The sequence below is a fragment of the Vairimorpha necatrix genome, chromosome 5 (assembly GCF_036630325.1).
Source record: "Vairimorpha necatrix chromosome 5, complete sequence".
NCBI lineage: Eukaryota > Fungi > Microsporidia > Nosematidae > Vairimorpha > Vairimorpha necatrix.
Window position 1 is genome coordinate 346,151 of NC_088820.1, and position 119,975 is coordinate 466,125.

The 119,975-nt window shown below is 27.5% G+C and overlaps 26 protein-coding genes and 1 non-coding gene across 28 annotated transcripts; 7 read left to right on the top strand and 20 right to left on the bottom strand.

Annotated features, from left to right (window-relative positions):
- Window positions 1–17,798: 17,798 nt before the first annotated feature.
- Window positions 17,799–19,466, top strand: VNE69_05037 (ubiquitin carboxyl-terminal hydrolase (UBP14); the record flags this gene model as incomplete). Its single annotated transcript, XM_065473515.1, has 1 exon — window positions 17,799–19,466. One exon carries the CDS (start codon window positions 17,799–17,801, stop codon window positions 19,464–19,466), a length of 1,668 nt encoding a protein of 555 aa, XP_065329587.1.
- A 785-nt stretch (window positions 19,467–20,251) lies between these two features.
- Window positions 20,252–21,412, top strand: VNE69_05038 (eukaryotic peptide chain release factor subunit 1 (ETF1); the record flags this gene model as incomplete). Its single annotated transcript, XM_065473516.1, has 1 exon — window positions 20,252–21,412. One exon carries the CDS (start codon window positions 20,252–20,254, stop codon window positions 21,410–21,412), a length of 1,161 nt encoding a protein of 386 aa, XP_065329588.1.
- Window positions 21,413–21,644: 232 nt separating this feature from the next.
- VNE69_05039 (SWI/SNF complex subunit SMARCC2) lies at window positions 21,645–22,762 on the bottom strand (the record flags this gene model as incomplete). Its single annotated transcript, XM_065473517.1, has 2 exons — window positions 21,645–22,132; window positions 22,189–22,762. 2 exons carry the CDS (start codon window positions 22,760–22,762, stop codon window positions 21,645–21,647), a joined length of 1,062 nt encoding a protein of 353 aa, XP_065329589.1.
- A 5,398-nt stretch (window positions 22,763–28,160) lies between these two features.
- VNE69_05040 (uncharacterized protein) lies at window positions 28,161–29,086 on the bottom strand (the record flags this gene model as incomplete). Its single annotated transcript, XM_065473518.1, has 3 exons — window positions 28,161–28,240; window positions 28,526–28,846; window positions 28,879–29,086. The coding sequence occupies 3 exons, from the start codon at window positions 29,084–29,086 to the stop codon at window positions 28,161–28,163; spliced, it is 609 nt and encodes a 202-aa protein (XP_065329590.1).
- An 8,486-nt stretch (window positions 29,087–37,572) lies between these two features.
- VNE69_05041 (uncharacterized protein) lies at window positions 37,573–38,310 on the top strand (the record flags this gene model as incomplete). The annotated part of the gene is made up of 1 exon (XM_065473519.1): window positions 37,573–38,310. One exon carries the CDS (start codon window positions 37,573–37,575, stop codon window positions 38,308–38,310), a length of 738 nt encoding a protein of 245 aa, XP_065329591.1.
- Window positions 38,311–41,715: 3,405 nt separating this feature from the next.
- Window positions 41,716–42,021, bottom strand: VNE69_05042 (uncharacterized protein; the record flags this gene model as incomplete). Its single annotated transcript, XM_065473520.1, has 1 exon — window positions 41,716–42,021. One exon carries the CDS (start codon window positions 42,019–42,021, stop codon window positions 41,716–41,718), a length of 306 nt encoding a protein of 101 aa, XP_065329592.1.
- Window positions 42,022–48,517: 6,496 nt separating this feature from the next.
- On the bottom strand, window positions 48,518–49,258 carry VNE69_05043 (uncharacterized protein; the record flags this gene model as incomplete). The annotated part of the gene is made up of 1 exon (XM_065473521.1): window positions 48,518–49,258. One exon carries the CDS (start codon window positions 49,256–49,258, stop codon window positions 48,518–48,520), a length of 741 nt encoding a protein of 246 aa, XP_065329593.1.
- Window positions 49,259–52,391: 3,133 nt separating this feature from the next.
- Window positions 52,392–53,147, bottom strand: VNE69_05044 (uncharacterized protein; the record flags this gene model as incomplete). The annotated part of the gene is made up of 1 exon (XM_065473522.1): window positions 52,392–53,147. The coding sequence occupies one exon, from the start codon at window positions 53,145–53,147 to the stop codon at window positions 52,392–52,394; it is 756 nt and encodes a 251-aa protein (XP_065329594.1).
- Window positions 53,148–59,031: 5,884 nt separating this feature from the next.
- Window positions 59,032–59,787, bottom strand: VNE69_05045 (putative SP-containing protein; the record flags this gene model as incomplete). Its single annotated transcript, XM_065473523.1, has 1 exon — window positions 59,032–59,787. One exon carries the CDS (start codon window positions 59,785–59,787, stop codon window positions 59,032–59,034), a length of 756 nt encoding a protein of 251 aa, XP_065329595.1.
- Window positions 59,788–66,201: 6,414 nt separating this feature from the next.
- Window positions 66,202–67,125, bottom strand: VNE69_05046 (putative SP-containing membrane protein; the record flags this gene model as incomplete). The annotated part of the gene is made up of 1 exon (XM_065473524.1): window positions 66,202–67,125. The coding sequence occupies one exon, from the start codon at window positions 67,123–67,125 to the stop codon at window positions 66,202–66,204; it is 924 nt and encodes a 307-aa protein (XP_065329596.1).
- Window positions 67,126–69,468: 2,343 nt separating this feature from the next.
- VNE69_05047 (putative SP-containing membrane protein) lies at window positions 69,469–70,401 on the bottom strand (the record flags this gene model as incomplete). Its single annotated transcript, XM_065473525.1, has 1 exon — window positions 69,469–70,401. One exon carries the CDS (start codon window positions 70,399–70,401, stop codon window positions 69,469–69,471), a length of 933 nt encoding a protein of 310 aa, XP_065329597.1.
- Window positions 70,402–73,321: 2,920 nt separating this feature from the next.
- Window positions 73,322–73,879, top strand: VNE69_05048 (reticulum transmembrane protein YET-like; the record flags this gene model as incomplete). The annotated part of the gene is made up of 1 exon (XM_065473526.1): window positions 73,322–73,879. One exon carries the CDS (start codon window positions 73,322–73,324, stop codon window positions 73,877–73,879), a length of 558 nt encoding a protein of 185 aa, XP_065329598.1.
- Window positions 73,880–74,719: 840 nt separating this feature from the next.
- VNE69_05049 (DNA polymerase alpha/epsilon-like protein) lies at window positions 74,720–75,685 on the top strand (the record flags this gene model as incomplete). The annotated part of the gene is made up of 1 exon (XM_065473527.1): window positions 74,720–75,685. The coding sequence occupies one exon, from the start codon at window positions 74,720–74,722 to the stop codon at window positions 75,683–75,685; it is 966 nt and encodes a 321-aa protein (XP_065329599.1).
- A 175-nt stretch (window positions 75,686–75,860) lies between these two features.
- Window positions 75,861–76,553, bottom strand: VNE69_05050 (G-protein-signaling modulator 2; the record flags this gene model as incomplete). Its single annotated transcript, XM_065473528.1, has 1 exon — window positions 75,861–76,553. One exon carries the CDS (start codon window positions 76,551–76,553, stop codon window positions 75,861–75,863), a length of 693 nt encoding a protein of 230 aa, XP_065329600.1.
- A 251-nt stretch (window positions 76,554–76,804) lies between these two features.
- Window positions 76,805–77,287, bottom strand: VNE69_05051 (segregation and condensation protein B; the record flags this gene model as incomplete). The annotated part of the gene is made up of 1 exon (XM_065473529.1): window positions 76,805–77,287. One exon carries the CDS (start codon window positions 77,285–77,287, stop codon window positions 76,805–76,807), a length of 483 nt encoding a protein of 160 aa, XP_065329601.1.
- A 4,309-nt stretch (window positions 77,288–81,596) lies between these two features.
- On the bottom strand, window positions 81,597–82,163 carry VNE69_05052 (V-type proton ATPase subunit E 1 (VMA4); the record flags this gene model as incomplete). The annotated part of the gene is made up of 1 exon (XM_065473530.1): window positions 81,597–82,163. One exon carries the CDS (start codon window positions 82,161–82,163, stop codon window positions 81,597–81,599), a length of 567 nt encoding a protein of 188 aa, XP_065329602.1.
- Window positions 82,164–82,390: 227 nt separating this feature from the next.
- VNE69_05053 (ribosome-interacting GTPase 1 (DRG1)) lies at window positions 82,391–83,476 on the bottom strand (the record flags this gene model as incomplete). Its single annotated transcript, XM_065473531.1, has 1 exon — window positions 82,391–83,476. The coding sequence occupies one exon, from the start codon at window positions 83,474–83,476 to the stop codon at window positions 82,391–82,393; it is 1,086 nt and encodes a 361-aa protein (XP_065329603.1).
- Window positions 83,477–83,740: 264 nt separating this feature from the next.
- Window positions 83,741–83,812, bottom strand: VNE69_05902. The gene has a single exon. It is a non-coding gene; the product is annotated as a tRNA-Gln (tRNA).
- A 118-nt stretch (window positions 83,813–83,930) lies between these two features.
- On the bottom strand, window positions 83,931–85,694 carry VNE69_05054 (actin related protein 5 (ACTR5); the record flags this gene model as incomplete). The annotated part of the gene is made up of 1 exon (XM_065473532.1): window positions 83,931–85,694. One exon carries the CDS (start codon window positions 85,692–85,694, stop codon window positions 83,931–83,933), a length of 1,764 nt encoding a protein of 587 aa, XP_065329604.1.
- Window positions 85,695–85,937: 243 nt separating this feature from the next.
- Window positions 85,938–87,425, bottom strand: VNE69_05055 (protein regulator of cytokinesis 1 (Prc1); the record flags this gene model as incomplete). The annotated part of the gene is made up of 1 exon (XM_065473533.1): window positions 85,938–87,425. The coding sequence occupies one exon, from the start codon at window positions 87,423–87,425 to the stop codon at window positions 85,938–85,940; it is 1,488 nt and encodes a 495-aa protein (XP_065329605.1).
- A 178-nt stretch (window positions 87,426–87,603) lies between these two features.
- On the bottom strand, window positions 87,604–87,990 carry VNE69_05056 (trafficking protein particle complex subunit 2 (TRAPPC2); the record flags this gene model as incomplete). Its single annotated transcript, XM_065473534.1, has 1 exon — window positions 87,604–87,990. The coding sequence occupies one exon, from the start codon at window positions 87,988–87,990 to the stop codon at window positions 87,604–87,606; it is 387 nt and encodes a 128-aa protein (XP_065329606.1).
- Window positions 87,991–88,236: 246 nt separating this feature from the next.
- On the bottom strand, window positions 88,237–88,743 carry VNE69_05057 (CCAAT-binding factor complex subunit HapE; the record flags this gene model as incomplete). The annotated part of the gene is made up of 1 exon (XM_065473535.1): window positions 88,237–88,743. The coding sequence occupies one exon, from the start codon at window positions 88,741–88,743 to the stop codon at window positions 88,237–88,239; it is 507 nt and encodes a 168-aa protein (XP_065329607.1).
- A 628-nt stretch (window positions 88,744–89,371) lies between these two features.
- VNE69_05058 (suppressor of disruption of TFIIS (SDT1)) lies at window positions 89,372–90,070 on the top strand (the record flags this gene model as incomplete). Its single annotated transcript, XM_065473536.1, has 1 exon — window positions 89,372–90,070. One exon carries the CDS (start codon window positions 89,372–89,374, stop codon window positions 90,068–90,070), a length of 699 nt encoding a protein of 232 aa, XP_065329608.1.
- Window positions 90,071–93,018: 2,948 nt separating this feature from the next.
- Window positions 93,019–93,438, top strand: VNE69_05059 (uncharacterized protein; the record flags this gene model as incomplete). The annotated part of the gene is made up of 1 exon (XM_065473537.1): window positions 93,019–93,438. The coding sequence occupies one exon, from the start codon at window positions 93,019–93,021 to the stop codon at window positions 93,436–93,438; it is 420 nt and encodes a 139-aa protein (XP_065329609.1).
- Window positions 93,439–99,413: 5,975 nt separating this feature from the next.
- Window positions 99,414–99,788, bottom strand: VNE69_05060 (uncharacterized protein; the record flags this gene model as incomplete). The annotated part of the gene is made up of 1 exon (XM_065473538.1): window positions 99,414–99,788. One exon carries the CDS (start codon window positions 99,786–99,788, stop codon window positions 99,414–99,416), a length of 375 nt encoding a protein of 124 aa, XP_065329610.1.
- Window positions 99,789–113,618: 13,830 nt separating this feature from the next.
- VNE69_05061 (endonuclease reverse transcriptase) lies at window positions 113,619–113,864 on the bottom strand (the record flags this gene model as incomplete). Its single annotated transcript, XM_065473539.1, has 1 exon — window positions 113,619–113,864. One exon carries the CDS (start codon window positions 113,862–113,864, stop codon window positions 113,619–113,621), a length of 246 nt encoding a protein of 81 aa, XP_065329611.1.
- A 3,825-nt stretch (window positions 113,865–117,689) lies between these two features.
- On the bottom strand, window positions 117,690–118,863 carry VNE69_05062 (uncharacterized protein; the record flags this gene model as incomplete). Of its 2 annotated transcripts, XM_065473541.1 has the most annotated exons (4): window positions 117,690–118,049; window positions 118,086–118,272; window positions 118,310–118,662; window positions 118,705–118,863. In XM_065473541.1, 4 exons carry the CDS (start codon window positions 118,861–118,863, stop codon window positions 117,690–117,692), a joined length of 1,059 nt encoding a protein of 352 aa, XP_065329613.1. The 2 variants fall into 2 exon arrangements, with proteins under 2 accessions (XP_065329613.1, XP_065329612.1); XM_065473540.1 differs by lacking the exon at window positions 118,310–118,662 and having other exon boundaries at window positions 118,086–118,186; window positions 118,734–118,863.
- Window positions 118,864–119,975: the final 1,112 nt, after the last annotated feature.

A 119,975-nucleotide genomic window follows, 5' to 3' on the forward strand; every position in this document is an offset into this window, starting at 1 on the left:
GGGAATTGGTCAGCTATAAAACGCCAAACGCCGATAAGATGTAGAACAACTTGTTTAATATATCCCTATTTGTTAAGATTTATGTTGCTTAGTATGATATACCAAATATCATAAAACATATTTTTAGTTCTTTCCCTCCAAATTCGTTCAGTTTTCCCTCCAACATTTTTTTAAATATTTTATCCGGAGAGGGGTACGAAATGATGGAAAGGAAGAATAACTACACTAATAAAAATCTTCTAAATACTTTCCTCAGTGGTGGATACCACAAGTTAAATTTAACAAAGATGTGTCCTAAACTTAATAAAAGGATAGAAATTAAAAACTAAAGAAACATGATCAGCTTCGAGATCAACGTCAAAGGCCTAAAGTAGCTTATAATTAAGCAATTAGAAATTATAACTAATTGTGAGAAAACCAATATGTTATCATGGTTTAGAAAGTTCGAAGAACTAAAAAATAAATTGGAATGGGACGGTGAAGAGACTCTTCTGGTTTTACAAAGTTTAATCGAAAGTGAAGAATGGAAAGGAAAAGATAATGCAAAAAATTATTTAAAAGTTAAAGAGGAAATACTAAATATTGCATATCTGCATCACTTATTTTCAAATTTAGGAGTTTGATTGCTAGATATTAAACAAGAAAATTATGATTTAATAGAGGATATGTTTGCCGATATTGATGCCAAACTTGAAGTGGCATCCTTTATAGAAAAATATACTAAGAGTGAGTATGAGCGTAGGTTTAATGAAATTTGTTTGAACGCTTTATCTGACGTTACCAAAGATTATGTCATGAAATCTAATACCAAGAGTGTTAAAGACATTAAATACTTATTGGTAAACCTGGAGAAAGAATTAGTGGTTAGAATTCGGAATGACTTAGAGTTAACTAAAAATTCCCAAGTTGAGTTCAATGAACCAAGACTGAGAAATGAGATGAATCGATGGTGTAGCTTGCACAAATCAAAAACTCATAACACCAGTGAGTGTTACAGTAAAAATAAAAGAATTGAGAATAAGAATAGTAAGATCAAAACAGACGAATTAAAAACTAATAAAGATCTTAAGTTTTCTCACTGTAAAGTGGTTTTAAAAGAAAAGTCTGAATATTTAACCGTAAAACTTCCAGTTTCAATTAATGGTCATACTGGAATCGCTATTTTAGATACAGGATGCACTAAAAATTTGATAAGTGCAGAGAAGGTAGAAAAGTTAGGACTTATAGCCAAAAAGAATAGAACAGTAAGTTTTGTTTTCGGAAACGGCTATCAAGAAAGATCAGAAGATATTATAGGTGAATATATTTCGATAAATAGCCTTAACGTTAAATATTTTACAAGATTACACGTTATAAAAGAATTATCAGCAGATATAATTTTAGGGGTAGAATTTTTATGGGAGAATCAAATAATTTTAAACTTTGCAAACTTAACAATCAATCATAATCAAAAGATTATCAATATGATTGTTGGTTTGCCTCAACCATACGAGGAAAATAAAGATTTGTTACTGCAGAAATGCTTTTCCATAAGTGAGGAAAATGTCAGCATGCAAAATAGAGATAAAATACTTCAATACATAAAAAACAACGAGTTTATAGAGAGATGAAAGTTAAGAAAATTGGTTTTGAAACTACAACAAAAGAGAATTTAAGGCTAACAAATAAGAAATACACGATCCCACACAAATACCTAGATGCAACTAAACGAGAGATACAAAGACTCTTGAGAGAAAAAATCATAAAATACAGTGATAGTAAGTACAGCAGTCCGGCCTTTGTAATTGCTAAGAAAAATCACGAAATAAGGTTAGTGGTAAATTATAGAGAATTGAATAAAAATATAGTTGACATAATAGATTTATTACCAAAAATTATAGATATGATTAATGAGGTCAAAGGAGCAAAGTATTTTACAAAAATTGATCTTAAAAACGGGTTTGTTGAGTATAGCATGTCAATCTCTGATATGGTAAATATCAGATGATATTTACTATAAATTGATTAAATAAATAAACCCATGTTTTTCGGTAATTATTCTGACCACAACAGTTTGGCGACAACCGCAAACAAAAAAATCTTTAGGAACAGTAGAGAAGATGATCCGGATGCATTCTTGGCATACATAAGGGGATGGGCAGTAATTACAAACTGTGGAGAAGCGGGAAAGGTTTTCTTCCTTCGTGATCATTTAGCAGGAGAAGCAGCTATATGGGCGGAATCGGTGCCATGGAGCTGTCAATTTGAATTCTTGTGTGAGGCATTTCTAAAAAGACTTAAAGGAAGATTAAGCAGTGTGGGACACATAAAAAATCTAGCACGATGCCTATACCAGTCGGGATCGTTTTTATCATACCTGGATCAAATGAGAAGAATTTCAATAAAAGCTGGACTTCCAGATAATGTCCTAATTGCATTCGTACTCAATGGACTGCCTGATGATATTGGAGGAATTTTATTGATGAATACGCCGTCTGAACTTACATGGAACTATATCTATAATGCTTGCGAAGGACTCGATTGTAGTAATAGATCAATACGTATACGACATTACCTCAAAAGGCCAAAAAAGAAACGATGGAGATATGCAAAGTGCAGGGCAATGAGTAGAGTTAGTATTGTGGCAGAAAAGGACGTTTTAAAAGAGAATGCGAAAAAAGAAAAAAGGAACAGCGTAAAACGAAGGTAAGACAAGTTGGAATGGAAATTAAAGAAGAGGATGAATGCAATGAAAATAAAACTTTTAATTATTACAACGCTATTAGGTCCTTAGATAATGGCTCAAATAAAGACCTCACAATAGTAGTTAAAATTGGAAAATTCCATGTACAAGCGCTAGTCGACTCAGGAGCATGCGTAAACTTAATTAAAGAAAAATACGTTAAGAATTTAAAACTAAAACACACAGGAAATCTTATCTCTGCAAACGGTACAGAAATAAAAACTTTGGGTATGTCAAGACAAAAATTCACGATCGGAGAAAGAGTTTTCGAAGAATATTTTGTTGTAACTAACGATATAACTTCAAATATGATCATTGGTCTCGGGTTCCTTAAGAAACATAAAGTCAAAATTGAATTTGGAATAGACTGTCGCATTGAATGGACACAAAAGGAGTGTGCAAAAGAAAATCTGGGAGAACATAGGATTATCACTCAAAATCTCCCTCCAATAACGAACGCGTGTTATAGGTCAGGGGCGGAAGCGGAAAAGGAAGCGAAGAAAATTGTTAAACAATACCTAAAAGAAGGTGTCATACGGGAGTCTAATAGTCCATGGAGAAGTCCAGTGGTACTGGCAAAGAAAAAGAACGGAGATTACAGGTTATGCGTTGACTACAGAAGACTAATCGAAATAACAATAAAAGACTCGTACCCCAAGCCTTGGGTTGACGAGATATTAGACTCTCTGCACGGATCATTCTTTTTTACTAAATTAGATGCATTATCAGGATATCACAAGATAAAAATGAATAAAAACGACATAGAAAAAACAGCTTTTTCATGCGGGGGTATTCTTTATGAATTTATGTACATGCCATTTGGTCTAGTGAATGCTCCAGCGACGTTTCAGAGGATTATGAATAGAATATTAAAGCCGTACCTCGGGAAGTTCACCATGGCGTATATGGATGACATTATTATATATAGTAGAACATTGGAAGAACATAGGGATCACGTTAGAAAAGTGTTAGAATTAATTAATAAGGCAGGATTAAAGCTTAACGATAGCAAATGTGAATATGAACAGAAGCAAATCTAAATACTGGGACACGTAGTAGATCATAGAGGGATTAGAATTGATCCAGAAAGGATAAAAGCGATTAAAGAACTAAAAATTCCCCAAAACAGAAAGGAATTAGAATCTTTTTTAGGGCGATTAACTATTGTAGTAAGTTTATAAAAAATTTGTCGAAAGAAACTACATACCTTTACGGATTAATAAAAAAGAATTCAGAAGTAGATTGGAAGAGAATTAGTAACGAAGACAAATATATTAAAGCTATCGAATCGCTAAAAGATAATATTGGAAGGATGGGAGTACTCGGAATGCCCGATCTTAATGAAAAATTTATTCTTACTACAGATGCATCAGATCTTGGTTCGGGGGGCAATACTTTCACAGATACAGAGAGGAGAGGAAAAAAATCTTATGTTATTATTCTAAAGTGCATTCTAAGGCAGAAAAAAATTATTCAACGACAGAAAAAGAATTATTTACCGGTAATCAAAGCAATTGAGCATTTCAGACATTACTTAATTGGAAAGAAATTTCTGCTAAGAACAGATCATAGTGCGATAAAATTTCTATTCAAGAGTACAAATATGAAAACAAAGTTCGCAAGATGGGCGCTCTATCTGCAGGAATATGATATAGAGATCGAACATATTAAAGGACAGAATAATCCAAGTGACTCTTTAAGTCGAATGATGGGAGAACGGCAGAACATTAAAGTCATAAAAGAAAAAAGTGAAGTCCTGAAACTTGTGAAATGGACACACATACGGTTAGCACATGGATCAAGAAAAGCATCGATGTACGCCTTAAGGAAAAAAAAAAATTAAAAGTCTACAAAAGGAAGTTATAAAGACAATACAAAATTGCCTTAAGTGTTAACAGATGGGGCCATATTACATCAAGAGGAGCATCATTCCGGTTAGAGCAGATAAATTAAACGTAATATGGGAAATTGACATAGTAGGGCCTCTACCGCAAAGCCAACAAGGATATAGATATTTGTTAACCATAATCGATCACTTCTCAAAGGTAGCGAATGTAATACCATTGCGGACTAAGGATGCAATGGAAACGAGTGGGGGACTCGAAGAAACTATAAAAAAAATGGGCGCACCAAAGGTTGTTATATCTGATAATGGAAAAGAGTTCGTGAACCAGAGCATGAAAAATTTAGCAACGATACATAAAATTGAATGGAGACTGGGGGCACCATATACACCTACAACTACAGGGTTAGTAGAGAGATTCAACAGAACATTTGTGGAAAAGTTAAAAAAGGTGTCAAATTTCGGGAGGATTGACTGGTGCAATGCATTAAGAAAACGTTGGAATGATATCTGGATTCATTTCATCGAGGAATAAACTGTTCACCGCGGGAAATGTGGTCGAAGAAGAAAATGATAAAACAACAAAAACGGCACATAATCCAATATAAAACAAGTTACTGCAAACCGACAAGAAGTAAAACTAGAGAAGAAATTAAAGTTGGGGATAATATACTTAATCATCACCCAGTCAGTAAAGAACATAAATTAGCAGCAAATTATAATTTTAGTGGAACATTTATAGCTAAGAGGGTTGGATCTGTTGACATCAAGCTAACAGATGGAAGGATAATTACTTCGAACCTAAGTAACGCGAGAAAATATTTTTTTGAAAGGAGGAAGAGTGTTGAGTATATCATGTCAATCTCTGATATAGTAAATATCATCTGATATTTTCTATAAATTGATTAAATAAATAAACCCATGTTTTCCGGTAATTATTCTGACCACAACAGGGTTCAATCAAGTACCCATAGAAGAAAATAATATGAATCTTACAAGTTTTAAAATTTTAGGAAATGTATACAAGTATACAAGAATTCCATTTGGCATTAAATCCGGTCCAAAATTATTTCAAAGGACCATAAACAAAATTTTAGCAGAAATACATAACGTAGTAGTATATATCGACAACATTCTAATATACACTTCAACCAAAGAAGAACACAATGAGATTTTAAACCAAGTACTAGATAGATTGTCTAGTTATGAAATAAAAATCAACTTTGAAAAAAGCATATTTGCAGTTAAAGAAGTGGAGATGTTGGGACTGATTATAAATGAAAATGAAATTAGACCAAATCTAAGTAATATTGACAAATTATTAGCAAAACTAAATATATCAAAACGTCGTGAATTGCAAAAAAATTTAGGAGTATTTAATTGGTATCGAGAATTTGTGCCAAATTTCAGTATTAAAGTTATGACGTTAACAGATAAATTAAAAGGAGTTGAACAAAAGATAGAATTAAACGAGCAAGAAAAGAAAAAGATTAAGAGTTAAATAATGAAATTAAAGAAAACGGAAAATTAGTGTCTCCGAAATATGACGAAGATTTCTGTTTTCAGACTGACGCATCTGACAAAGCCATGGGTGCAGTGTTATTTCAAAAGCATGGATGCATAGGACATTATAGCAAGAAATTTACTAATACTGAAGTAAACTATACGATTGTCGAAAAAGAAATGTATGCAATCTTACAAAGCTTAAGATTTTTCAAAGGAATTATCATGGGATACCAAGTTAAAGTAATGTGTGATAATAGAAATTGCTTGTTCGACACTAAAAATGATAACAACAGAATGATAAGATGGAAATTAATGCTTAACGATTATAACTTTACATTAAAAGGCATCGAAGGAAAGAAAAATGTGATTGCTGACATTTATCACGAATACCATCAGACGAAGTTTAGTAGTGGCAGTGAATGCAGAAAATCAAGCAAAGAAAGTAATAAAAGAGACACCTCATGTTACAGAAACCAAGAAGAACGGTGAAATTTACATAAAGCCATGTGAAAGGGAATTGTTCAATAAAATATGCATATAAAATGTAAGCATGCGGGGATGTTCGTATTATACAATAATTTAAAAGATTACTACTACATCCATAAGATGAAGGAAACTATCAGAAGCGTAGTAAACAGTTGTCAGGATTGTAAATTTGATGAAAAATTTAGCTACCATAGATTTGAAAATAAAATGGAAATTACCGCAAGTATAGCCTTTGAAAAAATTTGTTCGGATATATACGGCCCTACAAAAATAAAGAATAAAAAATGGTATATTATGACGATTATTGATGTGCACACCAGATATACAAAGGTGTATAAACTAAAAGAAATTACAGATAAAAGGGTGGTAGAGTGTTTCGAACAATGGAATAATAAATTCCCTTACCCCAAAACAATAATTACAGATAATGGAACACAGTAAACTAGTAACTTAGTTAAAGACTATTCTTATAGACACAACATAAAATTAGTACATGTACCTAAGTATCATCCCCAGAGCAATGGTATCTGTGAGAGGACAAACAGTACTATTTCGGAAATAATCAGGCTATATAAAAGGGAACCCCTAGAAAATATAATGGAAAATATAGAAATCCGATTAAACCAAAATTATCGAAGATCAATAGGTTGAGCACCAAAAGAATTAGTTGCAGAGACTAATCAATTTGATCCTGAAGGCAGATCACATTTTAAGAAGATACATAGGAGAAAGAAAAAGAATTTGGCTAAGAAAAAGATTAATGCAGTTAAAATAGGTGATATGGTGTATGTAAAAAACTTTAATGGGAAAAATGGGAGAAGGCATATACGGGTCCACACCTAGTAGAATTGGTCAGCAGAAATGACCGATGGGTTAAAGTTAAGGGAGTCTACGAATGATTCACCTAGGTGATACTAAACTTTGAAATCTAAGGAGAGGTAGATTATGATGTACCAAATATCATAAAATATATTTTTAAAATCTTTCCCTCCAAATTCGTTCAGTTTCCCCCCAACATTTATATAAATATTTTATCCGGAGCGGGGTACGAAATGATGGAAAGGAAGAATAACTACACTAACAAAAATCTTCTAAATACTTTCCTCAGTGGTGGATACCACACTTAGAAAATCAAAAGACAATTATTTTAATGTTTTAATAAATTTATTATTTTAAGTATTTCTCCTCCTTTTTTCCATTTTGATTTTCTAAAAAAAGGGATATTTTTTAAAAATTTGTATTTATATATGTAGGGGGGCATAAAGTGAAAAAGCTCCGCGATTTTATCTCAAACAAATGAAAAGGAAAGATACCCTTTAGCATTTGCTTAAATAAGATTAAAAGAACACAAGAAAAGTATAGTATTTCAGAAAAGAAATTTATAGCAATTCTATGGGGATTGAACATTTTAATATTTTGTGTATAGGACACCGGTAGATGTTATTACTGATCATAAAGTTTTAGAGGTTATTAATAAAGGAGACATAGCATGTCCTAGAATTCAGCGATGGTTAGATAGATTAAGTATGTTTGACTTCAATATTAAATACAGAAAAGGAAATGAGATGGTCCATGTAAATTGTCTTAGTAGAAATACACGAGTACAGAGTTGGAGAAAACGGAGAATAATGTCTTAATGAAAATAAATTACATAAAATGTGACGAAAAAAAACGAAAAAATTTATAAGGAAGGTTCATTAAGAATGTTTACACAGAGGCGAAAAGACAATAAAACATAAACTGCTTTCACAAGGTACATGCTTCAATAATATGGACAGAATATAAAAGAAGAGATTTCAAAATGTGTAGTATGCAAACAATACAATCCAAAAAAAAAACATTTTGTATTTGTAACAGCTCAAGAAGTAGGAGAAAGGTGGCGGTGGATATAATAGGATCAATAGAGAACTGTTACATAATATCTGGGATTGATTATTTTTCGAGAAAGGGATTTGCAAAGATAATCAAGTCAAGACAAGATAGGAATGTCACAAGTTTGTGAAGGAACTTCATAAAGAATTAAAAATTCAAATGTTAATTTACAATCTAGGGAAAATTTGAGTAAGAAAAGCCAAGATTTCGCAAGAAAAGAAAATTTTGAACTGCATTACACCTCTCCGTTTCATCATCAATCAAATAAACGGGTTGAGAGATTCAACAGAACTCTACAAGATCTAATAGATAAGAGTAAACAGGATAAACTCCTTACAAATAAGCTAACAAGAGCAAAAAATATATATAATGAGTCATATCACACTGGCATAGAGATGACGCCTGAGGAGGCCTTAAAAAAAGAAAATTATCAACATTAAAGGAAAATACAATTCATGAATAGAATTAAGTTCAGTAAAGCAAACTGCAACAAAGAGAAGGAGGAAATATCTAAAAAAAGAGGATATAGTTTTAATAAGAAAAAAAAATAGGTCGGACTAAGGGACAACCCAGATAAGGCCAGGGGAATAATTCTTAATAAGGCTGGAGAGAATTTATATAATATTAATGTAAAAAATAAAATAATCAAAAGGCATGCGCCACAACTTAAAGTAATTGTAGACGAGCCTTCCTTTTGACCGGTGGAATGTTGTATTATTTAAAAATTTGGCTAAAGTCAGCTTTAGGACGCAAATTTCGATGTAGGGTTTTTTGTTTTTTGCCACTTTTTTAAAAAAATGGAAGAAAGAATAATGACAAGAGCAGAATTGTAAACAGTGTATAAAAATGTAATTATTAAAAGACAAAATCAGATTTGCAGTGTGATAAAAAAATGAGGTTCACGAGAAAACATGTTGTGTTTTAATTTGTACCTGGAAAGATTGTAAGAAGCAAACATCGATATGGACGAATACTTTCTTTGAAAACTCCAAACTCGATCATATCACAATTTTGCATGTACTAAATATGTGGATTCTTGGCTATTCTCGTAAATTTATTTGCCAAATTCTCTGTTGTTCAAAACCTTCGATATCTTTTTTACTTAAAAAATTAAAGAAATTAAACCTCTATGATAAATATTTATCATCTTTAAACAAGATAGGAGGAGAAGATATCATTGTTGAAATAGATGAAACTAAAATTGGAAAAAATAAATATAACAGAGGAAAATTAGTGATGGTATTTTGGTGTTTCGGCATGATAGAACATACTATCGAACGTAAGATTGTGGTTCTCTATATTAAGAAAGAGAAAAAGAAACTCTTGCGGATCTCTTGTTGAAATTCGTCAATACAAAAAGTACTATACATAGTGATATGTGAAAGCTCATCATTAGTTGGGCACCTTTTTTAAAAAAAATTATATTGTATGCCACTCGTTCCACTTTCGAGTTCCAAATACTGGAGTACACACCAATACCATTAAGGCAATTGGCGTTCACTCAAAATTTCTATACCTAACAGAAATAGGTCAAAACGGCGCCAAACTTTATTTACTTAGGTATATGCTCGAGAGAAATTACTGTTATTCTGTTTTCGAAAAATTATTAAATTTATTGTTCTAATTTAAATTTTTTGTTCCTTCAGCCACATTTTCTTTCTTCAATTTTTAAAAAGTGGCAAAAAAAACAAAAAAACCCTATATCGAAATTTGCGTCCTAAAGCTGACTTTAGCCAAAAATTTATATATTTACCCCTTAATTTTATGAATAAAGATTTTAAAAATAAAACAAAATAAATCATTAAGTCTCTTTTTAAATTTTTTTTTTAATTTTCCCATTTTAAAATTTTCAAAGCGGTTTCATTTTCCCTATGTGTATTCCAAACGATCTTGTTCCGATATATGTTAAGAAGAACTTTAAAGTTGATTTATTTCTAATATCAATGAATTTATTTTTTTCTTCCTTTTTGCCGTTTTGACTTTCAAAAAGAGTATTTTTTTATTAAAAAATATTTATACCCTTTTTTGGCCAAAGTGGCTCCTTTGACCGAACCAAAGACTTCTGGAAATTGCTGTAAAGTTTTTCTAACGTCACAATTAGATTAGATAATGTTTGCCTGAAAATGTATCAGGCTTGGCTTTTAATAAGCATAAAAAGAAGTTAGAGATTGCTAATGATTTTTGTGCTACTCTAGCCAATATAAGTGGAGATGTTGAAAACGTCTATTAAAAGAATATCGAGGGGGATTTGTCAGAGAACATCAATTTGGATGAATTATTGAGAGTCACAAATAACGGTGGTACAACAAGGCAGCAGGCCCGGATGAGATACCGTTCGAGCATTATAAATACTATTTAACCCCAGTTTAGTAGATAAAAAGCTACCTCTGTTTTTGCCGAGTTAACAGGATACTTTTAAGAGACAACCCTCCTATTAGCTGGATTGCTGTTGACATGATTTGCCTCTATAAAAAATGAGATGTGTCAGATATCAACAATCATAAAGGAATTGAGCTAATTTTTACAATTAGTAAAATTTACTTAAAAATAGTAAACGACGGACTTACGCAGTTTGTTATAAATAAAAAAAATCCGTATCATGGGTATTAGTCGACATTTATGTCGTATAATACTCACTAAATTTATTTTTTATATTGACCTAAAAAATTGGAAATTGACTTAAAGAATGAAAAATGACTTCAAAATTGGCACTTATCTAAGACTTAGAAGTTGGAAGTGGAAATTTGATCAAGATTTTATAAAGATAAAACTTATTAGTCAATTGTTTAAGTGTAGAAAGTATTGTCATAAATTTATAATCATAAGAATTAAAGAAAGTAATTTATGAAAGAACTTGTGGTTTTTATAATTCTAAATGTTTAAGAGTATTGTCAACTTTTAGCTTGCACTAACTCTTTTAAACGATTGGAATTGAATCTATAGAACGTCTATGCCGTTATAATTTTGTAGTTGTAAAATAAAAATTTAATATCAGATTTCAATAGTCATCGAATCGATGGCAAAAACAGTTTCTAAAATATAGTCGAATAACGTAAGTAGTTTCAAACGCTTTTCATTAAACTCTGTTCTGTCAGGAGTAACGGAAGTATAAGACAAATGGGCTAATCATTATTTTGCTACAAGCAGCAATGTCATATTGGTAAGGTTTCAAATAATCAAGTGTAGTATGTGGTACTGTGGATACAACTTCAAAGCTGCAAAATATTATATACAAGTCGTAACAAATAGATCTGATGAAATCCTGTTGCCTATTATTAAAAATATTTGTAAAGATGGGACTTTTATGTTCAGCGATGAATGGGTTGTCTACAAAATAAAATCCAGGAAACATTTGGCTTAAAACAAGGTAAATGCTTCTTTTCATTTTGTGAATCTTAATTAAGGAGTAAATGCTTAATGTATAATCATACTGGGCCAAGCAAAAATTTAACATAAAAAATATGCATTGCAAAATTATTTTAAAGAAATTATGTTTAAAGAAATATAAATAAGAGCCGTGATCTAATTATTTTTATAGAGTTGTTGTTCGTTGTAGAAAATCTTTTGATTTTATTTGCTTTTTTTATCTAATCGGCCAAATCTTTATTTTTTTTATATATGTCGCATAATACCCATGATCCGAACATTCTTTCTCGCTTTCAGGCTGGATTTAGAGAAAGGAAAAATGTAATAATCAGATTTCAACCTTGCTGGAGGTTGCTAAAAAAAGAGAATTTTAGGTCAACAAACATAGTTATGTTTTACTGACTTCGAAAAAGCATATGATGTGTTAGCCATGAGCTGCTACATAATAAGCTAGAAAAGTATAGTATTCTAAGATATCTCATGAATACATTGAAGGATACTTATGGAAATACTCAGATAAGAATTCGTATAAACGGAGACACAAGCAGTTGTTATCTTAAAAAAGGGGACAGAAAGGGAAGCCCCTGTTCTCTTATGCTGTTCAACTTATTCATAAATGATATTTTTGATGGTAAAACAGGATTGAGCGTTCCTTGCTCTAATATAAGCCTGCTAGGACTGATGTTTGCAGATTACATTGTAGTTTTGGCCAATACTATTGCTGATCTGAAAAAAAATTGTTCAAATCGGCAGATGGGCAATTGAAAATCGTATGAAAATCAATGTGACAAAATGTGTATCTTAGTATGTGGTATCTTTGTGCATCAAAGATCCACAAGAAGAATTGTTTGTTTGTTTACACAACAAACACATAAAACTATAAATAAAATTTTAGTCACTACCCATAAACAACCAATACAAAGATGAACTTCATACATAATAAAAAGACGAGCACTAGAGGGAAGTATCAAATACTATAAAACCATCAATGAATTATTGTACAAAAAATATTTTAGAGACATACTTCGGATTAGGATATGTCAGTATGGAATATTAATTGTTGAGAATAGTAGACATGAGGAATATTTAATAATAATATTGCTATTTATAGCCATCCAAACATCCCGCCCCCAAAATACGTTTACGGTCTACTAGTCTTTTTAAAACATTCTCTGTCTCGTGTCCCTGTTGTTTACAAAAATTGCAAGTTTTTTTATTATTAGTGAGCTTATTCCTTCTTGTTCTGCTGGTAAGTATTTTAGAAGTGTGTGCCAAAAATTCTTCCGTATCGGTGTGTAGGCTCAACATCATGTGGACTTCCACATTTCCCATAGCAACAGTAAGGCTTTAGTATTTTATGATCATTTTATCCGTGGCTCCAAGTCGTTTTAAGTCCTTTTTCAGTCTGTCTAGATATTCAGTTACGGATTCAGTGCTTTTCTTGTGTTTGCACATACTTTTTATACGCTATCAGCTGTAATTTTTTGGTCTTCGGCACATTTTTTGATGCCCTTCCATGTTGTAGAACCTTCCTGTAATATATACTCTCCCAATTCGATATTTGCATTCCTAATTATATAATTGAATTTATCTTCGTCTTTTAGGTAAAACTGCAAATTTAAGAGTCTTATTTTTACATTTAAAGTTGACTTACAGAAGGTTTTGGTTCTTTGAATAGTTTCTGTCATTTACGGGTACTAAAATAAAAATTTATGTCTTTTTGGTTTTATAACAAGCAATCATATAGTTGGTACTGATTTGAGCTGAGAATTACTCTTTTTGATCAGTTTATCGTTTACTTTTACTAAATAAAAGTCATTTCTAACACAGTATGTGACATTCCCTCTTCAATGAATTTATCGTTGAGCTTGTCCTGTGCTTGCATTGGATTTTGTTGGATATACACTTGTTCTCTAATTTCAAATTTTTCACGTGGAAGTTTTTTAAAATCTTTTCCGTATTTTGAATCTTTTTTATTCAATTCTTTCAATGTTTTATTATCAGGATCATCCCATGCTTCGTTCGGGGTACAACCTATTGCTCTATTAGATGTATTTGTAATTTTATTTTCTACATCATATAAAATTTCTTCTAATGTTTCCTTTTGATTACATTCTATTTTTTTAATGCTTGCCAAATTTTCCTATGTAATCTTTCTATCCTACCATTAGACTGATGCTCGTCTAAAGAAATTTTATGGTGGTTTATTAACATATTAGACATGATTTCTTTAATAGTTGTAGCTGTAAATTCTTTTCCATTGTGTAATAATTATCTCTGGAACTCCAATCTCTTGAAACATTTCTGTTATTGCATTTCTACAAACGCTAGCTTTCTTTGATTGAAAGGGTTTCATCATACATCTACGTGCAAAGTAATCATAACAAGTCAAAAGTGTCGTATTCTGCTCAATAAACATTAGGTCCATTCCAAATATTTCTAACGGTCAATGTGTTTCTTCAAATTCTTTACCTCCTAAGCTTTTTTGATCGAATAAAACACATGATTCACAGTTTTTTATATAGCTTGTTATCGATTCTGTCATTTTTGGCCAATAATAGTTCTTTTTCAATTCGTAAGTCATGCCACTTATTCCACCATGCGCAGTGCTTACTTCGTGTGCTTTTTATACAATATCTTTTCTTTCAAGAACTTCGGGAAATATCTAATTTCATTTTTATTTACTTTATAGTACCACTTCCCATCAGAAGCGATTAATACGTTTTTATTTTTAGTTCTAAGTTCTTCAACTCCTTTGGATCACCAATCCTGCTAATTCCATCGGCATCTATTAGTTCTTTGCCTTTTCGATATTAAATTTCGAAATCGTAATCCTGTAATTTTTCTCTCATTCGTTCTAGTCGTAGGTTTCCAAAAATGTGTTTATCTTTCATAGATAAAATTGCAGAATGATCTGTTATTACTTTAAACTTTCTTCCTTAAAGAATATAATCAAAGTGTGTAATACCCAAAGCCATCGCCAGAAATTCCTTTTCTGTAATTCCATATTATTTCTCAGCATCTGTCAGTTTCTTTGATGCTCAATCTACTAATGCAATTTCGTTATTGTGCTCTTGTTGTAGGCATGCACCGATTCCTGTATTTGATGCGTCGGTGGATAGTATAAAGAGTTTGTTGTAGTCAGGAATATGTCTAGCAATCTTACTGTTGATTCTTTCTTTAATAATATCAAATGCTTTTTGTTGCTCCTCCTTCCATATAAAGTTATTCTTCTTTTTAAGTAATTCATAAAGCAGAGCAGATATTGTAGCTAGGTTTAAGATAAATCTTCTGTAATAATTGGCTAATCCTAGAAATCATTGTACTTTATTAACTGTGGTTGGTACTTTAAAATCTAATACCTTTTTGATGTTGTTCTATTGGATATTGTTTCTTTCCATCGATCATCATTCCTAATAATTTAATTTTTTTTTTAAATTATAATTTAGTTGGGTTGACCTCGAAGTTGTTTTTTCAAGTATTGTCAAAACATTAGCTAGGTTATTGTCATGTTCTTCTTCTGTTGTTCCAAAAATTATTATGTCGTCTAAATAGACGCAACAAGCAGTTTCAAGGTGGTTTTCTAGTAATCTATCCATTATCATTTGAAACATGCCAGGTGAATTCTTAAAGCCTTGTGGCATCCGTGTGTATTGGTGTAGTTTATTTTTAAAATAAAATGCGGTTTTATATTTATGTTCAGGTTTTAGGTGTATTTGATAGTAGGCACCTGTCAAATCTATAAATGTAAAAAATCTTTTGCCTCGCATGGCATCTACTATGTTTTGAATTACAGGTATTGTATAGTTGTTATCTTCAACTAGGTTATTCAGAAATTGCATATTGTTTGTAATTCTAACAGTGCCATCTGGTTTCAATACTGGTCTTATGGGATTACACCAAGCTGATGTCGAATATTCTATATATCCTTGTTCTAATAATTTGTTAAGTGTTTCTTGTGCTCCTTTCATTAGGGCCTGTGGTATATTTATGTATTTTATATTCACTTTCTTACCTATCGGTGTGTTTATCTCACACATTATATCCGTGTATCCTTTACTTGTCTTTCCATCAAAAACCTTTGGAAATTTTCTTACAAGCTCTGAAAGTTCATTTTCAAGTTTTTTTACTTTATTTAAAGTTGGCCTGCCGATAACTATCTCTTCATTGGAATTCTTAAAAGCTCCTACATAACATTACTGAGTAAGTAAAATATCATTTATTTTTAATGTTACCTCTACCTTTTTAGTCAGTTCTGTTACTACCCCAAACACGTTTTTTATTGTTGTATGTTCACAGGGTAATGCAATAAGTCCTCTTTCTTCTACTTTCTTTTCATTGATAATGTTCACATCTGATCCTTCATCCATAAAAGCGGAGATATTTGCACTGTTTAGTTTTATCTCAGTTACATTATCACTTTTGTTATTATCCATTGGTTCTTTTACTAATTGATTAAATTTTTTCATTTCAGTTTTGTCAGTTTGTTTAATGGGTTCTTTATGTCTTGGCTCTGAAACGCTTTTTCTTCTCATTACTGTCTCTCTATTAGCTCCTATCTTTTTTACAGATTTCTTAATATATTCCACTTCATCTATATCTTTTAAAATCATTTCTTTCTCTTTGTAAATATTACGTTCAATCAAACATTCTTGGATAATCAACATTGAATCTAAGTTAACACATGTATTCTTAATGAGCATTTTAGTATATTCTTGAGGCAAGTTGGCTGCACTTGCCAGGGGAAGAACTCTTTTTATCCAAGTTGCTTTTGCTAAATTAAATTTTTGTTTTTGGCGTGTTTACCAGGGAGCTTGCCAGTAGCAAGGAAGCATATAATGATGCTACGGTTTGGGAGTCGTGAAACCCGGAGTTAAAAGAGTTGGAGGGAAAGGATTGTTTTTTGTTATGAAAAGAGTTTGGTTTATCTGATTTGTAGAAGGAAGAGTGTTGGTTTGCATTCTGATGTTGTACCATGTTGTTCATGGAATTTCTCTATTTATATTACATAGTAACCAATAGAAAGAAATAAGATTTGGCTGACCAATAATAGTCGACCATAACTGATCGTTCCGAAGAAGCATCAGCGTTTTATTATTTATTGGTTTTTATAAATCATGTGGTATGATCCATTATACCACAGTTTTGATTTTAAAATTTTCTCTAAAGCATTCCTTTCCATGTATTTTTAATTTTTCATTTAAATGTTCGCCATGATATTTTTGTATATTTTTCTTTGTTTGTGTACAAGAAATAAGCGGCTTCATCGTCAGAAAATAATAAGACGGTGTTTATTTTTTCCTCATCTACAATTTTATTTTTGTCTTTAAAATATATCTCGAACTTCATGCAATCTACAAGTGCACTTTTTAAACTGAAGATGGGTGCTTCCATCCTTCTATATAAGTTTTCCGTGCCGGGTGCCATGTTGAGAATAGTAGACATAAGGGGCATTTAATAATAATATTACTATTTATAGCCATCCAACAACTATAACCTGTTTCTTTATTTTTTACACAACAAAACAAAATTAAATTTTTTTTTAAATAGAGTTTCTGTGTCAACTGCTATTAATAAATGACTATTGGGATATAAAATTAAATGGCAAAGTATGTATAAATAAGCAAGATAAAAAAGTTTGATTTCCAAAATCCATATTTGATTTTGTCATAAGCATATGTACTTGCAAAAAAAGCACAGATTTCGATATTTAATGATCTTATGTTTTGATAGTAAATATTTCCTAATGAACAAAAATTAAAATTTTTTTAAAACACAAAATTTTGAACAATTATTAAAATTTCACAGAATTACTAAATTATACTTTCTTGATTATAAATTGAATTTGATTTAATTCTACGTGATTTCACACACATTATATATGCAAAAAAAAATACCTCCTTTGAGTAAATTAACATAAAAAACAAACTCGATAATTTTATATTTCTAGGCTTTTTTCCTATAATTTTTTTAGTTAATTCATAATTGTTTTTTATCCCTTAAATGGAAAAATTAAAACTTTACAAATTTAGAGAGACCTGCAGTTGTTGTTTTTTAAATGTGAAAAGTGGAATAAATGTTTGTAAATGTCAAATATCTTTTTGTGATAAACATTTCGACGTACATACAAACAAATCTTCTTGTTCGCTTTTGTACAGAGTTCATGATCAAGATACGCTACACATTCAAGCTTCTGATTTAAACAATGAAGAAAAACAAAAAGCTCTTGAAAAACTTAAACTAATTTTAAAATGTAATAATTATGACGAGAAAGTTATTTTTAAAACAGATGAAGTCGAGTGCCATCATATTCTTCATATAAGTGTACATGACAAGATTCAAATTGATAAACTAAAAAATTTAAAATGTAACGACTGCGAAGTTACAAAAAATTTATACATTTGTTTTACATGTGGGTTTATAGGATGTGGTAGAGTACAATTTGGCATAGAAGGCAATGGACATGCCAAACATCATTATAATGTCACTGATCATTGTATTTTTGTATTAATTTCTTCAATAACCCCAGAATATATTTGTGATACTTTTTGTTACAAGTGTGACGAGTTTATTGTCAATCCAATTTGTGAAGCGAAAATTGAATGCGTCGAGTTTTTCACGACAGATGCATCAGAGACTGACAAAAAAGTTGTAGTCGAAGAGTCAGTAAATGAAGATCCAAGTCCATTTTTAGGAATTAAAAATGCTGGAAATACTTGTTTCATTTCTTCATCTCTTCAATTAATAGGATTGATAGCTTCTAAAGAAGATTTAGATTTTGAGAAACATTTTGAAATTTGCGAGGAGAATAATCCTCTTAATTGTATTTATTGCCAAGCATGTAAAATTTTCAATGAAATGAAAATTAAAAGGAAATCTATGGATTGTAAATCAATTTCCATACCCGACATGCTAGTACTGATTTGGAGAAGATTCCCATTCTTCGAGAAAAATGTACAAGAAGATGCTAGCGAATTTCTTCTCGCTTTTTTAAATCTTCTAAGCGAGGCCGAGTCAATAGGATTATTTCCAAAAATTAGTCAATTTTTCAAACTAAAAACAGAAAGTCAAACAAGTTGTAATTCTTGTAAATCATCAAGAGTCAATGAAGAAGAACAGTTTGCTTTATTTCTTCCTTTTAAACAGTCTCTACAAAGTTGTGTAGAAAATTATTTCAAAGATCATACAGGCGTATGTTCTTGTGGAAATGAACAAATAGTCTCTAATAAAATTCTGTCGCTTCCGAAATATTTACTAGTTTCAGTAAAGAAATTTAAATATGAAAATCAAGTATGTACAAAGATTTGTGATAGTTTGTCAGTCGATGAAGTAAATTTAGTGAAATTTATTAAAAGACCTTCTATTTCTAATTATTTTATTCAAGAGCTTATTTCTAAAGGATTCAAAGAAGGAGAAATTTTATTAAGCTTGTCTTCTAATGTTGACTTTGATAATAAAGAAGAATTAATTAGAGAATATTCCGAATCGTATCGTACTAATCCCGTGTACAATGTACAAGGGTCTATAGTGCACACAGGCACTAGTTTTAATGCTGGTCATTACATGTGGTTTGTAAAGAACAAGGATGTTTTTTATTTGGTGAATGATAGGAAAATATCCGAAGAAAGAGTTGAGTGGTTTGAACAATCCTATGTGATTTGTTTGTATTAAAACATTAGTAAAGCCATGATCACTCTTAAATTGATCGCATTTTAATTTTCATAAATAAAAACAATTTTGTAAATTTAGATAGTGTTTTTACATAAAAATTTATCATTCTCAGGTGTGTATTGTTTTTTTGTAAACATATAACTTTTATTTATCACTGTAATTTATTTTTTGCTTTGTCTAATTATTTTATAAACAAAGTTAATTTCTTATAAAATAGCATTAAAAATAATTTAAGCATAAACAAGAGTTAGAAGAAAAAAAAATATTTTAGCACACAGGTGTAAGAAGATGTATTTTCTCATGGTCAATTATTCGTAGCTTTATTATATCCCTCCAAGGGCATTTTATCTAGATTTAGATTTATAAGATTAGAATTATACGCCCAGAACGTACAAGAACTATGTCATTTTTTGACAAAAAAATATTAGATTTTAAAATTTAACTGTTTAATTGAAAACATGTGGTTTTTTATAAAATATTTAAGAAAACAACATGTCAAACATATTAAATTTTAACAGAAGAATTTAAGCACGTGGTGTACGAAAATAGCATTAAATGGCTCTTTCTCTAAATATTTAAATATGTTGTACGTGCTGTATATGTTTTCATCATCAATGCTAACATATGTTGATAACTTGCTGCATTACAGTAGTGTCCTCATTTTATATGAAATATACAGTTATCTTTCTAATTGTAATTTTTTATATTAATAAATGACATTCAAACTTCAAGGGCTCTTTATTTCGCACTAGAAAATTATTCAAATTTTAAGAATTGACCCCCAAATGTTAGATGAAGTAGAGTTATTTAGAATGAGGAAATTACTGAAAACTCTTAAAGATAGTAGAGGAAATGGAACTTCTATGATTTCTTTAGTAATTCCACCCAAAGATCAAATACATAGAATCACAAAAATGCTCACTGATGAATATGGCACTGCTTCTAATATAAAATCCCGAGTAAACAGACTTAGTGTACTTGGGGCCATTACGAGTGCCCAAAATAAAATTAAAACTTATAAAGAAACGCCGCCCAATGGATTAGGGATATTTGTTGGTACTGTCTTGAATACAGAAAATAAAGAAAAGAAAATTAGTATAGGAATAGAACCAATAAAGCCAGTAAATACTTCTTTATACATGTGTGATTCTAAATTCCACGTAGATGATTTATTAGCTCTTTTTGAGGATGAATTTAAATTCGGAGTGGTTGTTATTGATGGACAGACAACACTTTTTGCTACTTTACAGGGTAATGTAAAGACAATATTACAACAAATTCATGTTGAATTACCAAAAAAACATGGACGAGGTGGTCAATCCTCAGTAAGATTTGCTAGACTACGTGTAGAAAAGAGATTTGCGTATATTAAAAAAGTATCGGAAATTATTACTAATTTGTATTTGACGAACAATGTGTCAAATGTAGAAGGTCTAATTTTAGCTGGTCAATCAGATCTGAAAAATGAATTAGCTAGAATACTTGACCCGAGAGTGAAAGTTATAAAAACAGTTGATACAAATTATGGAGGAGAAAGTGGACTAAATCAAGCTATTGAATTATGTGAAGATGTTTTAAAAGATGTAAAATTATCTAAAGAGAAAAAAATTCTCCAAGAATTTTTTAATGAAATAAATTTGGACACTGGCAAATATTGTTTTACACTCAAAGAGACGATGTATTGTTTAGAAATGGGCGCTGTAGAAACTCTGATAGTTTGGGAAAATTCAGCCGAGATGAAAGAAGAAGAGACTTTTGTGGACTGGATAGCAGAAAATTATAAAAATTATGGATGTACATTAGTTTTCGTCAGTGATAAAAGTTCTGAAGGTACGCAATTTGTAGAAGGATTTGGTGGTATTGGTGGAATTTTAAGATATAAAGTAGAACTTAATGGTTATTGTGATGAAGAATATTTTTCAGATGACGACGATGCGCCTTTTTAATAAATAGAAACTTACTAATATATTAATACAATTATTATAATATAAATATAATTCAATTATTATAATATAAATATTAATTAAATATAATATATCAAATTCAATATATATATAATTAAATATAATACTAATATATTCAAATCTAATATATATATATATTTAAATTTAATATAAATATTAATTACTAATATTAATGTATATGTCCATATAAAACTAATTATCAATGTTTATTAATTTATAAATTAGATTTAGCTTCAATTAATTCTTCTCTGACTTTTTCAATATTTGTTTGTAAATTTTTTAAGCTTCTAATTTTTAATAAAATCAAATTTGTCAAACTTTCCTCTAAGACATTTTCTAATCTCTTGATTTTCTTCGTTTCTAATTCAATAATTTCTAGACTTTTCTTTTTCGCTTCATTTAACATCGTCTTAAGAAGATTCTGTGTCTGATTAGAAATTTCTTTAATACAAATTTTCGCCGCACTGGCTGCTACAGAGGGATGAATTACTGAAGATAAAAAGACTAAAATATGTGTAACAGGATTAGATGACAACATAAAAGGCATATGAGTAGAAAACCCAATTTTAGAAAGATTATTTTCTAAAATTGGTAACATAATAAAATGATAAATACATTCATGTTTAGATTTTGTCTCTACGAAATTTGCTACATTAGTCCAATCATCTCCATATTTTTCTATGGCTTCTAATAATTTTATTTCTTCTCTTTTTGTCCATATTTTAGGCTCAATTTCTCTGTCTATAAAAAAAAATCACTGACATTTAAATGTTCAGGAAATTTGCCTTTTCTTAGGCATTTTTCACAGATAAAAAAATTATCTTTAGAAAAAAACTGACTTTCTTCTTGACAAATACAGAGATTTTTAGTATCAATAATATTAGGAATAAATTCTTCTTTTTTTGGTTTATTAATAACATTTATATTCTTTAATGCTTCTTCACATTCTCCTATGATATCTCTATTATTAATCATTTTAATTTTATCTAAAAAATTGTAAATTTTAAAAACATTTGCAAATTTGTGAGATGACAAAATATTTAAAACTGTTTTTAGAGACAAAAAAGTCAAGGATTTTTCATAATTTTCAAGGATAATATTTCTTATTTCTAAATATTTAGGAATTTGACCAAAATAATTAATTTCATAAGAGCTTATCTCTGTCATATTAAACCATTTGTATTTTAGACCCTGTTTATATTTATATTTTATATCATTTTTTGTATTAAAAACATAAGTTGGTTTATTTCTAGGGGGGAGAGCATTTTCTCTTTTTTTACCGTAAATTTCTTCAAATTCAATTTTTTCACAAACTGGGTAAACATTTTCCATGAGGGGTAAAAATAAAATAAAAAAAAAGCATAAAAAAATAAAGGACATGAACATGAGAAAAAAAAAATCAATTAGAAGAAAATTTAAAATGATAAGACAGAAAATCCACAAAAAGATTATTGTAAAAAAATCATGCAAAAGAAAAGTTTAAATAAAAAAGAACCCCTGTAAAAAATTATTACAAAAATAAAAGTAATCATTAAAGATGGTTAAATCTTATAAGCGACACTGGGAAAATATGTGCTAATAAAATAAAAAACAAACTTCATATGTATCAGAATAGTAATAAGATCAGTCCACATTGTTGGAATGTAAACATGGGTTTATTTATTATAAAATATTTAAAGAACAGCGGGTCAAATGACTAAAAAGAACATTGCCATATTTGACATGTGTTGCACTTCCTAAAATATGATCTGAATTCAGGCAGTATAGTTACAAAATACAAAAAAAACAAGAGATTTCTGACAAAAGTGCTACGAGTAAATAAATTTAACTTTAAATTCCTATAGAGAACAATTAAGGAGTTTAGAAGAAGATATGGATCATAAATAATCATGTAAGAGAAGAATAACAGAATTTTTATCGACAAAAATTGACATATTTAATCCTTTAATAAACTGCTAATTAAGTTAATTATACACAAATAAGGATAATAAATATTGTCTTAGTAAAACTATGCTCAGTATTAAGGATGATGTCTACAGTGAAAATCAAAAATCTAACCAAATATTAAGGGCTATGGTGAACTTTATGTAGTGTGTAGGCCACAGACATGCAAAAATCACATAGTTTATAACTGAATAATAATAACTAAACAATTCTTTAAACACAGACGAGAGCTAAAAAATAAGCACTAAACCCAAATATATAAAATTAATTACAAGATTCATCTTGTAAACATCTTGTAAACATTTGTAAAGTAAAGCAGAGAAATTAAAAGAAAAATGCAGCAAAATCAAGCTTTTATCTTTGCATAACATAGCTAAAAAATGCACCAAAGTAACTCCTAAAGAGAGATTTTTTAGTAGTTCTAAAATAATTGATAAGTCTATCGAAAATTGTAGAGTCTCAAGAAGTAAAAGACTATAAATAATAGTAAAGTTATGTAATGCAAAAATATTGTTTGTAGGCACAAAAGTATTCTTATCTACCAAGCTGTTAAAGATAATTGTAAGTTAAGGGTCAAATTTAATAAATACTATTCTCAACAGTATTATTTAAAAATGGGATACGCAGGCAGCCAACGATAAAAAGAGAGGGAATAGTTATTTAAGTATAAGAAAAATAATTTGCAGTTCTATAAAATCCAAAAACTCCTACTGCAGCATGATAAAAAATATTCCTTATCGTCTCTGCTAAACATATACAAATTAAGTTTTTTATAGTATAAAAAAAATATATGTAAAGAACATTAGTACTGTTCAAAAATAAATGCAATTATATGACATATTTTTTAGATAAATAAAAGGAATAATCGCATACACAAAACAAAAAAAAATATCATACCTATATCTCTTATAAATTATTTTTTGAATATTTGAGATCAGAAATGAAAGCGAGGTCCTAAAAAAAATTTCTTTGTAATAATTTAATTTAGTAGCTAATAAACAACTTTACGTATATTTAAGCGAATGCATGTTTTTTCGCAGTTTATTTATATAAAATAAGCACATGATTTTTAATTCGTAGAATTAGACCCAAAAATAAACTATAACTATTGCGAAAATCTAATATACATTTGGTTATTTTGTAATATAGTGCGATGAGGTCGTCATTCAAAAAAACAAGAAGCACAACAAGAAACTAAATTCCGACAAAACGAGGCATAAATCAAGCCCTTTTGAGAAATTTTAATTTTGTATGGCAAAAATTTCTAATTAAAAGAATTTAACTGTATATACCAAATCGAAACGACAATTTTAGAGACCAAGATATAAATGCCTAGAAATATTTGGCATCAAAAAGATAGTAGTAAAATTTATTAACGCAGATTTCATCTCATGATAAGGGTAGTGCATGTTTCAGTAGATACGAACCGGCTACATATAACTACCTAGTCTTTTTATAAACATATATTTTGTTTAACTAAAAAAAAAGCTTAATTGATCTTAAATTAAAATTTTAGATTTAACTTTTGTCATTAAGTGTTAAAAAAAATTTAATCGAATAAACTAAAAAAAGTTTACAGATGGCTTTCTTTGAACTTCAATATAAATGCAATATGACAATTTTCTGATTAGAAAAAATCATTATATGAATATGAATGTACAATGAAAGTTTTTTTTATTTATATCAAATAAAAACACGACCAAGCATTATAACCAGAACCTTTTAACATTTATTTATCATCTTTGAAGAAAAACCATTTTTTATCCGTAAAAATTCATAAACGAAATAAAATTGTTTGTTAAATTTTTCTTTGATTTAATTTTATACTATAAACATCAAAAAATTCTGGTTCTAATGTAGCTATAAACTAGGCATGTTTTTATTTTAAGTGAAAGTTTCTCATTTAGCTCTATAATTGTATTTTTAAAAAACAAAAAAAGTCAATTCCTTATTTTTGCTTATTTTTTAGTTTCTAATACATTTGATTATTTTCTGGGGTTTCATATTTCTTACCCGTATGTATTTTCTCATGAACAATTTTTTTATATATTTCTGCTTTTAAAAACTTGTAAATCCACAAAACAACAAGATCAATCTTAAAGGTAACTTAATTTAATTAAATTACAGGCATTTAAGGCAAACGATCATTGAATTGATAGAAATATAATGTTTAATTAAATACAAATGTTTGTTGCGGCCTTTGTTCTGATAATATTAACATAAGACTTGGCGACATAAAAAAAAATTTAACAACTCGACAAATTTTTTAGTAGAAGACAATAATGTAGAAATAAATGTTTACAAGCATTTTATTAACTTTTATCATTCTAAAAATAAAAAATATTCATATTTTAATAAAATAACCTTAGCGCTGAATAAATTTTTTTAATGCAATTTGGGCACTAAAAAAATTATTTTTCTTTATACCTCTTAATATATTTTTGGTTATAAACATTAAAGGTGTTCATTTGTGGGAAAAAATAAAATCTTTTAATATATATGGAAAAAAATTTCTGTCGCAATATCATTAGTGGAAGAATGATATTTTATTTCTAAAAAAATTGTTCTAATTAAGAATTTTAATATTTAGTGCAATTCTTTATGATTTTATTATGTACATTTGTTGTTTGCAAATATTCCTTAAAATTTTAACCTTAGTTACATTTAGATTAAACATAAGTAAATAGAAAATTTGATTCTTATTCATAAGAATTCACCATAAATACCTCTGTAAGACACCCCCCCCCCTTTATTTTATGACGTTGACTCTTCAGTTGAAAACTTTTTTTTCATATAAATTTACAAGAGGCTTGTTTTTTATCATTTTTATAAAAAAAATATGTTTTTTTGATTTTTGCATTTATTTTACAAAGTTTTTTTGAATGTATCAAATCATTTTAATATTTTATTATATGTAATTTAAAAATCATTCGCTTTATTTGAAATTTTTTAATGTATATTGTGTTGATTTTATTGTTAATAGTTTACTGCATTTTGATTATGTTTAAAATTAGATTAAATTTTAGATCATTAAGGGCCTTTTTGTTCATTTATAATTATTTTTAAAGTGATATAACTTTTTTGACGCTATATGCCTAGAGAAATAGACTTGATAAATATTTATGTTAAGACAAGCGGCGAATATCCTTGTATATTTAGAAGCCATTATAATTAGATACGATGTATATAATAGCTCTAAAATGTTTCTAAAACTTTATTTCTCATAAAAATATTCTCTCTTTTTATCATTTATTGAAAAATCCGCTTTTCAGTTCCTCAATGAAATGTATAACTTAAATAATAATATGAAGAAAAGCGTCAAATAAAGGCTGTGATACGCAAAATCAGTATGTTTTAACTCTTGCCTGAAAGCTAACAACTTCAACATTTCTTTATATATTTTGTTATAATTAAGTTTCCTTACTGTTTTTATTATGTATCCATAAAATACAAGAACGCACTGTTATATATTACTAATTTAAATCTATGCATTATATAGTATGATTTTTCTGGATTTTATTCCAAAATTAATCTAATTTCGCACATGCAAAGTAAGATTAAATTTTCTCTATTTATAGTTTGTTTACAATTTTTATAGTTTATGTCCATACATTGTCTAAAACTTTTAAACTTATTAGGACATCTACTATTCTATTCATCATATATCTCCTTGATTTCATCGAGGATATGTTAGTTATGTAATATTTAACTTATGAGAAATATCTAAATATGGTTATAATTATCTAAGAATGTATTGATGTTTTTAGGTATACAAAAATATATACAAATTAATTGAGTTAAATCAACAATTTAAAGCATTCAAGAGAGAAACCATAATAATATGACTTGTTAGGTAGATATAAACTAAAAGTATCAACAAAATATATAAAGGATATTATGGGCACAGGCCATATGTTAAAATAAAAATTTATACAAATATTGTCAATATTCAAATAGCGTATAATATTTCTTTTTTATCATTTAAATTATATCTTATTGATACTTTTTGTGTCCAAATAAATCCATTCATTATGGAATATTATAGGCTAGGATCTGAGAGCCTGGGCAGATATAAATATGACTTTTATGTATAGATTATTGGTAAATATAGAACGAGATATAATCCCAACAAACAGCTTATAATTAACATATAGAGGCTACTAATTGTATCAGCTTATTGTTTATTCGACGTAATATGTATTTTAATATACGATTTCGTATCATCTAATTGTACTTTCTCCAAGTCCCGTGTTCATTCTTAAACTGTCCATTAATATGTGTAAACAAATACTTTCCAGAATAGCGTTTTATCTCGCCCGTATTTAATCATTATTATGCGTGATAGAAAACAAAAAAATTATCTTGGCTTTAAAATACATATGATTCTAAGTTAATAAATGGTGACATAAAGTTAATTTATAGATTTAAAATCTAATTTTAATAGAAAAAATAGATAGGGGCTGCAAGTATAATCAATAGACTATTTTTTTATAATTTTTAGATTTATATTACATTTACATAGAAATATAATGGTAGAAATAAAATACAAATCAATATTTATGAACAATACCCAAATAAATTTTCCCGAATAATCATTTAATGATGTAAATGAGTTCATTCTAATTTTACTATTAATTTTTTTTCAAATCCTCGTGTCTTTATCATAAACTAACATTTCACTATGCAATAATTTTCTATATATTTTCACAATCTTTTGTTTCGCTATGTTCTTCGAATTTTTTATTGGTTTTTTCCAAAAGATTTTTTAACATGAGATTATTTTTTTCTATTCATCATTACTAATATTTTCGTTCTTATATATCGTATATTCTTTTCCATTTATTTCGCAGGTTATTTCGTTCAATCCTGTAAAGCATGACAATATTTCAAAAACATAGAGTCAAATATTCGTAATATTTTTCATAATATCGTCTTTTCTCATCCACAACTCCTTATATATTTCCATTAAATTGATATAATCTTTTTTTCTTGGTAAAATATTATAACAAAAAAAACTTTGGTAAAGTTAAATTTCTTTGTTTGATAGAGTAGGAAATTTGTATCAAATTTCGAAATATTGGTTCATTGGCAGCATCACATATATTGATAAAACGTTCAGCCTCTATAAATAAGCAAACTTTTAGTATATACGCAATGCTATAATCATTATAATATAAACTCTTGAAATTCTTTTAGCCAACATTTCCCTTTCTGTTACATTATTTTTCAATTTTGGTCTAATAATATCTTTTTCGCTTGTTATTATTTCCTTTATAATTTTACAAAGGAAAATAAAAAATATATTTATGCCAGATTCAGTATTATTTAATATCCTAATTATTAAGTATTCAACGTATATTGTATTTTTTATTAATTGATATAAGGCTTCTATAACTGCAAGATTTCTATTATCTATTTCGAAACAAAAATCATATATATCATTTATTTCATGTATAATTTGATTGTTGTCGACTACACTGGGCGGGTTTTGATTTTATATAAACCTTCATATAAAACTTCACTTTGTATTATTTTATCTTTGTAGATATTTAGATAAGTGCCTTGTCTGAAGGAATTAAATTTAATTCTATCAGTAGTAAACACTGGCCATTTTGTGTCGTTTTTATCCCTAAAAGTTTCAAGATCTATATATTTATATAATTCTACAGCTTTTTTTAATATTTGTCTATCGTATTTTTTTTTAAAATACATTTTTGATATTTTTTCTTAAATTTGGTCAATATTCAGATCTTTAGTATTTATTTCAACAAAATGGCATTTTGTTCCTATTTTTATACACAAGTTAATATATATTTTATCAAATTTTGTTATGTATGATAGTTTTAAAGGATAATTGCACGGGGGTTTGAAATTATATTTATTAATTTTGTTGTAAGAAACTAAAAACTCTAAAGAACAGTTTTCGTGAACAAACAACTCGTAAAAAATATCATTTTTCATATTGTTCTTATCTTAAATACATTGTATCACTTAATTTAATATTGGATTATACAACCAATTTCCTTGTTCATATATTAAAATAATAGACTTAAGGTGTCTTACATTTAAAATTCTATCCTCTATCTTTCTCACAATATTTGAGATGATCTTATCATTTTTAATTGAAAATATAAATGATTTTCGCTGTAATAAATTGGATATTTTTTCTTCTATTTCAATTTTCATTAGAAAATAATTGAACTGTACAAAATTGTTTTGTAAGATCAAATGTGGAAAACTTATAAACTTTAAAATTTTTAGTTATCCGCGAAAAGAATTTTTTATACACTTTTCGGGCATTATGTATAAACAAAAATTCAAATAATATTTTAGAATAATTCATATGGGGTAAAAAACGGTCAGAATACAAGGAGATGATTCAAAATCACAAAATATCAACATCAAGACAATTAACGTTGACAAATTTCTGTTAAAATCAATGATTTAAGAAAAAAATTATATGAGTCATGTGTGATGAAATAATTTGTCAAATTAATACATTGCGTGATCGTTGTAGGTTTCTAATTCTATAAGCGACCAAGTAAAAAAAATATGCTAATTTTTTATGAATATTCTCCTTAAAATTTTATGAACAAAAAAAACTCTAAAAATTAAAAGTCAATAATTCTAAAAGGACAAAAATAACATGTATAATTAGAATAAAATTGTCTAAAATATAATAAAAAAGTTATTGTCGTAGTTACTTACGCTTAAACCGAGCATTTATAATGCTTGGATATTTCTTTATATTTTTATAATACTTTACCCCATCTTATGGAAGAAGAAAAGAAACAAACGAAAATAAATAATTTTACTGACATGGCGACAATGACCAATGGTATAATAAATTTCCATGGCAACCCAGACGAAGATATAGTAGTATGGCTAAGAGATATACTACTTATAACTAAGTTAGCGTGTTTGGGAGAGGAAGATTCAATGCAACTGATAGTGATGAAGCTGAGAGGAATAGCTCTTTCTTGGGCTTCAGAATTATTGGAAAGCAGGCAATGGAAATTAAGAGGCGATAAATTTACAACCCTTCTAAAAAAACGATTTGTCAAGTATAATGACACGATAATTACCTTATCAAAATTCCTTACTTCCCCTACACCCTTATCAAGAGAAGAATTTTCAGAATTGCTTAAGACTGGAACATTCATTTTAAACAAAAATTTTATGAATGTAGGGGCATTAATGCAGGTACTCATTAGCAAGTGCCCAGATACAATTAAAGCCTCTCTTTCTGAAACAGCCGAAAAGGCATGAGACTGGCAACACTTCTGCCAAAGAGCAGAGCAACTATCATGGATAGCATATCCAGATAAATTACTAAACAGAGTTTCAACGACCTTTAATAAAACTAACTATACAAAACCCGCTAAATATAAAAACCCTCATAAACAAAAAAGATTTTGTAAGATCCATGGGACGGGTAATCATGATACAGAATTTTGTTTTACTTTAAAAAAACTAAAGAATATGGGTTGGATAGAACCATCAAATAAAAAAAAATTAATGTAGTGAAAGAAGACGAAGAAGAAATTGACCAAGACAGTCCAATCTATGAAAATAAATATGATTTTATTTATTCGGTGAATACGTTAAACAATACATCAAACAAATTCTTCATATATGCACAAATTGACAATACCAGAAGATTATGTCTCATAGATACTGGAGCCGATGTCTCGATAATACATCGGGATATAGTTAGTCCTAATATGAAAGAATACATACATCAGAATACAATACGATCGGCTTGTGGAACAGATATGAAATTAACGGCAAAGTTAAAAAATATCAAAATAGAAATCTTTGGATCCAAAATAAACTTCTCTCCTCTTATTACTGAAACAGAACCAAGATACATCATAGTTGGGACAGATGTGATAACGCAGCACCCAGAAATTTTAATTAAAGTACTGACAAATAAAAAACTTGTATCAAAAAAAATTATAGAGAAGTTCCTAACTATTAATAAGGTCGAAGAAGAAGAACATCTAAAAAGCAAGGAAGATATTTTGAAAAGATATCCAGAACTGTTTAAAGAAGAAATCAATACAGAACAGACTTGTCAAGAAGGTAGACATAATATAGATGTCGGAGAAAGTGGACCTATATACTGTAAATCATCACGAATTCCAATACACTATGAAAAAGCATTTGACGATGAAATAAACAAAAATCTTAAATTGGGCATTATCACTCATAGTAAGAGTCCATGGAACAGCAGAATAGTACCAGTAACAATACCTAATGGCACCTTGCGTATGTGTATAGACTACAGACCACTAAACAAGATCACTATAAAAGATAAATACCCTATCCCAAGGATAGATGAAATTCTTGATAAACTTAATAAGTCAAGTATATTTACTTCATTAGACGCTACATCAGGATATTATCAATTAGAGGTCGACGAGGAGGATAGAGAAAAAACTGCATTTTCATGAAAAACAGGCCATTATGAATTCGTAAGAATGCCATTCGGGCTTTGCAATGCTCCAGAAACTTTCCAAAAAACTATGGATAGAATTTTGAAAAATATTTGGGAGAATTTGTTATTGCGTATTTAGATGATATTATTATTTATTCAGAAAACATTACGGAACATAAAAAGCATGCGGAACTCGTATTAAATAAAATTAAAGAGGCCAAAATCACTCTTAACTTAAAAAAATGTAAATTTTATAAGACTGAGCTCAAGATACTAGGAAACGTAATAACTGAAGGAAAAATAAAACCAGACCCACAAAAGATAGAGACAATAAAAAAATATCTGATTCCAACTAATTTAAGGGAACTAAGATACTTCTTGGGATTAATAAATTATTGTAGAGAATTTATAAAACAATATGCTGAAAAATCAAGACCCCTTTTTAATTTATTAAAAGGAGAAAGTAAAAAAAGCTGCAAGAGAATAGAACACGATGATAATACGATCCTAGCATTTGAATCATTAAAGAAAAAATTGACCGAAGAGACTTCAAGAATACAGCCAGACCTTTCCAAAGAATTTATTTCAATAACCGATGCATCTAATATAGGAATGGGAGCAATATTGGCTCAAGTAGAAGCAAATGGCACAGAGAGGATGATATCAGCATACAGTAAAAGCTTTGACAAACATCAGTTGAATTATTCTGTAACAGACAAAGAACTTCTAGCCGTTGTAAAGGGAATAGATAACTATCGGCACTATCTTGTAGGAAAAGAAATTTATAATAAAGACCGACCATCATGCGATAGTTTATTTGTGGGAATGCAAGGACCCGACTACAAGATTACTTAGATGGGCTATGAAACTTCAAGAATATAAGTTTAAAGTCGAACACATAAAAGGTGAAGACAACGCAGCCGATGGATACTCGAGAGTTTGTAGCGTACATAAAGCGCGCGAAGAGAATATGAATATAACTGAAATAGAAAGACAGAATATTTTGAGAGAATATCATTTTACACTTGGACATGGATCAGCAAATAACATGAAAGCGATAATAAAAGAAAGATACTGGTAAAAGGGAATGTTCACTGATATAGATAACTATTACAACAAATGTTTAACCTGTTTAAAAGCGGGTGGCGAAAAAGTCAAAACTAAAAATAAAGCAATTGAAACAAAAAACCCCAATGAACTGTGGGAAGTAGACCTAGTAGGAAGATTAAATGACAACGGTAAAACCAAATTTATAGTTATCTGTATAGACCACCAACCAAATGGATTAAGACGAAAATTATCAACCAGAAAACCTCTGTAGAAATTATAAAAGTACTTGAAGAATTTATGAATAAGTCCAATAGAATATTATCAGATTGTGGACTAGAATTTGCAAATACAAAGGTTTCAGATTGGGCCCAAAGGGTCGGTTTTAAATGGGACTTCTCGTCCCCATTCCATCATCAGACCACTGGAGCTGTTGAACGTGTGATCCAAACATTTATGAACAAATTGAAAAAGCTTACCGATTTTGGAAAGAGACATTGGACAAAGCTAGTGGAGGCTGCAACTTTAGACGTAAATTTATCTTATAACAGAGCTATTGGGACTTCACCATTCGTATATAAAAAAGGAAGATTACCAGAATTGAATATAGATAAAACTTTGAATCAACCTAGAGTTTTAATTTCAATGAATAATCGAAAAAAGACAAGGAAGAGAATATTTGAAAAATATAAGCAACATATCATTAATAGAAAAAAAGAATTAAAACATGTTTATAAGGAAGGAGATGATGTGGCCGTATTTCGACCCACTTAAAATAAAATGGAATCAAATTGGACTTTAATATTTAAAATATTGAAAAGACTTTCAGACGACGCATACCTAGTTTCAAATGGAAAGTCGGAACTCAGAACTTATAAAGCTCATTTAAAGGCTGTTATTAGAGGTGAGGGGATGTCGTAGTTACTTACGCTTAAACCGAGCATTTATAATGCTTGGATATTTCTTTATATTTTTATAATATTTTACCCCATCTTATGGAAGAAGAAAAGAAACAAACGAAAATAAATAATTTTACTAACAGTTATATGTATAAATTTTTATTTTTAATTTTATTTCATGTTTTATTTTATTTTTAAACAAAAATAATGATACCACTAATTTAATTTATAAAAAGTACTCAGTTTTCACTGTCATATTATAGAAAAGCCCTTAAAAATTTATATGAAGTATCATTGCCCACCTCTAAACAAAAATTACACATATTTTCCTACTTAAAATTTTATTAAAATCGAAAAAAATCATAATTTTTTTATGGTATAGAGGGACAAAACTTGCAAATCTATTGTGAATTATATTTTCAAGCATATCAAGCATACAAATTGTAATAAGGTACCAGGTCAATGTCATGGGAACACTTATCTTGAATAAGCAATTTGTCTTTAAAAATCGTGAAAATTGTCTCTCTGCGCATAACTTGAATGAAACTTTGAATTAGCTGTTCATAGATACGATTTTCCCTTAAGGTTCTAATGAAAATTTTTAATGCCTTCAAGGCTGCAAAAATAAAAAGCAGTATTAAAGTTTCAGAAAATTTAGGCAGTCAATGTCATTTTTAATCGTTCTTTATGAGTTTGCTTATAAAAACTTAGTACACTCTTCATATCTCATCTATGTATTTCATTACATTATAAACTTCTGGAGACCTTCTCTGTTATCTTTGATATACAGGCTAGGAATAAACATCACGGGGCAAAGACTTGATTTTCGGCTTAAACTAGAAATATTTAATGCAAATAAAATAAATTTGTTGCAAGAAGTTTATTGTTACCAAAAGTTCTCATACTCAGTATTTGGAAAAATTCTTATAAAATATCAAAATTAAAAACTATTTTTAATTTTATTCTGTAAAACATAAAGCTTAAATTTTTGACATTATAAAAGCTTTCAAAAGCGAAAAATTTTATTCGAAGCATCATTTTTTTTTAGATTCAGAGGATACAATTTATAATAAATAAAAACCTGAATTTGATGAATTCATAAAAACAAATATCCTTACAAATTCATTTATCTTGAATCTTTCTTTCTTTACTTATGATTTACTAAAAATTGGATTTTTTAGCAAATATTTTGTGTTTGGAAATTTAAAAAAAAATTGCTTCTCAAAATTTAACCAAAAAGTCTTGCAAAATACAACTTGCACAAAATTTATTTTAGAAATAATTAATTAAATATTTAATAAAAAACAGAACCTTACATCAAATCTGTAATTTTTGAAGATAAATATTTCAGTCTTTTTAAAAAATTAAGTAGATCTTTTTTAATTTATTAAAATAAATTACGATTTTTTTTAAAATATTTGAAAACTATTAATAATTTTTGACAAATTAGCCCCACTTGATAATCGCTTAGCACACTTTCTGCTAAGCGATTTCATGAATACCGAGATATAAGTTAAAAACGACTTATAATGGTTATCTCTGTCGCAATCGGCAGTTGCACAACGTATATTGAAATTTACGTTTTTACTTCGTTGAAGCAAATTTTCTGAGAAGTCAGTAAAATTGTTTTTGATTTCATCCCTTACATGTTGCAGTTCTGTATTTCCTTTTCGACTTATTTATACTTCTAATTCCAAAATTGATTTAACAGTAGGAAGTTGATAATTTAATTCTTTATCATAAGAATTAATTTATCAACCCACGTTTAATCTTTATTTTTAATTTTTTTGACTTTATTCTTACTAAAAATTTTTCTTTACAAAGCGGTTCTTAATTTTTGACTATTTATGTAATACGAGCCATTCCATTTGTCACATAACATAAAATTAATTATTTATTATATGTGATACATACTTTTTTTGTATTATATTATAAATTGAGTTTATTTATATAACTCGTTATAATTTTTTATACATCATAGGTACATTTTATTTCTTAATGAATGCTAAATTAACTGTATAAATTATTGAATTTAAATTTCGATTTTAAAATATATAAATCACATTATCAGTATTTATATTTTCAATTCATATGTATTTTAAATGAATTTTCTTCTTTTATAATTAATGTTACTATTTACGTATCTAAAGGAAATAAATTTAGCTTATATTCAAATGTTTTGTTTTATTAAATTTATCAGAGCATCTTGAGGATTTAACCAAAAAAGGACACTATATCTGATATTGTTAATGTAAAGTCATAACCTATACATACATTTTTCTGATTTTTTTCAATCCAAGACAACTACATTGTAGAACATATTTACACCTGAACTATGTAATTTAAGAATTCTATTTAATACGCCTCATAATATTTATTTTCTGTTAAATATTCGTCATTTAGTAATTTTTTATAACGACTGTATAGTTTTTTAGTTGACTTTTTTCAGTTTGTAAAATTTTTATAAAAACCTAACAAAATAAGTATTTAATAAAATGTTTTCTCATATTAAAAAATTATTTTATATAAACTTAAGAAAGTTTGTCAAATCTTAATTTTAAATTGATTGGATAATTAATCATTTTTTACCAATTGGGAATGAAAAAACTGCGGTAAATAATATTGAAGATAGTTATAAAGAAGAGTAAATATGGTAATTGGAGACGAAATTATTGAGAAAATAAAAATAGCAATATATAAAAATTAAGAACAGGTCAAGAGAGTACATTGATTAGCGAGATGAGCGAAAAGATAAAAAAATAATTTAAAATTCACAAGGAAGAAATTGACTAGATTAAAAAACCATAGGTAGGAAATGTTACACATGTCAAATGAATTGTGTCACTGTTTTAATATGTTTGACATGTCGTTTCTTTTGATATTTTATAATAAATAAACCCATGTTTGCATTCTAACACATAGTATAATGATATATTTTAAAGCAACAAAAGCTTAAACATTTGTAATTTTTGCGCATAATTACTACTATTATTATGTAGACACGCTAAAAAAGACATTAAAGGGCTTGATAACTTAAAGTTTACGAAGTAAAACATTTTAAAGAGCTTATAGAATACATTGAATCACAGATACAAAAGAATAATAGAGCGAAGTATAATGCTTAGAATAGAAAATTAAAATCTTGAAGGAGTATGGAATATTAAATTTTTTTTGTAATGATTGTTTATAAATTGAGGACCGCAAATTAAAGAAATAAAAATCGTAAATATTAAGAAGGTTCAGAATTAACACGTACAAGTTTTGAGTCCTGGTCTGAATTTAATATAAACAAAAGAAAACAAAAGCAATAGAAGATTTTAATATGGAGACATTGAATGTGCATTTTTTCAATGTATATATATATGGCTTCTTATATACATATTCTTATAAACTGGATTAAATAAATATAAATTTATAAATACGAGGTCCGTTTTCTTGTTGTTATATGTCTTTTGAGGGGGTTTATAGCTTTGTAAAGATAGAGATTGACATAAAGCAACTTTACAAAACAATAAAAACGTTTCCGCACCAGAAACATATTTCTAGAGGGAAGATTCGCATGAACTAAAAGATCATAGAATATGAGATTTTGGTGTAAATTCGCTTATAAAAATCAAATTTATATGTGTATAGTGAATATTTCTCTATATTCAGCGATTTTATTTTGTCTACAAAAAAAATATTAAATAAAAATAAAATATTCATCGAATAATTTGATGATGTTCATTGATGTCTATATTTTCGTCAGTGTTTGTTTTTTGAGTCCCAATTACAAATAAAATACGTTTGTAAAAAAAATTAATGCTACCCATATGTATATTTTTCTGTGTATCATTTTTAATATTTCCTATGTAGTTAATGATGATCAGATTAAACATGGAGAAAAAAAAGTTGGCGCAACAAAAAATAATACGGATAATCATTCTAAAACCACTTTTGATGGTTTCCCTCAAAATGAATATCAGAATATTAATCTTGATCATTATAATACAGTAGTACGTGATTTTTTTTACAGTATTCAAGAACATCCCGAAATAAAAAAAAAGATCGAAAAATTATTATCTAAGAACAATAATATTAACCGAAATTTATTATTAGGTTCTTTTAAACATTATCTACATGAGTTTTATTTAGGAAAATCATATGACTTTACATGTTCATATGCATTGTCATTTCTGGAATCATTGGCTTTTAATAGTTTTAGGCCAATATTGAGATTAGCTAGTATTGCTAATTTTAATGAATATATAAATAACAGGGATATTATAAGTTATCAGATTCTTAAAAGTGTAGAATTGGAGATAAATGATGAATGTGAAAATGAAATTCTTCAATTATTTAATAACGAAAAGTTTAATCGAATATATTTAATGCTGAATGTTTCAAATATTGATGAAGAATACTTAAGAGATAAAAGATATGCTCCTCTACGTAAATCGACAACAGTTAAACCGTTCGTAAAAGATGATGTTAAAATAGTTTACATTGGACAAACGCCTCGAATTGTTTGTAGATTAGGTATTTGCATGCCTTCTATCAATTTCGAATGATGTAAAATATTTTATTTGATCTTGTAATTTTTTAAACTTATCAATCATGTATTTATGAGGGTAAATAAATGCATTTTGTTTCTTTGAAAATTTTCCCTTAATTATATTTTGGTTCTACATATGTTACTTCATTTCCCAAGCATGAACCTTCTGAGGTTCTCAAGCGTTCCCTTATTGGGTTCAAAGATAATGCCCCTATCAGTATCAAGTCCATGCCTATCTGTCACATTTAGGCTTTTTGTATATAAGTCTATCTTTCGCGGTTCTCATCGAAAATTTAGCATATAAGCACTAAAAAATTAGTTTTAATCCTATTCCAAGTCATCAAATTAAAAACTTTGATTTGGTATACTAGTTAGAACTTAAGTATCTTTCCGGCCAGCCATAGATACGTTGTGGATTCTTTAAACAATTAATAAACCATATATTTTATTATCAAGTTTGAAATTTGGCGTAAAGTAAATTTCCCTTGATAATTTTTGATTAACCATTCGAACATTTTTGGAATATTACGAATTTACAAATGAAATGGGGGTTTCTTCTATTTTAGAAATTATTAAATATATATGCGGTAACCATGGGTTGTATAGTGCTTAAATATATTTATAACAAAGAAATATATCACCATAACAACTGACTCGCGGCATATGACTATAGATCATTCTTCTGAAAAAACCGAGAGAATCAGGATAGAGTGCAATTGAATCGGCAATATCAACGAAAGAATAATTAATACTTAAAAGGGCCTTAAAATCATATTGTTTAAACAACATACTTAAGTTTTTATTAACATAAAGCTCTTGATTTTTTAGTTTTGTTCAGAGTAAATCCTTCTATAATATTATGTAAAAACTGTATTTATACATCTATCTGTATCACTTTCAAGCTTGATCTTTGTGACTATAATTATATTTATAACTTATGATGTTTTGTTGTTTATTATGTAAAACTACACCTGATTTTTTACTCTTGTATCATTTATATAATGACAAATATGGTGTTGTAACCAAACCCCAGATGAAAACAAACTAAAAACTATAATATATAAGAGAAATAAGCCTAATTTTACATTCGGCCTTACAGAAAATGCTATTAATGGTTTAGTTCAATTTAAAAAAGAAAAGAGTCACTTGATAAGGATTTAAACACCTTAGACATATTGAGCGATAATTAAAAATCTGTAATTGCGATAATCTCGAATAAATTCCAATAGAACGCCTTATGAAAATCATAAATTGATAAAATATACTTGCAACAAAACACTATAATCTTATACATAAAATTAAAATATTCTTTCTGTATATCATTCCTTTTTATTTTAATGTACAGCAAATTTCAATAACTATACCATTGCTACAATGTGTTTTTTACATTTAATTCTAGCGATTAATGTCTTTCGCAAGAAAGTATAGTTAAGAATTATAATTTATTTTGTATTTTACATCATATTGATTTTGATGATCTATATTTTATGACATATATAACTACCCTTAAGATTTTTTTATTTTTCATTGTTTGTAAATATCAATTCTTTTGGATTCTTCAATATTATTAACAAACATGAACGATCAATGCAGAATCATTTATCCTCTTAACTTAAATAAAAATTTAGGCTTCTTTTCAAAGATTTTTTTTTAAAAAGGCTATTTAGAAAGCAGCTCCAACAATAAAATATTGTAGATATAGATTATTTTCAAAATTCTAAGCGTACATTTAAAGATAAAGGAAAGGATTATTGGTTTATTATCTGGAAACTGTAATTTTTACGGGATATATTTGTTTCTCATCTTTAACCAATATTAGCAACAGTTTTTTATTATAATTTCGTATAATTTAAAATGTTTGAATATTTTCTATTTTTGCGAACATTTGTATTACTTCATTTATACGACAAAAATAATATTACAAAGTAAAAAAAATTTAATGAATTTAAATACTATATTTGAGATCAGAAAAAAAATATATAGAACTAAAGAAGGAAAAAATGTTAAAAATAAAACTAAACAATTATTTAATGCTAAGAAATATGATAGTGTTAAAACAGCGTTAATTAAAGCGATTCTTAAGAATATTTAATAAAAAGTAAAAGATACGCCTGTACATTTAGAATTACAACAATGGAAACATTTGGCCCGGGAAAGTCAAAACTTTTACAGGGGAACACCTAAAGATGTAACATAATCTCAATTAATAAGACTTTTTTTTAGAATTTTAAACAAATATAGTGTTGAGATATGCATTCAGGTGTTCAAAATCTAAAATGGTTATAAATAGTTCTCCTTATTTGTGTTTATATTGATTATATTTCTGTTTGATGACTTTTATATTGCATGGTTTTTTTTATTATAATGTTGTTTATAAAAAAGACCTTGTTTATAAGACTGCGCTTATATTATTATCATCTTTTTTCTATAAAGAAAATTCAAACCCCCGATAATAAAAAGCTTTTGTTGCAACTACACATAATTTTAAACTACATACACCCCTTTAATATTTTAATCATATTTTTTTTATTTAGGAAAACATTATTTTGAATGAAATGCACACTCAAGATGAAAATTATAATTAATATTATTAAAAAAGAGTCAATAGAATTTATATCTTACTACCACAAACATCATTGAACAACATACTGGATTGATATTTGAAAAAATATATTATAATCATAATTCTTAATGTTCTCTAAATATTTAAGAGGTTATGAGTTCTACTTACTATAAATTTCATAAAAATATTAATTCAAGCAATATAAAAACATTATTTCACAACAAGGATATTTTACATCAGATAAATATTGTCAATGACATTGCTTTTCGGTTCAAAATATTTTTTTGAATTTTTCCACTTTGCTCCTCGTTTTGTTTTGCATGATAATTCCATGGGGGAGGGGGTTGGTTATTTTCATTTTTTTCTAAATTATTAGAACTCCTAATATAATCATCTATTTAAAAGTTTGAAAAAGGAATACTATACACTACTACTTAGAATTATATCGAATCATTGTTAATTTTTGTTTTAATCTAACGCCTATAATTTTCTGATAAAACTTATTCTATGTAAATTGGATGAGACGACGTGTAAAGTATTTAACATTAGTTTTTCAAGTCCAAATTTAAGTTTTATCATTAAAAATTTAGGTATTTTTTATTTTGCATATGTACAAATGCAAAGTTTTATTTTATCCATGCTTTAAAAATTATAAATTACCAATTTTATGGACTAATACAAAAACATAATAAAGTTTTAAATAAAATACATATTTTACTAAATTAAAAAAAAAATATATCAAATTTAATTAACGCTTAAACTTTTTAAGCCTTATTTTCTATAATTATTGTCTAAACATTATTCATTTAAATGGTGTCTTTTAGATCCTAATTAAGAATTTTAACTAAAAACCATTATTCAATGACAACAGTATATAATAAAAATAAGCAGTATACAAACTATAATAATCTCCACAAAGGTGCCAGTACTGACTGTTGCGGTCATTTTAAAAGAGAAAGCTTCGTCATCATGATCATCATCTATCAGAGCTAGTGATTCTAAACTTACAAACGGCTTTCTAATAAATGTTTCTTCAAAGCGAAACATATTATTGTTTTTAACATTTGCGTCTTCTACAATTATCGATATACATTGGGTATCAAATTCTTTTTTATTTCCACAAAATATTAATTCTAAAGAAATTAATTTTTTCAAAATATTCATTTGGGGCAAATTCTAATTTCTTAAAACTATTTTGTGCTGATTTTTATAAAATAATTAAATTTTAATAAAATAATAAATCACTTCAAAACAAGGATAAAAAATCATTTTATTGTTTAATCTTGAACGAATCATGCATATTTGAGGATAATAATTTTAGTAATTTAAAATAAATTATTTTTGTTTTAGACATATTCTCATCAATTTTGCAATATGACCTTATTGTTTCATTTAGTCGTTCAATTATATTAAATAAAATATAGCATCTTATCTATTCATCTTAAAAATAAGCTCCGTAAAAAATATTAAAATAAGAAATTATGTCGTATAAGAACATCAGACTAGATAAAATGATACATACAAAATATAAGCTGTCTGAGAATTGTTTAATAATTTACTAAATAGAGGCATTATGTATTTATATATCTTATTTGTTTCGGCAATAACAAATTAAAAAGATCTTAAATTTTTTGTTTTGAAAAACACCTATTTTTATTTGTCAAGGAAATCGTCTAAATAATATCAAACAAAAATTAATATTGTTAGACATATCCAAGTTAAGAGGTCTTTCATAATAAAGATATAAAATAATTAATGACATGAGAATGTCACAACATCCTCCCTCTATAAGAAATAATTGTCTTCGTCGCTTTTTTTCAGCTGCGTAGCGTGCCTTTTAACCTTTTACTATTTATCGTTACAATTAATTTCAGATGATCGTTAAATAAAATGCCTATAACATTGCCTGTTTCTACGAACTTTGGCTGTCCTTTGTATTTGTGTATATGGTCTTGTATAATAACCAAATCTCCGAGTTCCAACTTTTTACCATTCCGGTTAAATGAATAAACTCTTGTATCTATTTATTCAGTTTTCAAAATGTTTTCTTTTAACTTCTGAGAGGTTCTCTGGGTCTAAATGCTTCTTTTAGGTGCATCGCTGTTGCTCTATTACTCATACAATTATACGCCCCAATCATTTTATCGACTCTTTTCGACAGTCCAATGCTCTTATTCTGCTTATAAATTCCTCGCCCACAGTTCTATTAAATCTTTCTATTCTTTATTTTGATAATAGTGGTAGGGCGAGGTAATATATTGTCTTATTTTATTCACTAATAAGCAATTTCTTATCTTTTCACTTATATTTTCTATTGCACCGTTTGATACTGGTGTCGGTATATTCATCTTTTTGTGTACAATTTCCAAAAACATCAATATGTTATTACTACTTTTTGTTTTGATACTTTTGCAAATGCAAGTCTTACGAAATATTCTAACGCCGGGATTATAAATCTATCTTCTATCGGCCCTATGATGTCAAAAACGACTTTTGTTCCGTGTTCCAATGCTTCAACGTGCCCTTATCCTTTAATTCTCGCCGGATTATACTCTTTGCATTTATAACATCTTTTTAAAAATTCTTTAACTCTCTTTAGTGTTATAATTTTATTACCCTGTTCTTTATTTACTTGTTTATGAGTAGCTTTTTCGTCTCTATGAACTATTTTTGATGAACATTCATGATCATACCAACAATTTCCTTTTCTTCAATCACATTTATTAGCCAACAGTACGTCGAGAAAGCATCAACGTGCGCCAAATCTGTATGTATTTTGTATGTATTGTAAAATTCTACATCTGTAATCGTTCTATCTATCTTATTATCCTCGGAATTTAACACCCCCTTACAGTTTAAGACTTCCAGTGCCCTATGATCCGTGTAATGTAAAATTTCCTTCCGAGGAGGAAATATATAAAGTGTTTCATTGCCCAAAGTGTAGCTAACATTTCCTTTTCTTTATAGTATAATTCCATTCGGCCTGCCGTAACTGCTTTGAGACAAACGCAATTGGTCGTTCTTGCTCTTTTTGGCTAAGTACGGCAGCCAATCCTGTGTTCGATGCGTCTGTTGTTAAAACCAAGTCTCGTGTGAAGCCAAGTTGATACAGGCATAATTATGATATTAATGCATCTTTCAACTTTTGAAATGCTGTTTCTTGATACTTTTCTCAAATAAAGGATTGTTTCTTTTTTAATAGTATTACGAGTGGATAGCATATCTCTGCGCAATTCTTTATGAGTTTTCTTTAATAATTCACACTACCGAAAAATTTTCGCACCTACTCTACATCCTTGGGCTTGTACAATTTTTTATTCCTTCAGTATTATCTATCAATGGAGTTATCTTATTATATGTTATGTTGTGACCTAAAAAGTTTATCTCTTCTTTTAATATTTCAATTTTTTCCATGTTTGCTGAGAATCCTGCGTTGTTAAGTAATCTACATACTCTTCCCACTGTCTTTTCATGCTCTTCAATTGTTTCAGTATATATTAGAATATCATCCACATACGCGAAACAACATCTCCCAATTTCTTGCTTAAGAACTTTATCAACTATTTTTTGAAATATTGCTGGGAAGTTCTTACCCCCCATAGGCATCCTAGTGTATTCATATATCCTGTTTTTTATCCTAAAAGCTGTTTTCATCATGTCCTTCTTTTTCAGCTATACCTGAAAGAATGCTCCTTTAAATCTATCTTAGTAAAATATCTGCCTTTTCCCAGGCGGTAAATAAGCTCTTCTATCCTTGGTAGCGTATAACTATCTAGTGCCACTATTTTGTTCAGTTTGATTAAATTTATCTTAAGCCGTATGCTTCCATCTTTTTTTGGCAATTCTAACGTTATTTAACCATGTAGATCGAGATTCTCTAATATAGTTGTTGAATAATAATCTCTGTATTTCCTTAATCAATTTTCTCTTCCCATGCATGGGGTCTTCGATACGACTTATCTACAACCCTTTTACCATCCTCAGTATCTATATTTCATTCAAATCCCTTAATTCCTTCGTTCTTCCAAGCACATTGTTTTTTATTTCAATTTTAAAATCGGCTACTATGGCGATAGGATTTACGGGCCTTGGAGTTCTCATCCATTGACGTCCTATTATCGCCGTCTTATCATTTCGTTTTGGTAAAAAATAAAACTTTTCTTTATAACGTTCTTTGCTATGCTCAAATTCGATTTCCACATATTCGTTTATCTTAAACTCTTCTAATAGGCAGGTATATAAAGTGATCGGCGTGTTCAATAAAAATGCTTTGATTGTTAAGAGTGCTTATACGGTTTTGTTATAAAACTATATTCTGATCCTGTGTCAAAAATAGGTCTAAACTGAAGACCCTTCTTAAAAACTAAATTTTTTTTAATTATTTCATCGACCATTTCGACGTTATCAGCTGTCTTTTTTGGTCTGTTCTCGTCGTGTAGTCCAATTTTGTATATAGTTTTCTTAAATACGATTTTTTTTAATTATCTCTATCTTCTTTATGGTATCTAGAAATTCTTCATCAATTTTTTTGAACTTAAGTGTTACTTGCTCACACTCCTTCCTCAACTCCCCCAATCCTTAGTAAATAATTTCTAATATTAGCTCGTCATCGTCAATTATAGCTTCTCCTAACTTTCCCATCCTTAAAAAAATTCGTAACAAGTTTTTTCCTTTTTCTGGAATTCTCTTTTAGATATTTTTTTGTAAAAAATAAATAGAATATATTTCTTCCATGCGTCATACGAAATCTTTCTTAGTTTTTTATCTCTTTCTAAGAGTTCTTGGGCTTCGATTATAGCCTCATCTGTTTTGTCCAAAATTTCATCAATTTTTTCTTCATCCGTTGGATTAAAAAATTTTCTTTCTTTCTAGTTTTTTTTTAAAGAGGCTTTAATATCTTTACCAGTTATTGAATGGTGAGATCAGCTAGTAACTTCATAATGCCTTGTTTTGAAATATTCTCCACCATGTTAGACATATCCAAATTAATGGGTATTTAATAATAAAAATATAAAATAAACAATGACATGAATGTTACAAAATATATATATATATATATATATATATAAGTTAATAATACTTTACAATTACTCCTTTCCCTATAGTATTCTAGTCATAAACATTACACAATTAATATCGGGGGGGGGTCAAGTTATTAGAGTGATAAACTTCTTTTGTTCGTTTGGATAGTTAGCTAATATTATGATTGAATTTATCAAAATTCATTAAGAATTTTCTTTCAAATTTCAATTGTATCTATATAGAAATTATGTAGATTATTTAAAAATGTACAGGCATTTATTCAAAAAAAATGTTTATAAAAACTAAAAGTCAATTAGCACATAATGGGGCGACACTAGCATTCATTGTTTTTTATGTATTAGTGGCCATATACAACTATAAATAAAAAATATTCTGAAATCGTGTACATATTCAATTGAATATTTATTATTCACTCACAGCACACAGTAAATGAATGGAAACATATGAAAGTTATTCTAAAAATTTAGTAAATCACAAAGAATCTAAAATATTGATCTGTTGAGTAAACATGTGTCACATTAAAATATAAAAGTAATATCATTGATTTGAAAAAAAAATCTCTAAAAGTGATGCATAAAATATATACAATTCGGTAGGATATTAATTTTTCCGTTTTATAGTATCATTTTTAAACATTTCAAATTGCTGGATTTGTGAAATAAATATCTCACAAAACAAATATAAGCTATAAAAACTATCAACTTTTTCTCACAAGTATGCGGCAGAGATAACTTTTGTATTTGAACCAAACGGATTTAGGCAAGAGTCTTATTTAACTGGTACTAGGCGACTATTTCTCACTAAAGTCCCCTCATCAAAATTCCTAGTATATTAAGCTCCGCCTTATTAATTGGTCTTTAGCCACAAATATTTTTATTATACACAAACTAGCGTACATATCGATCTTCATATAAAAATAATAAATATATATATATATGAATTTAACAGCATAGTGAAATAAATCAAAGAAACACATCGTAATACTAGCTCAATCCTTCTTCTATCATAACAATCTTGTACATAATCAGCCTGGGATTTTATTGATCCGGCCGATCAACAGTATCTACCAATTTAACTGTCTTGTTACAGAATCCTACAGAATAAGGACATCAGGGGCTTCTATTGCGTTATTTCATAATCTACGAGTTATATTCAGATATCAGCCCATAATGCATCAGTGATAGGCACCATAGGCTATTTGCAGCAGATACTTTATTTGTTGAAAACTTACCACAAAGGTTTTTAGGGCTAGGTGCGATTCTTCATTTTATGCTTAATCTCTTATGCCCGAACGCACAAAAGTTTCATTAAATCAGTTTAACGATGATCGTAACAATTTCATCGTTTGAGTTTTTCCTATAGTATCGTGCAAAAAAGAAACAATTAGAACCGCTATGATTTGAACCTGCCAAACAACCCCGAAACTTAGATTCGCTAAACTATCAGCTACTATGCAATTTTTTTTAAATTTTATGAGTTAGAAAGTTGATTCGGTCACAAAATATAGATTCGATTCGAAAATTATATTGTTTAGGGTATGTTTTTATTAGCATTATCTTTGTAAATCTTCTTCGTCGGACCAACATCTAGATAATCTCTAGTTATGTTGGGAAATAGAAAAATTGCGCAAGGTTTTATTTAAAAATAAACATAAGTATCTTCCCTATTCACAACCAAAAAAACAATTCATTTTTATTTTAACAAAAATATATAAATAAAAAAGCCGAATAAAAATATAAAACTTAATACAAATAACAACAATTATGATCTAATGATGTTAAGACTTATTCTTTGGTGTTTTCATTATTTAAATCCAGCCACTATATGCTGTCAGATTTTTATATAAAGATTTTATTTGCAAAATTAAGTGTTTGCATATATTGAATTATTTTTGAGAATTAAACAATCACAAATCACTCTAAATTGTTTATCATTATCTAATAAAAAGTAAATGGCTTTACTAAATAAGTTCTTGTTTCATTCACTTATAACTGCATTTTTACATTTAAAACAAAAAATATAATTTTTTAAAAACCTTAAGCATATATTTCTTACATTCTATACATAATAAAATGTCAAAGCAACTTGGGTTGTTTTCTTTATATTTCGCAATACTTATTCAATGTCTCGCAATTATTGGTCCTATGAACCAACATGTATTCTTTATTAATGAAACAACATTTAGTGTTCTCGATTAAATACTACTACAAATGATCTATAAATGAAATTTATAAATAAGGTCTCTTACTTAATAGTTTATTTTCCCGATTAAAAAAGTAATATGGCAAAGTTTTAAGACAAAATATTTTACTTAATACGGGTTATATAAGATAAATACAAGTTCTTATCTTGTGTCAAAACTTTACAATTTATGTATAAATTATTACATAAAATAGTTTTTTGTAAAATTTATGTTAGCAACCAATCAAAATATAAACAACACCATATATGGGGACAAATTATCTAATTTTAATTTAAGAAATATATATAACAATAAACCTATAATGGCCTAACGTGATAACATTAATATAAATGTCTAAAAATAGCTTTACAAAATATAAAGACCAAAAGAAACTAAATTAATATAACCATAAAATAGTTGTCAAAGTGGAAGTATTTATTTAAGGGACTTATTCATATCTATACAACGTATTTTATCACAAACCATTCTAGGAGGCGGCCCTATGTAAACTTTTTTAACATCATCTTTTACGAACGGCTTCCCTGTTGTCGATTTACGTAGAGGAGCATATCTTTTATCTCTTAAGTATTCTTCATCAATATTTGAAACATTCAGCATTAAATATATTCGATTAAACTTTTCGATATTAAATAATTGAGTAATTTCATTTTCACATTCATCATTTATCTCTAATTCTACACTTTTAAGAATCTGATAACTTATAATATCCCTGTTATTAATGTATTCATTAAAATTAGCAATACTAGCTAATCTCAATATTGGCCTAAAACTATTAAAAGCCAATGATTCCAGAAATGACAATGCATATGAACATGTAAAGTCAAATGATTTTCCTAAATAAAACTCATGTAGATAATGTTTAAAAGAACCTAATAATAAATTTCGGTTTATATTATTGTTCTTAGATAATAATTTTTCGATCTTTTTTTTTATTTCGGGATGTTCTTTAATACTGCCAAAAAAATCACGTACTACTGTATTATAATGATCAAGATTAATATTCTGATATTCATTTTGAGGTAAAACATCAAAAGTAGTTTTGAAATAATTATCTGAATTATAATTTTTTGAGCCAACTTCTCCTTCTTCAAGTTTTATCTGATCATTTTTGATTGCATAAGAGAAATTAAAAGTGATATAGAACAGAATGTACATAGGGGTAATTCCAATTTCTAATTAATACTACAAGCGGATAGTAATTATGACATAATATAAATAAACATTTTAAATAAATGTGACTAAACACTTTTGTATGTAATTCAAAAACATTTTTAAATATTATATTTTTGATGATATAAACAAACATTTATGATCAATAATGAAATATTGTGTATTTAATACGAAGTTAAATGACTTACGTGGTAGATTATATTACTATCCAATATACTCTCGTGTGATGAATAATATTAAAATAATCTTTTCATGATTAGATTATTAGATAAACGTATTACCTAGTAGGATTTTCAAGTTTCATTGTTTACTCAAAATATCTTTGTTTTGTCTTCAAATAAACTAGTAAGTATGATTCTAGATATGTTACAGATCAAAGCAAAAAAATTTTCAGCGAAAATAATCATGATTGTTAAAAAATTAAGATCAAAATACGAAACAATATGTTATTTTAATAAGGGAGGATATAATCAATGGATGAGTTTTAATTTTTTATTATTTAATCTAAAACTACTCCGCTTAGATGTTTGATGTCGGAAGTAAACTGCATTTTTAAGGAAAACTCCAACATATTGTATTCTATTTACACAAAAAAAAAATCTTTCCATAACTTCAAAAGCATTATAAAGTAAATAGGAGGTTTTAATTGTTTCATGTTGATAATTTAGATATTTATATTATCCTCAATTGTATTTTAAGAAATAAAACATCGAATATATTCGTCATGCATCACGTTTTTTAGATACACTTGAAATTAATATTTCCATTTACTTAACTTTATTACTATTTTTAGTATATGATTTTAATTTCTTAACAAAACTAATTAACAAATTACTTTACATACAACGAACTAATAATAGGTTGATACAGTAAAAACATTATAAATTGTTCTAATATCAAAATTATATTAATTTTTGGGCATATAAATAGCAAAATATAAACATTTCTCAAATTTTTTAAAACCACCAAAACATAATATATATTAATAAAGGGGCATGCCCCATTCATAATAATACATAAAGCTCCTTATATATCACAATTGTGTTTTGAGATATAACTATGCTGTAGTAATGTTTTTACTTGTCACGTCCAAATCCCAATTCTAATCGATTTTATATATAAATTTTATCTGTGCCAAAATTACATTTATTTGAAATATTTTTATACTATTATTGCAATAAAATAAAACTTCTCGCAATACAAGTATGTAAAAAGCAAATGATTGAACATAATTATATTAAATAGAACACTTTGTCTTATTAAAGAGTAGTAATAATATTTAATTTAACTATTTTTTTTATCTTGATTTATAAGTCAATAAAAATATAATTTTTATATATCTAAGCTTTTTAGAATTTAGTGACTTTTATATGTGTCTTTTTTTAGTAATTTATTTTTTTCGACATTAGAAAGCTTACAACAGCAGAAAGCATAAGGCTCCATAATAATTTATTACGCACTGTGCTTGGGCCTAGAGCCTACATATAATTTTCCGTTTTGAAAAATTATCAAGAAAACGTACGATCTAAACCTATTAAAGAAAGTTTTGAATGGTTAAAATAAAGAACATAATTAACATCAAAGAAACCCAAAAACATTAGATTAACATTTAATGATGCCGTATAATGCTAAAATTCGACTTCTCACAAGACATTATGATGCGGACAGATCATAAAATTAAGTCTTTTAAAAGTGATTATTTAGATCCGTTTAGAAATTAAAAACAACGTTTTTAATTAAAACAAAAGATAATGTTTATATTAGAGTGGTATCAAGATTAATATAGGCGTTTGATTAAATCTATTTTCACATTTGATATTCATGAAAAAAGTAAAACGAAAAACGTATTGAAGTAGAAACATCATACCAAGATAATCAACAAAAATTATACCAAAAAAAGAATATGAGTGTAGTTAAATCTACAAAACAATTGTGCATATACTGTATGTCATAAAATATGAAATATCGCGAGGAAGTAGCTCATTGATATATTAAATAATAGAATTTATGCAACAAGGAACATAACATAAACATAATTGAGAGTATTGCCCACATCGAATTTTTTTATTTTTAAATCCGAGGGGAAAAGTGCCGACCAGCTACTAAAAACACAGTAGATGTAATTAGGACGGTTGCTAAATAAGTATGTTAAAATAAATAAATATAACATAGTAATATAACAAAGATTAATTTTTTCCACGTTTCATTTTAATTTTGGAAGATTTTTAACAGATTTTTTGATGCACACATTTTCTTAATCAATAATCTATATTTGAATTAAAATTTCGTTATCAAATTCTGCAAATAGTTATATTTAACAAATTTGTTCGTTTAAAAGAAAATAGAATAGCAAATCTTGAACATATATATATATCAATCGATATAGTAATTTAATTAACACGAAGAAATAAATTATAGAATATTTTTTATGCTATATGAAATAAATGTGAAAATATATAATTTATTTAGGTATAACATTCGGCCTATTAATTACTTTTCACAAGATACGCTTACAGTCTCATCTGGCAGTTCCAGGACTTCCTTCTAAGATTCACTCATTGGGCTCTCGAAGACCCCCTCCTGATCTGTATCAAGCCCATGTCTGGCTGACATAGTTAGGCTTTCTAAAGTCATTTTAAGGACTCTTGACTGTATTCATGCTTCCGTTCTGGGTTCTAATCTGAGCACTTTGATATGCGTACGGTTAAAATTAGTTACTATTCCATCCCACGTCATCACATAAGGAATAATTTTCGGCTTGTATTTGTAGAGAGAAGCCACATGATTTGCGAGCAGTCGTATTTATGTTTCTTTTCTGTTTCTACTGCATGGAGGTTGTTAAAAATAAATATGAAAAGATATATTTAGACATGTTTTTCAACTAAAATAGTCGTTCACATTCTGTATTTTCCTGATTTATAGACGAATTCAATTCTAAAAATATAGAAAACTTATTTTTAAATCATCGATCATGATGATATATACAAAAAAACTATTTATAAAAAATATAATATAGAAAACTCATTTAGATTAGAAATTGTCATGTTATTTTGTTAAATAATGATACACATAACTATAAATTTATTTATATTTGTTACAGTAAAATACTTAAAAGCGTTTAATTAGAAATACTTCTCAGCGGCGAACAAATAATGCTTTTGCAGGTTGAATAAAATGGTTCTCCCACATATACCTTTTCAACACTATCAGGTACTAATGGTTTTCTCGTTGTTGTAAAGCTCGGAATATTTCTTCTATTCCGTAAATGATTATCATTATTCAATTCATTCAACATTATAAATATCTCATTGTATTCATGGGCATTAAATAATTGACTTATTTCGTTTTCACAACTCAAATCAAATTTCAAATCTACACTATTAAGTATCTGATATTTTATCTTTTCCCTGTTATTAATATACTCTTTAAAATTTTTTATACCTGATAGTCTAAATACTAAATTTAAACTATGAGCAGCCAAAGAATACAAAAAAGATGAAACAGATAAACAATTTTCTTTAGGTTTTCTTCTTTGAAAATAATGAAATAAAGAAAGATAAAATTGAGAAAAGAAAAAGGTTTGGGGAATGTCTTTTTCATTAGATATTAAATCATCGAGTTTCCTTTTTACTTCATGATGCTGAGTAATAATTGCAAAATAATCTCTACAAATTAAATAGTAAAAATCAAGATCGATTTTTTGGTTTTTTTCCAGGGGAATATCATCCATTTCAGAATGTAAATATTTTTTAGAACCATCATTCATTGACTTGGATCCTTCCTTAGTTTTGATATCGTTGGTAAAAAGTATATCGGACTTTTCAAGTGGCGCATCGGAACAAAAATGAACAATGAAATTTGAGAGAAACATCATATGGGCTAAAGAGATTTTTTATTTAATAAAAGGAACGGAATATAGTATGACGCAATCCAAACAAGTCAATTTTAGAAGTTCCTTAAATATTGTTATTTGTTCATTTTTACGATTAATTGCTAATATTATATTTGTTCTATAGATAAATGAACATCAACAAAAACGAATTTTTGATAAATTAAAAATTTGTAAAAACAAAAGCTCTAATATTGTATTAAATTAATTATTTCTTCGGCATTTTTTATAAATACTAAATACTTGATGCTGTCTTCTCAAACACTCTTTCATATGCTTTTAAGATTTATATGATAATTAAAACCTTTTTCGACCTATTACAAATTTTAAAATACAAAATAAGAAAATTTATTTAGGAGTTACCAGTAAAAAAATACACTTTATCTGTTTTTAATTGCTTCTGACATTCATTGACTCATTAAGATTATTGCTTTTTACTATGTTTTGGCATACACGAATGCGATGATTTGATTAGTAGTATGCTAGTTAAAGAAAATATGAATTGTGTATATTTTTATGCTTTTTTAATGCACCTAATAATTATTTATAAACTTTAGTTATAAATATAAACGGCCTGTTTCGAGCCAACATATTCCAATATACTGTATATGTGTTTAAGTACTTATATGCGTCATTCATATCCTTAATTGCGAATTAAATTTTATTAAATTATATAATTTTATAACAAATTCCAGACAATAGAAAATATAATATTTTTGATTAAATGTCTATTTATTTGATTAACTAAAACTAATCAAATGTACATTTTCATATAAACTTATAGACTTCAGTGTGTATGTTTTAGTGCACTAGGTCATTTCAATCACAAGTTTTAGTAATAAAATTAAACTGTGTTAAAGAAGTTTAACGTTTGTATTTTGCAATTATGTTTTCATAAAAACTCTTTAATACACAATAAAGCGACCAGTCTACTTCTATTTTTCTGTAATTTATAGAAAAATGACAATGTGAATATAATCTCCTCATTTTTTAAAAAGCGTACGATTTATTTTTATTAAGTTTTAACAGATACGTTACATTCAGTTTTTAAAGATTTTTTTTGTGTTTATTTTTTTTTAATATAAAAAGTCAAGAAACAATGTAATAGATATAAAATGTTATGATTTGATGCAATTATATTATCAATTTCCAAAGGACTACGACTAAATATTGCAAAAGTTTAAAAATCAAAATACTCAGAATAAGATTTGACATGTCGATATAATAAAACATGTATTTAATTCTTATTTCCGAAAAAAACTCTTGAAAATATGTCTAAAATGTATTTTATTTTTGTGTCCGTGAAGCGTAAATAGAATGATGATTAATAGAAAGAAAAAATTTCTTGACACACAAAAACATCGGATTATTACAGTAATATTACAAAGACATCTTCATATGATATTATTTGAAATAGTTACTTTATATATAAAGATTTATTGAGTAATTTATCAAAAGTCTTAAATATTTATAGCACAGCTTTCCCCGGCATCGCTCATGGGATTTGGCTCTTCACAGACTTTGGTTTCTATAAAAATAATTTATATTTTTCGTCTCAAAATTTTCAGCTTCATTTCCCTTTGTCGATACCACCTCTTAAACAGTCGCCATATTCGCTAGTGCGCTTACAGCTCTAGCCACTTCTTCCTCTCCTGATCGTATCTTCGTTGTCGTTCCAAAGAGATGGGCTTTAGAGTCTTCTTCATCACAATAGACTGTATTTATGCTTCAAGCGGGTTGGAATTTCAGCTCCCTCATGTACTTTCTGTGATATTTGTTCACCACTCCGTCCCATGTCATTACATAAGAAACTATTCTTGTCGGAGATCCATGTATTAGTCCCAGTTCATTTGCAAGAAGGTCATATATTTGTAGTTTTTCATTCTCGACTATAGTAAGTCGATCCTGGTTGGTTATGCCAACTTATTATTATTAAAATTTCTTCTTCTTCTTGTCAAACACAAGAATATAAGGCTTATTATGGATCACCTTTATATTAGTATATATTCTCGTGTCTACTCTTAATTACGCCTTACAGTCGAAATGAATTCTTGTACTGAGTGTCCACGTACTTTCTTTGTCTTCTTAAACCCATATTAAATACATAGTAAGAGATGAATGCATCTAACTACCTCTTTGTGTTTTCATATAATAAAAACCCAACATTAGATCATACTTGGGATCTAAATAATCTACGGTCTTCCTATGAGACCCACAATGGGGACATTGACCTCATGTCTACAGGAAATTTTTTTATCCTGTAGGAAGCAGTAAAACGCTTCGGATCTAACCTGATTGTTTCCTTTAATCAGCCAGGTAAAAGAGTCCTTAATGCTTACTTTTTCATTATCTCCAGCTTTAAATAACTTTCCATAGTTTATTCTTATGTTAATTTTGTTGTAAAGCGCTTCTTTCCGGGATTCTATTGGCATCTTCTGGGGAATTACTCCTACAAAGCTATACAAAATCCCAAGATACTCGTTAATTGCAATAAAGAGGAATTTGCTATGGCTTGTACTTTAAGTTTCGCTGCCCGTCATAGTGAGCTTCTTCTAGACTTATATAATGTTTTAATATATTCAAAAGGGTTCTTTCGATTCTATCTTCGATACTTATTAGGACTCTTTCCATTTCGGATCTAGGAAGGGATGATCTTTCCTTGCAGGTGAGCTGTGGATGGGCCTGGTACTTAATAAGTACCTGTCGGATATCAAAATCGCGACTTTTGAAATCCATTGGTTCTAATTTTAAAAGTTCTACGTGATAGTCTAGTACTGATATTATATGCTCATTAATAAAATAAATCATATTCTTACCATTTAATTAAGTTTTACACAGTTTTCCGACCCTCTGTAGGATTTCATTTTTTACTTTTTCAAAGGTCTCTGGTTTAACAGCACTAGAGGCATCCTCTGTTATTCCAAGGTATTTGTATCCTTGATGCCCCTCTAGTTTTACTGCATCTTTCTTACAATCACTACAGATAGTTGTAGACTTACTCCTGTTCATTTCTAAACCTACAGCCGAGAATTTTTTTTTAGTTTTCCAGATCATCAGTTTTTAAACGACATCGTTTTCTGCAAGGAGCTTAAGATCATCAATAATTAGGTGCTGGTTTGTTACTTAAACACTTTCAGGGGTCTGCTTTCCTACTTTTGGGCAAATTCAATTCAGTTTTCTGATAAATGGGTCAATACATTATATAAACAAACATAATATTTATTAATAAAGGCATCATTCCCTCATAATAATACATAAAGCTCTCCTTATGAGTTAATTGTGTTTGCAAATATAACTAAGCTGTAGTAATGCTATATAGTGACTTGTGAAAATATGAAATTTACTTTTTTTTATAAATTTTGATCTAGGTTTAATATTACATTTACAAGATGGATTTTTATACCAATTTATTGTAATTTTTTCGAAACCTTTTGTAATACAAGTTTGTACAAAGTAAATGATTATACATAATTTTATCTAAAAATACGCACTTTGTCTTATAGATTATAGCATAAAATTTAAAATAACTTTTTTTTTGTCTCTACTTTATAATTTCATAAAAAAATGTAATTTTAATATATATTATAACTTTTTAGAATTCGGTGACATTTATATGTGTCCTTTTCGCAATTCATTTTTTCAAAAGAAAATATAAATCAACGGCAGAAAGTATAAGACTCTATAGCATGAAACACATTTTGTGCTTGGCTAGAACCTAGATATTATTTTCAGTTTAAAAAACCTTTTAAAAAATGTATGATCAAAACTAATCAAAGAAAGTTATAAATGTTAAAATAATAGACATAAAATTAACAGCAAAGAAATAATAGTAACTGCCACAGGTTACTATATGTTTTTCTTATGTTATTTAGACTTTTTAACAATTAAAAGAAACCTAAAGACATTAGATTAACTTTTAAAATGAGGTCGTTAAATGCTATTATTTAACTATCTCACATGATATAATTATGCGGATAGATCATAAAATTAAGTCTTGTCAAAAATTCAGATTTAGATCTAATTTGAAATTAAGAATATAATTTTTAAAATTTTAACAAAAGATAATGTTAAAATTAGAGTGAGATTTTGGTATACATAATCTATCGTATCATTTTTACATATTTCTGAATAGAAAAAAACTAAAACGAAAAAACATAGTGAAGTGGAAATATCATGCCAAGATAGTCTATAGAAATTATGGCAAAAAAGAAGACACGTGTGTTTTAAATATACAAATAAATGGTGCAAGCATTGTATGTCATCAAGTGTGAATTATTGTGATGAAGTAATGCATCGTTATATTATATATTGGTTTTTATCATCAAGCACCGAAACAAATTCATAATTGAGAGTATTTTGCTACACTGAAAATTTATACTTTAATCTAGAGAATACGAGTGCTGCCAGTAACTAAAAACATAGTAGATGTAACAAGGATGGTTGCTAAATGAGTATGCACAAAAGATATATGTAACATAGTAATTTAACAAAGATTAATATTTTCAATTTTTCATTCATATTTTAGAAGTATTTGTAATAGATTGTTTGCTGCATATATTTTCTTAATCAATAATCTATATTTGAATTAAAATTTCGTTATCAAATTCTGCAAATAGTTATATTTAACAAATTTGTTCGTTTAAAAGAAAAATGAAAAACAAATCCTAAATATATATATATTTATATATTGATATGGTAATTTAATTAACACGAAGAAATAAATTATAGAACATTTTTGATGCTATATAAAATAAAAGTAAAAAGATATATTTAGATATTCTTGTCAACTAAAGTAGTCGTTCAGTTTTTTGTATTTTCCTGATTTATAGATAAATATATTTTTAAAAATATAGAAAACTTAGGGAGAAGGATCTCACAGACCCCTTCCCTTTGATGGTACATTTTATTTTATTGAACCTCAAACACGAAGTGCAAAATAAAGAAGGAGCAGGAAGGAGGCAAAAATTCCTAAGCACTTATGACATTAAAAATAACAAATAAATATACGCTCTGATACAAAATAAATTAAAGATTTAGTTATAATGATTATTATGGGCATTGTATCATTTTTACCATTTTACCCTTTTTATTTTTTCAATTTTCGGTTTATTATAAAAGCAGATTTTTGAGGAAACTCCTTTTATAATAAACCAAAAATAAAAAATATAAATAACATTTATATAAGAAAAATTAAATAAATGTTCAACGATCTATTCAGATTGTAAAATCGAAATATTAAATATAAAATGTGTTAAGTTATTTAAAATTATATAGTTTTATGATTATACTCTTTTTTAAAAAAAATTTCGTATACAAATATAGGCTTAATTGGTATTTTTACTGTTTAAAGATGTAAGTATTTTGGGTGCTAATGATTGCTTCTCCTTTATTTTGCACTTCGTTTCTGAGCTATAAATAAAAAAAGTGAACACCCTCAGAGGGGAGCATTTTAGTCCCCAATTCTAAAAAATCAGAAGGGCAAAAAACGCTTATTAATTTATATAATTGTAAAAACTTGTATCGAAATATAATTGTGTACATACATACAGACTTATTAGCGTTTTTAATGTCATAAGTGCTTAGTAATTTTTGTCTCCTTCCTGCTCCTTCTTTATTTTGCACTTCGTTTTTGAGGTAAAAAAAAATAAAGTGAACACCCTCAAAGGGGGAGGGTCAGTGGTACCCGCCTCCGAAAAACTTATATTTAACCATTGATTACGATGATATATACAAAAAAACTATTTTAAAAATATGTAATTTCGATAACTTTATATATATTAGATATTGCAATGTTTGTTGACTGACTTTGCATGACTATACAATTTATAAAAATTATTTGTATTTGTTATAGTAAAATAATTGCAAGCATTTAATTAGAAATACCTTTTAGAGGCTTACAAACTCCGTTTCTGCAAGTTAATTGAATAGGTTCTCCTACGTATACCTTTTTAACACTATCGGGTACTAATAAATTTCTTGTTGTTGTAAAGGTCGGAACATTTCTTCTATTCCGTAAATGATTATCATTATTCAATTCATTCAACATTATAAATATCTCATTGTATTCATGGGCATTAAATAATTGACTTATTTCGTTTTCACAACTCATATCAAATTTCAGATCTACACTATTAAGTATCTGATATTTTATCTTTTCCCTGTTATTAATATACTCTTTAAAATTTTTTATACCTGATAGTCTAAATACTAAATTTAAACTATGAGCAGCCAAAGAATACAAAAAAGATGAAACAGATAAACAATTTTCTTTGGGTTTTCTTCCGTGAAAATAATGAAATAAAGAAAGAGAAAATTGAGAAAAGAAAAAGGATTGGGGAATGTCTTTTTCATTAGATATTAAATCATCGAGTTTCCTTTTTACTTCATGATGCTGAGTAATAATTGCAAAATAATCTCTACAAACTTTATAGTAAAAGTCAAGATCGATTTTTTGGTTTTTTTTCAGGGGAATATCGTCCATTTCAGAATGTAAATATTTTTTAGAACCATCATTTATTGACTTGGATTCTTCCTTAGTTTTGATATCGTTGTTAAAAAGTATATCGGACTTTTCAAGTGGCGTATCGGAACAAAAATGAACAATGAAATTTGAGAGAAACATCATATGGGCTAAATAGATTTTTTATTTAATAAAAAGAACGGAATATAGTATGACGCAATCCAAACAAGTCAATTTTTGAAGTTTCCTTAAATATTGTTTTTTGTTCATTTTTACGATTAATTGCTAATAATATATTTGTTCTATAAATAAATGAACATCAACAAAAACGAATTTTTGATAAATTAAAAATTTGTAAAAACAAAAGCTCTAATATTGTATTAAATTGATTGTTTCTTTGGCACTTTTTTATAAATACCAAATACTTGATACTGTCTTCTCAAACACTCTTTCATATGCTTTTAAGATTTATATGATAATCAAAACCTTTTTCGATCTATTACAAATTTTAAAATACAAAATAAGAAAATTTATTTAGGAGTTACCAGTAAAAAAATACACTTTATCTGTTTTTAATTGCTTCTGACATTCATTGACTCATTAAGATTATTGCTTTTTACTATGTTTTGGAATACACGAATGCGATGATTTGATTAATCGTATGCTAGTTATAGAAAATATGAATTGTGTACATTTTTATGCTTTTTTAATGCACCTAATAATTATTTATAAACTTTAGTTATAAATATAAACAGCCTGTTTCGAGCCAACATATTCTAATATACTGTATATGTGTTTAAGTACTTATATGCGTCATTCATATCCTTAATTGCGAATTAAATTTTATTAAATTATATAATTTTATAACAAATTCCAGACAATAAAAAATATAATATTTTTGATTAAATATCTATTTATTTGATTAACTAAAACTAATCAAATGTACTTTTTCATATATACTTATAGACTTCAGTGTGTATGTTTTAGTGCACTGGGTCATTTCAATCACAAGTTTTAGTAATAAAATTAAACTGTGTTAAAGAAGTTTAACGTTTGTATTTTGCAATTATGTTTTCATAAAAACTCTTTAATACACAATAAAGCGACCAATCTACTTCTATTTATCTGTAATTTATAGAAAAATGACAATGTGAATATAATCTCCTTTTTTTTTAAAAAGCGTACGATTTATTTTTATTAAGTTTTAACAGATACGTTACATTCAGTTTTTAAAGATTTTTTTTGTGTTTATTTTTTTTTAATATAAAAAGTCAAGAAACAATGTAATAGATATAAAATGTTATGATTTGATGCAATTATATTATCAATTTCCAAAGGACTACGACTAAATATTGCAAAAGTTTAAAAATCAAAATACTCAGAATAAGATTTGACATGTCGATATAATAAAACATGTATTTAATTCTTATTTCCGAAAAAACTCTTGAAAGTATGTCTAAAATGTATTTTATTTTTGTGTCCGTGAAGCGTGAAGGTGATGATTAATAGAAAGAAAAAATTCCTTGACACACAAAAACACCGGATTATTACAGTAATATTACAAGGACATCTTCATATGATATGTTTTGTAATAGTATAATCATATTCGCACGAAGTCCAAACTTGATCTCAAAAAATTAGTCCTTGTAACGCTTCCTCACGAATTACTGTTTCGAGCCTTAAATTATCTTTCGTGTCCTGAGAGATCTGTAGAACTAAAGTTTCTTATTATTATTGTGCGTTTTCTTCAAAACCATTTAAGTAAGAGAGGTATTAATTTTTACACAGAGCCTGAGATTTGTCCTATGTTTCTTGTAAATTTAACTTCTAATCCCATGCTGCCAGGCAAATGTAACTGTGATTTATATGTAAATTCTATGATAAATTTTTTTTATTGAAAAAATTTGCAGTCATGAGATTTTGTGCTATAAAATAAACAATAAATTATAAAACTCAAAGTATAAAATTTGTGAATATAGGTTTTGATGCGCTCTTATACAAAATACAAATAATTTTGTAAATGTCTTAATGTCATGGTAAAAAACGATTGTGTATTTTTACATAGATTACTATATGACATTTAAATTTATAGATATAAATGTATATGTATATTCATTTTTTAAATTTTACTAATATATTAGTTAACTATAAGTTCCACATAAAAATCATTTGAACATAAACCGGTGTCTAATGTTTAATAAAATACAGATTCTATGTTTAACTAAGTACTGAACTAGATAAGTCCATTTTTTTATAGCGCTATTTTGCAAAAAGTAGTCTTTGTTGCTTTTTTAATGATGTATAATAAAGTTGTAAATCTCTAATCAATTGCAATATGACAAGTAAGGTATAACTAACATTCTTTATTGATATGTACGAATATATCTGCCTTAATAACACAAAAATCAAAACACAAATATTTATAGTTATAAAAAAAGAATACAGCCTTTATCTTTAGACATTAATTTTGTTTATGTTTGATTTTGTTGTATAAAATTTTTCTATGTAAAAAATAATTTAGATGTGTAAAAAATCTATGTATGTCCACTAAAACATTACATATTACAATAAATATGAAGATGTTATATTAGTTTAAAATGCCAATAAATAGAATATTAGGCTGAAGAATATACTATTAAGAGATTTTGGTATTATAAATTCTTAAATATTTATACCGATTTATTCATACTAAATGAAAGCGCTTTGGCCTAAAAAATTTGTTTATGATCTTTTTTACTTATGCTTAATATTTTCACTTAAAATATTATATCTAAAAAGATAATAAAAGCCAAAAACAAAATAAAATGTTATGTTTATGCTAATAAGTGTAATTTCCTTTTCTTCATTTTTAATAAAATTACATAAGAAAAAAGTATAAACATAGAAATTTATAAAATTTTTTTTCCGGGTTTTAACTAAATATGTTTGAGCTACTAATATTTAAATTATACACAATAGCTTGTTTTCTCATTTTTTTACTCATTTTCAATGTGAAAATTACTTATTTCTGTATCTCAATATTTATTGCACATCAATATAGACTTAATTAAAAAGCGCCATGTTATGCAAGAAAATATCCTAAATAAATATAGTTTGAGCTGCAACTTATAGAAAATTAAAATATGGCGTTTTACGAAAATCAGTAGTCGAAAAAAATTATCCATAAATTGTCCTATAATATATCTATCCTAATAAAACTATAAGTGCTTTTCAGACTTTGATTTTTTCACAAGTTTTATAGTTATAGTTTTTGGTTATTGTATTTAAATAGCTCCAAAATGCTTACTTAAAATGTAATTAATGTTGTAACATTAATTGTAAATGTATAATTACATTAACTAACATAAAGCTATAATATAACTTGAGCGTATTACACGTGATTATTGCAGCCGAATATATTCTAAGTTTTGCAAAGTATATTTAAGCCTGCCCCTAAATATGAAAATAAAATGTAGCAATTGAACATCTGACTTATAAAGTATCGTTATAATTTAATACCCTTACCAAAAATTTCCATAAAGACTTTGTAATTTTTTTATTTACATTGCAAAAACGATTTTTTTTAAAAAAAATGTTAGCTATTTTCTTTTTTTAATAAGCTTATATGTTAGGATAGATTTTTGTCATAAACAATCAAACTAATTTTTAACAATTATGTAAAAAAAAACTAATCGTTTCACACTCTTTCTTAAATGTTAGAATAAAATTTGCTGGATATTTATTTTATAATACAGTTATTATAACCTAGACCTGGTCATGCAAAACAAATTGACTATGTAATTAGTTAGAGTCAAAACAACTTATAAATTTATATCTATAAGTAAATTTATAAAAATAACATTTATTTTGGAAATTTGAATGGTTTTAAATGTGTTATATATTTCAAATACATTTTTTTTATTTTGATATAAAATTAGACATTATAATGAAGTAGAGGCTAATATGGAAAGATACAATATCAAACGTGTGATAAATTACTTTTATATAATTAGAATGGAATGTGTATATGTAGTTTTTTGTTGTATTAGGATGCATCCATAAATTTTGTATGTTTAAGACCTTTACAAAATTTCAATATTAAAGATAAACTATAGACATTCCTAGACATTGCATGTACACAAAATTTTGCCTTTTTGAACACGATCTAATATTAATGTTATTAGCAATCCTGTTCACTATTAAAATATATTATTGGTCAATAGAACTTTTAAAATTTTTTTAAAATTTACTAATATTAAACAATTTATATTTATAATACAATCATTTTACCATATGTTTTAATTGAATTATTTTTTAACAAAAAACTTAACCTCCCAATTATGGGATTATTATTTGATTATTTGCGATTATTACCTCATTGTAAGCTATACTGCGTTGGCTTTAAAAGTTAGAATTAACTATAAATAATCTGATTTAGAAAAAATGGGGTTTCAATTTATTGTGGATTTCCAGATCACCATAGTATTCAAGCTACGGTAGTTAGAGATTTTAGTAATATATGTGTATATATGTTATTTGTAGATAGATTTCAAAGAAAAATAAAAAACGAGAGGTTATAATCAGTTTAAAACAGAGCAAAAACTTTTAAGAAAAAAATCTTAAGAGAATTGGTTTCTACATTTTTAATTAAAAAAAATGAAAAATGCTGAAGTTGGAAATCTAAAATCGAACATTTAAAAGATTTTTTTCAGATAGGATAAATCATTTATGTTAAAGTCTTTGCAGTTCTGCTAAGTGATAATTTCTTAATTTACTTTTTCTTCTAAAAATGATTATAAAAAAATTATATTTAAGATATATGTTATTAATTAGATATTTGACTTAAAATTGTTACAATAAGTTGATAAATGTCTTTTATCTGCATATAAAAAAACAATATTGGAGTAAAACTATCATTTTTACGAATAAATAAAAAAAATTATTTTAAGCATGTATAGTTGTATGCAATAATCCAAATTGCGATTTGATTTTTCTATACCTAAGTTAAAATACTATAAAATAATAATTTTATATATTGAAAAGTCTGCGGATGATTATGATTATTTATTATGATATCTTGAATATCATAAAATTATGCTTTAGAAATATTTCCCTCCAAATTTCTCAGTTTCCCCTCCTACAAGTATTTAAATATTTTATCCTTAGAAGGGTACGATAATGAGGACGAGAGAAACAACAAGAACCAAAATAAAATAAACAGTAATATTTTAGAAATGTTTCTCGGTGGTGGATACCACATTTATATTTATATTAATTAGGTTTATAGGCATTTTTTCAAAAATTTTGGTAATTGCATTTTTTATTTTTAATATAAAAACCTAAGTTAATTTTTGCCTTCTTAGTTATAAAATGAAAACTTCCTCACATTTCTGTTATTGTAAATACATCTGTTTTAGAAATTAAAAGTAGAAATTTCTTTGTCCGATCGAGAAGAATATCATTATATAACATCCTTTTATACATACAAAAACAACGCAAACTAATCAGCGGAATAGTAAAATTTTTACTATAATTAGTCATAAATTTATTGTTTTACATGATGGAAATATGCGGGATTGAAAATGTCAAAAAATACCTCAAAAAAAACAGAACGGAAATTTGTTATCTTTTAAAGGATACATACAAAAAAAAATTAAATTTTGGTTTGTCTAAAAGAATGATGTTACAAATTTTATTAAAAGAGGGCTTCGGCTTGTTTTTTGCATGAGCACGCACAACATAAAACAAAACAAAAGTTTATTTCTGTGTTCCATTACTGCGACTAAATCAGTTATAATACTTATATTAACATATGTTAAAAGGCCAAAAATAACTTTAGTTATTCGTTTAGAGGGATTGGGCGGTATAAACTAAGAGTTAAAAGTAATTATTAGCAATGAACATATATATGGTTCCAATTAATAAATAAAGAATAGGATTCTTAATAAATATAAAGAGTAAAATGATATATTTTATTAGAACTTATAATTAAAAATTCATAATATTGATGACTAAGAATACTTTTCTTGGGTGGTTAAAGTTTTTAAAACAATACAGTTCGACGAAAACTGTTCTTAGGTTAAAATTTAATGACAGAAATATACTACTTTGCCTTTATATAAAAAATACTTTTTATACGCATAAATAATCTTTCTTATTCTAAAGCATAATAAAAAAAATTCAACAATATACGAAAAAATGAAGCACTGTGCATTTATAACAATTATGATAGCTTTCTGTAAAATTAGCCACAATAAGACTCGAAGAAAATTGCATACACCAAGCATAAGTTGTTCAGATATATCTAAACTTTAATAAATCTTAAGAATGAGATCATAAAAGACAACTGATCAAAGATTGTGATAATTATAAAAGAATTGTTGTCTCTGTAAATGTTATAAATATAACGAGCACTGGGTATATAAATATGCATACCATTGAAAAAAGACAAAACAAATTTAGCGCTCAACATTTATTAATGCTGTTCAGAATAAATATTATTTAAAATAAATTCTACTTGCTTCATTTTAACCTAAATTACGTAGTTTTTATTATATGTCGAAACACTACAACATAAGTAATCATCAAAAAAAAATTTATTTAGACTTCTTGTGTATTGTCAAAAAATACCTCCAAATCTTCAGAATTATTCGGCCCGCGATTAGTAATTTTTTTAAAAAATTTTACTAGATTTTTTTTAAAATAGATGGTACAAATTAAGATAATTATAAATAAAGGGATTAATATATAAGGGAAATAGCTCATATATCCTAGGTCATTGTTAACATTCTTCTTATAATCATCAAAGGCATCGTAATCGATATCATGATCACTGAAACTGTGTTTTATTGGATAATTAGGAAACTTTTCACAATAAATATACCCTTTGTTATTATTTCTTTCGTCTAACTTTTCAATAATAGTTTCTATACCATTTTCACCAAAACATCTAATATATGGGTCTATCATTTCTTTACACATTTTAACAATAATAATAGGCAAATCCCTAAGACTCCACTGAAAGCATGTTATATTTTCTAAAATGAATTGTAATGTTTGACTTATATCAGCATCTCGGGGAATGATATCTTTGTAGCAATGATTTAACACATTATAATATTCCAATGTTACATTTTTAAAATTTTCAATAAAATAAACCTCATGCTCTGTCAACGAGGTTGTTACCCAAGAGATTGATTCTTTTACATCGAACGCCTTATAAACAGCATTATAATATGCGTTTTCCATCTGTGTTCTTTTTTCTTCGTCTTTATATTCTAGCCAATATATTTGTTTCCAAAAACCAAAATTTAAATGATTTGTTATAATGTACCAAATAAATTCAGCGAATTCTTTAATTAACATCCGCGATAAACCAGCTTTTTCAAAATTCCCTTCTAACACACTACATGTTATATTATCATTAGTATTAATAATACCATTTAAAAGACTTGTCTCGTCGTTACTTGATTTTATTTCCTTGGTCGTGAATGCCAATAAATTAAAATAAAAAAACATATTCATTGTTGTGGGGCAAAAATTTATTTTTTTTGAATGTTATGGAGATATGGACATTCCATGTAATAAATAACACTATAAAGTGCATGTATGTTTTTTCGCCCCGGATTACGGTTTAGTTTGAATGAGTAAACTCGGAGGTAACCAATAACTGGCTCTGTATGATCGAGCTTAACTCCTTTGCTTGTGTTTCAATTTGAGCAAGCATTTTCAAAAATATCATATTTATATTTTATAAATTTTTTCTGAAATATCATATTTATATTTTATAAATTTTTTCCGAAATATCACATCAAAATCTACTCTTATAGAATGATAAGGTTGCTCCTAAATCGCTCCAAAGAGAAAGTCTACATAATTTTATTAGAACCTTTAAAATTGCGTTCGAAAAAGAAGACCTAAAAATAAACAAAAATTACTTAACACTTATAATATTTTAATTTAAAACAAAAATTTATTTTTTTTCAGAAAATTGCGGAATGCGCACACTATACTTGTAAGTATTATGCATTTTTTTGCTTTTTATTTTTTACCGTTTTTTTGCTAGAAAAAGATTAATGGAAACTTCTTTCTTCTAATATAAAAATTCAAATCCACTATATAAACAATAAATGCATATTTTACAATCTATCTAATTGTTTACTAAAAAATTTGTAAATACATCAATCCAAATAAACTATAAATATGTCTTCTCATGAGCATATATGGTTAAAAAATAAATTTTAAATTCAAATATTTTTTAGAACATCTTTGATTCTAAAAATAGCAGTAAACAGAGTGCTGATGCTTGCTATTTTTTCGCATTTCATTTTAAATTGACAACATAAAATGAACTTCTTATAGGAGGAGTAAGGTCCTTCGGCCGGAACGAAACTTAAAAGTATATAAAACTAAAAATAATGTGAGGGAACTAATAAGTCGATATTTATGATTAATTTTGGCAAAAAAATAAAACATAGACATAGAAACGCATTATATGATTTTTTAAGCATTTTAGATTGAATAAAAAATTCGTTGTTATTTGAAAATACATCAAGTCTTTGGAATTCATTTGATAAAAAATATCCGATTTGTTTTTATACATATACGGCATAGTAAGTTATGTTTGCGACCCAATAATATTTATATTCAATAAGTTTTAAAAAATTGATGGGTTAGTTGACTGTTTTTTGTGCATTTAGTACAGACATTGCTGTCTTGTTTATGGAATTAGCTCTTCCAATTTTTATTATATGAAATATATGTGTAATAACTTAAATGTTTTAGACGCTTTTTTCTTCTCCACGCACCTCTTTTTTGATATTTTCTTTTTAGATGTTGGACTTTTCTAAAGCTTTTTTCCTTTATTGCGTTTGTCTTATCAATTTTCATCTTAGATTTAAAGAGATGGACTATAAAGGCAATCAAACAGAAAGATTTGTTTATAATTCAAGTAATGGTTGAATTTTCTAATTTTTAATAAGTTATTTGTAGTATCTGGTCACTATTAATTTTGTGATTATATATGAAACTATTCTTGCAGGTTTTATATATTAGACTTAGTTAATATGGCAGAATTTCTTTTTTTAAACTTACCTCTCGAAAGTTTCATATCGATTTTTTTTTAATAATCTATCTACCTTATTATAAAAATTTTTACTTAAAATTTTTCATTTTTTGCGATTTTAAAATTTTTAAACTATTTGTTAAATATTAATTATGATATTATAATACGATTATAGATTTAAAGCTTCAAATATATAATTATAAAAGTGTTTTTTTTTTGCTTATATTTTTTTACAACTTAATTTCAAAATGTTATCCTATGTGTTAAGAATTTTTAAAGAACCTTCAGTTTAAATCGTAAAGGCAACCAATCATATGAAATTTTGCATAATAAATTTTAAAAATTTACAAAAAACTATTAAAATTTATCACTTTAAATTTGTAAATTAATTCAAATTTTTTATTTTTTTTATTATAGAAATACAGTATACAGTTTGAAAAATCACATTCCCTTCTTTTTTTTCATGTTAACAAAAAAAAATGTAATGTGTAAATACGTAAATCTCTCTAAAGCTGGAAACATAGGTTATTCATAATAATTCGCCATGACAAATATAATTGTCTCATAACTTAAAAAGTAATGTGTTAGATTCTTGGTTTAGAAGAATGATTTAATATGTTATATTTATTCATAAAAAATAATAAACATTTTAGCATTTATAATTTACATTTTTCTATTTTTTAATCTACATCATTATATTATCATAATTATTTAAATAATATTAAAAAACAAAAAAGTTTTTAAATAGATAAAGGCCTATTTTAAATTTTTTTAATCTTTTAATATACAAATTCATAATTTCTTTACAAATTATTAAAAAGCAATTCCGTATTATCTGTCTCTTTTGGTCTCTTACTAGTAATTTTTTTATATAGGTTAATTAGTGGTTTTTTATAATATAATATTAATAAAATCAAGATAAGTAGAAGAGTAGGAATCGCTGTATAAGGTAAAATACTCAGAAAACATTGGTTACTACGAGATTTAACAACAATTTCTTGCACGTTATCATCAAAAAAATCATATCCGATGTGATGATCACTAAAATTATATTTTAAATGATCACTATTATTATCTTCACAGACAGAAATATAAAGCCGCATATGATTATTTTCTACTTTATCTTTAATACTCTGCATTCCTTCTTCCCCAAAACATTTAAGATGCGGTTTTATAACACCTTGACACATTCTAACAACAATAATTGGCAGGCTATTTCCACGATCATAATGAAAACACGTGAAATAATTTAAAATAGATTTAACTACTGTACTTATAGAGCTATCAGCGAGAATGGTATTTTTGTAACAATCATTTAACATATTGTAGTATTCTAAAGTGACTTCTTTTAAATTATCAATAAATTTATTTTCTTCACTTGTTAACGCATATCTTGACGAAATGTTTATTTCTTTAAGGTTAAACAATTCTAATATACTATCCATATATCTACTCTTGATTAGCATTCTTTTTTCTTCGTTTAAATAATCTTTCCATTTTATATAGGTATAATAACTAAATTTTAAATGTTTAGTTATAATATTCCAAACAAATTCGGCGAATACTTTTACAGTGATAGGCGATAGATCTGTACCCTTTAAGTTCCCTGCTAGCGTAGCACACAATAAACTATCATTCCTATTAATTATCTCATAGAACGCATCGTCAACGTTGATACTTGTTTTTATAAAATAAATAAACAGTGCAAAAAAGGTTATATAAAATATCGATCTCATTTTTAGGGTTTAAGTAAAAAAATTAATTAAAGATTATTTTTTAGTATGTGTCGTAATACCTTTTAAAAATATTTTAAAAGCAAACACAGATGATTTTTTATTATATTATCAATACTTTAGTCATTTTAGCACACAAATTTTAAATTTTTTTTTAGAAAAAAAAAAAAATATATGTAGGGCTACTTTTTTATCAATCTCTAATTAATCAATTTTTTAAATTTTTCTTTTGGAAATAAACATGAATTGACGAATTTTAGTTTCCAAATGTAATCACACGGCATAGACCCTTTATAAATAATGATAATTGATTAAAAAATAAATCATATGATAAATGCAAGTGCTAAAAAGATATATGAACTTTTCTAGTATTGCAAAGATTTAGAACCAAACAAGATAAAATTAAGTGAAAACAAAATAATAAAAAAGGATCAACTTCTTATTTAATACACTATTTACAAGTTTCGAATACATATCTCAACTTTTGTAAATTTTTTTGGGAAATATATGGGGCGTACTAAAATTTTAACATATACCATTCTTTTCTTAAATTATGTAAAATAAAAGTTTTTTTGTAAATAAATAAAATGCTAAACTAAACTAGATTAAAAAATTCTTGTAAAAAGCCTTTTTTAAAAAACCACAAAAACATAGATATATAAAATTTCATCGGTAGAAATTCAGAGTACCTTCAGCACAATAATGAAAATGAATAACAAGTAAGAGTAAGCTAAATAAATATAATTTGAGTCTAGTAAATATACATAGATCTATAGATTTATACATTTAACACAAAAAATTATATTTTGTGTAAAATATTTCACCATATCGCTGAAATACATCGATACTAGTATTATAATGATTGAATAAAAGTTCTATTTTTGTTCGCGACAAAGTGCTTTTTATCTTTTAATTGAAATGTGTAAACTGTTGAAATTAAGGTAAGTTTTTTTATGACATCCTTTAAGTTGGTTCGTAAAATACCTAATTACGTTAGGTAACATTTAAATTTTAATTTAGTTTGTATCAAACATTATTCCAGTCCAAAGAAGCCCAAGTTGTTGTTTTAATACCTTAATGTGCGTCAAACACTTTTGGCTGGTTTAAATTTTTGTAAATTTTACGAGTTTAAAAGGGAATACATATGACGACCGACTGTATCGTAGATTCTATAACACGTTGCTGAAGTTTATATGCAATAGGTATAAGACATCTCGCTAAAAAACAGGATTTATGATGTGTTAGTGTAAGTGTTCGTGCAAAGAAATCGTCAATAATAGTTGTAATAAAGTTAATTATGCGATAATTTCCGTTTCAAAATGCCGGCTAGTTATCATACTCGTCGTGGAGCACTTAAACCGGAATTTGAGGTTGCCAAACACTAACGGACATGATGTAGACTCCTCTCAAGTGTAAAAAATTAAACCTTTTGCTCAAATCCAATAATATTAATCTACGAGAATATAACTCAGAAGCTATATTGACAATTTCACCATAGTTGCAAGAAATAAAATAATAATTTTTATATCCATTTATAAATTTTTGTTCAGGTTTTATAAAAAAATATAAATATTTAAGAACGTTTGTAGCATTTGAGCAAAAAACCCCGGATGAAATGATTTTTTCGCCAAATGCAATAGATTTTATAAATTAAACGCGACCGTCACCAATGATTTAAAGATTGTACGAATCTTTACAATTAAAAAATAAAAACACTCGCTCAACGAGGTTAGAAAAAACTTTTTTAGAAAATCTAAACCATAAATATACATATAACCTTAAAATTCATTTTAAAAAGTCATATAAAATCCTCAAACTCACTATATTCGATAAAGTATTTACAAATATAGCCGTCAAAGTACTCATATAATAAAAGTAGTTTGTTTGCAACTAAAATATACTATTTACACCAGGAATGTAATTAAATAAAAAAGATGCTTTGTTTTGGAAATTATTCGATGTTTTCTATACAAACAACATCAAAATTAATAAAAAAATAGTTGATATCTTGTAAAATAATTCCTATGCTTTCTATAGAAATCTTAAATTTTTTTTTTGATTTAAATGAAATTGGAAAATATTCTTGAGCAATTTAATAAGCTTTAAAAAGTTCCACTACAAAAAAACACTCATAGTAAACTTAATCAGTAAAAAACATAAACAAGTTTATTTAAAGAAAACCAAAAGCAATATGATATTGAAAATAACAAATTATGATTTATAAGTAATATAAACCATATATATATTAAATTTGATATCAAAAATCACTAAATTTTATTTTTCAATATTAAAAAGCCTTGTCATTTATATTTTCTTGTTTTTCCGAAGTAGGTTAAGACGTCTCATACAAATTATCGATACTTTTGTTCATAAATAATCAATTTTGAGGTAAGCCCATATAAATTTTTTTTATCTGTCGTAAAGAAGTCTCTCTTATCAATCAATCTTGGCATATCAAGCTATAAAATTGAATATCAGGATTGTCTTTGTACATAGAATTCAAAGGGTATGTTTTATTTGCGTATATCTTACTAATACTTTTCACAAAAGACACTCTTAATCAATTCTGGAATTTATTTCTTCTTAATTCCACATATTAAGTTCTCGTTTAACTCTGTCTGCTCAGTATCAAGCCCATGTCTGCTTGACATAGTTAAGTCAATTTTAATACTCTTGTCTGTATATATGTTTCCGTTCTAGATTCTAATCTGCTTTTTTATATGCGCGGGGTAAATTAGTTACTATTCCATCCCAAGTCTCTCTCTTTTATCTAAGCATTATAATACTTTTACTCGTCCCCAGTCATGGTTATATGCTTCGTTGACATATTTTAAACTTCCTTATGTTTTTATATTTACTTGATATGTTCTTCTCTTATTCCCATACGATGTTTGTTTTGTTTATTTTACCCTTTTTTTTTATTATGGGTATCACTACAAATCTCGTTAAACTAGTTCTCTTCTCTCAAATGTTTCTTTTCACTCTTCTTATTCTCCCTATTCCCAAATATCTCAAACATTTTATCATCAATTCCCTTTGTAATTCCAAATCTTTCACTCCTCTTCTCCATCTTTTATATGTAATTTTCACCATGATATTAATTATGTTTATAGACGCTCTCTTAAAATTAACTAGATTTCATTCTTATGACTTAGTTTACCACACAGAGAGGAATTTATACTTAACCGGCTTTACTCTCTACTTAGGTATGATTTTTAAGATATTTGTAAATATGCTTAATACTCTGTATAAAGAAGAAGAATCAGTTAAGATTTTAAAGAAGCAGATTTCTAATAATCAGACATTTGTAGATAGTATGATAAATAAAGATGAAGTTATAAGAGATCTTAAGAAGACGATAGTGAGTAATGAGATAATGATTAAACAGTTGAAGAATAATCAAGGGGAGTATAATGCCTTATCTGAGAAGTATAATGAGTTATTAATGAAGATCAAACGAGAGAACAAGAAATCAAAATAAAATAAATGAAGAAAATATGTATCATCATAGTTTATAAAATATGTATTTATATTAGCATATTAATACGGCATAATTTAAATCTGCATAATTTAAATCCGCATAATTTAAATCCGCATAATTTAAATATGCATATAAAAATTAATACGGCATAATTTTATATGCATATGAAAATTAATAATGCATAATTTAAATCTGATTAATTTAAATCCGCATAATTTAAATATGCATATAAAAATTAATAATGCATAATTTATTTAATCTATATAATTTGCAGAAATTATTAGAGTCGGCTTAGCTAACTACCCTATACAACAACATAAAATAAAACAGAGCATAAAAAGTCGTTTAGGACAAAAGCCAAAATAGTCGACATTAAAAATTCATCACTATGGCTTAAAGTAAGTAGTACTAATACCAGGACTGAAAGTAAGTTATGTGCCCTGCAAGACTATAATCTATTTAATGTGTTATTAGCCCCCATTGCACTAAATCAGCAAAGACCGTGGATTATCTAGCTACAAAGTGCGAAAAAATGCTAGGACACGATTATATGAGAAGGCCTAATGAAGTAGTAAAATGCATCCACCTACTATGTGAAAAATATAAACTACATTAAGAATATAATAATTGAATACATTTACAATCTGCATATTATAGTAGAATATGACCAATTCTCCAACAATCAGTTTCGCTCTTTTCAAAACACACTATCAATACTATAATACAAGATATTTACATTAGTACATATGTATATACAATATAATGGTGTCTTTATGTTAGGCAACCATTTTACGCTAGTCAATACTATAATACAAGAAAATATATCCCCTCTTTTTTCTTATGTCTAGACACAGAGATATTTACAATATCTTCACTCTCAAAAATAATCTCAAAATATCAAAAGATGTTCTTTCTTTACTATCCTCCACTGACATAAATCTCCATGACTTAGTCTCAGAATACAAACAGGCCTCTAAAGGCCTGTTTGTCGACATACAAATCTTAAAGAATATTCTCAGTAAGAAGTGTACACTAGTACAATATAAATATGAATATATTCCACTTATACACCAGTATAAGTATTTAAGAAGACAGTATACAAATATAACAAGTATATCAGAGTTGACTAGTAAACAGTCATGGATATTTGGGTATATTTATATTAATAAAGAGAATAAGAAAGTAATAGAAGATTCTTCAGGAGTTATAAAAGTAGAAGGGTGTGAATATAAAGACAAGTTTATATATTTACAAGGTAAGAAAGAAAATGGGATATTTATTACAGTACAAAATAAGATAGACATGAATTTAAAAGACAATCATAACATAATAGAGTATAAAATCAAAGACATAAAAGATATAAAAGATAATATAACTATTACAAGAGATAATAATAATAATCTTACATGTATAAATCTTAATAATAATCTTACATGTAGAGATGATAATAATCTTACTAGAGATAATAATAATCTTACTAGAGATAATGTTATTATAAATCTTAATAATAATATTCATTATATTAATAATGATATTCCTGTAATATTCACTCTGAATAATTTAAAGGTCTCTGTCTACAATAAGACAGTACTAAATGACACTAGACATATTCCTGTATACTTAGATAATAAGAATTATAACTTCGATTCAGGAGTGAATTTATTCTATAAGGAAGATTATGACATATTTATAGTGATGAGTGATACTAAGAATTATATAAGGGAATATAAAGGGACAATATTCATAATGTTAGAAAAGAGAAGTAAATTAGAGATCAATACATCTATAAAAATTACAGAAATTTGAAAAATTTGATATATTAATTTGAACAAACAAAATCTGAATAAATTAATATAAAAAATTTAATTTAACATTTACTATATACATTATATATATGTTACATTATATTACATTATATACATTATATTACATTATATATATATGTTACATTACATTTTATATTACTTATTTTTATTTTAGGTTATAGTCGCCTCTTGTTGTTGTTTATGTCTTTGATTTCACTTGTATCTTCTTCTTCTTCTTGTGGTTCTTCTTTTACTGGTCTCTCTTTCTTACTCTCTATCTCTTCTATCTTCTCCCTTATATCTTCATATATTATCTCTCTCTTCTTACATATTCCTTCTACATCTCTCAATATCTTCAGTGCTTGTTCATATTCCTCTAAGAATTCATATGCACTAGACATACTCATATATAATTCTATATATTCATTATCTTCTACTTTACACTTTTTATATAAACTTTCAGTCTCTATAAAATCCCTTATAGCATCTCTGAATTCATTATTTAGTAGACTTATTTCCCCTAGTAAGAAATATGTCTTACTTAGATTATATTCATCTTTTAAGATACTGAAAGAAGATCTACATATTTCAAGGAGAGACCAAGCATTTTCCAAGTCATCTTCGTAGATTTCTCTTTTTTTTAGATCAAAACCAGAATGAATATTCTTGATTTCTTCTATAAAGAACTGGTTACAGTTCTTTATAAGACAATTGGCATAATTTAGATATAAATAAGGGACAGTCTCGTCGTCGGGGTTTATATTATCCAGGAGAGAAGTGTAGATATTTATAGCTTCCTCGAAGTTACCCTGGGCAGTGTACTGGTAAGCAGTGGGTATATCTTCATAGTAGTCTTCTAAATTTAGCATAAACAAAAAAGAAAGGGGGTTTAAAAATATAAATATGTATAGATTTAATAAAAAAGTGAGGTGGATTTAATAAATATGTATGGTGGATTTAGTTTATGCACTATGTTTTTGCATAAACAAGAAAATAGTCTCTTACTATAATATTGCATAAATCTTAATATTGCATAAACAAGATGACAGTCTTGTACTATAATAATGCATAAAAATCTAGTACTATAATATTGCATATAGATCTTGTACTATAATATTATTTAAACTTCAAGAAGTTGAAGTATGTCTGTCTCTCCATATTCTACATAATATTTCCACCCTAGTCCCACTACCAAATCATTGTCTTCTTTATTTATATAAATATAATTATCTCTCTTTAGAATATTAAGATATTCTTTATTGATTTCATTATATTGACTTATTAATTTATCATGACTTATTTCTCCTTCTTCTAATAATATAAGAACAAATATAATAATTAATTTATTATTATAATTATAAATCTCTTTTTTAGATCTTAAGAAGTACTTGTCACTTTTTAAGGGGTCTATTAGATTATTCTTCTCTATTCCTAGTAGTTCTAGTCCTAGTAGTCTTATATTCTCTTTAGTGTATTCTACTAGACTGAGTATGTCTTGATTCTGCATTTTAAAAATGTCTTTAAGTTCTTGTTTCTTTGTAAGAATATTTCTACTGTGATTGTACATGAGCAAGCGAACGAAGCCCCCGTAATTATTCTGCATAAAAATGAGGGGTGAAATAAAATTAAGATTATAATAGATTTAAATTATGCTATATTAGATTTATTTTAATATTATAGATTATGCTAGATCTAAATAGATCTAATATTATAAATTATGCTATACTATAAATTATGCTATATTATGCTAAAATATTATAAATTATAAAATATTTTATAGATTATTTACGCATGAATGTGCCTCGCTTGAGATGAAAGATCTTCTCAAATATAAAGTAGAATTCTTCTACTTTATATTTCTCTTTTCTCACTATCTCACTCACTTCACTCTTCTTCACTGTCTCTTTCTCTGCCAGTCTACTCACTCCTTCTATTTCTCTACTCATTTCTACACAGTACAAGTTACTGAATATTTCTACTATCTCATTCTCTTTTATAAACTTGTAAATATCTTCCATTTCTAGTCCCGAGATATCTTTGATATCTCGGAGAGAGAAGACAAGCTTCTCTCTTAATAAATTAAGAAGATTAATATTCTTATAATCAAGACAATCATCTTCATAGTATCCTTTTAAAACACCATCTTCAAATAAGTCACTATTACTTAAAATAAGATTACTTATATGATTAAGATTATTTGAAATTATTTCTTGTCTTATTTTTTGTAATGGCTTATCATAAAACTTATCTTTTAAAATATATCGCCCTTTATGATAAAATGTCATCTTCTGGAGACTCATCTTAATTTCTTCACTTTGACCTGGGAATAAAATCAAGAGATCTGAGTAATTTACTACTACTCTATTTCTAATACATCTTTCTATCTTATCAGATATAATAGATATAATACTATTAGATATAATACTATTAGATATAATATTATTAGAAGTAATACTATTAGATATAATACTATACTTATTATTATTAGAAGTAATACTATACTTATTATTATTATATGTAATATTATTAGATATAATACTCTCTTGATCTATCATTTTAATCTTGTAATTAATATTCCGCTTTCTATGTTCTACTTCTTCTCGACTCTCAACTTTCCTGAACTGTAAACTCGTCTTACTCTCTTCCCTGTCTGGGAACTTACTACTAAACTTAAACACTGTACTGATCTTATAAACACACTCTTCTGTACTCTGTAAAAGATACAGAGACGAGAAAGAACAAACACCATGGGAATATAAAGTCATAGTATCAGATTTACTTCTAAGAAGAGGGAGAGTGTAATCTACTTCTAGATACTTACTAGAAGACTTAAGTCTAAAAGTAAGTGGAGAAGGAAGAGGGAGTTTGAGAATATTAAGATTTGAGTTTAGTAAACGAATTTGGAACTCCCTTTTAATTTTCACAAGGGAGATAAAAAAAAACTAAGATAAAATATCTTACATTACAATGTATAATAGACATAAGATCAAATATTATAAACTTATCAGAATAGATGTCACATCACAAGAAAATATACAGCAAGTAAAAAAAGATAAGTTTTAAAAGTATGATGTCCTTGCGAACGAACTGGGCTTAATATATGAATTCAGAAAAATCCATACGTAATCACTTAATACGGCATAGTGACTAAGTTTCACAAGACTTAGTAGAATTGTACATCTAGAAAGCATCTCTCTGGACTACCAGAGCCGATGTGGAAAGAACTAGAAGGTTCCTACAATACAAATATTTTAAAGCGGAATAAAACTAGAAATATAAACTACTTTAAGAATAAGAGAATTTTTAATTCTGTATAAGTGAGAGATAGGGAGAAACCTTACATAGTGACCAGAAGAATATAATGTATAATATAATATAGTGTTAGTATTAGTAATTAATATGTGTGCCTTTATACATGTTACTGTGGAAAAATACAATCTAAAGCCGACAAAAAAACTCAAGAGTCACGTAGCAGATTAATTGGGCACAACAGACTAGATACTGTAGTATAGAACAGAAATATATAAAATTTATTTAAGCCCGTCAAACTTAAGAAAGTAGTATATGTATAATGTCACTAATGTGTGGCTTAAATGTAACATTATAATCCAATAAACATGGGATTTAGTAAAATATACTATGGAATTCACTGAATAAGACTTAATATACCAACATGGGCCGGGGCGTCATACCCAAGAAGATCTTGTAACTGATTTTTATAGATGATTAGACTGAAATGTAGACATAAGATGCTATATATAAAATTTATTATCTAAAATATTATAAGGGTAGATATGGATCTCTTATAGACTACAGTTGAATTATGATATTGTATAACTTGGGAGTAGGCGCAGAATGCTGAATTTTAATAACTCATGTTTATTACTTAACTCATGTATATACTTAACTCATGTTTATACTTAACTCGTGTATATATTTGAATATTTATGACGAAGTATGGAAAATGTCTAGTATGGCACTATTATAGCATATATCTGAAACATATCTAGTATGTTTTTAATATGATAAAATGAGGGGTTATTTCATTGGTGCATTCTTAAAATGTTCTATTCTATGTATAACATAGTTCTAAAAATGTAAATAAATTTTATCTAGACATACACACAAATTTCATCTAGACATACACAGAAATTCCATCTACATATATTCATACTATATATCACTCGGCTTCTTACCAAACATCCATGTCTTGTCACTAATACTCCCTCTATCTTCTACTAAACTATGAGATCTCTTCCTCTGTGTACTCTTCTTCTTACTCTTATCTATCCCTGTAAAACAATCTCTTATCAATTTATATTCTATATACAAATTATTAGTACAAAACTCACTAATCCTTTCTCCACTATGTTCATCAGACTTACAACTCTTCTTAATATTAAAATCTTCATTCAAATCTATTTTATTCTTCTTAAAATTTTTTTTCTCATAATCTCCACCTAAGTCATAAATAGATTTCCATATCCTAAAAATCTCAAATAACTCATTATCTTTATACACATTTTTCTTTATATAATTCTTCCCTACTAAATTATACAAATATTCTGGTATATTATAAATCTCATTATTAATATGTACCATATTCTTATATAAAAAATTAAAATTTTTATAAAAATTTGAAAATTCTATAATTTGAAATATTTTACCTGTATTCATATTATACTTAAATTCTTCTAATAATAAATATCTTATATCATAATATCTATACATACCATATATAAAATAATTCATTTTAATCATCTTATTTTCTATTTCAAAAACAGGATTATATAATAATATCTTAAAATATGATTCAGAATCTTTAATATTCCTTAAATTTGTCATATAAAACAAGATATCTTGTTTTGAAACTTTTTTTTCATCAGAATTACTTATTATTTCTGTAACTACTTTTGAAGCAGATTTGGTTTGATTAGTAAAAGAGAAGAATATGAATGATTCATTGTCTATTTCTATAATACATTGGGATTTTAAGATGGCTAATGCTTCGTTTTCCATTTTTTTATTGTCAACTTTTATCCAGCCATTTAGTAGCACTGCTACCCAGACATCTTCAAGATCGGAATAAAAAAAACATAAGTGAGTTATACCTTTTTTAAAGCAGTAGAAACCTCTTGGATATCTTTTAGAGATATTTTGAGTATTTTGTAGAATAAATGAAATTTCATTTGGTACAGAATCGTCCTTCATAAGTGTGTAGATTTTTATTTTTTAAAAAAAAAGATATAAAAAAAAAAACAAATGTGAGATCAAATTATAAAGTCAATATTTTATATAGTCAATATTTTATATAGTTGTATATTTAAATTAGTAGTATGTTACATATTAGTAGTATGCTATATTTAGTAGTATGTTACATATTAAATGTATGTTATAAATTAAATGTATGTTTTATATTTAGTATTATGTTATATTTAGTATTATGTTACATATTAAAAGTATGTTACATATTAAATGTATGTTATAAATTAGTTGTGGTACAAACAAACATTGAAAAAATTTCGACATATTTTAGACCAAATTTATATATTATGAAAACATATTGGAAAACATATTTTAATTTTTATGAAATCATATTATAAATAATAGTTCCACCTGTTAAATCTCAATATGACAAATTAATCAATTTTTAGAAATTTGATTGATTAGTTTTATAAGGAGATGAACTAAATTGAGTACCAAAAAAATATGATCAGTTATCTGTCAAAAATCAAAAAGACTTAAAAATATATAAACCCTCATAAATTAAGTAGAACGAAAGATCTAGTAAACAAGAAGCCTATTAATACAATAAGTTTAAACTTTAAGATATTAAATCTTTAAAATGCTTCGTCTTTTTTTAGTTTTAAATTAAAACATGTCTTTATTATTTTTTTATAATTATTTTTTATTTATTGACTAAATATATTTCTTATTATCTCACTACTATGATATTTCTTAATACTTTCTATTCTGCTTTTATACGAGTTATCTATCACTGTCTTACTATCTTTACTTACCAATATTATTCCTCCTAAAAACTCTTCTACTTTCTTAATCTCCACATTTCCTAACATTTTCCTTACTATCTTTTTATCTTCTTCTTTACACAGTACAAAATATTCTCCTCCTATTTTACTTACAGTTTCTTTTATTAATTCTTCTGTAAGTTTCTCTTCTTTTATTTTTTCTTCTAGTAGACTAAATATCTCATTTATTATTTCATTCTTCTTTTTTACATATTCTAAGTTGTACTTGTTAATTATATTTGATTCTTCTTTAAATTTTCTTATTTCTTCTTGTTTCTGGTTATAAAAAAGATCTTTTTCCATTTTGTCAAGTTCTTGGGTTATTATAAGAGCTTTTTCTGTATTATATTCTTGTATAGATCTTATTTCTATTTCTTTGACTTTTTCTTCTGCTTCGTGTTTTATGAAAGTGATCATTCTTTCAATATCTTTATTAGGCAATTTCTCCATATTATTAGAAGGGTAGTTTAAAATATTATTTATTATATAATGTAATATATATATAAATATTATTTAATATAATAAAATAAGATTGTGTTTATTTCTAATACTAAACATAAAATAAGATTTACTGTAAAACTAATACTAAATATAAAATAAGATTTACTATAAAACTAATACTAAATATATATAAGATTTAATGTACTAAATATAATATTCATTATGTAGTAGATTTATTAAACTTCCTTGACTATTTGTACTACATCACTATCTTCAAGTACATGATCTTTTCCTACTTTCTGTGGCACATGTTTCACACTCTTCCCCCAAACAAGAGCATATTTAAACTTCTTAATTATCTCCCTATGTATCGCATTACAGAAATCTTCCATTCTTCTTTTTTTACTCTTTAAAATCACTGGTTCCTCATAATCAATAGACTGCCCTTTTGGCTTAGGGTAAATTCTAACTAAATCTAAATATTCCCAGGCTTTCTTAAGGAAGACATCAAAATTCCACTTTAAATTTGCGCATATTGGCACAGCATGCGGGATCCTATAAATTATATCTAATTCTTCTACACTTATAGCGTCTATCTTGTTTAAGACATAAATACATGGGACATATTTCCTATTTCCTTCTATAGTGTCTATTAAGTCATCAATAGTACACTTCTCATTAGTAATGACTTCAGCATTGCTCATTCTAAATTCTTGTAAGACACTTTTCACTGTATTGTAATCTAAATGATCTCCTTTTAACATCAAGCCGCCTCTGTCTGCTCTACTGATTTTTATCTTAGGCGGGAGTTTATTAAGTCTTATTCCGAAAGATTCTAATTCTTTCTCTATTAATCTTTTATGAGTAAGAGGCTTCAAGACATCAAGGCATATTACTAGTAGAGAACAAGTTCTAGCTACTCCTAGTACTTGTCTACCTCTTCCTTTACCATCTTTGGCTCCTTCTATAATACCAGGTAGATCTAATATTTGTATCTTGGCTCCATTATAAGTTATTACTCCAGGGATAGCAGTCAGGGTAGTAAATTCATATTCTGCTACTTCACTGTGGATTCCAGTCAACTGAGACATCAAAGTAGACTTTCCTACACTGGGGAAGCCTATAAAACCAATACGGGCTATACCCGTCTTGGAGACATCAAAGCCGGCTTCGCCGCCCCCAGATCTGGGGGCGGTGATCAAATCTCTTCTAAGTTTGGCTATTTTGGCCTTAAGAATACCAATGTGATTATTTGTGGCTTTGTTCTTCTGTGTCCTGGCTATTTCATTTTCTATTTCTTTGATTTTTTCAAGTGTATTCATTTTAAAACTAGAAGGGGGTAAAGCACTTCTAATTTATTCTAAAAAAAATGGTATTAATTAAGAGCAAATTAAAAAAAAATTCTTTAATTTATATTTAATTATTGTAAAATATAATAAATATTTAATTGTAAAATTTTATAAATTATCATTGTAGAATTTTAAAAATTCTTCATTGTAGAATTAACTATGTGTGTTCAATTTTAAAATATTTCATTGTTCAATTTAAATTGATGTTATTCTATAATACATTTTTAAATAAAAATCTGGTCCCGCCGAGATTCGAACTCGGATTATTGGATTCAAAGTCCAAGGTGATGACCATTACACTACGGGACCATGAAAACACAAATAAAAAAAATTATATTAATATTACAATATTATATTTACTTTTATAATATAAAACAAATATTACACTGTAAATATAATATATTTAAATAATATTTCTTTTTTATTATTAGTTATACTTCCCTTGAGTATATTCCTCATATGTGTATGTCTCAAACATTTCACTATATCTCATTCCTTTAAGAGGATCCTCCTCTGGATTACTCGCTGTCTTAATTCTGATTTCTTTATCATATGAATATTTCTTACATTCTTGCTTTAGTCTTTCTTTAAGTCCTTGTATTTGACTAAATCCCCCTGTTAGAAATATCTCATTTATGTCTCTGTACTTCTCTAAAATATTCTCTAATATCTCCCCCAGGCCCATCTGGTCACTGCCTATTAAACTCGGCTCAAATAATACTTCAGTCACTCTTAATAAATCAATATTCACTAGAATATTCTCTGTGTGCTTATTACTCACTAAATCATAGACTGTAGATTTACTACTAATATAATTCTTATCATATAAACTTATTATTTCTAAGAGACTGTCTCTCTCATTTATAAGCTTCTCATCTATATTCGTATTCTCACATTTCTTAATCTTCTTTTTATATTCAATCTCTTCCTTTGTAAGCTCCCCTGTCTTCAAAAGAAGACCAAATTCATAAGTCTTTCTATTTGTGGAATCTTTCCTTACTTTCTCTCTTAACTCTAATTCTCTAATAATATGCTCATATCTCTTCTTCTTCTTATTTAGAAAAGAAGGGAGATCTGTGATCTTCTCATATTCTTCTTCATTCTCTTTAATTTTATTATCTAATCTTCTTAATATTTTCAATATCTTATTATTGTACTGGTAGAGTCTAATTTTTAACATACCGGGCATGACTTTCTTTTCTAATGGAAAATTAGATTGGTCATTTAATTTTATAATTTCATCTCCAATTTTTTCTAAATCTTCATTTTCAAGAGTTTCGTCTAAATTTGTTTGTTCATCATTTAAATTTGTTTGTTCATCTAAATTTGTACTATCATTTATTTCTTCTAAATTATTGTCTAATTCGTCAGATGATTCATATTTAGGCCTTTTTATATTCTTCTTTTTATTCATATTCTTTAATCTCTCTACTAATCTACTCTTCATTACACTATCTTCTTTGATTTCTTCATAAGCTTCATTTATACACACACTATCACTAAAATCTTGTAATTTTAATCTTTCTATAATCTCAAATACTTCCTTGTCATAATCTAAAGGACATTTTAAATATTTCATTATATTCATATAATTCTTATTATATTCCTTAAATTTATATTTGATTATATTCGTCAAATACATAAGGGCGAATTTCCCTCCATAATTAATTTTATATACATCTAATACTTCTTCTTTTTTTATAATGTAGACATAACTTGCAGAGTGACCTAAAGAAATAATAATTCGTCTTTGATTATCTGTATAATTTATATTATACAAATAGGAGTAGACTGCGTCTACTCCTATTTGGATTTTATTAAAATGATACACTTCAAAAAGAAATCTAATTAAATCTAATTTTGTAGGACTGTAAATCGCATCTGTGATTATTAAATTATTACACTTCTTGACTTCTAAATATTCTAAGGCTTGATCAATATTCTCTTCTAAAACATGGAAGCCGGAGATCATGTCAAAAGTAAAAGGAGTGTACTTGTTCTTAGTCCGGATACTATCAAACTTCAAGCCTTCTGTGTCCTTGTAGAAACAATTCAGGAATTTAATCCCGACTCCGCTTCCTAAATATCCTGCCTTGAATTCATAAGTCCCATTGTCAATGACTATCGTGTCAGACTTCTTGAACTGAGCAGTGTAAACTTTGTAAGAATTTTGTAGATCTAATTTTCTCATAGGAGGGGTCAAAGAAAAATGTGACAATATTTTACACAATTTTGCACATTTGTATTAATGACAATATTTTTAACAATTTTGCACACTTGTATTTATGAACATATTTTTAACAATTTTGTGTTTTACGAATTTGTATTTTACAAATTTGCACATTTGTATTTAACATATTTAATCATTTTACTCTATCTTAAGTCATAAAGATCCCATATAAATATGTACATTAATATTTGACTTTTTTCTTTTCTATGGTAGTTTCTTCTTTTTATACGGGGAATCATATTTGTTAATAAACACTGTCTTATTAATAATTCGTCCTTCTATCTCTTCTCTTATCACATTTTTATACACTTCTCCATTCTTAATAAACTCCCCATACATTTTATTATATTCTTCAATCTTACTTCTAATTTCTTCTTCTATTTTTAACAATGAAGGATACGCATACTTTCTAAACTTCTCTTCTCTATTTAACTGAAAACTACTCTTAAAAAGTCTCTTCGGGTCACTGGCAATCTTCTCAAATTCATTCATACTTTCTAACAAATTGTATCTTTTTTCTATTAAATTATTAATTTCTAAAAAAGTATCTTTTTTTTCTTCTAAATCCTTAATTCTATTTTTTAAATTTAAAATGCCTGCGTCATTTTTTTCATAAAATTCATCTTTCATGCCGAATAAAATTAATAAATCTTTTAAGATATTTGCATGATTTTTATAAATTTCATCGAGTTGTCTTTTGTATTCTTCTTCTAAGAAAAGTAATCTGTTTTTTAAATAAAAAATATATTCATCTGATAAAGAATTAGAAAATTCTTTAACTTTATATTCGTCTGATAATATTTTATTATTGGTAAAATCATCTGATAATATTTTATTATTTGCAGATTCATCTTTTAATATTTTATTAGGTTGATTTTCTTTACTTGTATATTCATCAATTGATGGTTTAAATAGTTCATTTTCTTCGATATTATTTTCAGATGGCTTTGGTATAAAAAGTAAGTTTTCTTCACTTTTAAATCCACTTGAAATTGATTTATTAAGTAAATCTTCTTTGCCTATAATTTGTATCTTTAAATTTTTAATTTCTTCTTCACGATGTTTACATAATGTCGTGTACTCATAATATTTCTCTTCTATTATACTGATCTTGTCAGTATAAGAAATTTCATCTTTCTTATTTAATCTCTTTTTTAGGTTTTTTATGATTTTTATCATTTCAAATCTTTTTTTTTCTTTTTTAGATTTTTCTTCTTTAAGTTGTTCATGCAATTTTTTTATATTTATAAGATAATTTTGAGAAATTTGTTTGTCTGGACAAACAAATTCCTCTTGATAAATTTCATTATGCAAAATATAAATTTTACTAATCCACAAATCTATTTCTTTTTCTAAATTTTTCTCCATAATTTTGATTTTATTATTTTCATTACATAAATATTCATATTTTAAATATAAATTTGTAAATTCTTGTACTTCTAAATATTTTATATTTAGATTTTTACTTTTTATTTTTATTTCTGTTTCTATTTCTTTACATTTTAAGATTAAGTTTTCTTGTTCTTTTTTTGATATTTTAATTTGTTCCTCAATAAATTTGGTTATTTTGGTGTATTTGTCAGAAAAGTAAATGTTTGGGTTTATTGAAATTTTATCCATAGGAATAAGTGTGCTATTTATTTTATGTAGTTTATAAAGTTGTGTATTTATAATATTTATGAATGTATTCATTTATGGGCAAGAAAATAAAAAATTAATTTTTTTGTTGAATTATATTTTGCTTAATTTTTTATGCTGTTTTTATCTTTTATTTTATTTTGTTTGCTTTATTTATGCAGTTTTTATTTTAAATTATATTTGTTTATGCTGACTTAAATTTTATTTATGCAGTTTTTGTTTTTATAAATGTTTATTTGTAATATTTACTGTATATGTTTATCATGTTCTGATTTATTCCTTCTATTTCTTTGTCATAATCCACTATCTCATAAATTATCATATGCTTTATCAAATAATAAACATCATACAAGAATTTCTTTACATTTCTAGTTTGTTTATGCAAAAAAATGCACTTGTAGGCAGAAGGAAAAATAAGTGCACTGATTTTATAATCCTTATATGTATCAAAACACCCGAAATATGTACTATTTGTAGTCTTAAGCATATTATTAAGAATGTCTATTGACCCAAAACTGACTATTATTAAGTCCATGTAAGACATTTTATCTTCGTAGTCAGGAAATGTCTTTTTAAAAACCAAGTCGTCTTTCTCATTGAGAATAATGACTAAGTCCATAAAGGGATATTAAAATAAACAAAATATATTTACTTAATAAAACTTGATAGGTTAATTATGTTAATAAATATTTATCTTATAAAATATGTTCAAAATTTATCTTTTGAATATAGAAAAATATGTTAAATATTATTGTAAATTTTTGTTAACATAATTAATCTATAAAGTATTAGTAAGTAAATATTTGTTATAAATATTTATTATGTTCTATATTTGTTATAAATATTTATTTGTTTAAATTAATATTTACATATCTTCTTCATTATCATTCATAAACTCGCCACTATTAAAACTACTCTGTTTAAATTGATTACTCCCTTTAGATACCATCGGAGATTTCCCTAAAACTATAGGCATATTTTGATACAATTTATCACTCGAACTAAGCATTCTATCAAAAACATTATTCATTTCACATCTTGGAACAACATAAACTAAAAAATCAAACATCTCTGACGTCTTTACCGCCACAGAAATATCTCCTATTTGTAATATTCGTCTTTTACTTTCTTCCGTATTAATCCACGCTCTCAATGTGAGTTCTTCAACAAACTTCTCTGCTACAAGACTGAATATTATTGGCACCTCTTGCGCCACCATTCTGACTCCTTCTTCTACTTTCATAAGCCTTTTAATTCGGGCTAGTGGTAAAATAACTTCTTTTAAATTCATTCTGTCGTCTGTGGCATTTATATAAGTCTTTTGCCAAAATAATTCTAACTTTTTGTCTGGGCTTATATTCGAGTCGCGCATGGGAAAATATTTATTATGGGTTTTATTATAAAAAAGAGCTGAAACTGTATGTTTTAAATGATCATATTTACAATGTAAAACATTTTAAAACAAAAAAAAATATAAGTTTTATAATAAATAAATAAAAAAAATAAGTGCTTAATTAAAAACGGTATATTAAATTATAATTTAGACAATTTATAACTACATTTTGATGTCTAAAAAAAGTAGATTTTTATGTCATAAAATGTAATTTCAATTTTTCAGAAAACCAAACTAGTTAGGTTGTACAAAAATTTTGTAAATATTGTTTTTTGAATTATATTTGATTTTGTAAATGTAGTAATTTATGACTTTTAAAATTTGATGTCTTTTCAAATTATGACATTTATTTTTTAAAATTGTTCCAATCATTTTGACACTTTAATATATCAAATGTAAAAGTTTTTGAATATGAGATTTTTACTTTCATATTAATTTTTCACTTAATTGTGTTATATTAATTTTTTAGTTAACCTTAATACATTTCTAATTATCTTGTATATGACAGATAAATACATTTAAAATGATTCTGTATATGACAGATAAATACATTTAAAACAAAAAAATGACATTTTTAATATAAAAATAAATCAAATATTTACCCTCAATGAAAATAATCAAATTAACGGAAAATATCTCCAATCTTGACACTTCTGCATATGCAGAAGATGATAAATTCCTTGTATTTGATATTGATGGTACTTTGTACAAAGAAAATAAAGAACTAGTCTCAAAAAGGAGATTAGCGCAATGGAAGCATCTCAATAGAGATCTAAATATCTCATTCGACGAATTCGAATCTAAAAGTAAAATTTATACAAAAAAATACGGAACTAATTATAAAGGTTTTTTAAAAGATTATAAAATAGGTGAGGATTTAATAAAAAATATTGATAATGTTTACGGGGAGATTTCTGATCATCTTACTGATCCTTCAGCATCAATCGAATTATTAAAAAATTTATCGAACTCGCAAAAGCGAGTTCGAATATTTTGTTTTTCGAATTCTACTAGTAAACAATCAGAATACACTTTGAATATACTAAATATTAGTAAATATGTTGATACATTGTTTTGTACTGGGTATTGCACAAAAAACGAAATCATAACTAAACCGATGGTCGAAGCATTTGATTATGTTAACAAAGTAGTACAAAATAATGGTGATAAAAAAATTTTATTTTTTGATGATAATGATATGAACATTGAATCAGCTAAAAAATCGGGATGGATAGCAATAAAAGTTGATGATGCTGATAATATAAATAATATAGTGGAACGGGAAATAAAAAACCATTTTGGGTGACATAATTAAATATTAATAAAATTTTAAAAAACTATTTTACAAAAAATATTCAATAAAATTTATATGATTAAAAGTATAGTAGTATAATTTGTAAGCCAAGGATTTATTGTTATTGATACAGCCTCTAAAATGTTCGACTCCAAGTATTGTCAACTGCTCCTCGCGCCACAATTTTGCTCTTAGATAATTATTTTTTCGTATGGTCTAAAGATATGGAAATTTAAGTCCTTTTCAAGGTATTCTATTTAATAAAAGGTCCAATTTGGTTGTATATATCAATATTTTTTAATGTATTTGTAAAATTTATATATTATACGAGCTCAAGTTCCCATATACAGCATCGTTGTAGTTAATTCTTCGTGTATTAAAAACAATTCGTCGGCAAATAGATAGTATTTTTTAAATTTCCGGCAATTGTTATTGTAGATTTTTTAAAGATGTAAATTTAACTTATATGTTAGAATCTTTATATTTTTTTGGTGCAATATCAATTGGAACCCGTATTAGAAATTTTAAAGGTTTTCTATAAAAAATAACAAAATTTGTTTAAAATGAAGTATTTTTGAATATGGAAAATAATTAAATTTAATTTAAAAAAATGAATAATGCATAACCAGCGTATCCCTTACTTGTATTGTGCTGGTAGAAATGCGGATATTCTCCTTGGGGATCCAAAACTTATCTTCAGTCTATTATGATCATTATCAATGATAGTTAATTATGCAGCATTAGACAGATTACTGGAAAGGAGCATAGGACTGTAAATCTCGTCGTCAGTTTCGTAAATTGCAACGATCCCGAGACACAATACCACCAAATTAAAAGATTTATGTTTTTTTCCCAAAGAAATATGCGGTCTAGACATGAAACAAACCAGGACCAACACTATGAGTACCTTTTACTTATTCTCTGGTCTTATCATATACCGAAAAATTGACCTAATAAACATCTTCTTTTATAATTTAAAATAACTCGTGTAGTCTCTCTTCATAATTTTATTTATTTTCCTTTTTTTAATTTTCAAAGCGGGTTCCAAACGGTCATGTACAATATATTTAATTGGTTTCTCAGATTTATGGTGAAAGATATGATAGACGCAGGCTTGATTTTAGGGTTTACAATTATAAATATGTTATAGATGAATTATGTGGTTTTTAAATCGAATTCGCAGCACAATGGCTTTAAATTCTTTACACTGAATCTTAGGTTTCGACCATAAACTATATTCTCGTATTATTTCATTGATACCAGTCCTCTTATAATATAAATAAATTTGCAGGAGCCTTCTTCAAGACTATTTCATTTACTGCCTCGATTTTAGCATACTCTGTGTCTTTCATGCATTTTTCGTGATTTCGATTCCAATTCATCACAAGTCTTTACATATGTAACTGTAATGCATTCATACCCAAGCATGTGGGAATTTTGATTTATAATATATATATATTTTCTCTTGATTTTTCGTCTAGATAAGATGTACACAAAACTAATATACACAAACGAAAAAATTAAATACATTGATTTGCAAAAAACCAATCTTCAAAAACTGTATATTTATTGAAATTTTTACATGTAACTTGAAAACAAAGAGACAATTATTATTGACCAGCATCAAACACGTTAAGTATTAGTGAATGTGCAACGTTCTGAATCTGCGAGCTAGAAATACAATGCAGGTAATATTAAATTAAAGTTAAAGGTTTCTAATGTTATTATATCCTAATGGTCTTGTTTGTAAGAATTTATGTGATGAGATATTAAGAAACTTATAGAAATATTTGAAAATTTTGCAAAAATGATATTTGCAGAAATTCAAATAAATGATCCCAATAATTTTTAAATAATTTATTAGATCATAAAATTTTTTTAATGAAGCGTATTTTATATTCTTAGATTTCTATTTCAGTCTTCGTATACATCTCTTTGTGAGTAGAGATGATCAGATTCTCCGTCCCTCGTCTTTCCCTATCGCTTCCAAGATCTTCTGATCTTGTATATTTCAATGAGATACTTTCAATAGTCTTTTTCAGAATAAGAGATTGGACATGATAATTTATCAAAAAACAATATATTAACTTAATGAGTCAATGGGTTTTTTAAATTTATTCAAATTTTGCTGATCAATCACAAAATACAAAAAATAATAATATCAAATAAACTTGTGTAAAATAATTGAGCTACTTAATACAACTTTTAACTGCAAAAATATAATTATAAAGACCTTTTTTTGCGCGAAATATAAGGCAGGTTTCCAGCAATTTAATAATTTTTTAATGTAAAGGCAGATATAAATATAAATTTGCTCTAGTGCCATATAACATAAGAGATAAATGCTATTGATCCATTAAAAATAAAGCAAAATTTTGTAAAACAGATATGTTTCTATGCAGTATATGGAAGTAAAATTCCGATATAAAACTTATTAATCGAAAAACCATCCATTGTTAAATGCATACATTTTATGGTCTTATTAATCCTGTTTATTTTCATCCATTCGCTGCTATATTAATTGTGAAAATAATGATACCAAAGACATAAAGGCCGATTTTTCATAAAAATCTTTTTCTTTGCGTGCAGGGAATTATAGAAGATTTAAAAAAACATAAACTAGAGATATTTAGTCTCAAAAAAATTAGTAATTAATTTCTCTACAAGTTGATGGATTTGTTTGCCTAAAGAATTCTGAACATTTTATTAGAAAATCTTAAAAATGCAATACTAAAATTTATATTTTTTTAAAAAAAATTTACAGCCCCATAAATGTTTTCAGTCCTAATATTATTCATTTTGAATTTACAAAAATCAACAGCAACCCATGAGAATAATGAAAGTATTTTAACACAAAAAAATACTTACGGAACCAATGAAAATAAACAACTGAGTTTTATGAAGTCGAACTTGACTACATTAAAAACATGGATTTAGGTATTAAACAATCAATAATCGGGATGATATACGACGTTGTTTTAGAAAAAATGAGGTTTCCTATATTAATGCAACATAGCTGGCCAAAAGAATTAAACGAAAATGAATATGAAATTCGGAAAGAAGACTTGCATTTTGATTTTTTTATGCAACTTAAAAGTCATTCTGGTGACATTAATTTCCTTTCGTGCAAACAATTGGCTGTTAGCAAATTATTATTGGCTCTTTACAAAAATATTTCTAAGTTATATATTAAGTTGTTAAATTTTATATTTTTGGGAATAAAAGTTAATGTTAATGATGCGAAAAAAATTATTGATGGATTTGTCCAAATAAAAATGAATGAAGAAAATAATTTATGCATTGAACAAGTTTTTAAAAATGATGTGTATGAAAAACTTGATGAATATATCATAGATAGTAATATTGAAAAACTAATATGAATACTCTGATAGGGAGGATAAAATATATAAATATTATTTTTTCTTACAATGTTATATTCTATATTAGATTAATTTACCCTGTTTATAATATAACTTTTTAATGTTTTTAATAAAGCACATCGTTCTGTAAACCAACTTCTTTCATTTCTAAATAATAACATCTCTTCGACAAATTTATTCAACAAAAACTTGCTAGGTCAATAATATATTCTTAAAACTATAGGATTTCATGAAGTTCAAATCTGCCTTTAATTTGATTCAAGAAATTTGAAGTCTCATTATATTAAAAAATGTGTCAATGCTATCAAAAACAGTTATCTTAGCAATTTCAATTTGTAGCATACATGAAAAGGAAGATGTAAAAAAATTACCCACACATTTTTTCGACAAGTATAAGTATTAAGGCTTAAAAAAACAATACAATTATTAAAACATAATCCAATTCCATAACGACTGCAAATAAAACTATGTCATTAAAAGACTTTTTTTTATCCAAGTAATCTATTTTTATTGCAAAGTGAATATTAATAATGAATCTAAATCTAAGAAATACAATTAGCGTTAAATATTAAAGCATAAAAAATGAATTTTAAATTAGTCATAGGCTAAGGATTTCCTTGAGCTAGCTTAATATTTATATAGTTATATATGCGCCAAAATACACACTAAGTTGTGTAAAATATAATATAATTTATCTTATACGCATGTGTTTTATAGTTTGCGTTAATAATGATAATATATTCCATAAACTTTAATCTAATGTCTATTCATTCCTCAAACTTAAATATATTTATAAAAGAAATATATGCTCGATTTTAATCAATTAGATAATCTTTTTCATATAATGTATTTTCTATTGTACATAAAGATGTGTATAACATATTTAATATGTTGCGTTTGTAATTCATTGGAATAAAATTGTATACCCGTATATGCCTGTAAAAACATGACCAAGAGAAGGCCGTATGAAAGTGTTTTTAGGTAGATTTATAAAAATTTTATATTTAATGTTTCTAGGATATAACGAAAAATCGGCGTATAGGTCTGTGCCTGACTTTATTTCTCTCTTATGGATTTTTATAGAGAAACGAAAAAAAATAATTTTAAAAACATTTATCCTAAGAAAACTTTAATAATTTTAATAAAAAATACTCTACGTAACTCTTGATATTTTAATATATTGCGCACCTCTTCTCCATTTAAATTCTCAAAAAAAAAAGTCGGAGTCTCACTTTCTTTGACCTTTTTTAGCTATTATATCACATTTAAAATGTGATCAGACTTCTCTATTAAATTTGCGGGCTCTCCTGCTTCGTTTTTAAAACCAGCATCGTAGATTACAGCGCGATTATCATCGTTGATAGATTTTACTACTGTGTGATCTGATTTATGCCTATCAGTTATGCAAATCGTTTCGTTTTTCATGTTGTTTTTAAAAAACTGAGCCAATATCTGAATAGTCCGGTAGGTATTGTCTCAACTCTCAATTCTAACGTCGCTCGTCTATTGTACCTACCCACCATGCACAGTTTTTGACTGTGTCATATCTTTCTGAAGGTGGTTTGACATATTTCCCTTTATTATAACCGTTTCGTCGCCTATGCCACTTTTTCATTCCTCCTATTTTTTTTGTTTTTAATGTTTTCCTTTTTTGTTGTTTCGTATAATTTTTTTATAGCCCTGAAATCACTGGAAGCTTGCACACAAAATTTTTTATTTAGGTATTGTGTAGACTGCTTTTAAGTTAATGAATACGTAATATACAAATAATTATTGTCAGGCGACGAACCTACGCCGACAATAAGAATCCACAAATGTGATTAATTCTTATTTAATATAAATGTTAAGGATGATATAAGTAACAGGTGAGTAATTAATATTGAATACGAGCATTTAGAGAGTTACTTTTATTTTGGCAATTTACCCTTTTCGGAATAGAACGTCGAAATGGTCTATTCCAAATATTGCCTATTTATAAATTTTACAGCCCTACCCTTGATCATGAGTGCAACTAACAATCCAAATATATCTGTATGTGATACTTCGTCTTCTATTTTAGATCGCCCTCGTGTCTGATCACAATTATGTATAGGTATTCGGGGATTCGTAAGTGCAGTTTTTTTTAAAAAAACTCTCATTTATGTTCCACATATCGTCTTTTCTCTACACTTAAATGGTGACAGTTTATGTAGGAATCGTCCGACGTTAATATAATCATGCTGAAACAACTAGTAAATCTATGGTTGTATTTAGTTAGGGGACCATCTTCTAGCCAACATATTGACTCATTTGGGCCTTGGAAGATTTTTGACCTACTGCCAAGCGGCCCTAGACATAACATAAGGGTAAAATATTTTGGAAAAAGAACATTGAAAAAAAAAGTACAGCTCAAGAATGTTAATCCGGCCGATTAAAACAAATCTTTAAAATTTTGATTTTTGTGGATAAAGTTCGAAAAAAACATTTCATTAATTTACGGCCTGTGCCCGGATTCAGTACGTAAAAAAAATAGAGAACGTCCAGGCACAGAGCGTTGCGATGAGAAATTTATAAAAAATTTTTTTGAGAAAAAAGGACCACAAAGGAATTGCCGAAAACGAATTAGGATTTTACAGTATGTTGTAAATATACTTTCTTGCTTTTTTGAATTGTGTAAAATCGTAAATCGGAGGAATGTTCTCTGTAAAATATAACCCTAAAGTATAAATTTTACATAACTACTTAATAAATATCAAAAATGTAATTTAGGATTCATAATGATTTTCCGAACCTCGTAAAATAATCAAATCTTCCTATGTGTAAACTCATTTAAAAGGCTTTAAATATATAAAAATTTATATATAGCAATATGTTGGCTAATAAAATGGAATGATCTAAACATGAATAAATATTAATTGTTACGGAATTTTAGTAAAATCAAATGACTGTACATATATCTACGCAAAAACAAATGGAAGAAGACTACTTTTGTGAAATTTGTTATATCTGAAAAAACTTAAGCACCATAATACTTTTTATAAAGTTTAGATTTAAATCTATTTTTTTTCTTTCAATCTACTTGAAAGATATATAATAATGTTTTTTGACCAATTCCCTAATCATAAAAATAGGTATATGGCCGTTTGCAACCCGCTTTGAAATTTTAATGGACCCACCTTTATAAAAAATGGCAAAATTGGCAAAAAAATGTTTGTTGAGGCAGATGGGCTTTTTAGTGATGAAATGTATTTCTACATGGAAAACAAAGTAAAGTTTATTTTGGATTTATTTGATGCTGAATAGGCGTGCGCCTTGCTCATTTCTGTAACTAGTAGAAATGCTGCTATTCTCTTGAGGTTATGCAAGATAATGTATAACCTGTTTCTATTGTGATTTCTAATCAATGTGTAGGATATGAGGACACATTAGACAAGCAAAGGGATGGAGGACAGTACTATTAATCACTCTATCAATGATGTAAAATTTAGGGATTCTGAGACACAATACCAAATAATTTATTTGGCGTTGGCTCATTTCAAAAAGAAATATTCGATCTATATATGGAATAAACAATGACGAACACTATTAGCACATTTTACAGTTCCTCTGGGCATTCAAAATCTCCAAAAATCAACGGATAAATTGTCTTCTTTCGTTATTTAAAATAAATCGTTAAGTCTTTTTTTTTATAATTTTTTTTATTTTTCCCTTTTTTTTATTTTTCAAAGCGGGTTCATTTTCCCAAAGCGGGTTCCAAACGGTCATGTACCTAAAAATAATATCATTAAAGCGATAAAGAAACTTTGAATATGAAAAAACATTGTGTCGGGGAAGAACAAAATGACAAATTGCCTATGTATTAATAATTACGTTAAGTTTCTTAAAATAAATTAATTTTCTTTTAAATTTTACATTTCTGGTAAATCCAAGAACACAAAGACCAAATATATAAAATTTGAATGTTTTTGTACAATAAGACATTAAAATACGAAGTTTTTTTTTTGTAAATATTAAAAAATATTAAACTAGTATTGTCAATATTCGAACTCCGTAAATAGGTGAAACAATCAAATTGAACAAAAAACAAAGAAGGAAAAAGGTAAACTGCAGAGTCTAGTACAGTTTAAGGGAAATGTCCATTGACAATTTTTATTGGCTCAGGAAATGTAAAGAAGCGGGGCTTATGTCTAATTTGCAGAACAATTATGTTGCGAGTGCGCTAGCTAAACATAATACTACAAGAATTTTGCTATAAAAGCTATAAGTAATTCTAGAGAAACAGGTTTTTTTATTGACCTAAAAAGTCTTTTGACAAAGCCCAAGTAAGTCGAAATTTGAATGCCTATCTTGGAAAATATGCATTCAAGAGTGGAAGAGAGCATAGAGAATACAAAGAAGATAAGATAGATGACTTCGGCTAACAATAATATATTTTGATGATATTTGAAGAATATATAAGGACGAAAATTTCCCAGTATGGTACCTTATGGGATTATATATGTAGAAATTAAAGGCGTCGAAATCGATTACTTATTTTGGCGCTACTTAAATTCAAAAGTACATGGGATAAAAAAAATAAAACAATTATTCTAACAATAGTATTTTGATAAAAGTCTCTGCATAAGTTTCAGTATTTCTTTTTTAAATTTCTAGATATAAATTGGAACTCGTATATATTATCCTATATTTAACTCATGATTTCTCTTCTTGTTCTCAATTGGGTCTTAAATGACTTCAAAGATTGTCTGTTTAGTTAATATGTTGTTCATGCTGATTAGTGAAGCCAATACTATAAATAACAACTTCATGAAAAAATCCGAAGTCGCGAACAGCAGAACGTAAGAAGCAAAAGCATCAGCTCCTATTGGAATTCCTGCAACTATATTATCCCTATAAATCTTTTATTATGGGGCAAACATATGAGAAACAATTTTAATAATCAGTTGTTGCTATCATTGTTTGCACCTTTAACCATATAGATTGTTTAATGTATATCTTCCTCTTGTGTATAATTCGTAATTATACGACCCTTACATATTGCCGTGTCGTCGACCTGAATAGTTTTTCCTATTCCCCTATTTTTACAAAAAATGTATTATTTCATTTTTTTTTAGAAAAAGCCCTTAAAAAAATGTGGTATAACTCGGAGGCCTCACATGTTGCCGATGCCATTGAGTCAGTCATTTTGATCCAGCATTGAAATATTATCAGTTGTATGTATGCGGGCATCCAGGACTTTGCAGTATAGCGACATTTTAGGTCTTTTCGTTTTTTTGCAGCTTTTTGTACAGTAAAAAGAGACTCCTTCCGAGTAGTTTTTAGAATTTACTTGGTTCATAAAACAACCACATTCACACTTTAGAATATTTCTATATAGTTTATAACCTATAATACAATTGGCTGCTTTTCTTCAACAAATATTGTGCTTAGAGATTTCGACTTGCATTAGGGTGTAAAAAATCAACATGTACAAAATCTCTTTCCATAAATTCACAATCATTCAGCATTTAGAATTTTTTGTACAATGTTTACAATACATGTTCGCGATTTTTTTCTTTTTAAGCCCTATTTTATTATTAATGAGCGCCCTAATTTCTATACTGGTCAAAATTTTAATAATTTATCTAATCACATTAGTGGTACTTCTATAGGTCTTTAGCATGCTGAATGCTCCATGCAATTTTTTGAGGAGGATACAATGAATGCATCATTTATAACTACTCTTTTATCAATTCATAACTATGTTCAAAACATTTTGTAGATACAACATACTTGTAAAAGTTTCTCTTAGTATATGCCTCCCTTATTTCTACGACATAAATAGGATACACTTGAGAAGATGAACACATAAAAAGTAATTCGTTTAATCGGCGTGTTTTATAGTGAAAAATATAAATTATTCATAATATAAAACGATAGATAATTGTAGAGCCAAAAATGATTATTAGACAAAAACAAACTTATAAAACCATCGATGTAAGTATAAATGCAAACTTTTAATATTTGTATAATATTTCTACTAATTTATTATGCAAATCTATGGCCAAATCTCCCTCCAGTAAATATACTAATATGTCTTTGTATCCTATTTTTAAAATAATATCACAGATTTTATTATCATATTCGACATCTCTAACCCTCGAATTTACTATATTTTTAAAATTTTCCAACAATAAATTTTTTACTATATGGGTTTGCTGTTTTTTATTCATTGTTATCTTTTCTTTAATTTTATCAGTAAAGGTATTTTTGATTTCATCTTCATATTCACTAATCAAATATTCAGATAATGCTTTTTCAAAATTTTCTACTAATTTATCTTCAAAATTTAAAATTTTTGGTTTATATTTTTTTATAGAATATTTAAACAATTTTTTATAATTTTGTATCTGAGTTGACGAAATAATATTTCTAATAGCTATACTGACTTTTTGTTTTAATTCAAATTCCATTTCACTTATTTTATATTGTGTAATCTCCAACATATCTATATTTATTGTTTCGTTTAGTAATTTTTCATAACTTTCTCTACATAATTTCTGTAAAACTGTTTCATAATTTTTTCTTGATTCCAACATTTCATTTTTGTCTTTTTCTTGTATTCTACTTATTAGTATATTTCTATCTAATTTTTTTATTAAATTTTTTGTATTCCTTTCTATTTCTTTTTTGTCGAAGCCCAGATTGTTCAAAAATCCATTTTTCATGAAAGTATATTCATTTCCATCTTGTATTATATAAAAAACATCATCGTTTGTAAATAATGTCATCATTTTCAATAAAAAATTTTCAATGTTTTTGTTATATGTTTTAATATCAGTTATATGAGCATCTATAACATCATATATTTTTATTAAATCAATTGAGTTGTTGCCTTCTTCTGATATCAAGTTTCCAATGTTTATTAGAGTTTTAAATATTGGTTCATTGAGAGCCTCTGTTTTTTGAATGAACCTGTCTGCTTCTAAAAACAAACAACCTTTCATGATAAAACTACAGATATCGAATCTTTCCGAAAGAGCTTTTATTAGTTTTTCCACTAAATATATATTACTTTCATTGTTTTCAGAAAACTCTCTTTTTCTTATTATCATATTTTTTTCGTCTCTGGTAATCTCCCCCAAATATTCACCTAGGTGAGCAATCAATATATTAAGTACTGTGCCAGGTTTGTCTAAAATCATATTTAGCAGGAATTCAAATCTGTTATTTACTTTTAATAAATGGTAAAATAATTCGAAACCAGGAAACTTATTTTTTACCACTAAATAAAAAAATTGAAAAATCATTTTAAATTTGTCAAAACATTTTTGATCGATAAATTCGTGATTTTCTTTGGAGTTTGCATTTTTTCCGACCAAATAAGAATTAGAACTAGTGTAACTAGAAAATGTTATTTTTCCATTTCCGATCGTGATCTTGAAATCGTCGTAGTTAATTTCGTTTTCATTAAAAACCTCTACAATGTCTTCGTCATCAAAAAAATCTACAATCGTATCAAGGTTCACATTGGTGTATAATTTTTGCACATTATTGAATATTATACCATCAAAATTGTCTGGGATTGGATGTATTTCAAAGTACAACTTTTCGGCCTCATGTATACTGATATTGAAATCAAATCTACTATAACCATATTTGCTATAAATATTCGAATGGATACAGTGCATATTATCTTTTTTTAAATAGGAAATTATTGGAATATAAATATTAGAATCACTTGCATCATTTTGTTTTTTAAATTTTATCATTAAGTGCTTCTCGTCATGATAAAAATTTTGTTCAAGAAAATGATCAAAAAATATTTCATTATTTTGATCTTTGATATATATTACAAGATCTCTCATAATAGGATAGTTTAAAATATCTTCAAACGAGTACTTTAGTATTAAAGTGTCAATAAACAATATCATACTGTTATTTTGAATTTGTTTGTCAATCTCTTCAGCAATTAGCTTTACTGATTTTTCTCCACATTCAATTTCAAAAAAAAAAGCTAAATTTTTAAATTCGAAAATGCACATTCTAAATATATATCACAATTTATAACATGATCTCCGTCAATGTAATTAATTGATACACTCCAATAACGTTTACTATTATCAAAGATTATATATTTTTTGTTCCTTATTAAATTATTTAAATAATGACTTAAGTTATCATAACCGAGGTTTGTAGTTGTAACAAATAAAATTGTAAAAAATAAATTCATATAATTCATATGGGGTTAATTTTTTAATAATAATATTTGTCGGTTATCTTGTGTCATACTATAAGCCTTATTTCCTATATTGATGGATGACGCGCCATAGAATGAATTGTATAGTATTTAGTCAACGTATATATAAGGCTATGTTCAGAAATAACAAAATTTTAATTTGATACGGAAACATCTTTTAAGTCGACCGTTTGTCTGCAATTGTGTGATGCATTTGAGTACAATACATAGACAGATGTCATGCATATCACCTGTCACACGTGTTCAAAAACATGTTAATCATTTCAAGCGACCCATCAATATGAGTCACACAAAGAAAGAAACAAACAAACGAAAGTTGTATAGTTGTAACTGCTTTCGTAAATACGCCAATATTTGTAGTTTAGTATGACAGCAAATAAAAAGTTAAAAATGAAATATAAAAGAAAGGCTGTCTTCGAAGGGTATGGAATATATGAGAAAGAAAATTACCAACAATAAAAGAATCAAATGTAAAAGCTATTTCGAAAAATACTTTAAAATGGCTATATCGCCGAAAACATGACAAATTGCATCAAAAAGAATTGAAGATCTTAGAACGGTGATATTTTTTAACCGACAATGAGGTTATATTAGTTGCTATTACGCTTTCAATTAAATTTTAAGAACTGAAAGCTCCGTCCGTAAAACGAACTTTGGATTCAGCAAAATTGATACTATCTATATCGCGCCGAGTGGATTTCCCCCAGACAGCAAATTATATCTTTAGGGGAGGCATCATCTGAAAACTATGAAAGGCCCATATTATCATCCGCATCCTGCTCTTAGTCATTTTCACATCTAGCCACCAACCGAATTTTATGTTTTGCGTTGACTTATTTTTTTTCAATAGCATTGCCGCCTTAGCTAAAAGAATATAGATGGGCATTCACAAACTTTTCCTACATCGTAAAGTTTTTTTTAGTGTACCGAAGGATCACGCTTTTAGGACATAAACAGGGTTTTTTTTATTGTCCATATAGTATTTTATGGAGTTTGAAATAACAATAAAATTACAACATCCTTGCTAAAAGTACGTTTTATTATAAAACTAATTTTTTGAGAACCACATTTCTAAATAATCGGTTTTTATTGACAGAATAAATTAAACATTTGAACAAATGTAAAATTTTTAGTAGTACAAAAACAAATGCCCCTCGAGAAACGCGAACTCGATTTCTTTTGCATAAAAAACCGCTTCCGAGTACTAAAATAGGACATTCTTGGCGATCCCGTAATTTATAGACGTTATGGAATTTATTGACACTTAGCACCGAGACCTTTGAGTGAAACATATGACGAAGATTAATCTGTCGTACATAAGGATAAATTCTATTTCTAAGAAATGTGCATCATTATAGACTTTGTAAATTTTTTTAAAAAAAAAGTAGCAGAACCTAAGATTACATAGAAAAAGATATAGATCAGATAAAATAAATTTTTTTTGCAAGTAAGTGTTAAAAATCTCTTATTGGCCTAGATGAATTGGATGTGATCCTTTTCCAATTGTACTGTTAAATTATTACTTACTTAAACTCCACCATATTACATACCGATGCAGCAATCTCCGCCTTGCCCATTGAACTTGGCTCCAAAAGTCATTTTTCTATTTATACCTTTAATCGCGTTTAAGTGACCTCACGGCTGATATACCTAACAGGCATGGTTTTTTAAGCCCGAGGAGTGACAACATTATGCTAACTCATAGGTCTCAAAGAACATCTGTTTCGCACACTAGGGGTGTACAATCATTACAAAACAAGCCAGGTATTCTCAATAGCTGCCGACCTTAGTTCCTCCCACTAGATTCGTTTGCCGGATCACATACCCTGTAGAACAAGGTCCAAAAGGACTTCTGTTGCTTTACTTCGTCTAGTCTTTAGTTAGCTTTAATATCACACTCTAGAGTGCACCTGCCATGGGCTTCAATGAGGCCATATCCACCAGATACTTTCATGTATTATAAAGCCACTTCTAAAAGTTAGTGCTTCTGGCATTAAGTCTGTTCCTATACCAGACACCAATTCACTTATTTCTGGGCCCATACAGGTTTCATTGAATCAACTTAATGATTTTGTAGACATTTTCATCCTCTGAGTTGATCCGACTGCATCATTGAAAGTAGAAAAAAATTTTGGTAGCCCTGACATTCGAACTTAGCATTGTATAATTATAGCGTCGCCTTCTACATCTATGCTAAAAACTATTTTGAAGTTTTTTGTTAATTGTGATTTTTATGAAGATTGATCACCGCAATTTTCTTTCATAATGTTGTAATGGTAAGATCCAAAAACGAATAAATATTTGACTATTGCAATAGACCGAGCAAATGTTCTATTTTAAATTGGGGAAATTAATAAAAAAAAATTTCCTGTATTTATAACACCACAATTTTTGCATTTAAGAATTATGTCAATACTTTTAAAACACATAGAAAAAAAATCTTTTTGTTAGTGTATTGACACATTGGTCGCTTACACTTGCAGTTTAATCATACCTCTCTAAATATGTAATACTCTTTGGGCCCTCTGTATTTTTTCAAAATATATGATTATTTTTATGCTTTAAATACCTTGTAACGAGTATACAAGCATTTTTATTGGGCAATAACTAGATGTTTTCCAATGAGAATATATACTATGTAAAATAAATCAGTGTATCTATCCTCGAATAAAATAAAGTTTAATATAAAATACACATGAATTTTTAGCTATCCCTCTATATTTGTATAGGTGCCCTTAGCTCAGTGGTGAAGGCGATGATTCCATTGAGCAACGGCTGGGTTCGATTCCCGTGGCAATAAAATAGTTTCTACTTTCTATGATGCAGTTGGAACAACTCAGATGATGAAAATCTCCACGATAATCATTAATTGATTCATTGAAACTTGTGTGTGTCCAGCCACAAGGGGATTAGCTGCTATTTAGAAACGCACCTAAAGGCCAAAAAAATAGTATCACCCCCTTGGTGATTTAATGATACATAAAAGTATCTAATGGGTACGGCCTAGTTGGAGCCCATGTCTGGTGCACTCTAGAGTGGGATCCTAGAGCCAACTAAGAGAAAAGACGAAGTTAAGCAACAGAAGTCCTTTTGGACCTTGTTCTACGGGGTATGTGATCCGGTGGACGAATCTAGTGGCAGAGACTAAGGTCGACAACCAATGAAAATACCGGGCTGGTTATGTTGTGATTGTACACCCCCTGTGTGCTAAACAGATGAAAGTAGGGACCTTTGAGTCAGTACGATGATGTCTCTCCTCGGGTTATAGATAACCATGCCAATAAGTATATCTGCTGTGAGGTTATTTTGGTGCAATTTGAGGTATTAATAGACAATGTTCTTTAATATCCAAATTTCAATAATATAAGAAAAGGGTTCTGCGCTTAAAAGTAATTTAATAGGAGTTTAAGTGAGTAAGAATTTAAGTAGCAGTTGAATGAGGATTAATTTTGAATCCCTCTAGTCCCTACGTAACTGATATTTTCAACTTTAATTATAAAAAAATATGACAAAACGCGCCGAACAAAAAGTATTTTCTCAATAAATTTTTTTTTTAATTAGCATGGTAAAATAAAATGCAAATATTTTTTTCACAAAAAGCATTATGTGAATACTAAAACAATTTTCTATCAACGAGTCAACTATTGAACATGTATTAGATAATTCATAAGTTATATGATTTAACCTCACTTCTAAGTTTGTTCATAAATTTTTTTCATTTAACACAAAATTATTTGTGGCTAATTTAAGAAAGAAAGCTGATTTTGTATAGATGCCTTCTTTTTTGTTGTGTAATTGCTTTGTCTAGTGATCTGGGAGAGATAATATAAGATACTTGATGTGCTAGAAAAAAAGCAAATACGATGTCTCGTTGAAGTTATACTAAGGGGGTTTTGTATCTGTCCTGTATTTAAAAGAGTTTATAATTTTAAAAATTGTGATGAAGTGGCCTAATCATAGTAGAAAATGTCAACCACATCGTCTGTCAATAGTTTTATCACTGACGACGCGGCTACTCAACATTTAAACAAAATAGTACTTTAGAAATGTGTTTATAATTGTAAAGTCATTAATAGTTAGTAAGTGTTCATAAAAATTTAATATAAAAAGAAGTTAATGTAAAGGGTTGGAATACAAAAGCGACAAAGAAGCCATCAATAAAAATCATAATATAGATGGTTATTCAGAAAAATATTATAAAAATAGTATCGTTCCCATAATACAGGACAATAATATTTTTCTGAATAACCATAAATATTATAATTTTTATTGATGGCTTCCTTGTCGCTTTTGCATTCCACCCCCTACAACAAACTTCTTTTTATATTTTATTTTTAATTTAATTATTTGCATAAGACTTATTAACTATTAATGACTTTACAATTATAAACACATTTCTAAAGTACTATTTTGTTTGCTTGTTGACGCGCCGAGTCGTCATTGATGAAACTTTTGACAGATGATGTGGTTGACATCTTTTATTACTAATTATTAACGATATTAGACGAAATCAAAAAAACAAGTAATGCAGTATAAGGATGCGTAATCTAAGAGCAATGACAATAAGGCTTTATCAATAAACGTATGCATGCTTAATATGTCATTTAAGCCATCTTCAAAAATATTTGGACTATGTAGCATCCTGAGCGCGCTAGATCTTAAAATAATTCCTTTTGCAAAGTCTGATGTTCATCGAAATCTTCAACATAAACAACTTCAGAAAGTAGCTGTTTTTTGTTTAAAATCTGTAAAGCAATAGCAGAAAAGAATCATAGATTTGAGTCTTCTTATTTTATATGTAAAGTGTTCCGCCTGCTTTCCTATATATTCAAATATTAGTATGTTAATATTATTGGTTTAATACAAATTAATTTAAAATTCGTCAGGAAAAAAACCAGTTATAAAAAAAGTTATTATCTAATTATAAAGATAAAAATACATGTATTAGAATTAATTATTGTGTTTTTATTTACATATAATCACGCAATGAATAATAAAATTGATTTCAAAATGTAAACACATGTTTCTACATAAATCAAGAATTTTCAATACAGCAATATCTACAGTACTTTTTTTGCATTTGAGTTTAATACTATAATATAATTTTGTTATCTTATAAACTTATATGTGGTTCAATGTTTTAAAGACATAAATCATGGAATTAAGATTATAATTACTGCTATTTCTTTATAAAGCACAAAACATGATTTTCTTAATATATTTTGGTAAATACAAAACTTTTATATATGAATCGCAATAGTATTGCGGTAGAATAAGAGTTGTTTTTTTGCTTCAGTGCATATATTTTATCCTGATAGAGCTAATATTTAGTCATATTACTTAATGCAACCACTATAGCTGTGGGGGAAACATGGCTTATGTGATCGTGTCGATTGCCTATATAAATATTTGATTATAAATTATTATAAAATTTAAAAATAGCCTTAATGATTTGCTAAAAAACTATGTTGTCTGTAAAAGCACTTATTGTTCACATTTAAGACTTATAAAACACATCTAAAAATATTGTAAGAACAATTAAGAAAGGAGAACACTACAAAATTCTATTTTTAATAAATAATTAGAGGCTAACACAATTTTATTTTTTAATTTCCTTTAAATACTAGTAAAAATTTTATTCGATCGCATACTATCGTTTTTTAGGTCTTGTTCGTCAGATATGGGTAAATGTATATAAATTTATAATATTAATGCTACCAATGCATTACACTGATGCGCAAATGAATGGCTGGAAAAATCTAAATCTTGTTATTTGTTTATATAGATTAACAATATGTTGATTGCTAATAGAAGGATTTCACTGTGCTAATATGTTATAGTTTAACATAAAATGAACTATCCGAGATCTTTAAGATTAAAATTACATCTAGCCACGCGAAATTAGCAAATATACAATCTTAGAAGGTTTTTATGCAGAATTAATTTTCAATATAATAATGTAAGTACACAAAAATAGTATTGACACAAATTATGTGATGATTGCTAATGAGGTAATAAGTTAAGAATTAACAATATATACATATATGGTATAAATATGAAAAAATATGTTCTTTTTCGTCTATATATAAAATGATGTGATTATAAATGTTTTAATCACCAAAGAAAGGTCAATATTCAATCATAAAAATTTTATTAAATGTGTAACATCAAAGAAAAGTTTTTTAATAACTCTTTATTAAACAAATCGCGAAATTTAGAGGGATGAGTATTGAGAAAATAAGAGCCAAATCATTTACTAAAAGACAGAATCTAGTAAGGCTTAAGCTAAAGGCTTAGTATTTTATTGATTTTTTATTTTCTATTTTATTATATAGCCCAAATGATAGGCAATTTATTCGCTCATAGCATTTACTAAAAAATTTAGAAGGTATGGTGATTCTAGGTATTAAACAATTAGTCTATCAATTGCTGAAATATTATAAAATCATTTCATTTTATTTATTTTTGTCGTTGCTTTAATTGTTTGTAGCTTTTTGTCATGTTTGTTGTTTTTTTATTGTATAAAAAATTAATAGTATGACAACATTTTCGCATAGCATAATATCAAATAATCGAAGTAAATTTTCAACCTTTGAAAATAAACAAAGAACATTGCGCTACATTAATAACTAATTTATATTTTTTATAATTAGCAATTTCTTTAAATTATTAAGAAAAGTTGTAAATACTACTCTAAGATTTAAATTAAAATTTTGATTTTAACCTCCGTCATACATATCTACAAACTAGATATGGCCCGTGTTTGAGTTTTTCCATTTTAAATTTTTATATTTTTTGTTTGTTTTTTAATTTATAATATTTGTAATATTAAAAAACGAATATTTTTTGCACGATCGCAAATAACTTCAATTTAAATATTCGTATTTATGTCATAAAGGCATCAAATTTACCAAAATTTAATTAATTTTAATCTTATAAAAGAAAAGAAAAAACCAACCCCATCGGATGTTTTCTTATTTAGAGTTTTTATTTACATACAAGAAAAATCCGCTGCTAACAGTGTAAACAACTCAGATAAACCTTTACAAGAAAATATCGTTGAATTGCATGAATATGAAAATTCTCACATCTAAGGGAATAATGGGAAAATAATGATAATTTTTACAGTTTTTTAGATGAAATGAGATTTCCAAAAAATCCAACCTGGTTGGCCAAAAGCACCTAACTGAGGAATATGAAATTCTACAAGAAGATTTAGATTTTCAAATATTTTAAAAAGCTCTTCTTAACAATTCTGATTAAGTAGAACATCATGCCAAAGGAAAAGTTGTTTGTATATTCTCTTGCTAATCAGCTTAAAAAATTGTGTAAAGCCGCCTTATAAATTGATTTTTGAGAGAAAAAAAGAAATTCTGAAGGTATTAAACGATCTGTAAATACATTAGTTGCTAGTAAATAAGACAAAGAAATCAATTTATCAGATGTTCAAGAAAACAAAGAACAATGTAAAAGAACAAATTAATGATATAATCAATACAATTTGTATCATCATAAAAAATAAATTTATCCTTTTAACTATACGCGTCATTTATACTCGCATGTTGTTGAAACAATTTCTCATCTTAATTGTCTCGTGTTCTATTTATTTCATATGTTCATTGGTTTGCCCTACTTCAGCAATATCCTCTGATGTTCATCGAAATTACCTTTTGAGGGATTCGTAGTTATTGGGAATATTAGACTATATATTAATAGCTTTTAAAATAGGTAAATTTTAATGTTTATGAAGAAAGTCGTAATTTTTTAGTTTTGTCTATATTAATCTAGGTTTTACTATTGAATATTGCAAAATCTTATTAAATAAATGTGGCATTTAAATAAATTAAATGAATTATATTATAATAGATTTATTATTTGATTCATAGACCAAAGCTTTAAGACTTAAATATATATATGTTTTTAATTTTTTTTTGTCTAAAACACTCTTCTGCTTTAAAAATTCTAAAAAATGTATGATTCTGAATTTTTACTAGCATAATTACAGCTTTTGTTCATTATTAGCTTTAAGGACAACATATTGTTGCAATAGTAACCAGATTAAGTCCTATGGGGACAAACATTACAGATTTTATTACATAACAAGTCGTAGCGATGATTCATGCTCCTTTAGTGGGGATGGTTTTTTTTTGATGTAGTCCTGGACCTTGAGAGCGAATTTAGACAGAATGGACTTGATATAAAAAGGATTTAGTAATTTTTTACTTAGATGCTTAAATATGACTCATAAAGGTTCTGTATAGTTGTATCGTGTTGACATCAAATTATAATGTATGCTTGCCATTTTAAAACAATTTACAGTTCGTCTTTCGAAAAAAAATAAGACATGATTTATTATCATAAATTGCATATCAATTGCTTCTAACCCTTAATTTTTACTAGATAATTTTTCTGCAGAACTAGCACAACAGTCGAACGTAATTTTATCCATATAAAAAAAAAAAACTAAAAAACAAATATTGTTAGCAAAGAAAAGCCACCCAGCAAATAAAAACTTCAACAGCCAATAACTTGTGATACACTTTAGCATACCATAAAGGCCTTGCTTGTAGGAGAAAAATGTCCCTTAGGATTAGAACCACAAACATTTCTGTCTGTGACCTGCGTTCAGCAGGATTCTAAGAGAATAACACGTCTGACCCACTCGTCAGTCAAGAACCTAACTAGTTCAACGTAAATGCTACGGCACCAGCAGCTTGCCATACCTCCCCCGGGTAAAAGTGTGTTTTTTTTCTTCTAGATTTCTCTAGATCTGTTCTGGCTTACAAGCCTTTCCTTTTCTCGTATAACGATATATCGTTGTACAATCATCTTGTCTAAGAACTCTACTCTTACAAGTAGAAACTTACTTTTATCAAAACAAGCTTTTATGTCATTGATGTTACCAATAATCATCTTAACTAGCTCCTCTTTTGTTTGAGTTAAAGATCTCAACTCAGATATTTTATCCTCATATAGAGATTTTGTGTTAGAGAGCGTCGGACAGTCTAACAAGAAGTGTTCAAGGTCTTCTCGTTGTCCCTCACATAGGAAACAGTGAGTCCTATAAAAGAAGGAGGGATTCTGTTGGCATTGGCCGAAGCAGAAGACCATCTGGCTAAATTACACCGAAGCCTTGTAATTCCCGATCTGCTTATTGTTTACTTTTGATAGTATGTACTTAATCTGCGAGTCACAGATTCCATACTTATCTGCTATTAGAGCACCTAAGGTGGTGTTGTAGAACCCCTTGCCTCAAGTATCTCTAAAATCTTGTTCTTGCCTATAATGTAGGCAATGCTTTCATAATAATTCCTGATATATCTTTTACACCAAAGCCTAGTCCTCGAACTCCACGTTGTTTTCCTTTCCCTCGGAGGTTAATTAATAAATTCCGAGATAATAATTTTATTGTGTTTCCACTTCTTTAATGCCCTAAATCTACTTAGGGCCGCCTGTATGTGAACTCTATTCATACAGAGTTCGTCCATTATCCTATCTAATGGCACTATTTTTGTTCGAAATATCATTCGGATCGCTTTTCTTAGGATTCATTTGATCTTACCAGACCTTATACTAGACATCCTTCATATTTCATTTCCGTACATTAGTGAGGAAAATAGCACATTTTTTATTAATATATCTTAAAAGCATTATTAATGCCTTTATTTAGAAGCTTTGGTTCCAAGACTTCTAAAGCTTTTTTGCCTCTGAAGGCTCCATCTCTTACTAAGTGTTCTTCTAAAGTAGATCTTTTTATAAGAACTCCCAAATACCTGTATTCGGCGACTTCACCGATTTTCCAAAGTCAGTCCTGATAACGACATCTACCGACTCGGATCTATTATTGGCATCCCATACTAAGATACCACTTTTGTCACAGTTGATCTTCATACGATTCTCAACTGCTCATCTGCTGATTTGACAAAGTTTGTGTTTCAAATCAGCAAGAGTATTGCCTAGAACTACGATGTCATCTGCAAACATCAGTCCGGGCAGGCTTATATTTGAGCGAGGAATGCTCACTCCCGTTATGCCGTCAAAAATATCATTTATGAATAGATTGAACAGCGTAGGAGAACAGGGGCACCCCGTCGCACACCTTTTTTGTAGAGATATCCACTACTTGTGTCTCCGTATATACGGATTCTAATCTTAGTATTTCCATAGATATCTTTCACTGTGTTTATAAGATATCTTGGAATACTATACCTTTCTAGCTTATTAAATAGTAGCTCATGGCTAACATTGTCGTAAGCTTTTTTAAAGTCAATAAAACATAGAAATGTTTGTTGACTTCGAAATTCTCTTCTTTTGACCACCCCCAGCAAATTTGCAATCTGATTCATACATTCTTCTCCTGCTCTAAATCCGGCTTGGAAAGGAGAAAGAATGTTCTTTTCTTCAACAAACTGTGTAAGTTTGTCGTTTACTATTTTTGAGTAAATTTTGCTTATTGTGTTAATTAGCGCAATTCCTCTATAGTTGTTGAGATCTGACACATCTCCTTTTTTATGGAGGCAAATCATGTCAGCAGCACTCCAGCTAACAGGAGGGCTGTCTCCTGTTAGTATTCTGTTGAACTTGTTCACAAGGAACGGAAGTAGCTTTTTATCTGCTAAACTAGGTTTAAGTAGTGCCTTGTATAGCTCGGTTGGAATCTCATCCGGTCCAGCTGCCTTGTTGTTGCCACAGTTATTAGTGGCTCTCAATAATTCCTCCATAGTGATGTTCTCTGAAGTATCCCTTTCGATATTTTTTTGATAGACATTTTCAACGTATGAGATTGAGTTAGCTAGATTAGCGTAAAAGTCATTGGCTATCTCTAACTTCTTTTTGCTTGTTATGAGCCATGCCTGATACATCTTTCAAGCAAACATTGTCTAATCTAACAGTGACGTTAGAAGAACTTTTCAACCATTTCCAGAAGTTTCTGGATCTGTTACTTTTATAGAGCTCAATGCCCTTGAAGGCCCAAAGTTTGCTCGATCTTTCCGAACTTTTATCTTTGTTGCCTTAACCTTATCCTTCAATACCATGTACCTATGCACAGAAGTTACGGACCTATTCGTTAGCATACGCTTAGTGAATATCTAAAACTTTTAAGACATTTACGTGTCTCCATCTGATGGGCAGTCCTTTGAATGTCCCTACTTTACTGTATATCTTGGAGGATATACAAACGTCTTTTAAACTCTAGAGAGTTCATCTAGTGTATATGTTTTTTCATTCAACTTTCTTGGAACCTTAGCTTCCATTCCTGAATGCTAAGTTTCTTCCTATTGTAGGCAAATGACCGTTCTCTCACTGGAGAGGAAGAGATATCATTCTCTTCAGCAAGAGATGATCACTTACTGTCCATCTTTGAGAAATTGTTATTTTATCGTTGTCCTGAATTAAGACCCTAAATATCGTATCAATACGTCTTTTAGAGACTTGTCCATCACTCAGGATTCTTGTCCCTGATAATCTGTTATAGTTTATTGCAGGGCTTAACCCTGCGATAGCAAGCTTCTTTTTAATAAAGAATCACTAGTATTCATATCCCACATCACTACAATCTCCTTGTAGTTTCTTTTATCCTTCTCAATACTAAGAAGGTTAATTACTTTTCTTTGAGTTTCAGCCTTGCACTCTCTTTTGTAGGACGTAAATATTGACTATTAAAATCTTTGTCCATCCCGTACTAGTTTTGAATTCAACGACAGTTTGCAGAATTGTCGTCATCCCCTTTTTTGGAACATCTTAATGCCCCGTCTTTTCTGACTAGAGTCATTAGACCCGGCCGATTCTTTCCTATGGCTGTTGTCTCCACCATCATAACTTTTCTAGTCTCGTAGAACCTAAGGATTTCTTCCAAGTTTCTTGGAGACATAGAATGTTGGCTTTTCTACTTTAAAAGGAATTCTAAATCCTCCTTCTTTCCGTAGAAATGGATGATGTTAGGACTATAGAGCTTTGCCTTCTATATCGACTTGAATCTTCTTTTATTCTCCACTTTATCACGAATTGGAATTTCTTTTAATATTTCTAGGCCAAGTATATCCATGGCTTCAGAAATTTCTTTTTTTCTTGACCTTCTGACTACGCAGAAGATGAAGTTGGCATCTTTTCTGCGATTATTTCTAGTATAGATAAGAGAGTCCGATAATCCCGTTGACACTCTGTCTAACTGTTGTCGGAGTTCTTCTCCTTTGATATGGTTGGCCATTGTTTTAACTGGACACAACCCCTTTTGAATGCTTGTTCTCAGCATTCTAGCTTTTACCATGATATAGACATGAGATTTAAATCTCAGTTTACATCCATTACTTTTATTAGTAAAGTTACTAACTTTTGGTGAATTGTTGGGTAGAAAATAATTTTTGGTACAGCTAAGAAGCCGTATAACTTGTTTTTTATAAATGAATTTAATCAGGGTATGTTTATTGCAGTTTATATTTATAGTTTAACAAGGGTAGGTTCCGCGTTAGCGTCTCCTGCTTAAAGGTAGCTTTGTGGCTACATAGTCCTTTCCACATCAGCTTCGTCTCCTCTCCTTCGATAGTCCAGAGAAATGCTTTCTGGCGTCTTCTTTAGCGTGATCATCTGGATGTACACTTCTACCTATTTAGGGATTCAAAGTCTTGTGGTATATGATTTGTGGAACTTAGTCACTATACCGTCCCAAGTGATTACGTAGGGAATTATTTCTGTTTTAAAACCATATATTAAGCCCAGTTCGTCTGCACGGACATCATACTTTCTTAACTTATCGTTTTCTACTTGCTGTATATTCTCTTGTGATGTGACTCCTATTTCAATTATTCTAATTAATTTATTCTTTTTGTCTACTACGACAATATCAGGTTTATTATATTTTGTTTTTTATTAAAATATATATCATCATCATATATATAAAAGAATTTTATTTAATTTTTTACCCCTCTATTTTGTGACTTTGAAATTTCTAAACTACATATTTAATGCTTAATATGTTATTAAAATATCGTTTTTAGATTTAATGTTTCAATTTGATAATTGTAGATGCGTATACTATATGTTAATACTTTTCGTTTTCAATAAAGTTTTTTGTAAAACTCAGTTCCAAAATATCGTCAGAATCGTTTTTTAGAATTTATTTAACCCTTCTAGAAAAAATTCACAAAACATGTACCAAAAAAAAAGTTAAATAAAATGTCAAAAATTGAGCTTAAAAGTTCCCACAATTATCTCATTATAATTATTAAATGTTTTTAGCTCGACTTTACTCCTTCTATGTTACTAAAAAGTATTTTTAATAAACATGTCTTCACCCTGTCAAATTCAATCATCCCAAAATGGAAACTTAACAAAATTCACTGAGACTGGACATATTAAAAAACTAAACATTTAGATCCCGTTTTCAAAACGGGAAAGCATACGCTAGTCATCATATATATAAAAGAATTTTATTTAATTTTTTACCCCTCTTTTTTGTGATTTTGAAATTCCTAAACGATACATTTTGAGCCTTTTACGTTAATATAATATCGTTTTTAGATTTAATGTTTTAATTTGATAATTGTAAGTGCATATATTATATATTGATGCATTTCCATTTTAATTCTTTGTTTTGTAAAACTCAGTTCCAAAATATCGTCAGAATCGTTTTTTAGAATTTATTTAACCCTTCTATGAAAAATTTTAAAAACAATTGACAAAAGAAGAAATTGAATGTAAGTGTCAAATTTTGAACTAAAAAGCATTTAGAAGTTATAGCATTGAATTTTATATAATAATTTGAATCGAATTCTGTATTTAAGCCTGCCACTAATATAATATTTACTGTTGTTAAGAATTATATTCTCTCCTTTTCTTATTCCAACCCAAAATGGTAAATCAAAAGAAAAATGCAATGTGCACACACATTAATCCCGTTTTCAAAACGGGAAGGCATACGCTAGTCATCATATATATAAAAGAATTTTATTTAATTTTTTACCCCTCTTTTTTGTGATTTTGAAATTCCTAAACGATACATTTTGAGCCTTTTACGTTAATATAATATCGTTTTTAGATTTAATGTTTTAATTTGATAATTGTAAGTGCATATATTATATATTGATGCATTTCCATTTTAATTCTTTGTTTTGTAAAACTCAGTTCCAAAATATCGTCAGAATCGTTTTTTAGAATTTATTTAACCCTTCTAGAAAAAATTCACAAAACATGTACCAAAAAAAAAGTTGAATAAAAGTGTCAAAAAATGAGCTTAGAAAATCCAAAATTATCCCATTGAGATTAATAAGTGTTTTTAGCTCAACTTTACTCCTTATATGTTACTAAAAAGTATTTTTCAAAATCATACCTCTCCTTTTAAATTTATTCCGAAATATAAAGAAAAAAATTAAAGGAGGTACATACTAAAAAACTAAACATATAATTCCCGTTTTCAAAACGGGAAAGCATACGCTAGTCATATATATAAAAGAATTTTATTTAATTTTTTAACCCTCTTTTTTGTGGTTTTTTAAAATCTAAATTTCTAATTATAGCTTATTGTGATATTGTAATATAAAATATTAATTAAATGAAGGATTTTGACTATCATAGGTGCGTGTACTGTATGTTAATACATTTGTATTTTATTTATTATTTTTGAGAAACTCAGTCTCAAAATATCGTCAGAATCGTTTTTAAGAATTTATTTAACCCTTCTAGAAAAATTCACAAAAATATGTACCAAAAAAAAAGTTGAATAAAAGTGTCAAAACTTGAGCTTAGAAGTTCCCAAAATTATCTCATTATAATTATTAAATGTTTTTAGCTCAACTTTGCCCTTATATATGTTACTAAAATAATTTTTCCAAATCATGTTTTCTCCTTTTCAAATTCATTCATCCCCAAATGGAAACTTAACAAAATTAAAAGGGGAAATACATATTAAAAAACTAAACATTTAGATCCCGTTTTCAAAACGGGAAAGCATACGCTAGTCATATATATAAAAGAATTTTATTTAATTTTTTACCCCTCTTTTTTGTAGTCTTGAAATTTCTAAACTATTTGTTTTAGTCTTATTAAGTTACTAGCGTATGCTTTCCAGTTTTAAAAACGGGATCTAAATGTTTGTTTTATAATATGCACCTCCTTTATCTTTTTGTGAATTTTCATTTTTTGATGAATGAATTTGAAAAGGAAAAAACATGATTTTGGAAAATACTTTTTAGTAACATATAAGGAGTAAAGTTTAGCTAAAAACATTTAATAATTATAATAAGATAATTTTGGGAACTTCTAAGCTCATTTTTCGACACTTACATTCAATTTCTTCTTTTGTCAATTATTTTTGTGAATTTTTTCTAGAAGGGTTAAATAAATTCTAAAAAACGATTCTGACGATATTTTGGAACTGAGTTTTACAAAAATAATAATATGAATTAAAATGCATTAATATATAATATACGCACTCACAATTATCAAATTAAAACGTTAAATCTATATATGATATTTTATTAACGTAAAAGGCTTAAAATGTATCGTTTAGAAATTTCAAAATCACAAAAAAGAGGGGTAAAAAATTAAATAAAATTCTTTTATATATATGATAAAAATTGTGTTTTTGGATTTAATGTTTCAATTTGATAATTTTGAGTGCGTATATTATATATTAATGCATTTTTATTCTAACTATTATTTTTGTAAAACTCAGTTCCAAAATATCGTCAGAATCGTTTTTTAGAATTTATTTAACCCTTCTAGAAAAAATTCACTAAACATGTACCAAAAAAAAAAGTTGAATAAAAGTGTCAAAAATTGAGCTTAGAAATTTCCAGAATTATCTCATTATAATTATTAAATGTTTTGGTCTCAATGTTACTCCTTCTATGTCACTAAAAAGTTTTTTTTAATATACATGTCTTTACCCTGTCAAATTCAATCATCACCAAAATGGAAACTTACTAAAACTTACCGAGGTAGGACATATTATAAAACAAAACGGTTTATGCCCGTTTTCAAAACGGGAAAGCATACGCTAGTTTTTTAATAAAATTCTTTAAATAATTGATTTTTATCACTGTTCATTGTGAAGTTTACTATTAACTTTCATGTCTTTCCCGAGCTGTTTCGCATTCAGCTCGGAAAGGAAGAACTCTTCATGGCTTACTGTAGAATTATCAGATAGCCCCCTTTTTATAACTTTTATTGCCTTATCAACGGGCACATACTTCTTCCAATTTTGACGAAGATCGGAGAATATTTTCGTCAAAGATGATTTGTTCCTAGAGATATAGTCGCCTACTTCGTTTTCGGCAAATAATACTCTTGCCTTTTTTGAAGAGCTCCCTGAAGTTTCTGCAGCTTGAAAGCAGAATTCATCTCTAATAAGAAACCCCCTGCCCTCTCCTTCAATATCTTTTACTAGAGGAATATTCTTTTACTCTATGCCTATTATTTTGGCCGCGATCACCCTAATGATGTGTTCCCCTCGGGGGAAACCATAAGCGACTACAATTTTGTATTTGTAGTCCTTGAGGCTCTTTCCTTTGATTGCTAGGTCTAGAAACTCTTCTCTGGATAGCTTATCTATCCAATTCGGCTGTTTCTTCCTCGATGTGTGAGGAGAAGTTACCTTAGGCGAAGAGGTTTTCTTCATCCTGGATTTGCGCTTAGTCATAAATTTCGACTTCGCACGAGCTTTTATAGATACATAAACAAACATCTTTCAGTATTTTATTACAGGGTTTAAAACTTGAAACGGGTACTTTCAACTGTTTCTTATCACAGTTGAAATTCTTTTTTACACCCCCTAGGAATGGGGCAAACATATTGGTATCGACTGTTTTTGATGTTTTTGAGACATCAGATTTCTTTGAAACCTTTGGTTTCATATCACAATTTTTGAAAATGACTGTCCGGTCATTCTCCGTCTTTTCTGTTAGAAGAATATTTTTCTTCAACAACTTTCTTTTTCCTTTTACGGCAGCGGGAAACTTCCGTAAAAACACATTAAAGGCATTGGATGATGGTATCCTTTTACCAATAACCTTTATTTGCTCTTTATCTTGAGCTTTGCGAAGCCATCAAACTTCTCCTTTTCCTTTTTTTTGATCAGTACGATCAGCTTTTATGGTGATTGGTTCTTCACACTCTCCTCTTTTAGCAGTAAGAATCATGTCAATTCTCTGCTCTAATCTTTCATTTGAAGCCTTTAGGGCATCAATTTGTGTGTTGAGTTGGTTTCTCATTACAAAAATCTCAATCTCATGCTGTTTCTTCAAGTTTTTAAGCTTGAATCTCTGTTCACTGAGCTCTTCACAGATGGCATCTAAGTACTCCTGATGAATACTTGTCGCTCCATGTGAACTCTTACTGTATATTTTAAGATATCTTAGGGGTAATAAAAATACAAATTTATAAATATTCAACACTTACAATAGGAAGCAAGGCTAGCTATCAGCCTAGCTCTCCCACAGTACCTTTGGTTGGCGTTTCTGCCTTCTTCTATCTTTATTCTGTTGAATAAAGTCTCTGTTTGTGACCAGAATTTTATCAATTATTGGTCTATGAAAGCAGCCCTGCGGAGGCTGCTAACATCACAATCTTGTTTGTAACCTTCCAATACTAGTGAATTAACACTTTCTTGTACTCCAGAGGTCGATAAGTCGGCCTCAATCTCGCAAGTTTCTTCCCCCCTTTTATGCGTTTGGTGAACCCCGTTACCTTTAAATATATCTCATAGAACGATAAAAAAAAAACTAAAAAACTTTTATTGTTATTAAAAAAAAGACACCCAGCAAATAAGAACTTCAACAGCAAAAAAAAACTTTTATTGTTATTAAAGAAAAGTCACATATCAAATAAAAACTTTAACAGCCAATAACTTGTGATACACATCAGCATACCATAAAGGCCTTGCTTGTAGGAATCTCATAGAACGATGCCGAGTAAATAGTCAAAAGGATTTAGAAGAGGAAAATAAAAAAATTGTAAGTGACTAGCTGAGAATATAACCTTAAAAAGTTGTGTGTTTAGAAGGATATGGTGTTAATAATTTGGAGCAAATAGAGAAATAAAACATAAAAAATATATTTTGTTAGAGCCGATATCATGATAGTAAACATACTGGCTCTAATATAAATATCTAATACATGTTGTGGATCAACTAAAAAATATATTATAAGTAGAAATATCATTGTATAAAATAAGGAAATTTTAATTGTTTTTCAAATACAATGTTTAGATAATTGTTAATAGTTTCTATTTTTGATATAATTAATCTTTCACTACTGCTTCAATTATTAAAATAGGGGTTGTTGGTAATTTGTTGTCTCAACGAACATTTGCTCATTTTTATTGT